This window comes from Osmerus eperlanus, chromosome 10 (assembly GCF_963692335.1).
Source record: "Osmerus eperlanus chromosome 10, fOsmEpe2.1, whole genome shotgun sequence".
Classification (NCBI taxonomy): domain Eukaryota; kingdom Metazoa; phylum Chordata; class Actinopteri; order Osmeriformes; family Osmeridae; genus Osmerus; species Osmerus eperlanus.
This window is the reverse complement of record NC_085027.1, coordinates 14,540,556-14,684,087: the sequence shown is the minus strand read 5'-3', so window position 1 is coordinate 14,684,087 and position 143,532 is coordinate 14,540,556. Positions and strand designations below refer to the sequence as shown.

Genomic DNA, 143,532 nt, shown 5'->3' with positions numbered 1-143,532 from the left:
TGACTCCTTCTCGCTGACTTCAAGTCTAAGAAATGCTTGTCTGACGTGATGGAAATGACCAGCGGCCTGGAGAAAAGGCGGTCCTGTTCCTGGCCGCTCTGCTGAGACTCCCCACGCCGCGCTTGAAGCCGGGCCAGTGTTATTGCAGCCCTAATGCGGCTACCTCATTTGGAGCGGATCAGGAGTAATTATGGTGGGGGAAAGTGGCTGCCGACCGCGGGGGTCAGGACACTTGTAACATGTGAAAAGAGCAATTATTCCAGGAGACAAAACCCTCCCTTATCCGGGCCTGTGCCAGGGTCAATGCTAGGGACGAAGTGGCTCCGTTTCGCCGGGCCTTATTAGCCGCAGCAAGCTGCAAAGTTTGTGAGAGTGCATCTCGTTAATGAACAGTCCCGTCCTTGTTGTCAGCACACTAGCCCCTGCCTTGTCTCCTTCTCTCCTCTCTCTGCTCTCTCTCTCTCTTCCTCTCTTTCTTTGCTTACTCTTACTCCTTTGTCTCTCTTTTATTTCTCTGGCTTACTTTCTCTCTCTCTGCCTCTCTCGCCCTCTTCTCGTCTCGCTCTCGCTCTCCCGCTCTCTCTCTTCTTTCTCTCTCTCTCTCTCTCTCTGGCACTTTTCCTCCACTTTCCATGGGTGCTAATTATGTCATAATGCTAGCATACAGGCCCAGCAAGCACTTCTCTCACAGACCTCTGCGTTCATACACATCCTTCTGGAAAGGTGTCTGACTGCACCGCGCCGCACAGAGAGAGAGAAGCGATCACACCCAGAACCACATAACCACCACTACCACGGCTAATATAAACTAATGATCATAGACTGGGACTGGGAGCCACTGCTGTGTGATGAGTGTGTGTGTGTGTGTGTCTGAGTGTGTGTGTGTGTGTGGTGCGTTTGCTCTCTCAATGCATCGCTCCAACTGCGGGGGGAAATATGATTCACACTCAGTGAATCACGGCTGTCTTGACGACACTTATCATTCTGAATACAGTCATTTGTCGGCTTTCAGCTGGCATATTCCATCTGATATTATTACCAGATGTCTTGTGTTTTGTCTTGGCGATAAAGGAGAATCTGTGTCTACAGGCTCAATTACAGTAATGATGTGAGCTGATTGAAGGGGTCTGATTCATGCAGACAAAGGCAGGACATCTGCCTGGGATCTGTATTAACCCCACTAAGGGAGGATCCTCGACCAGGGATTCGTTCTATATGGGATTACCATGGCCACCGCGTTTACACAGGGGGCCGGACACACAAACATGGGTTCACAGCTCCCAGAAAGGGAGTATTTACCGAAAGTTCCCAAACACAAAACGACCTCCGATGCAGATGCTAATATGGCTAAAGCCATCTAAATAAAGTCATGTGAAGGTTGCTTTTGTCCCCCAGATATCTTACTTAGCATCCAAAGTGATGTAAGATATTTTAACGCTCATCAAATACTGCAGTTTTAGACCTGAAATTCTGTACAAGAGACCAGGATTCATGCAGACAGAGTGGATCCACTGGAGGTGGCTGCATCAGGTTGTGGTCTACAGGGATCAGTCCATAGGAACAGACTGATGAGTCTGACGTCTGTGAGTGTTGAACGAGAGGATAATGATACATGGTCATTGTTTCAGTCGACTGCAGTTATTTGTAATGTAGCATGTAATTTTTTTCCCAGCGTCCTGCTCAGCATCTGTCATGGCAGTGCTTACCACTCTCTTATTTACTGCAGTGGAGGGTAATAATTATGCAGGCCCCAGAGACGAGGCTAACTCACTCAGCCCTGCCTCCCCCCCTCCCCCATTCCCACAGCCTGCCTCCCCTGCCTAACTATCTCCTCCCTCCTCCCCCCACCTTTCTGGGATCCCTTATTTACCCAAATCTCCTCACTCTCTCTCTCCTCCCTTGACCCCGTCTCCCCCCCCCCCGAGGGCCGGCGGAGAGAAGGAGGAGGGAAGGAAGAGCCTCTTCCTTCCCTCCTCCTTCTCTCCGCCGGCCCTCAGCCCAGGCAGCTGAGCGATGCTCATCAAGCCTCTCTCCCCCTCGGACTCCCGGGGAGCCTGCGTCACATCAAGGTGTCAATCCACCTAATTGATCAAACGTGTTTAATTTCATAGAGTGACCCCCCGCCAGTAACAGCGCCGGCAGGCGCTGTTACTGTATACTGTACGCAGCACATTCCCGTCACGCCGACGCCTCATTTGAGAGATTAGCGTGCGCCAACACGTAGGGTACGAAGAGAGAGAAGGGGGATCGGAGGGGCGCGTCATCCCCTCTTTCTCGACGTTGCTCCTTGTCTAATCTGAGGAAATGGAGGCCTCGCCGTGCAGATGGGATAATTGTATTTCAAGGTTTTCAAACGTTTCCTCGAGTGCCACAAACGGCTTATTTTCACTTTAGAACCTTAAACACATCAAAAGGGTTTGCAGATTGATTTGAGGTTTAGATAGCTGTAAAAACTGAACTTGAAATGGGCTTACATAGAAATTGGATGGTATCTCTGTAATGGGAAAGTACATGGTCTGACAGTTTCCATGGAGAGAAAAAAAAGAACGTAACTGTACATATTCTTAAGAGATAAGGTCTTTATAGAAAGAGATATGGTCTTTAAAAAGTAGAAGGAAGAGAGAGATAGAGAGAGAGAGAGAGAGAGAGAGAGAGAGAGAGATGACAGGCCCTTACACCCGGTATTAATGGCAAATTCAATTTCTTCTCATGGAGGATGTTTGGCAAGGCAAGTGGCCGCATCTCGTTGGAGTATGAATCATCGTGTGGCAAAGTATTCTTTTTGTGACACTGAATGACACAGGAAGGTCAGCAGCACTTGTATCTGTTAAATGGATTGGATTAAGTGGAGGCTTCCTTTTGATAATGTCACTGCTCTGGGGGTTTGCATGGTACAACAACCGGAGACAATGTAGTCCTCTGGTAAGAAAACAAAATCCAAAACATAAAATAAATGGCTTAGGGACAATATGGCAATCAACATGCCATTTATTTCAGATTCCCATTTCTTCACTGACCTTATTTGATGTTTGGGTTTCAGGACATCAAGCCTGTGGTTGTTCATTAAGATGGATCTGAGACAGAAAGATCCTGCCAGCTGTACACCAGGTACTTGATAGACGTTTGGCTATGTGTATGTTCAGCCAGCTCTCCACAACCCAGAGAGGACATACTGTATGCAGACATGGCAGTTCCACAGAGGAGAGGAGGAGTCTCCTATCTAGGCTAGGGAGTGGAGCGTCGTCAACTTGAAGGTGAACGCGTCCTAACACTCTGAGAAAGTCAAAGGAGACTCAGACAGCAGATGAGCTGGCTCCGTCATGCAGGAGTTAAGCTCCCTCTCTTTGGCAAACTTGATTTAAAACACTCGCGTTATGTTCACGGCATGGGTGGGTGCTGTGTGGTGGGCGGTGGTCTAAACCAATTATTAGTGGTTCTCAGGAGGTGGGGGAGAACGACCTTTGTGTATAATTAGTTCTCTTATTTAAAGCAAAGATTTTGAGTAGAATAACTAATTAGCTGTCATAAAAAGCAAATTAAAGATTTTTGTGTGATCCCTCAGGGAATTTTTAGGAACCCGATTTACTTGCTTTGCGCATGCTCGGGCGCAGACACACACACGCATGCACACACACACCTACCCCCCCCCCCCTCCCACACACACACACACACACACAGACACGAACAGGCGCTCTCTCTCCTCATTAAGACTGTTTTTAGTTCTGTGGAAGGCTGACAGGCGAGCACTGTTGGCACACCTGCAGAGAGCTCCTCTAACAAGCCATGAGATGCAGGTAAAGAAGAGCGCCCTCAGCTAGTGTGGCTTCAATTTGAGGCTTTTTAGCTTCATTTACACTGAACATTGGTATTTATAGCAGGTTTTGTGATCCTAATGCGCCAGCTTCAAGGGGCCTGCTTTAGGGAGGGAGGAGGAGAGGGGGCAGGAGGGGAGACAGAACACTAATTGATGGCTCCCATCACCAGCGCTGGACCAATTAGCCTTCCCTTTACACTTCTGATAAAGAAATAGGGATGGCTGAGCACCACCAGAGCTCTTGCTCACGCACAAACCAAAGTCATAAATTTGACTAACAAGCTCACTCGTTCCTTCTCCTCTGCTTTAAAATGGGACATGCTAATTATATTACATCCACGGTATTATTGATGTGTGGATGGTCAGACATCTACGAACAAATCTGGATTCAATAAGGTCTCTTTGTGGGTGTGTGTGTTTGTGTGTGTGTGTGCGCGCGCGTGACAGGCAAAGAAAGAAAAGGAGACAGGAAAATGTGCTTTGATATTCGAAAGAACAAAGTGCTTTGTGAGAAAGTGCTATGAGTTTTTTTTTTTCTTTTTTTTTTTGGGGGGGGGGGTGAAAGAGAAAAAGACATGCTTGGAGGAGAAAAAGAGAATTGTAGGGTGAGGCACTACCTTGCTACCAGCAGAGGGTCTGTTTATCATGGGTAAAACCACAGCCGTTACAACCGCGCGACCCTGCCCAGCTGCACACAGACATCAGAACGTACTCAGTGGAAACTACAGTGGCCATTATCAGATACAGTGCATTAAAAGGTTCCATCGTGCCATTTCATTCCTCTGTCAGCCAATCAAATCAATAGACATTAGAAAAATCATGTCCCGACGACATGAGAAGATCAGAGTTAGATGAAAGCTCATTTTAGGAACAGAAACGTTATAATGATACGAGACAGTGAATAAGAACAGCTATGAGGTCCTATTAGTCTGGAACACATGTCCTTAAACGGTACACTGTAGCGGTTTTATGAACGTACTCGCAAAACGCACTGTCCAAACTCCCTCCCGGTGAAGCAGCCTGCGTCCGGTTTGTGTTCTGAAAGCAGAGTGGCGAACGACGTCCGCCATGTGTTCTATTAGCCGGATCAATAGCCCAGTGTGGGAGAGAGTGTCTTAAGAGCTGTTGTCCTGTGCTTTCAGCTGTGGCAGACCTGTTAGTGCTGCAGAGGGGAGCTGCCTCACCCGGCCTCCCTGTACCAGCCATGGCCTGAGGGGGGCTTTTAGTCCAAACACAAATGTCAACCGCACATAGACTATTAGTGTTTAGTGCAGTTATTAAATGGACTTTATTTGTCCTTTAGGAGGCTAAAAGGCGCACTTAAAGGGGACCTGCGTGACAGTGGGGCAATTTGCGGGTTTGGTTACTCAGGCTCGCTCGTTGCAGACACATGAGTACAGATAAGTGTAAAAGGAGGAAGGCTATAATGCGGCGGGCGTAGGGCGTGTGTGTTTGTGTGCGTGTGTGTGGACGAGGAAGAGAGAAGGTGTGTTAACGTGTTAGAGACGGGAGAGAGAGAGAGTTTGAGGGAAAGAGAGAGGGGAGAGAGAGAGAGGGAGAGAGTTTGAGGGAGAGAGGGAAAGAGAGAGAGGGATGGAGAGAGGGGAATGGAGAGAGGGAAAGAGAGAGAGGGATGGAGAGAGAAAGAGAGGGAGGGAGGGAGGGAGGGAGGGAGGGAGGGAGGGAGGGAGGGAGGGAGGGAGGGAGGGAGGGAGGGAGGGAGGGAGGGAGGGAGAGAAAGTGTACGCTGAGAGGCACTTAGGCCATAACATATCTCACTGGGGTCTGGTAGCAGAGTTCTTGTGGTCAGAGGCTTTTAAAAAGGTTCATGTTAATCTATACCAAACAAAGCCCATGAGAAGCTTTTACAGCTGTGGACAGTTGAGTGAAATGAGCTTTGATGAAATGCTAGGTGACTAACATAGTCTACAACAGGCCATAAATACCTCGGTAAGCAAAATTAAGCCTGTCTGCATTTTGAATCACGCCCAAACACACACACGCTGCCTAACACACACGCGCGCACACACGGATCCATACGCTCTCGTCCATGCGTCTCGCATAGCATCGCACGTTTTGTGTACCATGTAATATAACATGTGTTCGTACAGGCGCGGTGTGCGAGGTGAGTCTAGTCCAATGTGACCTGTGTGCCTATCTGCACGGAAGAGTGTTCCCAGTAATGCATAAGAAGCAGGGCTCCGGAGCTTTCCGAGCCCTTGCACGGCTCTGACGCCTCCAGGAGAGCAGGCTCCTTATCAAAAAGCCAACATGAAAAGTCACTCGTGTTCCTGGGCAGTAAATCACGTTGGGCTGTTTGTCTCCTTATCACTACAGGTGTGCCCATGCTCTCCGTCCAGCCCAAAGGGAAACAGAAGGGGTGTGCCGGCTGCAATCGCAAGATTAAAGACCGCTACCTGCTCAAGGCCCTGGACAAATACTGGCACGAGGACTGTCTCAAATGTGCCTGCTGCGACTGTCGCCTGGGAGAGGTGGGCTCCACCTTGTACACGAAAGCCAACCTCATCCTCTGTCGCAGGGACTACCTGAGGTAAGACACACACACACACACACACACACACACACACACACACACACACACACACACACACACACACACACACTGAACTGACAGGCTATGAAAAATGCTGCTGCTAGACTATTGACCAGAACAAGAAAGTTTGATCACATAACATCTACTCTTGTCTCTCTACACTGGCTCCCTATCCAAGCCAGAGCTGACTTCAAAGTTCTACTACTAACCTACAAATCTCTGCATGGATTGGCACCACTGTACCTCTCCGGTCTCCTTGCACCCTATTGCCCCGCAAGGACACTTAGATCTCAAGATGCCGGCTATCTAGTGGTTCCCAAAATTAAGAAAAAAACAGCTGGAGGTAGGGCGTTCTCATATAGAGCGCCTCTTCTCTGGAATAAACTACCCGTCTCAATTAGGGAGTCTGATACTGTTTCGACGTTTAAAATTAGGTTAAAAACTTTATTGTTTAGTCAATTCTACGACTGTTAAAGGTAAGTATGTTACTAGTTGGAGGCAACGGGGGACGGGTTGTTTCCATCCTTATTCTTTAAGTATAACTTATTTTAGAGTTCTCTTCCCCTGGAACATATTTCATGTTCCAAATGAGGGGGGCTGTCGCTGTCTTGGTGTGTGGGGTTGCATTAAATTCCCCTTTTTTGCTCTGTTAAATTGCTGCACCAGTCCACACTTGACCGGTGGGGATCTCATTCTATTATGACTGTAACTGTTAGCTGCTCCTGGCATTCTCTAATCCCTGCTCTCCTCTCTCTGTCCCCCCCCACACACATCCCTTGTGGTGTGGGGGGTTTGAGTTGTCAGCACCTGCCTGGTCGTCGGTCAGCCAACGCTGGACCTGGTCGCGAGTCTCCCGGTCCTGTCCTACATCTATAAAGTTGAATAATGGATTTTGGTGTTTTAAAAACCCATCGACACTGTATGACTATGTTTAGCCTGTGTTCTGCTCCTCTCTCTCACCAACCGTCTCTGGAGGAGGGGATCCCTCTCTAAATTGCTCCTCCCAAGGTTTCTTCCATTTTTTTTTCTCCTGTTGAGAGTTTTTTGGGAGTTTTTCCTTGTCTTCCTTGAGGGTTTAGGTTGGTTGAGGGGCAGTTCTATGGGCATATGTGAAGCCCTCTGTGACATGCTTGCGTGTAAAAAGGGCTATACAAATAAATTTGATTTGATTTGATGAAACCCAGGGCTGTGTAGCAGTACCAAGATCCCTCTATCACACCACCAGTGCCACCAGTATGAACGTTTGGCGTTCCATTTCCCCCCTCCATCCCTCCCACACACACTTGCGGTTTCGAATGCTCTATCTTGGGGGCTTTTAGGAGACATTTTCTCCCAGGCAGTTTTTGTGGATCAAGTTCCTGTTTGCTCCTCATTACAGGGTATTGATGGCGATGAGATGCATGTCAATTAAGCCTGAATCCCATTGTCTTCACGTGCTTGACTCTCCACGGGCTGTGATCCTGAGCCTCAGAGAGGCAGACAACAGAAAGTTTGTCATTCAGTCTGATGTTGGTTTTCGCTCCTCTACTTCTCCTCGTTCTCATGATCATGGCTGTCACCCCTGGCAGTGCATGCTGGGTGTCAGTAACCATAGCGCTGGAGGGATGGAAACATGGAAGACTGTGTGGAGTCAACCCCAGTGTCTGTGGCTCTGCTCCCCCCCCCCCCCCCCCCCGCACACACACACACACTACCTCCCCTGCCATCTGCTTGCTAAATTAAACATGATAATTTCCTGGGTGTTAAGTCACATTCCCTGGGGCTTCCCCAATGAGATCCCGCCATTTATCCCAGAGAAAGTCCCCCAGGGGCCAGCTTAGAGGCAATGCTGCCCCTGCCTCTCTCCTCCCTCCTCCACCTCTCCATCCCTCTTCTTCTCTCTCCTCCGCAACCCCGCCACCACCCCCCAAATCCCTTCCTTTCCTTCGCTTCCTGTCGTCACCCTCTCCCCACATCATTCCCATACTTCTCCCCCCTTCTTGCCTATCTCCCCACTCTCGCCCATACCTTATCCCCCTACCTCATTCCTCCCCCCCCCCTGAACACCCTCCTTCATTCTCTCCTCCCCTGGCCTCTCCCTGCCAGCAGGCAGCGGCCCACCAGAGAGGGGCTTAGGGGCTGGGGTGTTGAGAGGAGCCATTACCATCCATCAGCTCCCAGCCAGAGTTAATGCTGTTAAGATGCAGTGAGAGAGCTTCTCTAAGACCCACCGCTGCTGCCCCCGGAAGGGGCAGATGGTGCAGATGAGGTCATAATAAACTGACCGAATGACGAGATAAAGGCCCAATTCTGAGGGCCAGAATGGGCTTCTGACATGGTAAAATATGAACACCTGAAAGAGGCACTTCTCGCCTGATGGATCTCTTTCCCATTAGGAAGGCGACGGTCTCACCACAAGTTGATGATTGCGATATGTTCCTATGGTGTCGGCTGTAAGGGGCTCGCTGGGCTGACAGCTATGATGAGAGCCCGCTCCAAGCAGGGTAAGGGAGGAGAGACAGAGAGAGGGAAGAGGGTGAGGACGAGGGGTTAGAGAGAGAGAGATGAGAGAGTGGAAAAGTAGGGGATGAGTTCAGACGAGAATGAGAAAGGGGCGACCGTCAAGTGAAATGAAAGAGAGAAGAGAGAGAAAGAGGAGGGAAAGAGAGAAATGGAGGGAGAGGGAGAGGGAGAGAGAGAGAGGGAGAGGGAGAGATGGCCCATCTGTGTTCCTGCCCCAGCTCTGGAGCTCTAATGAAATCCTGCCCACTCATCTGCACTTCACTCTGAGACAAATGCATGCCACTTAATGGCTGGAGATGCTTGAGATGAATTCTATTACGGATCAAATTAAAAACTTTCCCCTCATGCTGTGAGCAGAGTCCCTGGGTTTCCAAAGTAGGTGACGCACCTTCTGCCACGCCTCCTCCCCCGGCCCCCCCTCAGTGCCCCCCCCCCCCCCCCTCAGTGGCCCCCAGCCCCCCTGCCATGTCAGCCAAGATGAACACTGCTCCTCACCTGCAGTGATGTAGTCGAATCCCAGCTCCGAATTAGCCTCCTGCACAGAGCTGCAGTTCATTAAAGACAGGCGGGCGGATTAAACACACTTCCTTCATTTCCCTGGGTTTGGAGCCCTGCCACGCGCACATTCATTATGATAGGAGCCCCGTCTGTGTTCGTCCTTCGGGAGCCCCGGCTACGCTTTTTCAGCCCCCCGCACCCCCTCCCCCCCTTCACAGCACCCTGAGCTCCTTCTGCTCCCCGTCCGCTCACCTCCTCCCCTCCTGTGACCCCCCCCCCCCTAGAAGTTTGTGGATCCACTTGACATTCAGTTCCCTCCGCTGGAGACGGCTCGGCCTGCTTTTTATTAGCAGTTTTACCACACTCCTCCATTATCAAGGAGAACAATGGATTAATTAGCCGTTTCATTTTAGTCTGGGGCCGGGGATCCGCTGACCTCGCCAAAGAAGGTTGACAAGCCAGTCATGCTTCCCAAGGCCTGGTCCCAGAGCCTGAAATCGCTTCATCTTCTAACTGTTGAATAGATTAGGGGGAGGGGGGCATATCAGTCATCTACTTATCAAAGTAAAGTGCTTTTAATTGAAATCTGAAAGGAAACACTGCCAGCTAATAGACATTGTGACTTTTCCAGAAGTGTAATTGTTCGGAAATGGGAGTAATACCAGACACTCAAAATGCTGTTTGGGGGTAATTACGTTTTTTCGATCTTGGTCCCTTCTACTAAGATGAAACTGCTGTAATGTAAAACAGCTTTTGTTTTTCTCTGTTCCCAGCTGTCCAACTCTCTGGCAGCATTTTAAAATCTATAAAGGAAGCGTTATACCTTGAAAAGCACTGCTGAGCAAGGTCAGAGTCTGCCGTGAATACATTACCTCAGCAGCTCTGCCCTCTGTGAAAAACATACATGGAGAGTTAAAACTCGCAAAGTTTGAGAGCAGCTTGGAGACATGAAGAGAACCCAAGACCAATCAGAAGGAAGCTGAAGAGACAGGCAGGCAGATGATGTAGGTGTTAGCCGGGTTTGAAGTCAGCGCAGATGTACGTTCAAACAGCTAAAGGCACACCTGTCTCTGAAGATCCACACTAATCACACAATAACAGAAGGAGCAGCACCAGCAATAAAAGGCACTTCGAATTTGTTTCCAAACAGCCCACATTACTTGGAAAAGATTTGGAAGAATTTGATGTTTGGTACGTTTCTTGTTTGAGCTATACCTGTTAATCCTAGCGCTCTCTACAGCTTTGCATTGTTAAAGATGAATACAAATACCCTACTTCAGCAAACAATTGCTAGAGTAAAATGTGTTGCAAGTTTAGCTTTCAAACAAGCAAAATCCAATACATACCAAACATCATAGCCCATTTCCATTCCCAACCATAGGAATGTCTTGTATTGGAGATCATGTGACAGGTCACATGACAGCAGGTTGACAGAGGGGAAGGCCATGAAACCTGACAGTCCTTCAACACTCCCACTGGAAAGTCAGCCACTAAATGGCCTTGCCTTGGTAATGGCTGCTTTTGCTTTATCTTACATTATACAGCTTGGAAATCCATGCCATTGTGTCTCACAGTTTGTGGGTGACCTTCCAAATGAGTATTTGTAACCCTGTAATCCACTTAAATTAACCACCGAAGCCTCTATTTTAAGTTGAACCCTTTCTGTGCCTCAAACCCTGCCACAAAACTGATGACTGCTTAACAAAGCATGATTGTCTGGAGTGTCTGGTGAGGAGTACTGAGGTATGCCCTCACATTTTCATACTTGATTTGGAGAGAAATAGTGGGGGGAAAATGGTTTGCGTGTTGAAAACATTCTTTTTTTTCTCTTTCTCTCTTCTGAGGATATTGATTTATTTAATCCAAATGACCAGGGAAATTGAACTGCACGAGTCACTGCACCTTCACAATTTCAGGCATGTGTCATTACAACATGTGGGAAGTCAGCAGAAAAGAGTCTAATATTTGTAATCAGAAAAGTGTAAGGATTTCTGAATGACCAACATCTCTGACATTGAGATGATGACAAATCAACGCTTGACGTCACAGGCTCAAATCTACAGGCAGAAATGGATGGAGGGCATAGATGATGGCCATACTCACTCCTGCAATATGCCACCACTGCTGGACATACAGTGCTGAAAGCTGGGAGGCCCACGTTGCTGTGAGAGAGAAACATGGCCTCCAAGATGACTCTCCAGTACCCTCACACCTCTCTCCTGAGACCTGCAACACCTTGCATGAAGCTGGATACTGCCCTGCCAGGATCACATAGGCATGGCAAATATCACACACAAACACATACACCACTCACACACGCACACAAATGTACAGTCGACAACCACATTCACAGAAATACACACTTACAGTGCTTGTCCACTGGAGCGACGCGATGCGAGCAACGCGATGTTTTCCATTCGTTTTCTATGGAGCCAGGCGAATCGCTTGCGTGGTGCATTGTGGGTAGCGACGCGACGCGACAGAGTTGAGATTTTCTCAACTTTATGCAAATGAGGAGCGATTTTCGCTAGCGATGGCCAATCGGAGTGTTTTCTTGTTTCTCGTAACGCAGCAACCATGGTAAACATTTCTAGCTTTCTAGGTTTCAAGGTGGAGGAGAAACTAATCGTTTGTGTGGCTGCTTACCCAGTCCTGTACGATACATAGCTGTATTTGTACAGAGATAAAAAAACGATGCATGGTGCAAGGTTGCCAAAGTTGTTGGTGCTTGTACTTTCTAATTCAGTCTAGTGACATTACGTAACTTCGTTCTGTAGTAACTAGCTAGCTAGCTAGCCCGGCTGGAACTCACTATCCTATCGACAGATTAGCAGAGACTGAGGAATATAGTATAGTTTTTTACACATGTCAACGTGTATGTCTATTAAGCAGTTTTGTATTTTGTATACAAGTTGTATTTTGATCGATGTTGCAACTACGTATCCCCAAGTCTGCACACTTGGCCATGAGAACTACAACAGTGATTTTAGAGAACTACATTCTACATTCATCTGTTTGAAACGCCCTTGAGCGTGGTGAACTGTGGGAAGGCGAGCGATGGCAAGCGATTCGCGTCGCTGCAGTGGACACGCACTGTTATTCTCTCTCTCTCTCTCTCTCTCTCTCTCTCTCTCTCTCTCTCTCTCTCTCTCTCTCTCTCTCTCTCTCTCTCTCTCTCTCTCTCTCTCTCTCTCTCTCTCTCTCTCTCTCAGTTCAGTTCAGTTCAAAGGGCTTTATTGGCATGAAAACAACAATTGTTCATATTGCCAAAGCAACGGTAGAATTACAGAAATATTAATCAATGTAAATCATGGCCTTATATATACTTATATTTCACACACTCACATACAGAGACACACACGGCAGTTTAACATATACAGTGTATCTACACCACACAGGTGTACAACTTGTATCCATGTTATTATTATTCAAGTTGGTATATTATTAATGTTGCCAAATAATCGGTATAAATAAATAAATAAGTAAATAGATACACACACACATATGTATATATACATATATATATGTATACGCATACACACATGTATACACACCCACACGTATATATACACACGCATATACCCATACATATACATACATACGCACATACAGGTTATATAATGATAATAATAATAGTAAAAATCTAATACTAAATTTGAAATTCTGAAAAATTACAGTAAAATTTAAACAAAATATTAAAACAAAAATTAAAACATGTTATGTTTGCCATATTATAAATTGTCCTCATTGTGGCTTTCTCTAAGGCCATGACAGGCTGATACATACTTTGCTGCTAAAATACAGCAGTTAGGTTTTTCTCCCAATAAATAAACCAGTCTCTCTCTATTTGTTACATTTTCAAATTCCTTGTATATGCTGGTAATTTTGGGGAAGTATTTGGTTCGAATGTCTGTATAGTCTGTCTCCCTGTGAGCAGACAGAGCACAGCCTCTCTTCTCTGGGCAGCCATGTCTGCCTGTGACGGCCTGTCTCTATGGCCAGGCTGTGCTCACTGAGTCTGTATTTAGTTAATGTCTTCCTTATTTTTGGTTCAGACACAGTGATCAGGTATTCTGCCATTGTGTACTGTCTTTTTAGATTCAAATAGCATTCTAATTTATTTTGCTTTAGTGTAACTTCTTTCCAATAAACAATGTACTTTTCTTTTTGCTGTTTTGCTATTTGTTTTGGATTAATAAGGTGGCTGCTGTCTTGAGTCTCTCTCTCTCTCTCTCTCTCTCTCTCTCTCTCTCTCTCCTCTCTCTCTCTCTCTCTCTCTCTCTCTCTCTCTCTCTCACTCACTCACTCACTCACTCACTCACTCACTCACTCACTCACTCACTCACTCACTCACTCACACACACACACACACACACACACACACAGCAGAATAAATTGAGACTGCAAAGTTTCTCTGAAGCCATTAAGTGATGAGGCCAAGAGGGTTTAGATGAACATGCCGCTTTGTCTCATGGAGATTATTTTGGAAGTTTGGGATGAGAGAAGATTAAAATAGACTCAACTGAGCACTCAGGACTGCTGGTCAAAAGTTAGGCTGTACATTCTTCCCAGCTTCACAACACCCTCTTCAGAAGGCCTCTCTGAAAATGGTAACTGGCCTGTGTGTTACCCACACATACAATGCAGTAGGTAGTCTCTACATTTTTTTTGAAATAGGCCTACAATTTACTGGAACACCTATCCCCTCTAATAATGCCTCTGTTCAACACAACAATGCATCTAAAAGTATACAGCCATTCCCCTATCCCATCTCCCTGCCTCTCTCTCCCTGCCACTCTCTCCCAGCCTCTCTCCCTGCCTCTCTCTCCCAGCCTCTCTCTCCCTGCCTCTCTCTCTTTGCCTCTCTCTCTCTCTTTGCCTTTCTCTTTCTCTCCTTCTGTAATGCACCACTCTTCTGGGCCTGTGCTCTAATTAGAAGCAGGGTATGCTGGATAGATGTTTTCTGTGACAAGAGGAGAGCAACCGAGAGAGACTAATGTGAACAAGGGGATACCAACTTTGTGACTTTTTTTCTGTGTCTGAGCCTCCACAACTTTGGGAAAGTGTTTAACTTACTGTCAGAGTGGAGATCTGCCGTCTGTCGCCTTATCCCCTCTCGCAAAGCTGTGGAACTGGCCCCTCTCCCCATGCAGAATGTATAAGTCTATCTGTGTGTCTGAATCTCCAAATTAAACATTGGGGCAGGCAGTTGGAAAATGAAAATGTAAATCTGACCCGGGGCAAACGGCTGAGTTGCCTTTGCTTTGAGAAGAATCAGAGATCTACAGTCCACCAGAGTGGCCCTTGCTCTGTTTGTGACCTTGATGGTTTAGCTCCATTGTAATAAGCTTAAACAAACGCCAGTGAAATTTGAGTTGTGTGTCTGTTCCCCGCCCTGCCGAACATCTACCTACCTCTTCAAGGTTATGTTTCCCTGCCTCACTTGTCATCCTCTCTGGCGCGCTCTCGATGAGAGAGAGAGAGATAGAGAGAGATAGAGAGAGATAGAGAGAGAGAGAGAGAGAGAGAGAGAGAGAGAGAGAGAGAGAGAGAGAGAGAGAGAGAGAGAGAGAGAGAGAGAGAGAGAGAGAGAGAGAGAGAGAGAGAGAGAGAGAGAGAGAGAGAGAGAGAGAGAGAGAGAGAGAGAGAGAGAGAGAGAGAGAGAGAGAGAGAGAGAGAGAGAGAGAGAGAGAGAGAGAGAGAGAGAGAGAGAGAGAGAGAGAGAGAGAGAGAGAGAGAGAGAGAGAGAGAGAGAGAGAGAGAGAGAGAGAGAGAGAGAGAGAGAGAGAGAGATGAGAGAGAGAGAGAGAGAGAGAGGAGAGAGAGAGAGAGAGAGAGAGAGAGAGAGAGCCTGTGTATTCTTGCAACGGGAATCTTTTGAACTTTTGACTACATTATAGAATTTAGCCTCTTGTGTAAAATCCAGCTGGCTTTGGTTGGAGCAAGTCTCATTAGGTACTTGGGTTTAAAAAGAAGAAAACTTTCAACAGTTCAATTGGTTGCCTCAGCCCTGTTTTCATTGCTTTCGCAACCGTGCTGGAAGAAACTCTTTGAAGAAGGGGATTAGAACCATGTGATCATTTTAATTAGATCATTAGCCAAGAATTAACATCTAGGTTTGTAACCCTCATTAACAAAAATACCAAGTGTGTGCCAAGATAGGTTTGTGTATTACATTCAATGTATTCAGATTTGGCCCTGTTTTTCAGATTCTCTCTGCAATTCTTTCTGTCTTGACTTTTTGTTAGCTGTGCTGTTGCATTGATACTGCAGAAGGTGGGTTAATGTCTGCCTGTATTCTCTCTCTGTTCCAGGCTCTTCGGTACTACAGGGAACTGCGCTGCCTGCAGTAAACTGATCCCAGCCTTTGAAATGGTGATGAGAGCCAGAGATAATGTTTACCATTTGGACTGTTTTGCCTGTCAGCTTTGTAACCAGAGGTAAGGAAAGAGAGATCACAACTGTGCTGTAAGATTGCCTTTTTCAAATCCGTTACGTTCTTCTGAGATGGCCATTAGCTCAAGCAGTAGCTGCCCAACAATCTGGCTCTCGACGCAGCAGATCAGCAGGAGTTCAGTCTCAGAGACTTGAGTCGGTGCAAATCCTGATTTGGTCTGCCTTCCCATTCCGTAAAGCACTGCAACGCTCTGCATTGCATTAGCAATTCTCCGTTAATTATTCTGTATTGTGACCCAGCCAGTAGTTTGTCCTTGTTTGTGTTTGTGACTAGAACAGGGATTATAAGATTGAGGGGAAAAAATGAGCTCATGCATTGAAGTGATCGAGCGGCCAGGCCAGCACCAAGCCTGATCACATCCACCAGGTTATGGACTGGAGAAGGGCACAGCAAGAACAGGCCCCACTACAGGCACTAGAAGGACAGTGTTTCAGAGTGGTGGAGTAGAATATCAGGGATCTATACTCTATACACGACAAGTCACTAGACTTGAGCTTCACACTGGAGTAGACTTGACCCTCCGCCACTTTAGGACTCTTTGATGGTCACTGTGTTTTACAACATAAACAATATGCCAAAGAGTACACCTATCTGTCTTCACGCTTGAAATCGATAGTATTGCAGACGTCCAGATAGAACGACTTGTGAATTTGAGATATTTCACCGTTTCACCATATCCATGGACTACGGCACCTCTTCATATCGTTTCACCACAACAGAACAGCGTATCCCTGAATCGTTACCAAAGTAGGCTCCTTCCTAGAAAGCTCTCCTTGTTTTCCCCTCACGAAATATACCGGAACATTCTTGAAAACATTCCATCAGCGTTCAGACAACCCCTCTCCCCGCTGTAGCGGACAGAGGTGTTATGACCCTCTTGCGTGTGTACAACACAAGCCCATTAACTCTCCGCAGGGAGGGGTCAGTAACCATGGTGAGCACCTGCCGTATGGGAATGCTGGCAGGCGCCTCTCTGCTCTGAGGTGGCAGACGCAGGGCCAGGTTTGACTGGCACGGAGACGGTGCGCTCGTGCCCTCTCTCTGCCAGCCTGCCACACTGGCCTAGCCTAGCTTGGTGGAGGCAGCCGTCAGTGCCATCAGGCCGGCTCTTATCTTCACCCGCATGCAGCCTGCAGGGCGCTAGTTCATCTGTGTTACACACAAGCACTGCCATGTAAAAGCACATCGCTGGGCCTGCCTGGTACGTGTTTGTGTGTGAGCTTGTTTTTTTTTCTTTCTTCCTTCAATTTGACTCTGAGTTTAGAGGGAAAACATTCTGGAGCGTTGGCACCAGACGGGCGCATGGAAAGCTCGCCCTGTGGCAGGGTTTCCTTGGAAACCGGTGTGACGATGCCTTTTTTTGCCAGGCCTGGGAGGGCCGGCTGTGTGTTCACTAGGGGGGCCGGCTGTGTGTTCACTGGGAGGGCCGGCTGTGTGTTCGTCGGGAGCCAGTCTTCTTGTCCACACGCTTTGAAATGATAGGGCTTTTATTGGCTTTTATGGGAAGCCACACCTTTATGGTGACCATCAGAAGGGGCTCTGAAACCCAATACAAGGAACAATGGCATTTGCGCCGGGCAAGAACGTCAGAGCCAGACGTGTGCGATCAAAGGCAGGCAGTGCAGCAACGCCAAGCGGCTTTACTGGCTGATCTCAATCGCCACGTTCTCTCTCCATGAGCAATTTCGCCATTATCAGCCAGTCAACACAAATAACTCTGTCATGTTGTCAGCTGTAATCCCCTTTGTCTGTTTATTAATGGCTGTGCCTGTTGTGTGTGTGTGTGTGTGCGTTTGTTCCCTGGCAGGTTTTGCGTGGGGGACAAGTTTTTCCTAAAGAACAACATGATTCTGTGTCAGATGGACTATGAGGAGGGCCAGCTGAACGGGAGCTTTGAGACGCAGGTTCAATAGCTGGGCTCTGGTGGCAGCAAGCCTCAGCCCTGCACTTACACACGCGATGGATGTTCGGCTGCACTTGGATAGAGAGGAGCGTCTGTCTGCTTGCCTGCAATACTTTTTAAAAACCCCCTTTATCAGTCCCTAAGGACTCTATTGTAAATGTACTACTTTTTGCCCCCCCACCCCCACCCCAACACTGAGCAGTTACAAGTTTTGATGTACAGTTGTGCCTGCTTAGCTGAGCACTGTATTGCTTGTATGTTTTTGTGATGTTTGTTTTGGGTTTGTTTTTAATTTCTTTTCCCCTTTCGGGAATGGTTCCTTGGAGGGTCTGTACAGTCTGTTTTCTCTGTATATATAAACTGGAACATTTATTTTATGAAATGTAATGCAATTTTATTACTAGTGTGAATTAAAGATTCCTAAATGTTCATAGTGAGTTTTTTGTTTGTTCTTAAACCAAAACCAAAGTTGTTTGAGAAGGCTGGCCCATGTGTTGATATGTAATTATCATCTCCCCAAACCGCAACGCTGTAAAAAAAAGAAGCCTTGCAAGAAAAAAAAAGATTTGAAGTTTTTTTTAAACATGATAGAACAAAGCAAGTTGTATTACATTTTGCAGAGTTCTGATGGAATTAGAAAATGCTGTTTAAAATGAACTAAAATAAGATTTTATTTGGAATAAAATGACTTCTCCAGACGGTGTTGTTGTCCTGAGCGTGCAGGTGTCATGAAAGGAGCAGACTGTGACGAGACTCTCTCACACTCTTGATCTCTCTCTTCCTCTCTCTATCTCCTTCACTGTCTCTCTCTATCTCTCTATCTCCTTCACTGTCTCTATCTATATCTCTATCTCCTTCACTGTCTCTATCTCTCTCTTCCTCTCTCTATCTTCTTTACTGTCTCTCTCGCTTTGATTCATCCCTCACTAATTAACATCTGATTATGAGTGTGAATTGGCTTGGAAATGAAATGCACCAGCAAACAACAAATTAGATGGATGACAAATGCTCATTGGGTTTGTGTTAAATAAGACTAGTCACTGAGTTGAACTGATTTACTCTAGGCTGATACTTTATTCAGAAAGATTCTAATGTCTCCACTGGCCACATGAGACTGCATACCACTCTGTAGGATCACCTAATTATATTGTACATGATGTGAGATTTCCTAAACCATAACATTTATTGGAAGACTTGGAAGTTTATACTTGTCTTCATTTATGTAGAAATAAAAGATATGTATGAGATGATTACATAAATAATGTATAAACTAAATAGTGACACTGATAACTTTGAGAAATGATTAAGAGTAAAGGAAAACCTTGAGCATATGGGATTTGAAAGAGGTTTTGAAAATATTCAATTGATCTGAAATGCTTTTATGTACAAAGAATGCAATTAAGGGATTGCTACTTAGGTGACACAGTCCTTTGTCAGACTACTTTTGATTCTCATCTGTTGGTGGTTATTCTAGTTTCTATGGGCTTTTAGCCACAGGAGACCTGCTTTGCAGAGTTTCTGCCATTTAAAGCAATTAGCTCCATTCATCGTGAACAACATTTGTGAGGAAACCAGTTGGGGTCTTTGAGCATATTGAAATTTAATTTAAGCATGTCTAACACTTTAGGTAACAAAAGGAAATATAAAATGAACTCCTCGTCTAAGTTTTGCTAAACGGTTTCTTTCATGTTACAAACCTCAAAACTTTTACAACTATGTTTTTCCAGAGTTGAAAAGACACCAAGTAATTAAAGAGAACAAACATCAATGTCTTCCAGAATGGTTCACCATAAAGTCTTCCTCTAAAAACTCCCCAAATAAAAGTTCATATCATGCCTTCCGTAAGATCTTGCTAAAACGCGATGGTGTTTTAAAAAACAGATAAGATGAATTCCCTTCAAGTGTTACAATCCCTGGCTCTGTCTGTCACTTTCTTTGGATGACTTGAACATAATGACATCACATGTTTGGGTAATGTTGCCAGAAGGAAACTCTGGTTCTCTCCGCAGTGGGACCACTCCATGAGTCTGGAACATGTTAAATAGCCAGCCTCTCCTGCCCATAACACCACAGAGCCGTAGACCTCCCTCAGCAAGAATACACCCACACTGTTTACCTCAAACCTGTTCTCCAAATATAAACACAATCAGGGGTTGCAGGTCTCCTTACCACATCAACAAACTGGAGATCAACATAGTCAGAGAGCTACGACTTGTGCACGGTACCCAAATGGGCCAATCAGCATAACCATAATAAAGGGTGTAAGGTTTTTAATGGTGGTCATTATCATAGTGGAGGTTTTTACAGGTGCACGCACACAGAGCACTTGTGTTGGGGTGTACAGCAGGCTGGCTGCAGCCAGTGTGTGAATGGGACTGTCTGTCAAGGTTATGGGAAAGGCATGGAACAATTGCCAAATCATCATAAAGTTTTAATGTTTCTCCACCTGCATGGCTGTGGCATTTACAGCTGCACGTGGAGAACACATGTATACTGACCTTTTCCATTTCATACAGGACTCACACAACTTCCATTCAAAACACCCTGTCTTCAATTTCCTCTTTGGTTGCATGGGTGTACCTTAGGATTCTGGGAAAAGAGTGACATTCTCTAGACACCATATTCCAGCCGGAAGCAGACCAGCGACATAATTTGCTCGCAAATAAATCAAGTGTGCAATGTGCATTAATTAGAAATTCATTAAAAATTCAGACTCACCGGCAGGTGTGCAAATAAAGGATTAGCAAGACATCAATTACACCACATAAGAGTACCTTTTAATTGCAGCTCCTGGATTGATTTACAGAAGGAGACAATCAGGCTCTGTGCAAGACGGCTGATTGCTCATTTTCTGGAAAAAATAATGAGGAAAAGACCTCAGCAGGCAACACTGTGTCCCCCATCTGCAGTCTCTACCACACACACACACACACACACACGCACACAGGTACACACACACGCACACACGTACACACACACACGCACACAGGCAGACACACACACGCACACAGGTACACACACACGTACACACACACGCACACAGGTACACACGCGCATACAGGTCTGAATTCCAGTGTGCCTGTGTTGGTGGAGAACTTAAGCACCAAATGTTAAGCTGCCATGACTCACGTTTGTGAATTCTCCCTGCTGCACAATGTTCATGATTACTGCATTATGGCATCTGCTTAATTAGCTGCGCTTGTGTCATGTGCTGCACACAAGGGGGTGTTGGAGCAACGCCCTTCTCTCCTTCTCACTCAGCACCTGCCTTTTTCTCAGCACTTTTACTGACAACCTACTTTACTCATTATTATCACACAGATACATTCACACATAAAAACTGTTAAAGGCAATTAAACCACAACCGTTTTTAAACATTTTATAGCAATGCAAGTTCAATTCATGAAGAGCATCATTTACAGTAATGCCAGCACAGTTTCAGTGGTCACTGGAAGAAGCCTGATTAAAGAACAGTGCATCAAAGTGACAGGGGTTTGGACCATTGGACATCATAGAACATTGTCACCTACGTCTGTAATACAAGTGTCAATGGCCTGTAGCAAGGCCGTAGCCTTGGAGTCAACATTGGGAGGGACAAATTAAATTTTTTATGATAATTTCGGACAGCGTGGGTGGTTGCCTGTCATAGCGTAGCACATTTATATTTGTATTTATATTTTTATATCAATATATTGGGGGGAACATTTTGACCAAATTTGAATATGGGGGTGGGGGGGTGTGTCCCCCAATATATATTATGATTACGGCCTTGGCCTGTAGAATATCCATGATTACACCAGGGCTGGTAATCTTTTTCACAGACCTCTGCACTCTCTCACCAAACGCCTGGCAGATCAGGTTGACACCAAGTTGCCTCTGGTAAAGCTTCACCAGTCCAGAGATGGGGGATCTGATTACAGAGGTCTCTAACCCAGACAAGGAACTGACACAAGAACTTGTAACACAGGAGCGTGCTAGGCCAGGCAGGTCACTTGTCTCGCTATGTTAACGCGTTAGAGAAGGAATGTACAGTAACGAGTATTCTGTACAAACGGACAACTGAGATAATGCACTCAAAAGGTCTGTTGGATCATTGCAAGGATACCTTCTGTTTACAGCAAACAAAATGTATGTCGACACACACTTTATAAGTAATTTAAGATCTGAAAGTGTGTCAGAACCCCAGTGTTAGAAAGCAGCAGCATGTATTTTAATGAAAGATTGATTTAAACACAGTATTACTAACAGTAGGTACTCTAGTAGTTTACTGTCTGTGCCAGTACGCATGGCCAACATTTTGCATGCTCTACCTACAAACACCCAGGGCCAAGAAATGCATATAAAACTGAAATGAATGGCTACAGATGCATAAACTTGCCCTGAAAGAGGTTTTCTTATTCTGTGATCTCATTCTTAAATGAAACCAATTTGCCTAGAAATTGGTTCTAAGGTCCTACATGCAGAGCTCTGTACATCAGCTTTGACACACACACACACACACACACACACACACGCACACCCACACACACATGTATACACATATACACATAAACACACATATCCACATGTGTACACACAAACACACGCATACACTTCCACAGTCGCTCTCCCTCCGCCCCTTCACTTGCTGCAAATCATGTTTGACTTTGAAGTGCTAATTTTGGAAGTTTAGCCAATTTTTATTTGCCGCTTTGAAATGTATCCCCTAAGCTGCTGCACCAGCAATGAAACATCCAGACCTTTACAATGAGGGATAAGTGACCAAAATGAGAAGCGCCTGGTTTTCTCCTCTACATTATATAACTGTGAATAATCCGCACATTGCATTTCTCCTATGGCATTACTGACTCAATTTATTTTCAAAAACGAAATACAGACTCTCTCGTTTTACTCATATGTTACTTTCCACAGCCCACTGCAGCATGTTTCTAAAGCTGATAAAGAAAAAAAAAACTCCAATATTTTTCCTGAGCACAAATTATGATTAAAAAATCCTTCAATCAAACATACAGAGTTCACAATTTATTTTATTTATAATGGGGAAATAAGTCTCTGAATAGACCATATTTGTGAAATTAGTATTTTGTCTTCTGGCGAATAAGCTTAAAAGATTAATAAAACACATCAGGAATTGGTCCAGGCCCTTGGGGGGAACCTTTGTACTGAGGGTCCAGGGGACAGGTGAGTGTTAATCATGGACGGACTCTAGGGTGCCTATGTGTTCCAATCAAGGATATCAGTGCTATTGTAGTTGGGAAAATGTCATTACAGTAATCAGGATTGAGGTGCAGGCCTTCGTTGTATGGAAAACAGATCTAAACAATGAAACATAGACCTGGGTAATGAAGGAGCCTCCGATTGCTCTTCACTAGTGATGTACAGATGACCTCAATCACGATCCCTTTTTTTCTCCATCTCAGCAGAAGGCGGGTAATTATCTAGTCAAATAAGTTGATCAGATTGGAACCTCACAAACAGTCCCAGCTAATAACATGGCAGGAAAGAGCTGGAGGGAGAAAAGATTTGGAATGTGCACCCCACTCCACCCCTACTTCCCTCTCCCCCTCCCCTCCGCTCCACAGCCCCTTTCTGCTTTGCCACAGCCCTGGACTTGGCAATAAATTGCTTCGGTAATCAGCTTTTTGAAAAGCTTATTTACTGCTTGTTCTCTGTTTATTGTGGTTCTCCGAATGAAATATAAAATTGGATTTCATTAGATGTGCAATTTTCTCTTCTCGTAAAGAAAGGAAGAGAGAATGGATCCAGTCTGAGTGTGTATTATTGTTGACTGAGTCTCTGTGTTTGGGTGCTGACCCTCTCCTTGTGCCCCTAACAGAGAGGACCTCCAGAGTGAGATGAGCCTGTGCAGAGAGGGACAGTCGACAACACAGACCTGAGAGTGTTGCAGCCGGGTGTAGCCTGTCGGTGAAAGATTGCTTAGACAGTGTGGGGAGGTGTGAGTGTGTCATTCTGGGCTCGCTCCCTAGGTGTGAATAAGTGTGCATAGAGTAATTGCACAATGATTGACTGAGTGCAGTGTCGATGCAACATCCTTTAACCACAGCTGTACTTAACTAAATGCGCAAATGATGTCAGTGTTTTATTTGAGGCACATCGAACATAAATACAGAGTTGCAAACCTTTAGGGGCACCACTGAGAAGAATGAGAACTTCTGTTCTTGCCATGACATGTCTGGTCGCTTCATATGGTTGCATAGCAGCGCAGGTTTCAGGGTTGTGAGAAGGATAAGGGAAGACCCAAACGGCCACCTTTCTTTCACATGAATGACAACAATGCCGTCAAACAAGCAAAATTGTTACGAGAGTGAAACCACTCCTCAGTACAGAACCCTTGTCAACATTCAACACCCCCAGATGGATCTCACTGCATTTCATTCCATTAAGGATCATTGCAGAATTGCAATAATAAAATGATTTGAGAAGAATGGAGTTGTGATAATGCCAAACATTTTAGAACAGCACCATCTGCAGGTTCGAGGATGTCAAAGGGGGCTTCAGAGGGGAACGACAAGGAGCAACACAGATACACACAGCTGTGGACCACACAAACACACTCTATTAAACTCAACTAAGCCAATAACCTCATATATTCACATGCAATAAATAACATGACACAGAAAACTTTTCCTCCAGCTAAAGAAGTGACAGCCTGAAGTGTTTGTGTGTTTGTGTCCACAGTTAGGGTGCCCGTGGAGGGGCCAGATCTGAGGACCCAGGGCCCCACACAGCTGCACAGTTTAACAACATACGCCCAGGCCCAGGCCCCTGGCCCACATCTAGACCTCTCTTCTTTATAATCCTTTAAACATGCTTCATGCAGCTTTCCTGGAAATTTAATTATGTTTACTAGGTGACAAGGCTTTCCAAACTTGGGCGACTGCACATGTTACGGAGGAAAGGCCAAGGCTGAATCCTGCTTTCCGGAGGCTGATGAACATGTTGTAATAGTCTGCTCTCCACAACTCTAAACTCAGAGCCACAGCCTTCAGCAGTCTCCGCAGGAGGAAGCTGAAAGAGAAGAAGACAATGGTGCATTCAGGGCCGTGTGGGGTATGAGAAAGATTCATAGGTCAAGCCTGCTGTTTATTTGCAGACCCAGCGGTGGTGAGTACACAATGTGAAGCATAGTAGACCAACATGGCTAACAGGTGTGATAGCTACATGCTGGAAAGTTCCTAGAGCCCTAACCCACCACGAGAATGTTAGTTTTATTTTTAACAACCTGAGAACAAAACCTTTATACTCGATGGCATGGAACATTGCTTAACAACAATACTTGCCGTAGTTTAAGATTGAGCATTTGAGAAAAACAGGTAAATCCAGGTAATTCAGGTAAGCTTCAGTGATTCTTTTTGAAAACAGTTGACTCAGTCATAGTTTTCATTTTGTACTGCTTCTTTCCTCTCAAAATAGTTGTGTGCCTTAAAAGCCTCACCCAGACTCCAAACGCCATATTATTTTGACAGCTTGCATTGATGTCTTTGCTGTCAGTGAGACCGAAAAGCTAATTATAAAGTAATTTTGCTTTGAAGCAGATCTGCCTTTCATTTCTATAAAGACATGCACACAATATGCATATCTCAACGTTTCTGTACCCCCAGGTATAAAACTGAGGGCCTAAAAAATTATTTGAACACACACGCTCCAGGTGCAGCATCAGATAATCACATTGTTGAAACAGTGCAAAGTCAGGAGTGAGGAAGTGAGGCACAACAGGAACAACAGCGAGAGCAGAACACCGACACTTCACAGTTCAAAGTTGATGTCAAAGTGTGTCCAACTGTTCTCGGAGGGCTAAACTTATTCATATTCAAACATTGTTCTGTCGCCAGGCAGCTACAATGAAATCCAAATGAGATCTCCGTAGCACTGACATACTTTTTGCTAGCAGGTACAGGATGCCTCATATATGATTAATTAATTGCGGCAGGCTGCCATCTGTGTTTTAACTGATTAAATAGCTCACAAAGTGGGATGCACCTTTTGATGTGAACCTTTGGGGAACAGGCAGTCTTTGTATTTCTACCTTGATTAAGCACAATACTCAGGCGCTTCCCCCAGCCCTCTGTTTCAAAGTCTCTTTAATTTGGAAGGAAAGGACACAAAGGCATTTGGGGTGCTTTATAATCCTGCCCATCTCATCTCAAACAGTCTGGGGGCTCTTTCTCTATTGCTCTTGCTCTCTCCTCGTTCTCTATTGTTCTCTTTTTCTCTTTTTCTCTCTCTCTCTCTCTCTCTCTCTCTCTCTCTCTCTCTCTCTCTCTCTCTCTCTCTCTCTCTCTCTCTCTCTCTCTCTCTCTCTATCTCTCTCTCTCTCTCTCTCTCTCTCTCTCTCTCTCTCTCTCTCTCTCTCTCTCTCTGTCTGTCTGTCTTTCTTACTCACACTATCTCTCATTCTCTTTTCTTTTTTCATAAAGTGAATGTTTCGCACAGGGCCAAGCGCAGTGAGCAAGCGTCGAGACTTCAGATAAAAATTGATTCCAGTAAATTCTCACCTGAGATCTATCACGGCGAAAGGCTTTAAAAGGTCACACATGTAATAAGTTCCTATGGTCTCAGTCACTCCAATAATAGGCCTTTAGTCCGCCATGGAAGCCTGATATATAGAAATAATTGAGTAATCTGTGGACCATTCAGTTCAATAGTGGGAGTGGGTGAGTTTGCCAGGCCTGGGTACTGAACGGCTTTACTGTCGAGTCTTCCTGCCAAGAGGGAAACACTTTGTCCCCTAGAGCCATGCTCCTCCAACTCCACTCTGCCACTGTAGATCACTGACATTTAAAGTTCCCTTCCCAGGTCTAAATTGCCCTGCATGGTGTCAGCATTACAGCAGAGGATGAAGAAATATGAAAGTTCTTGCATAAGAACCTAATCTAGTCGATGCAATGTTGTACACACATAGTATACTGTACATTTGGATTTTACAGCATTAATAAAAGAAGTCACAGCATTTTACATTTACATTACATTACATTTATTCATTTAGCAGACGCTTTTATCCAAAGCGACTTCCAAGAGAGAGCTTTACAAAGTGCATAGGTCACTGATCATAACAACAAGATAGCCACAAAACATTGCGAGTAGCCAAAACATGAAGCACACATTGTGAACAACCAAAGTAAGTGCCAAAGGGAAGAACCATAAGAGCATAACACATATTTGTGTTTTGTTAGAGATGCTAAAGATGAATGGACAGATGAACCAATAGTTTTCTCTGCAAGTTGTCTCTGGGTGAGCATGTGGCATGAGACATCAGCACATGCCTTTAATACACGTCATTCATACTAAGTAATGGAACATAGAATAGATGCATAGAATCTGCAACAACATGTACTTAGTAATGACAAAGTAGGCATTAATTGTTTAGTAACTCAACGTAAGTAAAGGCAGCTATCCCCCCTATGTGAGGAAAATAAATAATTGAACAGTAAAGTATATTCTTGTCTCATGGGTTACATTTGCAATCTGACATTTATAAGATATTTTCATAATGTAATCCAATATTCAAGGCAGTACGCTAAGGCCTCCAGTATGAATGAATCACATAAGTCAACGCTTCATCTCTCGTCTATTTCTACAGATTACAGTCCTGAGATGGCAAACTGGCTGCAGTTTTTACTGGCCTCAGTCTGACAGAATTATAGAATTTAATATAGTGTGTGGAAAACACGGAAAATGTATAATTTATGTTTGATGCATGCCACAGAAGTGGCATGCATCTCCCTTTCCCTCTCCCTCTCCGTCTCCCTCTCTCTCTCCCTCTCTGTCTCTATCACTGTCTCTATGTCTCTATCACTGTCTCTATGTCTCTGTGTCTGTCTCTATGTCTCTGTCTCTCTGTCTCTCTCTCAGTTCTGCTGCTATTATTAACATTTTCAGTCATGCCAAAAACTCTGTGGCCCTCTGATTTGGGGAACTAAAGGGACTAGCCATGTGCTTTTGCCAAGGCAATCCAAATGCTAATCAGTCAAACGAGCTGTAGCATTCAAGCCCATTGTTGCTATGACAAACCCAGCAAATGGAAGTATGTACCTCACCATCACATTCAGTGGCAATGATTGCTATGACATACAGTAGCAGCAGTTAGTCAATCAAAGTTATTCTTATAATCAATGTATAAAAGGTAAGAATGTGACAAAAGAATCTTGACTGACATTAGTGGGACAGATAATAATTCCCCACCAACGGACAGCACCAGCGACATCATGCATTTGATAATAATCCTGAAAGATGGACCGGCGTCATGCTTTTCTGTTAGCATGGCCAGCATTCCACTAGATCATGACACACCAGGCCTCACCACCATTTTGTTTTCAGCCAAATCTTCAGCCACCACCCCATCAAAGAGTCCCTCTCCACACACCGAACATGCTCGACTCAGAAATATGACTGAGACTCGAACAGATGGCCTAAAAAGTACAACATGGTAATTCAATCTGGATAATGGATCAAACCACAAACTGCTCCATCCTCACTTCGCTGCCTTAGAAACTCTCAACTGAATTGCCATTTCGACTTTGATGCTCAACCCCTCCATCATAGTGTGTTTCTATGTTCCCCATGCATATTATAAGATGTTTAAAAGGAAAACAGTGTATATTTACGAGACAGGCCTCACAACGGGCACAGAGAGGCGCTATTTGGACCCAGACAAAAGAGGAAATGTATCGTAATTGATTGTTACCAAAGATTACCCTCCTTAAGAAGCATCTACCGATTTCAGAAATGTATTTGACGCCTAAAAGCGCTGTGCCATATAAAGAGAGCCCCTCGGTATTGCACATTTGCGCTGACATGCTGCTCACAAAACAATTACCACACTTAGTTGCTTTGTCTCACAACCTGACTATACGATCTTCTGCTTTGGTTCTGTCTTTATACGTGTGAGCACAACTCACTTGCCAGCCATGCGAGTCCTGTGGCAATTATGGCTGAATCTATTGACGCATCCTTCAAGGGATCTCATGTCAACACCAGACGCTGTGCACGTTCCCTAAAGATATACGACAAACTGTCACGAAAAAGACCAGCTTGCTACATGGAAATGAAGCAATTAAAATAATACATGCATTATGTTTCCATTGAAAAGTGGCATCTGTTTGTGCAGGAACAGGTTTGACGGTCTTTCATTTCAAAGCACAAGCCCACAAACGATCGAGGAGGAAATTGTGTTTAAATTAATCAATCTTGATGAGCTATATTGAAAAATAAGCAGTGGAGGAACAATTGAGATAACTCTATTACTATAATAACAGCTGCAGTTGTGTGTGGTCACTGGAGGCAGCCAAACAAGCCATGTTTTAAGGGGAGCTGATGAGGTTGAGAGCTGAGCAAAGTCTCATAATGACAGAAGGGCCAGGATTAGATTAGATTTGATCCTGTCTGTGTATGTTTATGAAACGATATCCTGTTACTGAGGAACCATTCTCTCATGAGGTTTCCTTAATTGTCCACGGAATCTGAATATAGATTTAAAAAACAAAGAGACCCTTCCATTCAACATGGAGCCTACTACAGTACGGACTAAAATAGCTGATTTGATGGGAATGGCATCTGTGTCGATTTAAAGATAGGCAGTGTGTCTGAATGGGGCGAGACCTAGAATCTTGAAAATCCCCAACGAGCAGAAAATTGGTTTCTGTATAGCTGCAATATAGCAGAGACATTGCTATTCAGCCTTTGGAGGAAATATATTAACCTGGTGAGCCACGTGCCGAAACTTTCCAACCTTTTTGTTGACAGGTTTTATGGTCCTAATGCACTATGTGATGTATAGCATAATAACCTAGACTATGACTGTAGGGCCTTGCTCTTAATATTGGCTGGCTGGTGTATCAGGCAAAATTATTGTAATGAGCCAAAAATTTCCATACAACAGCAAAATGAGTTCATTACTCTAAGTTATATTGGTGAAGTAACCAAAAGAAATTGATGCTTTTATTTGGCTGGAATTGGATTTCAGACATAAATAGAATTAAGTAAACTTGCAGATAGCAAAATGTAATAATAATTACATTCCAGTTATCGAAAAGGTTATCGCCGTGCCCCCCACCGCTCCTTAATCACTGTTTTCAAACGGAGGTGCACTTTCAGCTCAGGGATAATTCCAATTTCCTGGCCTAAACAAGCTGATTGAAATTCCTCAGCATGTCCAAATTGACAGTTAGCCATTACCCTGTCATAAAACACCAGAGGAATGCTATCACTGCTTCTAACAACGTTGCCATTTGGCTTTAAGGGGCACTGTGGATCTAGTCTTACCCACTTCTGATTCAAAGGCTAAGCATGAACAGCACAGTAGTCTCACTTGCAGCCACTGCTCTCACACACCCTACAGGAGAAGATTGATCCCTTGGGTTATGTCCATGTGAAGGAAACGTGTCTTAAACCTGTGTTTTTCAATGTGCTGAAGGTTTCTGAATGTGTTGTGTGCTACAGGTGTTCTGTGTTATATGTGTGTTGTGTATGTATCGTATTGCATACATGTTGAGGCATAACCTTGTCAGCTTTGTCTCCGAGGGTCCAGTAGATGAAACAATGTGCTTCCAAATATCGAGCAGCATGAAATGAGATGAGAAGTAACAAGGTCAATCCTCCGCCACAGTTAAGATGTGCCTGTGAGCATTCACACCCTCACACCTCGCTGTCCAACGACCACAGTGTGGATCATCCACTTCATCAACAGAACAGGCAAAGTACAGGCTGCTCATGTTACTTTAGAGACGGGATTACAAAGAAACAAGTCGTATCCAATCAGAACCCTATAGTGAACTCATGGCCCAATTGCATGTTTGGCTATTCAAATGACCTGAGATGAGCAACCAGCAGCAGGGTTTTTAGAGCTGTGTGTTCTACCGCTTTGTGCTTTGGTCATGACAGAACTGCAGGTGAACTACACCTCTCTGTGTGGTTCCACAGACCCAGTTGAAGACATTCCCTTCATGAGGATGTGTATTCATTCTAACCATGGTATCATTGGTCCTTAGTCTGTTCAAGGTTACCCCAACATCCCCATGTCTCTCCCAGGCACGCAGAACCATTCAGCTGTCCACTGAGGATAGAGCTTCAGTATATCCCCCTCATCAGCTGATTATGCTATCTATCAACAGCAGCTGTCACTGGCCATTTAAACCTTTGTCAGCTCCAAGTGATTCAGCCGGCTGTAACCTCGTTGATTGCTGTTTTGTAATCCAACACCTTAACATCACTCTCCCACTGTATGTTTCTAGAACAGGAATACACACATCGTAGGCCCCTTTAAAGGGAAATACCAGGGGGTTCAGGTTGTGTTGATGAAGGTGTGAGGGGGACAAACACATTGCACTCAGTGAAAAAGCCGCGTTTTTGTTTTTGTTGTTGTTTACTGAAAATTAAAGGAATGGGAAAAAACACATGCCAAATGATTTTTCCTGTTGCCAAGGCACGCACAGGATGCTGGCAGCTACAAAGATTCAATTATACAAAGTGCAGAAAATAATTAGAAAAAAATAATAGCACTTGAAAAAATTGCCCCTCCAGAAATTGCGTAGAACAATAAATCTGTTAATTAGCTCATTAATATTCAATTGGGGTCAGTGGACTTAATGGAACCTTTTTCATGGGCCAAGGAAATGTTTAACACTCCGTTTTCCTCTGCCTGTTCTTATTATCAACTATTCACAGGCGAGCCTTATCAGCCCTCCAGATGGTGAGGAACAATGCAGCGCCATTATCGTCGTACAGCAGCATGTGTGCCTTGTAACCGGTGTGTGCCTGGGACAGTGAAGTATAGATACGGGGGCATTTAGTGTAATTGATATGTGGTATATATTGTATTGTTTAGGCCTGTTTGTTTGCTCTGCCGGTATTCAAGGCAAGAGGAGAGGCGAAGATTGATTTTCAGCCCAGCCGTGGACGCTCTCACCACGGGTTGCAGATAACTCGTCAAGGCAAGGGTTCGGACCTGTAAAAACGTATCAAGGCTAAACTCTCAGGCACAACCGGAGGACAGAGGGTTTCATCTGTGGAAACACAGCCTGTTGTCTGTCGGCCCATAGCTCTTGCTCTGAGACAGATGTTTTATTCAACAAGTGAAAGTGGAGATGTCCGAGAACAACCCTTTCCAGCACCTCCCAGTGTTTGTTCTGCTGCCATTTGTGCCATAAAGAAAATACATTCATCTGGCTTTCAAATGGAGATTATCCCAACAACATTGTTTTGAAATGAAGTTACAATTCATGTTTTCAAACAAAGCAATTAAAAACTTGCCACATCAAAGTCAATAACAGGCCTTCACTGCCAATCAGATTTGAATCAATAGTTTGAATCTAAAATGCCTGTTTTGCTCAGATCTGTCTACAAGTCGTGCATCACAAATAATCACCAAATAGTCTACAAATATGGGCACCAGTTTCAGAACGTTCTATAAATCCTCTGAAATAGTATTACAGCTACAGGGTATGCTATTCCCTTAAAGTCCGCACAGTTATTGTATAGCTGTGTATGTGTGCTAATTAGCCACACGATAAGAACATGAGAGCCGTCTCTCCAGCGCTTCCTGCAGTGACGCCCTGTGCATGCCATCACCGTTTCTCACAGACGTGTTTCTTTCCTGATACTCTGTGCTTACTGAGGTAAGAGAGAGACTCACTGTGCCTGAGAAACTCATCACCGGGAGCCTGTTGTCACCTTCTTAAAACAGGCCTCAATCACGACATCTTCAGTCACGTCACCAAAAACTGGAGGCGGGAAACCGATCTTTGATTAAGCTGCTCTGGGTGTCACAGTGGCTCTGTGAACTTGCAGAGACCCTGGCTTTGCTCTCTCACTTATTAAGCTCCTCAAAGATTCAGATGACTTGAAGCCATCTTCACTGGCATATGCCATCAGCTGCTCATCAGAGAGCAGATTGAGACCCGATCACTCATGCATACCCAATTGGCCAGGAAGTGGTTGGGTCAAAATACTATAGTAAAGCCAAGTATAATTAATGCAGGCATGTTCTGAGGATTAAAAGCCAGGTTGTCACTATGGGGACATGTTAAAACAGATACTACAGTGTTCAGAGGCTTGGCCTTGTCAGACATCTTGGGAGCCTCAGGAATCGACTGTGGAGGGTTCTACATCGCTATGGTTTCCTGTGGAGCTGGAGCAAAGAATACAATCAGCTAAACAATCTTTATTTACTGACAATCAAAAGGAAATGCATTTTGTCGCTTTTTTATCGATGTTTTTCACAACGCTGTGGATTAACATGGTTTGATTCAAAAGATGAACCATGACATAATCATTTTCCATTAGCTTACTCCTTCTCCTGTATCCATCATTACATCTACAATAGTTAAATGTCAACCTTTTGAAAGTCAGCCTTTCCAATCCCATGCAGGGGCTTGCCTCTTAGGAAATAAAACGAAACATAAAAGCACAAAGAGTTTGTTTCTCTCTCTGCTTGAAGTAAAGACTTTATGGATTTTTGCTGTGATAAAAGCTGCCACATTTGTTCTTAACATGTCAGTTTATTGACACCATTCTGTGTGCACTGGGAGATTATTTAAAATCGCATTATCTTTTTAGTCAGTTGTAAAAATTCTATTTTCCTTTGGTTCATCAGAACAGAAAGCATGTGGTGTTCGGGTTAGAGGATTGAAAGGAGATTTGCATTAGGCATTGTGCCCAGCAAACTTAGTCCAAAAAAAAGATTTTATACAAAATAAATACACCTGGAGGAATCAATATTGGCACGGGATATTACCAATGATAGTGTCTCTCAACAAATAAACAGTGGAATGAAAAGCCTTTGCTTTTCAGCTGAGGAAAGCTGGAACCTATTCATGCACAATGTTCATGTTGAATTTGCTGAATGTGCTATAGATCTCGACAAGCAGAGGTTATACCAGATCATGTGCTTAAAGGTTGCAGCTTGAGAACCCAGGTGCCATGGATAATACCCGCTCAGATATCTATAGGAGCCTTTTCTATCTCTTACCTTTTCTCTCTGTCTGGCTTAACTTCACCTCTGTCTGACAGCCGGGCGGCCGTCCGATCGATCCCACCTCCCTCCAGCCCCCGACCCCCATCCTAGGCCCAGGCATGAGAGCAGACACTAAACCTGTGGGCAGAGGGAAAGAGGACCCCCCTCCTGCTGAGTGCAATTGGGATTTGAGAAAGTTAAACACTTCTCAAGCACAAAATTCCAGCCTGGGCAGCAGAGAGGGGATTCTCTCCCCAAGCAGGGCCCCCACACTCGCTTGATCAGGAGGTCAGCGACATCCTCTCTGTGCTCCTCCTCGCCACCCTTCCCTCTCCTTGCTGTGGAGGGACTCGGCTCTCTCATTTACCTCAAAAGCTGCTGTCGACACTTTTTTTCCTGCGGCTGCCCTTGACTCAGACCCGCATCCCGAGAATGGCGGGTTGGGGTGGAGAAGGACGAGAGTGCACAATTTGAAGAAGGGATATTGTGGATAAGGTGTTGCAGAGAGTCTGAGACGTAAAGCGGTGGTGTGTGAGTCTGCGTATGTGTGTGTGTGTGTGTGTGGAAGGGACCCTACCCTGCCTAGTACTACTTGAGATGACCTCAGTGAACACAATGGGGAGACGAAAACAAACTGTTGATCCCAATTACCTTGAAACGTTCACATGACCGATCAGAGGTTTCAGTCATGAGAGCCTCAGATTCCTCTCCGGATATTAAAAATTGGGCAGAAATGGAGCGCAGAGCTAAAAGCCTGGCTTTGAAAAGCATAAATGGACCTCAGTGAAATGAATCGATACACATATTGAATATAGAGGTTAGAGCCCTCACTTTGCTAAAGGTCACCAGGAGCGCGAGTGTGAAAGAGAGGAAAGTCCTTTATTCATACGATGACATGAAAAGCCATCGCACCCCAGCCAAGCTTCAAAGGAGAAGGAGTTGGGGGCGGGGGGGGGGGGGGGGGGAGGGGGGCACAGCGACAGACCTGAATAAAACTGTCACCCTCTGATGAGTGCCACAATATGGATGCTCTCCGGTCGGAACTTCTTGCACTGCTGCTCGCACACTATTTGGACGTTTCCTGTTTCCGTCCGGCTTAATGTCATCTTCAGAACTAAACCCTCCCGACGCGATTAGACCTCAAATCCAAACCTGCCAAGTCAATGTGGAGAACTTTTCAGCCCCTTCAAAACACATACGGAGCCTCACTCGTCGTCCCGGTGTCACGTGCGGCCCCGTGGCTGCTTCCATCACACCTTGTCTTCTGAGGGACGCTGGAGGAACAAAGCAGGAGCCACGGTGTAAACCTCTTTAGTCATCACATCTACATACAGTACCTTGCATGTTGGTTGCCACAACCTCCTTGAGTGGATAGGATGTGCGTCACGTGTGTGTGTGTGTGTGTGTTTCCATTGTGTGCATATCAGGAGTGCAGGAGAGCACCAAACGTGGTCTGTCCTCACCAAGGCAATGTAGCAGACTCTCTCACTCACAACACTGCCCACAGTCTCCTGAAGAGGAAGGTCCGAGAGGTCACCTTCGATCGCAACCTAGCTGGCAGCGAGAGGAGGCCAGGCTAACATTGCTGATATCCGCTAACAGATGACAAGTGGAGAGCCGGGCACTACTGCACGTCCGTCAAGCTTCCACTGCGGAGGTTTGACTGGGTGGTTTATTGAGCCATCCTGAGGGGTAGAGATGTCAGTCCCCTCTACCCCGCATCGGCTTTTTATCTCGTCAGACCTGCGCGTCTCATTAGACTAACCCTGCAGGGCGGAGGGGTGGAAGGCTGCATCGCAACAACAAAAAGAGACGTGTTTACAAGTCGAAGACAAGCACATTACATTCAAACAATGCAGCACTGGCTCCAATCCGTTGCTACCTCACTTTGTCCCCCCCCCCCCCCCCCCCTCCACCAAGCCCCCACCCGCTTTCAACACCCCACCCCCTACAGGGTTGGAAGACCTGCCTTCATGTTCAAAGATTATCAGTTAATCCAAAATGTGCAGGAGCATGAGACAACGGGAAGAGGACCAATACAGGAGGAGGAGGTGGCGAGGGAGGGATGCCCAGCTTTTTTTATTTGTTTGTTGGCTTACATATTAATCCATTGGAACACAGGACGTTTCCCCTCTTTTTCTGGGCATGTGTAAATGTTTTAGAGCCATTAAATAGGAGATGAAATTTTCAATGGATAGCATGCAAGAGTATTAATTGTAAAGGCCATTATTTGGTGTCCATGCGACTGAATCAGCTTAGCCACTCCATCCCCCCATTTGCATACAAAATGCTTTATTTTGGCAATCAATGAAAGTGCTCCACTGTATGTGTGGCTTATCACATGCTTGCAGGAAATGGATTCCTTAGCCATCTCGTTAAATTCTGTTGATGCAGAACAATTTGAAACATGGCACAGGCTGCAATGACATTTAAAGATGCCTCGGCTTAATTATATTTTGCAAACATTTGGGCTGTTTGTCCTCGGGGATGAAGTGCCTCCACTACAAAGTTAACTTGTTAATAATTCAAAAAGAATCTCTCTTCTTTTGCAGAGCACTAACATTATCTCCTATTAGGCCTGGTTAAGGGCATTCAAGGTGCCTGGCATACACAGGGGAGGAAGGTTTGAGGGGATGTGCAGCGTACCTAAAATGGAGCACTCCTGTGAAGCGCTAACGCGGTGAACTGTCTCCTAATGTCGGTTGTAAAATGCTTGCCACGCAGACACTACAAACCTTGTAAACTTTTGAACCTGACGGTCAGAAGGACACTCAGGAAAACTTCAGACTGCTTCCAAATGGGATGCTGGACTCTTTCAGCCATCAAATTGTCTTCTAAAAGCAAGATACAATAAATATCTCAATTTATCACAGCAAAATAGGGTCTTGATTCTCTTTCCTTTTCCAATACATTATTCTATTTATATTCATATAACAGTGTATCTGGTGAAGAATAATAAACCTCAGAGTGTTAGAGCACACAAGCACAACATGAATTTGGACACTCTTTGTCTATGTAATGTCTTCATTACCAATGTAACAGATGAGATTGTAGGCAACTGGCATATTGTTCAACATGAAACACATACTATCGAATATATATTTTAGATTGACGTTGGGTAATGAATGTATACATAGCTGAGCTGTAAGAGTTCTCACAAGGTCAAGGGATGCTACTGCTATATATTGCTTACACACACATCCAGGCCTGTGTGCCAAAGATAGAAAACAATTGCACAACAGCAAATGTGGACATGCCTTGATGCTGGTAGTTCAGGTTGTGTGTGGTGTGTGTGTGTGAGTGTGTGTGTGAGTGCCTGCTGGTGTGTCCACGTGCGCGTGTGTGTGTGTGGGGGCACATACAGTCTCCTCTCAACAGCTCAAATAAACCTACAATTTCACCGTGCACCTCACACAGCGCCGAGACACCTTAAATAAAATCATCTCCCCCCTGTTGCTGCAGATCAAAGCAGTATCAGGTGAACTTCAGCCCAGGCCCCTCTGGAGGAGAGGGCTACTGCCTCGCTCCTCAGCGCTCTCGATGGGGATGACACTGGCTCAGCTCTTGGCTGAGTAACTCTATATGTCAAACAAAGCAAATCAATTGTTCATTCACGGTGTGAAAAAACAATCAGCCAAGGCTTACCTTTAAAATGATAGGTCAAGCAGCTGTAATTAACTCTCTGTGAAACAAACGGTTTGAAGCAGGCTCGTTTGAACGCAACGGGATCTCATTCATGAGAATGCAGGAAAACAAGCACTTGGTGGAGCGATGTTTTGATATTGTTCGCTTCGGACAGACAGGTAACACAACAGCGCTGTCCATGCATGGCCACACGACTATTATAAGAAGTTCACGATGCACAGTAGCACAGTCGGCATCAACAGTCTCCAGATTGTTGATAGACCCCAATCGACTATGAATTCAATATACATTCTTGTAGAAAGCAATAATGCATGGGTCACTCGCATTATTTTGACAGTATGACTCCTGTACATGCTGTTTCCGTGAGGATAATCAGAGAGGTGGGAAGAAATGTAAATTTGCTACCAGTGGATTACTCTCTGAGGCTAGTGGCTACTGTTGTTCTTCTGATGCTAATAAATAAAGGTGTGGAGTCTAGCAGACGAGCAGTAAAGCCAGTCAAGGGCTGGCCCGTGCTGCATAACATGCTTCCACTGGATTAATCCAGCTCATTCACTCCTCACCGTCTTTGTTCTATGAATATAAAGGCCTGGGATTTGTAACACTATGTCCTTCATGACACTCAAAGCCAGGTTCATCTCCATCAATATCAAATAAGAAATTAAACCTTCTCGATATATAGGGGTGCATTGATTTAATATTTCGCCACCACTGGAAAAAAAAAAAGAAGCCCTTGCTCCCACACTCGACTTGCAATTTGGAAATAAATTGACTGATTTAGACAGAGGCAGAGAAAGTGGATGGGAAAAAACTTGATGTAAACCTGGTGTGCTACCGCTGAGTAAGGTGACATTGCACAACAAATCACTTGCATGAATATAGAGAAAGAAAACCATTTCTATTTCTGAAAGCAATTTGGCTTGGTGAAGGTGCTTTGATTGCCATGTATGTGAATCTATTCCTCACTAGACACAGAGGAGCATGAACATTTCATAAGAGTCAATGTTATATATTGCTGTTAGCATAGCAATAAGACTTCCCAGGCTTTCATTCAAAGAATAACCAAAATACATTTTCCAAGAACACACAGCAGGGATATCAAGGTAGCCCATGTCCTGTTCAGCACACTGCCGGGAGAGAGCCGACATTGCCTGACTTTTGCTGCAGTGAGTCCATTGTATTTTAATTGAGCCTAATGAAGAATAATTAAGTAATTAAAGGCTTGATAAGACAGAAGTGCAGTAAACAGACAGAGGCAGAGGGGCTTGCATTACCAGTCCGCCACGGCACTGCAGTGTGAACTGGACACACTTTCTCACATACCTCCTTCATGGCATCACTCAAACCAAACCAGGCAAATCCCCAAAGGCACCGTCCAAACTGTGCCCACACACTTTCATTCCTTTAGACAGCTTTTCCATGTGTCCATGAGCATGAATGTGGTCAAATTCAAAATGTAATACTTCCCAGTTGGATTTGGGGAATAGCGGTGTGCTGTGATATTTTCACCACTCTGACATTAGCAGGTTTTCGTTTTTGAGTAATTGCACTGCATGATGTGTACTTAGGGGTTTCCATGAGAACGATGAAAGTCTTATTTTAACAACACTGCAATTATGGGGGATATGGAAATACATTTTCAGCCAATTCACAGTTGAGTTGACTAGAATAATAGGAAATAAAATGGAATGGGGGAGAGTGACAGTCGAATAATAATCTTTTCTTTAAGTTTCAACTAGTTCAGGGTAAACATTTCGATATCTTTGATCTCTAATACCCACAGACAATAGTCGAAACATCTATGCAGTAGCGTATGCACACCACTTTGAACCACTGGTGACAAAAAAACTAAAATATCTGTTTAGTTCAGAATCTGTACAGCAGTCATAATCTCTGTCAAAATCATATGCCTGTTGGCACAGATAATTTATAATCCAGCCATCTAAAAAAGGTAAACAAATACAGCATTTTGTTTCACCAGATTAAAAGCTTACAGATGTTGCAAGGCCAATATTGCACAATAGTGCCACCTATCACAATGTGTCACATCTACAACAACAGTGCAGACTAGATTGTACATCACCAGTGCTTTACTATCTTGTCATGCTGAGACGTGAGTTTAGCTGATGACAATGTGCATTTAGATGTAACTGTTTTTGTGTGTAATTAACATATTTGTGTGTACTAAATATTAAGATCAGATTGATTTAGTGATGCAAAATGGCAATACATTGGATTCAATACTCCTATGTAGTAAACAGATATCTTTCTCAACAAATCTCAACACATCTGGATACAGCGGAAAACATTTCAAAGAATATATGAATGTTATTATCATTTCATTGAAACAAAAGACCCTAACAACTAAGATCTACTTGAAGATTGAGGGGAACCTTTAATCTATAGTAATAGGGGTCAGGTGGCTGAGCGGTTAGGGAATAGGGCTAGTAATCTGAAGGTTGCCAGTTCGATTCCCGGCCGTGCCAAATGATGTTGTGTCCTTGAGCAAGGCACTTCACCCTACTTGCCTCGGGGGGAATGTCCCTGTACTTACTGTAAGTCGCTTTGGATAAGAGCTTCTGCTAAATGACTAAATGTAAATATAATAGATATAGAGCATACATGTAGTAGGCCTACTGATTAACTCAATGGTAAATAGTGTGATTTTCCATTGGCAGCCCTATATGACAGGGTCTTTTCTGTGTTGATGCTTTTTATAGCAAACATAGCCTTCACTGCAAAGTCAGGATGAACATTTTCTTACAAAATCCAAAAAGCAAGATGGTGGAATCTGACTAACTCCACAGCACTGACTATTAAAAATCTTACTGGGTATTTGGTGACATCTATTGGAGAATTTGTTCAACAACATTATGTCCAATATGCCAATGAGGTAAAAATATGGTCAGAAAACCACAAAACACAGAAATCTTATATTCGAGACGCACCATGAAGAAATTAGGTTAAAAATCAATTCGATTAGGGTTAGGGTCATTCCTAGGGTCATGCATTATTTGTTGCAATAAATAAAACTAATATTTGGAAGCTATGGATATTTTTACTGGACCCATAGTGACATCTGCTGGACATGTGCAGACCCTCAGCAGCGACTCACCGCCTCACTTTCGTTGAACCGTTACAGTGAGAATGTGATGGAGAGGATACTGTGGTTTCCGACCTGTATACCAGTGTTGCAGTTTCTCTTTTAGATCAAATTAACGTTGTCATTGACAGAATGTTGGTTACAACTTTTCAGAAGGTTACTCTATTTTCTTGCTCCGTGCTATGTCTTTCGCTTTTCCTGCCCAAAATGCTTTTGCCCAGAGGGAAGAAAGATGTAGGGCAGGCCGACGGTAAGGCGGATTATCATTCCTGTTATTGAGGGTTGTGCATTTGCCAGTCATAGGATAATTCTGTTTCTGTTCATTCGTGTCAGCTAGTTTAAAGCGCTGACTTTTGAAAGCAGTGGTATGTGAACCGTGGCCAAATAAAGTAAACACCGATTTCTCAAAAATACATGTATGACATTTTACTGTAAAAAAACGGGTTATAATTATTATTATTTTTGTTAATACGCACGATAAAATCAGCCATTTTTCACAAAGGCGCTCTCAAGATAAATCGCGCATTTAATCCCCTGCCATGTTATGTCACATCTGTCCTAATGTACCACCAGTTTTATCTCCTCCACATTGAACAAAAGTTGTTCTCATTAGTCAAGGATAACTTGTTTTACTCCTGTTCAAGTTTAATTTCCATCTAGCGACATTTTGCATACAGAACACTATTTGTTTAATCTTTCCATCTGGTCTAATAGATAGTAAAATGCAAGACTGGTCATCATCAACAACACTATTAAGATGTAGGGGTGTAAAGTGTATAAATGTGTCTAGTGCGTGTGTGTGTGTGTGTGTGTGTGTGTGTGTGTGTGTGTGTGTGTGTGTGTGTGTGTGTGTGTGTGTGTGTAAGTAAGTAACCCTTCAATCTCCTTCAGTCAGACCAGGTTACTACCCCCCTATGATGCATCGTCTTCCTGTGCCAGAGGACCAGGGGTTGTGGGAGGAGGGCTCTGTGCCCCCCCTGACTCAAAGCCTTGATATCATGGCCAAAGTAAAAAGCATGAGTGGAGCCAGCAGGCCCAGCCTCCTGGGGCAGGTCATACCCATCTATGGATTTGGAATTCTCCTTTACATCCTCTTTATTTTCTACAAGGTGAGCTGAACCTAATAAACCATACTTACTGTAGCAGGATAGCTCCACCCTGGTGAGCTGAACTTGGAGTCAGGTGGCTGACCGGTTAGGGAATCGGGGTAGTAATTCGAAGGTTGCTGATTCGATTCCCGGCCGTGTCAAATTACGTTGTGTCATTGGGCAAGGCACTTCACCCTACTTGCCTTGGGGGAATGTCCCTGTACTTACTGTAAGTCGCTCTGGATAAGAGCGTCTGCTAAATGACTAAATGTAAATGTAACTTACACACAAATGATCCACGGTAGCATCACCAACCCAACCTCCACTGCCACAGGGGTATTTTTTTGTATCCACAGATGACATCTAAAGGAAAACCACCTACCAAGTCCGACGGCCACTTTCCTCCAACACCAAATCAAAGAAATCCGATATGTACGTCGATTTACCCGTCACCATATCAGAATCCCCTTCATCCTCAATCCATGTAAACATCACACGCTCAGAATGAAATAACACAACAATCTTAAGGAAACAATGCAGTGATTCCATTCCCCGGTGTGTTGAATGGAGGTCTAATGGGATTGAACAGGCTAGAGACCTCAAGGGGGCTGGTAACAGTATTACAACTCCACCAAGCAGCAGTGTAACTAACCTGGCTTCACCTCCAGCTGACTACGAGCTGGCCAGGCTTCAGCAGAGGCTGCAGGAGACGGAGCAGCTGATGGAGATGATCGTCTCTGGAACGAGCCGGGCGCCCGACAGGTAGGCTTCTCCCAGGCACTCTGCACGGCTCAGGTCATCAGCCCAGGGCCGGAGAAACGACACACGGAGGAAAGCTGGTACAAATCGGTGGGCTGTTTCTGATAAACGCCTCCTCCGAATTCGTTTGCTGGAGTTTCTCTGCGTTTCAGAGGTAGTTTCATTGTGTCTGACAAATGTGACAGCCAACTGAAATGCAGGTTGACTTCTTCTTTTTTGCCGCAGCTTGAATATAACTCAGAAATCATTTATTAGTTCTAAACAGTTCTCATCTGGTTTACGTAGAGGGATTCGTCCGACTGACTTCATTTTCCTACACTGCCCTCTAGTGTCAAGAGGGGTAAATGCAGGAGTAAGAGCCGGCGCCTGAGCAAGAGTAAAGGTGGTTCCCGGCAGCAGCGGCAGCGTGAGAAGGAGGAGGAGGAGGAGGAGGACAGGCTGCGGCTGCAGCTGAAGGACATCAGCCGGGTGATGGAGGAAGGTCGGACGGAGGCCGCCTCCCCAGAGATCGAGGCCGAGGAGGTGACCTACACAGAGGACTGGGATGGTAACGACAGCAAGACCTTCACATGCGCTCACTGTCGCCATGCAATACACACCCAGTACTGCACCCACGTATCCATGCTATCTGATAAGCTGATGCGTGCACACGGTGCAGAGACAGATAGCTAAGTGTGGACGTCTGCTCCCTGAGGCATATCATGTGGTTTATAACAGTGCTTTCTTCGTGTGTGTCGGTGCCTGTCCACCCAGGCTACCCCGAGGAGACCTACCCCCAGTACGAGGAGCCCTGTGGCAGGCGCAGGTACGACACCGTCAGCCTTGTGGTTGAGGAGCCGGGCTGCTGGCGGCCCACCCCCGAAGCCCTGGCTGAGAGGATGGAGGTGGAGGAGGAGGAGGTCGAGGTGGACACCAGGCTGCCAGTCCTGCTGGAGGAAGAAGAGGAAGAGGAGGAGCAGGGAGAGAGGGAGGGTCTCCCTCCTGCCTTGGGCGGCGAGGGAGGAAGGGGGCAGCGGCTGGAAGTGGCTGTTGGGAGGGAGCTCTGGCCATCTCCTAAAGCGAAAAAACAAATCAGCTTTAATGAGCACAAAGATGTTTTCCAGTATCCTAAAGAGCGCTTTTATGAGGGTCAGGAGGAGGAGGAAGATGATGAAGAGGAGGAGGAAGACGAGGAGGAGGTCGACGTATTGGAGGATGTGGAAGTAGGGGAGGAGGGGGAGGAGGAAGAGGAGGAGGAGGAAGAAGAGGAGGAGGAGGAGGAGGAAGAAGAGCAGGAGGATGAAGAGAGGGAGGAGGAGGAGGACCCTTTGATTGAAGCCGAGAGTCTCCTATTAGATTATGACGTCTGTCGCAACCCCGAGGCGGAGGCAGAGGAGGAGGTGGATGAGGAAGAGTGCCTGCTCCTGTCCCTTCCTCCCCCACCTCGAGGAGGGAGTCCCACCCCTTCAGTCCTGATGAGGGACCTGGCCACCAGTGGGGTGAGGATGAGGAACCGGAGAGAGACATAGATAACAGCACAATGTTCCTAACCAGTTTGGACCTAAAATGACCTTTCATATTGAATGTATGTACTACCTCTACTTTCCTGGTCGATCTCAAGATCAAAACTCTACCTCTGATGTTTGTACATGTGCATTTTGTGGATATTCCTTTTTAAATTATATAATCTGTTATGGAAATAACTTCATACAAGTACATAGAGGAATTTGCTGACTCAACAGTTTTATTTGTGTTTTTGTCATACTGTACTGTAGAGAACTGTGTATAAACAAACACAATTAAATTGACCAATGTACACATTATACATTACAGTGAAACGGCACTAGAACACATTTAATAATATGACTTTTTGCACCCGGACACAAAGAAACTTGTATGAAAAGCTCAGTCTTTTTTTTCCTGCAAAGATCACAGAAGTTTGCTTGGTATTCAGTATAGTTAGATCACAATAAGGTACAAGAACAGCACATTGGATTAAAGTAGACAGTGTTTTTAAAACTCGCAGTAACAACAGGAGGCATCGGAGATTGTTCTTTGCTATTTTCCTTCATGTGACAAAATTGGACATTTAGTAATAATAAAATAGAAAATAGATTTGTATTTCAATAAAGGATTTTGTCCCTCCAGACGTGAGAAGACATATATCAATTTTTTTAAGAGTAAAAATATGATCAACCAAAAGAATCCGTCATTCGCTGTTTTCCAGAGGAAGAGGACATGACAGGGTGGGATGGTATGACCCCCGAGAGGATGGAGGGATGGGGTTGGAGTTGGAATGTTAGAATGTTAGTGGCTGCCGCTGCAAATGGTTACTTGCTGTTGTGCACTTTCAAGAAGCCTTTACTGAGGAGAAGAAGCTCTTTTTGAAGTTGGAGGATACTACATTACCATGGGCATGCCTCAGGTCTAAAACAAAAGGGGCTGATAACAACACAAGGTACTTAAAGCAGAGATGAAATATTTATAGATAAAGCATTATACTGGATTTAATCTCCAAAGGCACAATTACAATATGTACAGCTAATTCACATCCACCATACATGTCAGTTAAAGTGCTCCTTCCTGAACATTCTCTGACTGAATATAGTCCTATCCTGTACACAATAGCATCCTGCCTCGCAGTTGAATTATTTATCTTGTTAATGTGGACTGATATTCCCTTCTATCAAGTAGGGAAATGCTGTGTGCTTCTGGCTATCAGATAGACATAGATGAAAATGATAATGCATAAAACTGTATAAATATATAAATAACAATATAAATAAAAGAATGTTAATATTTGAAGGGGACATTACATGGAATTTATGTGATCCTATGTGTAAATAATGGGATGTTAAAATTGATGCATCTATCGTATTAAATGATATCATAATTCATCTAACAGCAGAAGTTAATTATGTGATAAATATAGCTCCTCCTTTAACCCCAGCTGGGAATGAGAAGCCTTCTCATTATATGAGAGGAAAATTAGGAGGTTAGTCACTTCAACACAATCATCACACAGTATGGGTCACATTCAACCCATTCAAACAGAATTTGAGGCTGGACAATTGTTAGTGTTATTATGCAATTATATGCAATTCATGTAAAGTCATTAATCAACTGATTTAAGAACTGTTAGAATTATAAAACGTCGACATTAGCGGTGTTCGTAGATCAGTAAGAAACATTAAGGACTTCAAACACGACAGTGGATTAGTCTTTGTGCTTGTTTTCTCCTCTGACTAAGATTCTACCTTTGTCCGAAACAGACCTCAGAAGAGTCCTGGGGAGCATTTGAAGACTGACAAACACACGCACGCACACACATATGCACGCATGCCTGCATACCAACACACACATGGATTGTGCCTCCACACTGTTCTAAGATCCGCCGTAGTTCTGGGTTTTTCACTGTTGGGGGCTTCAGTCAGGCTCCATGGATAGTGTCAGCCCTTCAGGGGATGGCCAGGTCAGTGGAGACCCGAACACCTTCACTTTTGGGGGCAGGGTCATAGGGGCGAGGCCAGGTAGCTTCCCAGAAGGGGCAGCAGATTTGGGGGGGGGGAGCTGGAACGATCGCTACTCACATGCCAGCTTGCTGTCAAAGCTGGAGAGAGCGATGGCAAAGGCTTGCAGGGCACACATAGGGTAGTTATAGTCCATGGTGAACACGTCCTCTGCCACACGGCCAAACTGCATCACGATGTAGTCCGCTACGGGGAGAGGAACCGGGAGAACACAGATCAAACACAGTCCCTCTGATATCGAGCTACATTCAAACAGTGAACAAGGCATTCGAAAGCTGTTGTGTACAGTGTATCAGTAGTACAACTCTACTGTGAGTGGATGTGACAGTGAGCAAGCCAAGCATGCGGCCTGACAGAGGCTGGGAAGCTCACGGTCGTTGTCATGGATGATCTGGAAATTCTTGACGGAGGCCTGGGTGACCCTGCCGTGGAAGTTGAGCACGTAGGACTGCGTGTCATCGTTCCACACAGGGGTCTTGTTGTGCAGCTCGATCACACTCTCGGTGCTCTTGTTCTGCCACCGCGCCAGCAATGACTCGTGGTCCTGGGGCAGGGGGGGAGGCAGACCAGAGAGGTTTCAGCATGGGCAGTCGATTAGTCAGTTAGTCAGTCAAATAGTCGGTAGTGTTTTTTGACTCGCTGACTTACTCACTCCTGATTCACTCCCTCCTGCCCTCCTGCCCTCTCTCCTTCCTTCATTCACTCACTCACTCACTCCCTCATTCCCTCACTCACTCACTCACTCTCTCACTCTCTCACTCTCTCACTCACTCACTCACTCACTCCTCCATTCCTCCCTGTATTGACGAGAGCCACTCACATTGCGTGGGCGAATAGACACTCTCTCATGGTCCATGTTCATCCCAGGTATGATGACGCTCATCTTCCGAGGTCCTTTAAACCCTAACACATTGGTCTCCTAAAGAGGGAGCACACAGACAACGTTGTTTTACAGCTCTCCAGTAAGCCTCACCAATCATACAGTGTGTCCGTAAACTAAAACCAATGTCTTTCCTGGGTTTACAATTTGATGAAGTAGCCCTACACAGGGCCATTTTCAGCTTTGAGCAATAGGTGTCGCCATGCCCCTTCAGTGGGCTATGTGACGGACAGTAACCACTATTCCACACCTTCCTTGTGACACATCCCCCAATCTATACCTACTACATGGCTTGGTACCAACGGTTTCTCTCTTGAGGACTCACATAGCATATTGCTGCCAGCTCCTGACGCAGGTTTTCAGCCTCCAGACTAGAAGGGGTCTTGGCTGGGTTCAGCCCACTGTCATACACGGTGAACTTGGTGCCCATGAGGTTAGACCTGAAGAGGGAAAACAATGAGGGGCTTAGAGGAGTGTGTCTGTATGTGCATGCATATGCGTGTGTTTGTGTGTGTTTCAGGAGCTTGCTCTGTAATAAAGAGGTTAAGAGCAATTTGGAGCTAATGAAGGCAGTGGTTTGTCCCTTTAACCCTAATCAGCTAGCTACTGGACCTCATACTCCAATCAAAGTCAATGGCAGGGAAAATGGCTCTGCTAATCACAGAGAAATAAACAGAAATGAAATCACTTGTCTCTCGGCCTTCAACAATCACTGTTTGATTACTGATCGTGAACTTAACAATAACTGTCATCATTTAGTCAGCATCTCACCAGTCATTTCACAATACAGGTAATCACAAAAAACCTGGTACAATGCAAGGCTAATTCTTATAATCCACAGTATTCACCTAATGGTAAATTGTGCAATATGAATGCAAGGTTTATTGTTTAAGGTTTTGTGACTTTACAGAAGTGTAATACACTTGACAAGCATGTTGCAAAATGTAAGCTTTTTATTTTTATTGTTTTTATTAATCCAAACGAAACATATTAGTGATTTGTTGGTTACAATTATATAAATGTGCTACTGTATGTATGTTATGGCTTATCTGTCTGTAAAAGAAAGCTTTGATGCTGGGATCAGATCTAGATTTTTTGACAATAATCAACATAACCAAGAGGTGGACCGTGGCCAGATTCAGATGAGAGGCTTGCTATCCACCCTCTGTTAATCAGGCCACAGTTAGCTACTGACAATTGACCGTGAAGGTCAAAGAAAAGGTTGCAATCTCATCTTCACAACCTCTCCACAACTTCCATCAGAGGCAGGTGAAAGGTCTCTGCCTGTCTCGATCTAGCTCTTCATCCTTCAAGTGTGGTTATGATGACGGAAGCCAGAGGAGATCTCCGTATCGACCGAGAGAGTAGGGAGAGGACATTAATGAAGACTGTGGCCGGCCATGTTTGACGAGACTCCCTTGGGGGCTCTCTGGTGCCACGGTGCCCTGATAGGATCTCAAAGGGCGGCTGATGTCACTGCCTGCTCCTCTTAGCCTGCAGTCACCACTAAAACCCCTCACACAAACACGAGTAGACACAGAAACAGCCAACACACACAACTGGACACACACATGCACGCATGGCACAATCTGCCAAACGATATTGACAGCGCACTTAGTGCAGACCGCACTGCAGTTTCCGCTCCCAGACCAGGCGCAGACCACACCCACCCAGACTGACAGAGCTGTGTTCCGCAGGGTCTGTCCTCTGCTCCAACTTTAATCACACCTAGCGGCCATCACCCAGTGCAGCTTCCCCCTCCGAACAATGAAAACAGATGAGCCCTCAAACGGAAGTAATGAATCCAATTACTTTCCTTTTCTGCAGCAGACCTGACAGGTGTGGGGCTGCATAGCCCACCATTCATTAGAGATGTTCACATAGCTAATTCATTCTCCTCTCATCTCACACGAGGCTAATGTTGTCTTGCATACCTCAAGTCAAAGGAAAGTACAGAAGAATGTTTACGGGCCATTTTAATTCATGCCTTTTTTATCTACCTTGAAGCATACATTGTGAAAAGCAAATAAGTTCCCATTGGCACTTATTTGCTTTTCACAATGTATGCATCATGTTTTGGCTACCCACAATGTTTTTGGGGCTATCTCGTGGTTTATGATCATTGACCTATGCACTTTTGTAAAGCTCTCTCTTTTCTCGCTTTGGATAAAAGCGTCTGCTAAATGAATAAATGTAAATGTAATGTAATATACCTACCCTTTTGTACCTTCTCTAAACCCGTGAAAGCAATAAATATATATATTGGAAAGGATTTTCAATAATTACTGGCTTTATATTTTGAAAACAGCAGACAGCAGGTTGGCTAGATGGCAACAGGTTATCTGGAGGCATTGTACTGATGAAAGCGAGATGCCCTCACCTTAGCTTCCCAATGAAGCTCTCCCCTCCTCGTGACAGGTCCGTGGGATCGATGGAGATGAGGTAATTAGATGTTTTACTCTTCTTTCTCTTCCTCCCAGCTAACAGGAACACCTAAGGTGGATCAAGCCCCAATCCAATTAGGGCAACACCAACCCCTCCAAAAAACATCAACATCCGCTCTGACTGGAGGGCCTCATTTAGATGCGCACATACTTAGAACACGCGCACTGAAACATCGTCGGCAACGAAAGCAGGGTACTGTTTACAATCAAAGGGATCGAATGAAGTGCAGTTTAACGCGGAACCTTATGATAACGGTACAACCGTAAAACCGTGATGCAAACAGTGCCCACGTGTCTGTGTGGTCCACAGTGGTGTGCTGCAGCGCTCCTCACCTTCTTGCCGTCCTCCCTCTCCAGGTGGAGGTAGTAGGTGGGGTACATGCCTCTGTCCATGCCCTTCTTGTCCCTGGTGATCCGGCACTTCACCGTGGCCCCCTGGGGGGCGGGGCGCAGGGTGAACTCCTCCAGGTCGTCCACGTCGATGGCGGGCTCGCTAATGGGGGGCGTGGACGCAGAGGCGGCGTCCTGGGGGAATGAACACGGGCAGCCCAATCAGACGAGGTGAGGATGGCTGGCGACTAAGCCATCACATCCGCACTTACAGGACAGGGAAGGGGAACGCTGGGATAGGTTAAGGAGGATCAGGGTATCCAGAGGGACTGGAGTCGTGTCGGTTAATTGTGCCGTCTGGGTCACAAATCAAGTGGTGACGCCAGCTGGCTCTCCCTAAAAGGGGGTTACGGGTCCACATGGAATGACTGGTCAGACGTCATGGTAACGAGTGAAATGCCAGCTGACGTCACTGAGATCCCTTCGTTACTGTACCGTGGGCTGCCAGGGCATCGTACCACCACCCAGGCACCAGTCACCTTCCTTTTGTGTCTCCACAACCCTGCCTCCCTCTCCCTCCCTCCCTCCCTCTCCCTCCCTGCCTCCCTTCTCTGAGTCACTGTCCTTAGGAGATAATGGCTCTGCCACCTGAAAGCAAAGAAATAATGGCCTGTGCTAAAATCATCTCTCCTTCAGACCAATAACAACCAGTGGTTATGTTGGAAGTGAAGAGTCTTGCAGGGGGTGATAGAACAGACGGCATGTCTGAAAACCCAGAGACCTCAGCCCTGCAGGGATGCCATCGCTCTCTCCGTCATTCAGGCTACGTCTGGGGGATAGTTTCACATGAAGCAGAGCAAAGGGAGGGCTACATTTGCATCATGGAAATCCAAGCCAACAGTTGTTTTTAATAGCATTGAAAGAAGTCAGCAAAGAGCACAATGAAGTCCAATTAGGTTGGAACATTTGATATGCAGGGAACATACCACCCGGTGTGATCTGTTTCCTCTTTTTATTAGACCAGATTGGCCATCAGTGTTCTAGACAGCTAACTTTAATTACAAGTTGCAAAAACCGAGAACAAACATCAATTTCACACAAATCACCCATGTCCTAGTCTTTCCTCTCTCTGTGAATTATCCTGACAAATGAACAGATAAACAGATCGAAGTCAAACTCGTGTCCAATCCTCAGATGGATTAAGCCGAGGAACCGAGCATGCACAAGGGGCATTAGTGCTGTGTCACCGCCGGCCTTTAGGGGAGGGATCAACAGAGGGGTCAGAGCTGCTCAGGTTTACCTTGCAGGACTTCTTGCTCGTGGCAGACCCGGGCCTTGTGTTGCTGTTGAGCTGGGAGGAACTGGAGCTGACTTCATCCTCATCATCCTCCTCTTCATCAAAGTTCATACTGCTAGAAATGCCTTCAGAAGCAGGGGCAGAGAGAGAGTTATTATCGTGTTAGTTTCTGCCCCAAGGATAGTGATAAGAACACTTTATACTAAATAATCCCACTGTTCGAAAACCACGAGCGCAAACACACACAAGTCAATACCTAGTTATGGCAGTGCCGTTGTTGCCCAAAATATTTGCTATCCATATAATCAATATCTCCTACATTTTAAATTATCTACTGTTTAGCTTACCAGGAATTACATTTCAGTACTATAGAAATAGAGAGAGAGAGCTGCATAGAGATAGAGATAGATACAGAGTGATCCAGAGAAAGACTGAATGTAGGAACTGTCACACCCATCAACATGATAGAGACTGTCAGTGAAATTTTTTTGTGAGTTAGGTGGCTGATGTTATTAATAAGGTGTTAATAATCTTCATTACAAAGCTTTCTTGAATACTCAATTCTGGTCAATCATGGCACTCTCCAACATGTTATTTCTGAACAGCAGATTGCTGCGATGAATGACAGACCGTTGCTATGGATGCAGATCTAAATCTAAAGGATTTTTTAAATATTGCATTTTTAATGCAAATAATTTTCAATATTAAAGCAGTATTTTGTGTCAAATGATTTATTTCAGCAGTAAATAGCCATGTAAGAAGCTGAATAATGTTCAGTGAGCCGGTCAATTACTGCAAAATAAACCCCTCCAGGCTGATTCAAGACCTGCAACACCGCATTCTGACAGGTAGAGGTGCAGGGACACTTAGAAGTACGGGTACAGGTCCTGGTCCTGGTACCTTTCTTGAGCATGGTGACCCTGAGATCCTGCTTGCCATGTGAAGGAGCACTGCCCACAGAGTCCCCCTCACTGGCCTCTTCTGTGGCCAGGTGGCCCACGGTCAGGATCTGGATTTGACCCTCCTCCTGGAAGGAAGCTGGACCGTCGAGCCCTGCTGGAGCACAACAGCCCCCTCGGCCTGTCAGACCACCACGCTAGTCCACTTCTACCTAGCACACTACAACCTAGTACACTGTTACGTAGGACACCTATCTACAGTAGTACACTACAGCCTAGTATCCTTCTTCCTAGTGTTAGGCCCTGTAGCATGCAGTACTAATTAACAACTAAATGGGAATTGTGAAGACACAGACTTGCATGCAGGACAGCCATACAATCAAAAGCATTCACAAGTATTAAAGTATTAAATGGAACAATGCTTGCATGCAAGGAACCATGGCATGGACAACAAAGGTTGTGAAAATATCTCAAAATTAGATGAAGTAGAATGTCTGTGAAATAAATTTGATATAAAAGGTTGTACATCAGTTGTAAATCAATGTAGATCGCAGAGTGCCATCTGCCTCCTGATTAGATGTTACGGCGTATCACTCGGCCACTGCACTTACATGTAGCATTTTTTTTTCGACGCTATTAGCAAGCTATCCTCTGGTCCTTTGTCATTCAATTAGGCTGTACAGCAGGCCAAAACACCAAGTCCCATCTGTCCTGCCAGTTACTGGCCCAGCCCCATGTCATTAGCCCAAGATTACTGACCTCCTCTAGAGGACAGGCCAGGTGATCACAGCTACTCAGAATCTGGCATGTTGTTTCCTCTTTTTTACTGAAAGGTCAGTATTGTGTACGTTCAAGGAGAACGCGTTATTGCTTCTGAATTCATGAGTTGCTCACTCATAGTAATTTCCATCGACAGGCTGTGACTGCACACCAATTACAGGTGAAAATTGGAGAGAGGTTGTGGCTTTCAGAAGACCGGCGTTAGCAATGCTGGTTTCAGACAGTTGTTGCTCTGTGTGTGTGGGTGCGTGTATGTGTGGGTGGTGTGGGTTTGTGTGTGTGTTTGGTGTGTGTGTGTGTGACAGGGTGAGTTATCATTCCAAAAGAGCACAGGCCATGTCAGTGCTGAAGGCCAGGACTCTGACCTGATTAATCACCAGCCCTGAGTGAATCCTATTAGCTGTCGCAGAGAAAAACAAAGACATTGAACAGACCTGCTGGCATCAGACCTAACCAACAAAATAAACACCTGGGTTCCGTTATGACAAAATGAAGTCAGATAGGTAGCATAAAAGATTCCTTCATGCTGATCAATCTGTGGATGAACAAGTGAATTAAATATCCGTGTAAATGCTTCAACAAATGGATGTTCGGTTATGTATTAAAGATGCTTTCAATCTGTTATATAAGTTACCTACAAGACTTTTAATGTACAATTTTGTTATAAGGAAAATAAGGATGCTTCTAAAAAAGGGAAAGAGAGTGGAATGCAAAGTTTCACTTTAACTTCTATTCACGCTAGTCTTTTATGAAGGCCAAGGAGGCATTTTAATAGCCAACCAGTCACTGATGTGTTTACTTGGCAAGCTAACAGAACCCAGTCCTCTCACATCATTACAGACACTGTGGCTGTGATGGGCTTAGCGCCCTGAGTGGAGGCTTAGCCACTCTGAAAGGGCAGCCTCATTAGCCTCGGCGTGCCTCTCTCCACTAGAGGCACGCCACAGAAATATGTGCTGACCCTCGTCCTGGGTGAGGCGGAAGAAGTTTGATTGACAATGGAAATGAGAAACAAGGAGAAGGGAACAATAAACACTACCTACCTTGACAAGAAAAGGACATTTTCGCACATCACAATTTTATGCTCCCCAAAAAAGACTAACAATGATAAACACCGGTGATAAAAATAATGTGAAACGAATAGACAAAATCATAGTTTTCCAGTCAAACACTATTGATATTCCTTCATTTGTCAGTTTGACAGACATCAAGGTGGTACAGGCAGGAGGTGTTGGTGAATGACAAGACCAGAGTCTGGGGCCATGCAACATACTTTTCTCTGCACTGCCAAACAAAGATTCAAGCGCATTTTCTCACAAGAGATGTGTGGTCTCATTGTACTGTGGATTTCTCTCTGATCCTCTCAATTTTAGCCTTCAAACAGCAAAAGCGGGTGGATGCATGCTGTGAACTAGGTACGAGAAAGCTGGCTCTTCTAACAATGTTTGTCTGTCTGTCCGTCCGTCCGTCCGTCTGTCTAACGGTCTGTCTGTCTATCAGGTCAGCAGGCTGTCTGTCAGGCTGCCAGTCATCCGGGCTGACCTTTGTGCCTTCCCTTCCTCTCCTTCTTGGCGCTGCATGTCTGCGGCGTGGAGCAGGCCGATGCCTTGGCCTTTTTGGCCGAGCGGGGAGGCTGGGTCTCCAGCACAGCCTTGCCCTCCTCCTGCTCCGCTTCTTGTACTACGCAGTGGCCAGCAGCACAGCCAGGGTTAGCAGGGCAGAAGGGATTAGAGAGAGAGAGAGAGAGAGAGAGAGAGAGAGAGAGAGAGAGAGAGAGAGAGAGAGAGAGAGAGAGAGAGAGAGAGAGAGAGAGAGAGAGAGAGAGAGAGAGAGAGAGAGAGAGAGAGAGAGAGAGAGAGAGAGAAAATGACATATATTAAGCCAGAGGAAAAATAAGACAAGGTTAAAGAGAAAGAGGGACAAGGAAATGCAAGTTAACCAAGAAAGCAGACCTGGATCAATGACATACATACAACAAGCAAATGAAAGTTTGGGGAATTAATTGTAGTAATTATTAAAGAAGTCATTGATGTGGGTTGTGCTACTCATCACGGTTGAGGGGTTATTGATGCCGGCCTGCTAAAGAAGAAGGTCAGTTTACAGGAGCAGCAAAGGTTTAGTGGTATTTCTCACCACAAAGGAAATGACCATGATGACTCTCCCCATTTTAGTGTATCAGAAGTGTCCATGATGTTCAATGTGTTTGTGATCAGTCTGGGAATTCTATTGCTTTTCACTCATTCCCAGCAACAAATGAATCAAGGCTAATTGGCACAGTAATTAAATAATATAACTAGGAGGGAGTCAGGTGGCTGAGCGGTGAGGGAATCGGGCTAGTAATCTGAAGGTTGCCAGTTCGATTCCCGGTCATGCCAACTGACATTGTGTCCTTGGCACTTGCAAGGCACTTCACCCTACTTGCCTCGGGGGAATGTCCCTGTACTTACTGTAAGTCGCTCTGGATAAGAGCGTCTGCTAAATGACTAAATGTAAATGTAAACTAACTACGCTAAGTTTGGTATGATGATAAAGTGACTAATGCATCTTATGAGGAGTACTCCTTATCTTAGGGGTACAGTTACAGTAATGTGGGCCTTGCCAGCATCTGCCTAAGCATTTAACATCACTGTGAGTACCCGTTCCACAGGCAGTTATTCATACTGTGCTAGCTTCAACTAGCTTGAAGTTCATATTAAAGAAAATGCTGTTGGTTACGGTGTGGAAGATGTTGCTATTAGATTCAAACCTTAGTGGGCTCTAAAGATGATGTCACATCATCAGACCATCCATAAGAGCGAAAACTCTGAGGTGGACCAAACAATCCCAGCAGAGGATATACTGTAGAGGGTTTACTAAAGAAATAGTCCTGTTGAACTTCCATTATAGATGCACAATGAAACATGGTTACGAAATGTACCCACATTTTGGGGTCAGGTCACCAATCAATGTCACATTGACCTGCGCACCTAGCCGGATACAAATGTTCAAGAAGAAAGAATACAAGTTCCTGCCCGGATTTAGATCAAATGAATGCGTGTTTACAAAAGAACACTAATGTACATAGGGGAGACAGAGCACTCAGGCCTTGAATGTCGAATAAGATCTTAAAATAGAGACACGAAAATGAGAGCAATCAAGGGACCTGCGGCAGTAATCTAAAAGCCCTGAAGAAGAGGAAGAGGAAGCAAGAGAGAGAGAGAGAGAGAAAGCGAGAGGAAGGGGCCGGAGGGGGGGTGGTGCATATTCTTTCAAGGTGAAATGCGTTTGTCACTGCTGCCCGAAGTCCTTCTCTGTTGCCAAGCAGAATGTTGTCGTGTTTTTTTTTTCTCCAATCCCACTGTCCGTTTGGACGTGTGCTACGTTACAGAACAGCCTCAAAGGCAGCATCTGTTTGACATCTCTAAAAGGGAGGCTGACACTGCAGAGGGGGGCCGCGCGCGGAGAAGTTCCGGGTCACACATCGACGGCGTGTGTGTGTGCGCGCGTGTGTGTGTGTGTGTACTCTGTGTTTAGCAGACACAGCTTGAGAGAAGATCTCTCTCGTAAACACTAAACACATTCATTAGACTCGACGGAGGGTGAGGGAATCTGAAAAAGCCCTCCTCTGCAGTCAGGCAGAGTGCGAGGGGGGAGCGAGGGAGGGTTCTCCTATCCACGCTCCGCTCTCCTGATTGCCATCACTACTGTATGATGATCTCCCTCAATTTTAAACTGAGTGTATTTGATTACACATCCTGGCCTGGACAAAAAAACTGGTCTCTGCATGTGGTGTCCACAGAGCGAAAGCAACATCAGGATGAACCAGGCCAGGGCAGCATGCATGGCCTGCAGCCCAGACTCTGCCTCTCAGAGCTGGGGATTAGACAGCAGCTGATGGCCCTCTGTGGAGATAAGCAGCCCAATCACTGGCAGCCTGCCTGCTCCTGATCGAGGCATCCCTGCACAGTTGAGTTTTCTGTACTACACAGTTGACAGTTTGTTTCAGACCAAGTCTAAATGATACAGTATAGCCTTGTTTGAAGGAAGCAAATGTCAACGGTTACAAATGTTACTTCACATCGAGATACTGTATTTCAACTCGCATCTCTTCAACTATGTCATGTAGTTTTCTTTTTTACATCGCATGAAGCAAAGTATCTCTTCTGCCCAAGAGCAAAGACTCGGCAGGCCAGCTCGATTAAACAGTGAGCTCTCCATGGGACTTTCACTCAAATGTTCACACCCTCTTATATCCATTTCCAATCAGCAACCTTTCACCCCCAGTCTGTTTGAGCTGCCTGGATCAATAGCAATGTGTCCAAACTGGCAGGACGTGGAGAAGCACTTGCCTGTCTGGCTGTCTGGCTGTCTGGCTGTCTGGCTGTCTGTCTGTCTGGCTAGCTCCCTGCCCTTGAAAAAGGGGCCTAAACAATTAGTACTGGGCATCCCATTTGTCTGGTGTTGCTTGGAGAGAGATGATAGGGCCAGGTCCAGATGGCAGGTCCAGGTGACAGAGCAGGTCTGGGTGTGGTTGTGGTGCTGGTGGTCATACCGTGGTAGATTGTGCTGCTATTGCTGCTCAGGTAGGACTCCACCAGCGGTGCCTGCTCCTCGCTCTGCTTGGTCCTGCGGGCCCGGGAGCGCCCGTCCACATTGGACTGAACCATCAGCGGCTCCTGTCTCTTCTTCTTCTGTTTCTGTTCCAGCAGGGCTCTCTGTGACACACACACACACACAGACAAACACACAGAGATTCTTAAATTACACTGTCATGAATAAATCACACGTGCACAAACACAATATAATAAAACATTCACAATACCCCTGCACACACACACAACCACCCACACACCTACAGACACCCCCCCACACACACACACATTCTTAAATTACACTGTCATGAATAAATCACACGTGCACAAATACAGTATAATAAAACATTCACAATACCCCTGCACACACACACACACCCATTCACACACCCAGTGACAACCACACACACACATAAACCTACACCCACATACACTCACAAACAAACACACACACATGCACACACACACACATTCTGAAAAGCACCATACTGCCTTCCATCCCATTACCACAGCACACGACGAGGCAGTGTCCTTGATGGTGGTGTGGTCATGAAACACATGGCAGGTTGGCAGGTGCACGTGTGCACCTGCCATCCAGCTCACCAGAGAGCTCAGGCTGCAGCAGAAATCACACACCTGCTTACCTATGGCTGAAGAGATACTATAAATAAAAACCCATTAAGGGCTCAAGCTTAAGAAATAATCCAGAGTTTGACCCCTGCCTGCGTGCAGATGCAGTTGCCTAGGTTATTGAGTGCGAGGGATTCGTTGACCGCTTGACAGCACAGACAACAAGCCAAGTCGTTTTCAAAAACAGTCGTCTTCACTTTCTGCTGCATTCGTTGTGCTACTTGAACATATTTTTCTCCAACAGACACCGCAGCCCGATCTGTGTCCCAGATTCATTATCCCAGTTCACCCTAAATAATGACTTTACTTTTCCCTTGTGATATGACATGAATGTGCAGTAATATGAGTTTTGAGGCTTTGGCAAGTTTGTAAGTGTCTGTTAATTCAGGGTCTCCTGAGACAGCAGGGCTGCTGGTGATCAGGAAGGTTCGATTAAAACCCTTTCTGATTCGGATTCGGATTCAGCAGCAGGCAGCTGAGCTGGCCTGCTTCCAGAGCCCGCAGTAACACAGCCTCCGCCCCCAAATCCTCCACAGTCCCAGAAATACACAGCGTGCATTCAGCATGTAGCATTAGTGTTTCAGATCTCCCTGTCTCTGCCTCTGTCTCTGCCTCTGCCTTTGCATCTGCTTTTGCTTTTGCTTCTCCTCTCTTCGCTCCTCTTCTCTCTTCTCTTCTCTCCTCTCTTCGCTCCTCTTCTCTCCTCTCCTCTCTTCTCATCTCTCTCCTCCCATCTCCATCCATCTCCTCTCCCTCTTTATCTCCCTTACCTCTCCTCGCTTCTCCCAATTCAACTTCTTCTACATGCCCCACCCTTCCCACTGGCAAGATCACCGTGAAGCAGGCCTCAGCTCCCACTCTGTAACTGGGCACCATGAGAACCAGAGCCTGTATTCACGATGTGTCTCAGAGTAACTACAGCTAAGTCATTGTCATCTCAAACACCAAAAGAGATCCTAGATCCGACTTCATCCTCCTCCTAGACAACTCCTCCTACCAGGGCAGTCCCAGAACCATCCGGACCAGCCGTCACCAGTGGTTATGTAAGCATTGCGAACTGAGGGAAATCCCAGAGTCTGAGCTCATCAAATATTGAGGGAATCCCTGATGGTGCAGAAAGCTGCTCTGGCTACTCTGCTGAGACACTTTTGGCTGAGGCCAAACGTGGAGGAATCGCCGTACATGAGCAGAGAGTCAGAGGATAGACCACAGAGGAGAGGAGAGGAGAGGAGAGGAGAGAAGAGGAGAGGACAGGAAAGAAGAGGACAGGAAAGGTCGAGAGATGGAGAGAGAGACAGACCTAACACTATAATTAGAGCACAGTGCAATGGCTGCGGAGGAATGCTGCCATGACATCCCGCTCTCATTCCCTCAACCAGGGAGAGAGAACATCCTGGGAGATGCCCTCTCTCCCAGTGGGTCATGTATGGGCTCTGCAGGACACCTTGGACCAAGTTCATCAAACAATGAACCCAGGTGATGCATCTCGAGACTGGAACGAGCAGAGCTCCGAGCCCTGTTGCTTGGGTGACTGTCTTGCTAATGCAGTATGAATGTAGAAGAGCACTTTGATGTTCAAAGAATGGCTGGTTCAGCAGAGACCACTGAGTGAAGAACTGAACTGTGGATCTTCCTGCTGGAGCGCCTTACTTCTTTTACTCTGTTCATTCATAAGATATGAGACTGTTCTGCGTTTGTCTGGGTCTGTACTTTGAGATGTTTTTACCTCAAAAATAAACCCATATATCCGATAACAACTGATCTTGTTTTATATCTTCTTGCCTTTGTTCGGTCCTTCCGTCATTCGATCCTTCCTTCATTTCTTCCTACCTTCTTTCTCTCCCTTCCTTTTTCCATCCTTTTCCTCTCTCTCTCCCTCTTCTCCACACACATTTGTTCCAGACGTCTGAGGGCAACTTGTCAAAAGACTGACGAGAAACCAAAGTCGTGTGTGTCCCTTCGGCAGTTGAGGGCCCAAGCATTGACAAATCACCCGCACCCTCTACAGAGCACAGGGTTAATGGGGTATCCAAGTATCCACCTGTATCCAAGCTCAGTTTCATCTAAAATGCTTCAGTCAGGCCCATTGTTTACGTAAAACCATCTTACGGCATCACCGCAGCAACAGCCGCAAACACAGCAACACTCTAGTCGCTGAGATGTATTACTGTAAAGTGAACTGTGGGAAATACATTAGAGTAGCTATCGCTAGAACAAGAAAGGGGTTTGATGTTGTTTATGTCCATGCTGAACACCCCATCATTACGCTTGGCCTACTCCTGAAATCCATAGAGATTGGCCTCATATCAACGTTTGCTACATAATCCCCAGCCATTTTCTTCTGTATTTTAGGAAATGTAACAAGAGGTCTGATGAAACCAATGACGGCACCATGATCTATTTTCACGCTTCTCATTGGATCGTCAGAGACGATGCAGGGAAAGTAATTGAAGTCGAGATGAAACCATTGAGATTATTTTCATGTCACGCTGCTTAATCTTGAGAAGGAATATTGCTAAGCATCTGTATCACACAGACAGGAACAGAGTCATCAACCAACCGATTAGCATAAAACACCTCTAATTGGTTGCAAATACTTAAGACTGCCGAATCCCTGAAAGACGATTAAACTGATGTGAACTAAATATCTGGTCCAGTAAGCTGTGAAATATTTACTATGGTGAAGACATTCTCTTTGTCTGTCTCTATATCTTTATCCCCTCTCTCTGTCTCTCTCTCTCTCTCCAAATAATTATATCTCTGTCTCAATCTCTCTGTCTTCCTTATCTCTGTTTTCCAGCCGGCTGCCTCTCCTCTGGTTGTCCTGTTTTAGCCCACATAGTGTCCCCTCCAGGGCCTACCTGTCTGTCCAGCTTCTGCTGGCGAAGGTTACTGCCTTCATCATCCAAGGTGCTGCAGAGAAGGAGGGGGGGGAGGAGAGAAAGAGAAAGAGGATGTTAAAAACATTGGCAAAGTCATATTTATTTACTGTAGAATTGTATGAATGCAAGGTGGGTGAGGTGGAATTCCGATAGACAGTAAAGCTTCCCAGCTTTATTGAGGGAAAACAAGGTATAGCCCCTTGGGGTCTCCTGACCGCAAGGCTTAGGCTGAGGTTTACTGAGAATGACTCAGAACAACAAGACCAACACACTTTACAGTAAAAGCCAACCAAGCCTTCCCTGCAGTATGAACGTGACGCGAATTGTCAAGAGTCAAATAACAAAGAGCACTATAGCTGGACGTGATCAGGAGCCCGAGGACGGACGTGCTGCTACACACGAGTCGCAAAGAAGAAGACGACAAGGCTCGTGAATGTCGGAATAGGGTACAACCAGAACCTTCAGGTTTCCACCCCCTCGCCCCCACTGCCCCTAATCAGCCATCACACACTCTCTGATTGCCCCCTCAGTGTGTGCCCTCAACCAGAACAAGACTCAAATGCTTCCTCATTACTAAAAGGCAATGAGAGGCTTCCTCCGCGAGGTGTGGAGGGCGATGAGGTAAAGGCAGAGGGGGACAGGAGGTTGGGCTGGAGTGCAGCAGGGAGGAGAGGGGCTGGTGGGTTGCGCCGGCTCAACTTGTCTGCGTGAGTGCCTGCGTGCGTGAGTGTGCGTGCGTGTGGATGAGATGGGGATCGTTGGCTGAGAGCGGGCGCTGTGTGTGTGCGTGGCTGGAGGGCCATGTGACAGAGTTATATCATATCCTTTCCTCCACACCCAGATCGCTAATCCTTCTGAAACCTCAAAAAGGGGGGAGGGGGGGGGAGGGGGGGGGTCAGACACTGGCAGTATTGAGCGCAACTTCAGCATCCTCTGTCAATTATTGAACAGTATTTGACACACACATACACACAAACACACAAACAGACACAGAACCTTTGTCGGAGTCGGAAATAAAGAGGCAGTAATCGGCATGTTCTGTGAAGATGGAAGGCTATTTTAACATCGGCGTGTGATGTAATCAGAGAGAAATGTTCCTTGATTCAGGTGAAAGGAAGGCTCCTGGCAGACGTCACAGAACACCGGTTCTCAAGCGAGATGTGACGTCTATGCTTTCTACAAACAGCAAGATATTGGATTTGACGTAATATCGGATAAGCCGTGCACACTGTACAGAGGGGACTCAACAGGGGCATACAAAACACTTGCTGCTGAAGAGGTACGTGACAGGGTACCTGCGCTGCCTACACATCACTGTCAGTGACAACACTTGAGTTTGGGGGCGGTGATGGGTGAAGGTGGCAGACAGGAGGGAGAGGGGTCGAACACTCTTTTGGGTAAGCCAGCGAAGCACATCAATGAATTCTCTACCAGTAATGAGGTAGTTGACCCTCATTATTACAGCTCTTTTATGCCATTATCTGCTTGTCGGATGCTATCTACACTTGTGATTTCTGATGGCAGAACAGGAGTGTTTTGTGTGTGTGTGAGTGCCTGTGTGTACATGTCTATGAGTGCTCTGTATTTGTGGGTTCACACTTTTTTGATTTGGTGTGCGTGGGTCTCAAAACAGTACATGCCCACTTCCTGTTTGGATCATTATAAATGTTCAGTCCCTGGTGTGAGTCAGCCAGGTAGCCGTGAGCAGAGCGTCATGTTCAGTGTCACCCTAGTGAGAGAGCCCCCCCCCCCGCCCCCCCTTCTCTCAGTGGCACAGTGGCTGAGTACTGTGTTTACCAGGCTGTGACCCCCCGTGGGGAGGAGAGCCTGTGTTACACTACACTGCTGGGCCTGCAGATTAATGACAAGAGCCACATGTCCCAGCTGTGTCTCCAGTGTGCAGCCCCACATGGGGACCCATCCATATTTCATGGCGGCCTTCCATTAATTGCAGTGCCGGCTGATGGTAAGGAGAAGCCATCCGTGACGGGCCCTTCGGAGGAGACGTGAGGAGCACCTGCCACTGGCCAAACCCCTTCCCCACCTCCCCCTGTTTCCTAACCCCTCCTGGGGGAAGAGGCAATGAACAGAGGTGCTTGAGCATGTCTCTGTGTTGTTGTTAAGGTCTACTGTCCCAGAGGGCACTCACATCATCTAATTATTATATCACTAATAATGCTAACGGCACACAACCAGCATCAAATCTATTAACCCTTCCAGTACCCTTTCCTAATATAGATGTATCAGGCATCTCAGTCACTGCTCTAGGGAGCAGAGCTTCTTTCAGGAACAACCTTACATAGATCTAAGAATCAGCACTGCAGGTCTATTTTGATTATTCCATGATGGCAAGCCAGCTCTCCTGACGCAATCTTTCAATGAGATCCATGGCAAGCCAGCTCTGTAACTTATAGCAACCAGGAGCCAATGAGAGCAAAGGATGCCTTGCAACCATGGCAATGGGGCTTGGGTTGGAGGTAGTCGCTTTAGCAATTGTGTGGCTGTTAAGTGGTAACAGGAAGACGAGCAGGCGGGAAGACAGGCAAGCAGGCAGGAAGACAGGCAAACAGGCAGGAAGACAGACAAACAGGCAGGAAAACGAGCAGACGGGAAGACAGGCAAACAGGCAGGAAGACAGGCAAACAAGCAGGAAGACAGACAAACAGGCAGGCAGACAGGCAAACAGGCAGGAAGACAGGCAAACAGGCAGGAAGACGAGCAGGCGGGAAGACAGACAAACAGGCAGGAAGACAGGCAAACAAGCAGGAAGACAGACAAACAGGCAGGCAGACAGGCAAACAGGCAGGAAGACAGGCAAACAGGCAGGAAGACGAGCAGGCGGGAAGACAGACAAACAGGCAGGAAGACAGGCAAACAGGCAACAGGCAAGCAGGCAGGAAGACAGGCAAACAGGCATGCAGACAGGCAAACAGGCAGGAAGACAGGCAAACAGGCAGACAGGCAAACAGGCAGGAAGACGAGCAAGCGGGAAGATAGGCAAGCAGGCAGGAAGACAGACAAACAGGCAGGAAGACAGGCAAACAGGCAGACAGGCAAACAGGCAGGAAGACAGACAAGCAGGCGGGAAGACAGACAAACAGGCAGGAAGACAGGCAAACAGGCAGACAGGCAAGCAGGAAGACAGACAAACAGGCAGGAAGACAGGCAAACAGGCAGGAAGACAGACAAGCAGGCAGGAAGACAGGCAAACAGGCAGGAAGACAGACAAGCAGGCGGGAAGACAGGCAAGCAGGCGGGAAGACAGGCAAACAGGCAGGAAGACAGGCAAGCAGGCGGGAAGACAGGCAAACAGGCAGGAAGACAGACAAGCAGGCGGGAAGACAGGCAAGCAGGCGGGAAGACAGGGAAACAGGCAGGAAGACAGGCAAGCAGGCAGGAAGACAGACAAGCAGGCGGGAAGACAGGCAAGCAGGCGGGAAGACAGGCAAACAGGCAGGAAGACAGGCAAACAGGCAGACAGGCAAACAGGCAGGAAGACAGACAAGCAGGCAGGAAGACAGGCAAACAGGCAGGAAGACAGACAAGCAGGCGGGAAGAAAGGCAAGCAGGCAGGAAGACAGGCAAGCAGGCAGGAAGACGAGCAGATGGGAAGACAGGCAAACAGGCAGGAAAACAGGCAAACAGGCAGGAAGACAGGCAAGCAGGCAGGAAGACAGGCAAACAGGCAGACAGGCAAGGAGGCAGGAAGACAGGCAAGCAGGCATGCATGCTTGAGGACAGACAGGCAGGTCAGCAGACAGGTAAGCAAGCACCCAGATAGACGATAGGCAGACAGACAGGCAGACAGGCAGGCAGGCGCAGACCACGCAGGCAGGCAAACGTCTTTTTTCAAGACAGAAAGAAGAAAAAGCTGATAAACACTAACATCGGAGCAAAACAGTACAACTGAAGAGAATGAGCTCCAGACACTGAGAGTCAGGGGAGGTAGAGGGGTCATCTACCTCCTGAGAGGGTTGTTAAGGAAATATACTAATTTGGAGACATGGAAATATCTTTTCAAAGATTCTGATCAGGCAGATTCAAATTCATTCAATTCAGATTATTATAAAATGCTTCAAAAATGTAATGTTAGTACAAGCTACACATCCACCACATCAAGATGAATCTGTTACTTTTAGCGTAGTAGTGAACTAAATTAAACATTGATATTTAAACTTACTTACATGTACCTGAAACAAATATTTTTAATTTAAAAGTTTTAATTAAGTTGCATAATGACGAGAAATTTACAATTTTATGGACTGTAGCAGAAAAACAGAATATATCCATGCAACAAACACACCGAGGAGGCTAGCTGAAGGTGATTTGGACTTTGATAAGAGCATTACTCCAGAAATGTTCTACTAGAGCACAGTATACACACATGTGGCAATGTTACTCCCACCGGGCAAGAAACCAATGCGATCAACTCCAACCCTGCCATCACAGTAACTGGCTCTGTCAAAACTGTATCGAACCGTTTACACGCTCATGCACAAACACACACACACGCACACACTATCACAGACAAGTCCTCCCCGCAGGACGTAGAGCGGCACATGGAGAGCCTGGTACCTGTAAGGGATCCAGTCGGAGGAGAGTTTGGAGCTCATGTCTGTCAGTCACTCTGCGGGCCAACGCTGCCGTCTGGGGGGCTGGGCTGAGGGGGGCTTGGGGGGGGGGGCCTGCGACAGCAACAGAGGCACCAACACAGGCAGCCGCGGGGTCTGGCGACAACGATCACAGCGACGCAGACCGCACAGCCGGCTCATTCTCTGAACACTGCCCCCTCTCTCTCTCTCTCTCTCTCTCTCTCTCTCTCTCTCTCTCTCTCTCTCTCTCTCTCTCTCAGCCTCTCCCTGTCCTCTCGCTCTGCTTCACCCTGTGCCTCTGTGTCGTCGCTCCGCAGTTACGTCCTCTGGAGCCCGGCTCTGGGGCTGGAGATGACTCCCAATCCAGGAAGGACAGACGGGCGGGCGTGCTGCTCTGTCATCCACCCCGAGCACGGAGGAAAACCTTGTCTCTCGATCTCCTCCCCCTAGTGTACACGCGTGCTATCGATCTGCACCTCTCTGTCTCTGTCTCTCTCTCACATACCCTGCTCTGCTCGCGCTCTAGCGCTCTCTACCACTCTATTGCTCCTGATCTCTCGTTTTTGTTGGAACGTTCTCTTCCCGCTCCTCTCTCTCTCTCTCTTCCCGCCTCTCTCTCTCTTCCCGCTCTCTCTCTCTCTCTCGCTCTCACTCTCTCTCTCTCGTTATCTCTCTGGCTGCATCAGTAGAGCAGCACACCGACTTGAGGAGGAGGAAGCAGGTAACATTGGATCCCTTTGTCTAGGTCCTTTGATGTTTGAGCTGTGCCTCCCTTCCAGTGTTCGTTCTCCCCGTCGCTCACCCCGCTCTCTCTCTGTCTCGCGCTCTCTCTCTCTCTTTCTCGCGCTCTCTCGTTCTCTCTCGCTCTCTCTCCCTTCCTCTCTCTACCGTGAGCACACACACATTCCTCACTGCTGGAGGCACATAAAGCACGGAAACAGGCGTGTTTTATGGGGCTTGATATATTTATTCTACCCGAGTAAAGAGCGTTAGCATATGACTGAGAAGACCTGTGCTAAGAGTCTCCGTTCAAAATACAAGCATAGATAGCCAGACAAAGATATTCACACACACACACACACATTTGTTCATCTCAACCCCCTACTGTACATCCCTTTTAACACCTTGAAATAAACACATCCCTTTCTTTGTACTCAGAGGCTTAAAAAAATCATTCACTAGGAAAATAAATCCATTCAGTTTATTGGAAGGTTTTATGCTATTTCATTTCAATGTACGATCAATGTCCTGTAAATGTCAACAAGCTTGCGTGAACAGAACCCTGATCTAATACAATATAGAATATTTTCATCAATATGGCTGTGCATGTAAGGGTAGATGAAAACTGCATCTAATCAACTGTCTTTTCCCCACAACAGCCTGAGGCACTTTGTATTTTTCACTGTATTTCATCATGTGTGTGAGAATGTATGTTTGTGTAAATGTGTGTGCGAGTGTGTGTCTGTGCACCAGTCTGTGCCCTCATCTCTCTCAGTGTCACAGTCAGTCATTGTGATTTAGTGCTAGCTCAGTGAACCAGGCCGTCTTGATATTCTACAGAGCTGCCAGACCCTTCTCTGAACCACAACACAAATATACAGTACACACACATATACAGTACACACACATGCATATACATAGGGACAGAATGTAACTCTGTGGTTTAGAGCTCAGTTTGTCTCCTATTTAGGCATACATTCATGTACAGAATAAGTGAAGGTCAGATCTGTAATGGGTTCAGATACACAGCCACATCGACATGCAATACACTCGCATCGAGATTACATTCGATTCACTAAATGAGCGACATTAATGACTTTGATACAGAGGTTTCAACGTGTCTGAGTGGTAAACACTGGCAATTTGGGGGGGCACTTTGACATCTTCTCTCAATTATGTATGGTGTGTTTTGCAGTCAGGACTCACTGAACCACCACTGCAGGCTGGTTGTTTAGGCTCCACTGCCGTGGCATGAGGCACCAACAAACTCCAGCGCTAGCAACACACAGACATCTACAGCACTATGGATATGGAGGGGGGGGGGGGGGGTGAGGGAATGGGGAAGCTGGTGACACTTTCAAGAGCAGGACACTGCCTTCAACTTCATCAGCATCATTGTCATGGCCACAAGCTATGTACTGTGTACTACAGACTGGGAGGTGTCTACCTGTGTTTTAGTAGGTGTAGATATAGGTTATACCAGAACCTGTCTATTACTGAGTGTAGATATAGCTTATATCAGTACCTGTGTATTAGTGAGTTTAGATAGTAGATATAGGTTGTACCAGTACCTGTGTATTCGTGAGTTTAGATGTTGGTTATATCAGTTGTGTGTATCATTGAGTGTAGATATCGTTTTGACCTTTACCTGTGTGCTAGGGAGCGTAGATGTAAGTTACATCAGTTGTGTGTGCTGTGTTATATCTGAGGGGCAGACATGATGAGTGTCTCTCCTGAGAGCCAGGTGTTAGCACAGCGGTAAATATTTTATGGTGGAGGGATTCTTTTAATCTGGGGGCTACGGGCATGAGGGAGCCGGCAGGGTGCCCTTCTTCATCATCATCCTCACGCTCTCTCCTCTCACTCCATCCACTGTCACGTGACCAGAAAGGAAATGGAATCAGCAGCGGGAAATGGCAAACAGCACAGGGCGGAACACAAATTCAAGAGTACTGGAATGGATTCCATTAAAGAGCTTAACGTTTGACGTAAACAGGACGGCCCTGTGTCCGCGGCCTGTCTCGGGGCTGGCATTGAAGGTGATTGGAGGATGGCATTGGGATAATGGGGAGGCTGGGGACCTGTGGGGGCAGGGGGGGGGGGATTGGAGGGGGGGGGGGTGCTATCCTCAGACAGACAGGCTGCTACAGACATGAGCACAGGAGGAGAACAACGTAAATAATGGAATAGTTCAATCTGGCACTCACCAGGACAAGCCATGCCAACTAAATGAATGACTTTCACCCCCTCGTTACGGGACTGTGTGTGTGCTTTTTTTGTGCCACAGTGTGTGTGTGTGTGTGTGTTTTTTTTGTTTGGTAATGCACATGGATGGGTATGTGTCTGTGTTCGGGGTCTGTGTGTTCGGCGTGTGTGTTCAGTGTGTGTGTGCATGTGTGTTTGTGTGTGTGTGCAGGTGTAGGTGAATGGTTATGTGTGGGTGTTGATTAATCAGATATACTATTACTTTGAACCCCATCTCATTATGGTAATAAAAAACACACTCCCCCCATCTTTTGAAAGTAGCATGCTACAATCCTCTAGCCTTCAGCTCATTTACTGAATAAAGAATACCTCATTCAAGTAAATCATACTCGATAGCTGCATTTATACAAAGCACGTGACGGCGGCCAACCACCTGCAGTAGAACTGCTGTTTTTGGTCTTCATCTAGGCAGTTTGCAGATGGTTTATGATCAGAAGACCGAAGCTGAAGAGAGCTGGAGGAGAACAGTGCCGCGTCCGGATCCTTCACAACCCTGAAGACAAGACCTCTTCAAACCCCACTGATTACATTACGTATTCCAACAGGAGCTGCCTAAAAGCACCTGCGTACAAGCACCTGTTTACAAAAAAACGATCCCATGGATTAGGTCTCCATTGGCTACAAATTGATTTTACAGTGTGTCTGTCTTGGCGTGCTTCAACACAGTCTTTTAATGAGCTCAAGAACAAACGTCCCGAGACCATTTTCACCCGTGTGGTCCATTTAAATGGATCCACTGATGTAAATATTGATTGGAACTATACACACCAACTTTCAACTGCGTATAGGGAGTCAGGTGGCTGAGTGGTGAGGGAATCGGGCTAGTAATCCAAAGGTTGCCAGTTCGATTCCCGGTCATGCCAACTGACGTTGTGTCCTTGGGCAAGGCCCTTCACCCTACTTGCCTCGGGGGGAATGTCCCTGTACTTACTGTAAGTCGCTCTGGATAAGAGTGTCTGCTAAATGACTAAAAAAAATATATAGCTATAGATTGTGTTTGGCATTCAGTCACTGGAGTTCCAGTTTTGTAAATCAGTTTGGGCACTGTCTAAATACAGTATTGCAAACTGTTCTTATTTACTTCTACAGCTGTGATCTGGGACTGATTACACACAACTGGAGCAGAGAAAGATGAAAGCTGCTTGTGGCACTTTCATTACGGGAAGAAATGGTAAATTAATTGCATATGCTAATATAAGTGGAAACCATCAAACCATCTGGCAGAGATTTGGTGATGGCAGGGTCCCAAAAAACAGTTTCCGAGGGTGTCTTGGAGGGATTCAATACAAACAGAGGCATCCTTATTTCAAGCTGAGAAGTAAATCTCTCAGCTTTAGAGACTTTGTGGGTCTGTTTGTCTGTATCTATGTGTGTCTGTCTGTGCCCCTCTGTGTGTCTGTGTGTCTCTGTTTGCTTCTATGTGTTTCTTTGTCCGTATCTGTGTGCATCTGTGTGTGTGTGCTGTGTGTGTGTGTGTGTGTGTGTGTGTGTGTGTGTGTGTGTGTGTGTGTGTGTGTCTGGGTGTGTTTGCACAGACGTGTGTGCATGTCTGAGGTGAAGTGAATGGAGGTGCTGGCTGTTGCCCAGTATTGATTGGCTGTGACGTGCTCAGTGTTCTCAGTGGTAAACAGCAGTGGTCTGGCTGAGGGTGACATTCAAGGCTCATTCGCAGACCGCTTCTTCTGCGGAAGGCAAGTCCAGAGACCACAGACTCTGCAAATATCACACACTCTGCAAAGACTATAACTTGAAAGAAAACTCATCCTGATTTCCTCAGCCTGGCAGAAACCCTGCATTTTTTGTATCCTAGTTTGTGGCAGAAAGACGCACACAGACACACACAAGCCTTCGGTTGTCTACAAATCTTGAATGTGCCCAATAACAGTGCACCTTCAATAGAGATGTCTGCGTATCTAGGCTTGCCCAGCTGTTAAAGCCCAGGTGATCAGGGTTAATCACAGAACATCTGGCAGAAAGACTAAGGTCGCCTCAAGACCATCACACCCAGTATCACCTCATCACACCAGTATCACCTCATCACACCCAGTATCACCTCACCACACCCAGTATCACCTCATCACACCCAGTATCACCTCATCACACCCAGTATCACCTCATCACACCCAGTATCACCACACCCAGTATCACCTCACCACACCCAGTATCACCTCATCACACCCAGTATCACCTCATCACACCCAGTATCACCTCACCACACCCAGTATCACCTCATCACACCCAGTATCACCTCATCACACCCAGTATCACCTCATCACACCCAGTATCACCTCACCACACCCAGTATCACCTCATCACACCCAGTATCACCTCATCACACCCAGTATCACCTTGTAGCACAGTCCACAGACAAAGCACGGTACCATCACACCTTCTCCTACCCCCGACAAGGAAAGGGTCTTCCCCTTTGTCCTTCTCCCAGAGGAGAAGCTTCAAAGCTTCTGACCCAGCATGGGGTCAGATACAGAGGCCACACGGCCCACAGTATCAGACAAAGGATTTACAAGGAAGAACTTTCTTATGTGGATTTACAAACATATTCTCAAGGACTACATGGCTCATGGACACTATTTCAATGACAGTAGTTGATGTGTTATAATGTGTGTTTTTCCCATTTACTTAGAACGTTGTTTAAGTGAGGTTTGATTATAACTTCCCTTCAAGTATAGTTAAGTCAGCCAATCTTGATATCAAAATGATTGTACCATACTAACAAAACCATTTACGAATGTTGTATTGTTATATTCTGAAGTTTGAGCATTCCATGGACAGTTGAAATAACGGAACTCAAAAGGTACAACTACTTCACACCTAGGCAGATCTCAGGACGACGCCCAGGAGGGGGGAAACTGACCAATGAAAGAGGTCACCTTCACGGGGACCCCCCCATTTCCTTTGGAGTATAAAACCCCCAAACGTATAATCACCCCCGCTTGTTCGTAGGATTAAACTGAAGTGCTCGCGACATTTCTAAACTATTCCTCTCAACCTGCAAATTCACTGAGCGCCCGGAACTTTGGCCAAAGATTCCGTTGTTCTATTTTCGTTGGACGATAACGAAACCATTGACTCTACCCTTCTTCAAACCGACAAAAGTAACTACGATTTGCAATATTTCTTACCTGTGACATATTGGCATGTTGTGATTGAATTGTTGATGTTGATTGTATTTTACAAATGAGTTAGCTTAACCCTTGCTAGGTCAGTTGCCCTTGCTCGTCCATTGTTACCACAAAGGCCTACCTGTCCCTCTCTACCCCTCTCTCACTCTCTCTCCCTCCCCCCTTTACACGCGCTCTATACAGCCATTGTGTTGCTCGCCCTCATTTGCATCCAGCCACTGTACTACTCTGACTAACCCATAACTTATCTGGTATTTGTTCATTATAATTACATTCTCCTAAATAAATCATTGTGTATAATATTCGCGTATCACTCACGTTATCTGATCTGCTCTACTTTCATAGAATTCACGACTTAAGATTAGACTGATTATTACGAAGGCTATTATTTAAATATTATTCAATAAGGTTTCCTCTATCCCTTTAACAATAAGAGGTGGTGCCCCCCCCAAGAACTACATACTTTATTATAAATTAAGTATTGCTAATCTTAAACGAGCAAACCCCGCTACAACCTCATCACACCCAGTATCACCTCACCACACCCAGTATCACCTCACCACACCCAGGAGCAACATGTGAATAGGAAAACATCTGTCACCAGGATATGCAACAGGGAGACCACTGTCCCTGAGCAACAGTGTGACCCCCGCTGTTCCTGTTTCTTCCTCCCGCCACCACTGCACCCTTTCTACACTCACGGTCGTCTGGGCTGGGATCCTACAGGCAGGATGGGAAGTCCGTATCACGGGGGCTTGTTGGGTTACGTAACATGGTGGGCTGTGGAAGACATCGATGTATGTCTCCACTCAAACAGTGAAGTTCAGGTACTGGGTTTATTGTATTAGACAACCAGCTGACTGGAAGGAGAGTGAACAAACATCTCGACAAGAATAATGAGCAGATTCAACCCAGTGGTCCTAGTAAAGTCTCTCTAAAGCATGAAGGTCAGAGGACAGAACTGATAGTGAGTACGGTAAATCAAATATAACAGACAACCAACATAATCAGGCAGACGTGATGATAGACACTGCGGTTAAAGTATTACTGTAAACGACGGCTTGCCATATCAGGCCTCCTGGATATTCTGGAACTCTATGGTTAGGTCTCCTTGTTCCCTTGACCCCTGCATCAGTCTCCAACGGGCCCACAGGAAGCTTTTCAGTATACATGATTGAAGACTTAACTACTGGTAACAACTGGCCTATAAATGATTAGTAAAATGTTTAGGTGACAGTAGAAAAAAACATATGGGAATAAATCATAAGATGACGCTATGACAAAGGCAATAACGGATCTACTGTTTGTGATAAACATAAGCAGAGGAAATCCTTGATTTCTCCCACAGCGACCACCATATCAACACAGCTAATCCATCAAAGGAACGAGGCCAAGCTAGCAGCCTGGATCAAGCAGATCTTCCTTTCTCTTATCATTACAGTAAACACAAGTGACTTCTCTCTTTCCTCTCCCCCCGTTCAATTCCTCCCCCGTGAGCAGCCTGAGTCACACAGATGTCTTTTTTCTACCACACAGATCAATACAATGCAAAGGCTAATGTCATAATCACTAGCTTTCTCTCTATATATACAGGACCGTAGTGAAACAAAGACAGAGTTCAGGAGAAAAACACAGAAAATAGATCGCCACAGAACTCTCTCATCATCCTGGATATTCATAACCCTCTCCCTCCCTCCCTCCCTCCCTCCCTCCCTCTCTCCATTCACCTTGTACATCTCACTCGATATAAGCACGCTAGCTAGCACATCAGGTGAGGGCTGCGGCCAAGTGAGTGTTCCAGAACAAGGCCATCCCTGAAGGTCATGAAGATGCCCTGTAATGCATCTGTCTGTCTGCTCATGTGTGGTACTAGCTTGACTCCATTCCATCTGGACCTCTGCCAAGGTCCTCCTCAGGTAAGTCGGAGAAAGTGTGTGTGTGTGTCGAGGTGTTGGGCATGCCTCACTCTGCTCCCCATCACCTCAGCAGAGCAGGGCAGGACAGACTGGAGGACAGGGATTGTCTAGCTGTGGGGTCGGCTGGCATTTTGGGGCAGAAGCCCAAATGTGGAACACACAATGACACGTCTCCATTTCCGGGCACAGCTAGTGCTGCCTTCTGTGACTCTATTGTTTGGTTTGGAGAAGGCAATACACGGTTCGTGGTGGAAATCATTTGCACTTTGAGCCCAACAGAGTTGCACTGATTGTAGCTCTGTGCAGCCCTCAGTGTAGGTAAGTGTTCATGTGATAAAACGTTCTCTACCAAACACAGGCTGTGGAGTCATGTGGTGATAGCCTATACATATATTTTTTTTGTATTGCACTGTACAATGCATACATTATCTGATGTACTTTGCTCCATAATGCATGTGAAATGTGCCTTTAGAGTAAGTAATCAGCTGCCTGCTGTCTCCTTTCACTCTCACTGATACTGTAAATGGTTGTGAAGAATAATCCTCCGCAAAACGTTTGTGTGGTGTGTGTGTGTGTGTGTGTGTGTGTGTTTGTGTGTATGTGGGTGTGTATGTGGGTGTGTATGTGGGTGTGTAGGCATGTGAGTGTTCAGCCAGTCACTGTAGGAGAGTGTCGGGGCAGGAAGGGGAAGTAGCAAGGATGGATGGCTGGGAGAGATTACAGGAACAGGTTGGATGGCAGGGAGCGATTACAGTAGCAGGTTGGATGGCAGGGAGACATTACAGGAACAGGTTGGATGGCAGGGAGAGATTACAGGAACAGTTTGGATGGCAGGGAGACATTACAGGAACAGGTTGGATGGCAGGGAGAGATTACAGGAACAGTTTGGATGGCAGGGAGACGTTACAGGAACAGGTTGGATGGCAGGGAAAGATTACAGTAGCAGGATGGATGGCTGGGTGAGATTACAGTAGCAGATGGTAGAAATTGAGCCAGACTGAGGGAATGTCTAACAGGACGTTTACTAGAGTTATGAGTACCTTTCAGGAGCTGGGTACACACCCACACTGCACGCACACATACACACACCACACACATACACACACCATGCATACACACCACACACATACACCCCCCCCCACACACACACACAGTCACCACTCCCCCTCCTCTATGTCAACATACAAACTGAACCTCATCTCTCCGAGCCAAACTGAGGGCATGCATAAAACATGATTTGGATTAGGAAATGTCAGATGGAGGAAGAAGTGTTCCCATGTCCCAGCGAGGCCCACCAATGGACTCCCTCTCCACACTGACGACACTGCAGCCGCACAAACAACACATCCGCAAGTATCCAAACACAGAAAAACAATACGCCCACGGAAACATTTTACGACCCGTCCAAGCGGGCCGTGTTCAGCCACGATTGCTTTGAGGAGTCCTACTTTACATGGCCTACTTGCAGACTTTTACGTTCGACGGGGAAATTGCTGCACAGACTAGCATGGCCAGGGTGAGGCAGAGGATGTGGATGTCTGCCTGGGCAGCCTAGGCCCACAACTGGTCTTCTATCATTAGATTCAAGGTGCGTATCTCATTAGAATGGATCCTAAGTCACACCTCGCAGCCCCTCAGACGGAGGGGGTGCTGTGCCATCCTGTCCCCCGGTCTCCCGGGATATCTTTAGAGGGCGTGACGTCCACATCTCAAACCTGCCCAGCTGAGCGCTGACGCCACTGAAACACCTCCACAGCGTTAGAGCCCATACACTGTGAGCACCCACTTCCCTCACATATTGGTTCTCTCTCTAGGACAGCGCTTGTGAATCTAGGATCTATAATATCATCTCATTGTCATCCATAGGAGCTACGGTCATCTTGGACAACCATAATGGACACATCCGGGGATGGGGGATAGGGAATAGATATGAGCTCATTGGTTAGAGCATTTGATTACAGATCAGAGGTTGCAGGATCAAATGCCCCTCTGTAAGTGGCTTTGGATGAAAGCATCTACTGAATTAATACATTGTTGTTACAATTATTATTACATCAGCATGTTGGATCACGTCAATGTCAACATCCTCTTGTTCGAGATCAGCATGAAGGAATCGCACGATCCACCAGCTCAACCTGTTTAAATATGGGGTGTGATGTCTCCAGTATGCAGACAGGAGACATGCTAATCCTGCAGTGTGGTTGGCTCACAGCACACAGCATGCTTTCCTGTGGCCAGGAGTTGATTACTCCTCTCGGTGTGCTTGCTGTTTCCATGGCAGCAATTAAGCTTGCGTGGTTGTGATGGCACAACGAAATATTCATCTATCTTCTAAGGGCCTCTTTAAATATTCTCAAGATATGACGTGATGTTTACAATTGCTGGAGAACAGCGAGCGAACTGGATACAATGGCAGCCAAATATCTAAAATAGAGTGAAAGGATGGTGCTTTACCAATGTACATCTTTAAATTAACATATTGTGTCCTTTTTGTCCTTCCTTTTGTAAGCAGCCTTCCTGTCACACAGCGTCTGAAAACCTGCAGTGTATGTTGTATTGTCAGTCTCCATTACATTGCCTATAGCACCATCTTGTGGCTAACTGTTACATTTGAATACATTTCATGTGAAAATTACACATTGCACAGATTTAATCAAATAGATTAAATAGCATTCCCCCTGAATGTTTGCAAATGGCTGGCTTGACAGATTGATAATATGCAATGCTTGCATGTGTTGTGTGTGTGCGTGTGTGTGTGTGTGTGTGTGTGTGTGTGTGTGTGTGTGTGTGTGTGTGTGCGTGTGTGTGTGTGTGTGTGTGTGTGTGTGTGGGTGTGGGTGTAAATAGGATGATGTCTTCTCTCAACGTCAGTCTACACCTCCTGACAAAGTCATCTCACTGGGTTGCTCTTGTTACCATGGCAACCACAGACAAATTATCACCCGCCAATAGCAGAAAATTCACACATCACCTCAATATAGCATGCACGTGCATACGCACACACACACACACACATACATCTCATATCCTGTAGCAGCCAAATCAAGTAATGACCGAGGTGTGGAAAGGGTGTATACATATTGCTAATGGTAGGTTATTCTGAACCATGGGCTATAATACTGTATGTTCTTCATCACTATGTTGCTGGTAACTGATGACGCATGTAATGGTAATATTACAGTAATAACTAAACCACATTGACCAACCCAAACCCAGAACCTAGATCTATAAAGGTGGATCACGACCTTCCTTCACATCTTTGATTCATGCATCAATGCCAAATAAGATTGCTATCCACTAATCTGCAGGCCATCTTCCATCACACACACTCATACACACACACACACACACACTCATACACACACACCCACACACACACACACACATCCGCATAAAGACAAACACCCACAGCAGCAGCTGTTTTCTTTTGACCACAAGAGGGACACAGACATCAGGAAAACACACCAGAATGAACGAGGCGCCATAAGAGGGCGCTGCTGTACAGGACACACCAGGGTCCTGTGCCAGATCCACACATGAGCACTGAAATATGGAGCATCAAATATCCTGGGGATTGACACCATACGTGTACACGACCATTTAGACTCGACTGATTTGAGACAAGGTAACGAGTTTCCAGATATAAGTTACAGACTAGTAACTAGTCTGAGAAAATGTATTTCTGGATGATATCATACGAACAACTGTGCAGTGTATGCGAATGTGGCTGTCACTGAATAATGTCATTGCCCTATCATGACAAACCTACAGAACAGACTCTGTGTTTAAGCTTTCACATGTATATTTTCGTGTGTTGTGGTTGGACAGATATGCAGCCTATCACACAGTTGCCCCATCCTCCTCCCAGACCTCCGTCTTGCGATGAGCAGTATCCAGCGACACTTAGCACGCAGCGTGTCCACTCACAGATCCACTCCTCAGGAAGAACAAGGAGGGAACGGAAGATCACACCCACACACACTCTCATTCTCACATGTGTTCATACCCCACCACCACACGCACGCACACACACAAGCATTGCTGCTCTTTCTCCACATCCCCCATTATCTTCACCTGTTCCACCATGATTGTTCACCATGGCAACAATCGCCATGGGCACCGCACACAGACTCGCACACTCCCATGCACGTATTGGATGGGGGGAGATCAGGGACCCTATGTGGTAAACACAGAAAAATTGGTTGTCCAGAGAAAGAGAGATAAATGACGACAATGAACAATAGGAGAGGGGCAGGCGCAGGGGTGAGGGGGGACGGGGAACAGAGGAGGAACACCGACTCAGCCTTCTACCACAGGTGTCTTCTAGTTTCTAAATCAAGTCAAATCAAATGAAAGTTGATTTATTAGTGTAAATACATTAGTGTCTATTAGATGAATATTTTGCGGCTCCTTCAACAGTGCTTACTCGACAGTACTTACAGAAAATGTGTTTCTACTGCCCCTTATATCCTCCTTTTGAAGGCCTTGCATGCGTGTGTCTGTGTCAATGTGTGTCTGTGTGAGTGAGTGAGTGTGTGTATGTGTGGCTGTGTGTGTGTGTGTGTGTGGGGGGGAGGGGGTGAATGTGTGGCTGTGGATGTGCATGGGTGTGTGTACACGTGTGTGTGGATGTGTTTGTGTGTGTGGATGTGTGTGTGTGGATGTGTGTGTGTGTGTGGATGTGTGGATGTGTGTGTGTGTGTGGATGTGTGTGTGTGTGTGTGGATGTGTGTGTGTGTGTGTGCAGGTCAGACACACCTGGAGTATACAGTACACGGTGATGGCAGCGTTCTCTAAATCTCCGGTCCAAACCCATCTGATGTGCTCCATTTCCAGCGCTGCTCCTGGTCACAGAAAACCTGCCAGCAGATGGCTGCTTGGTGATGCTTCAACAACACCAGGTCTGCATCCAGACAACAGGGGGGCGAAAGACGCGTCAAGCGAACAAATTGACCTTTGAAACACAAACCCCCCCCTCTTTAATTAGAGAGCACCTTCATGGACTGGGAGGAAATGGGGGGGAGGCCTTAGCTGACACTTTGCTTGTCAGTGTGTGGAGCATGAGTAGAGGCTTTAGTCTCTTTATATTCTACTTCCTTATAGAAAGCCTGTGTTCTGTATTCTCTCTCTTTATCTCTCCTCACTCTCTCCTTCTCACTTTCTCCCTCTCACCTTCTCTCTCTCTCTCTCTCTCTCTCTCTCTCTCTCTCTCTCTCTCTCTCTCTCTCTCTCTACCTCTCTCCCTCTCTCTGTATCTCTCTCTCTATCTCTTTCCCTCTCTCTCTCTCTCTTTCTTTCTCGTCTCTCCTCTCTCCCTCTCTAGGTTTGTTCCAATCTCTTAGCCATCTTCAACTGAGTGGTTTATCCTTCTCTAATGTGTTCCTCCTCCTGCCCCCTCATCTGTGAGCGTGTCTCTGCTGGGTGAAATCAGCCGCTGCTTCCCAGATGAGGTGTATCATCATGTGGGAGAAAGATGAGCGTGCGTCCCCCCCGGGCCCGGAGGACCGAACGCAGACAACCAACACAACCTGGAGGTTCACACATCCTACTCACACATACACGTGTTTAGGCATGCACACACACACACACACTCTCATGAGCGTACGCACACACACATGCACACGCATCCCGTACACACACACGCACATACACACACACACACACACTTTACAAGCACACACACTCCATGAAGAACAAAATAGTTAAATGTCAGAGGAGTGGAAGGAAGGATGAGGCTACTGGGAAATCTGTTTCCTGTGCAGTAATGACTGTCTATTGGACTGGCTGTTTGGAGGAAGTAGAAACCTCACTGGTGCAGAATAGACAGAAGAAGGCAGGGAACCAGTAGGAGAACACACACCACTGTACATCAGGTGTCGTTATGCGACATCTTGTTAGCATGCAGTCAGATATCACATCTCCACAGTAACCTCTCTCGCGTCCCTGTGGAGGCGGGACAACCATTGGTCAATCAACAGAGACAGCTGCAACGCTAAATCTCTCCTTCCAATATGACTTCAGTTCATGTAGCTGTCCACCCAATTCTGACAGGCAGACAGACAGACAGGCAGACAGACAGACAGACAGGCAGACAGGCAGGCAGGCAGGGAGGAGTGCTGCCACAGCGGTCTCTCCAGTGATGGGATCAATGCAGCAGTTTAGATGTGCTTGAATTATAGATTCACATAAGCAGCTGCGGGCCAAAGCCTCATTTAGAAAATGAACAGAAAATGCGTGTTCACGACAATGGACACAAAAACACAACAATTCGAACAAACATTGTAAATAACTACACATGCATCATATATTGAGATACTTTGAACTTTTTTACGTAATACTATTGCCCAACAGCAAGTCACAAAAAAAGGCCGAATGGCTTCAAGAAAAAGTCTGGAATACGGCCAACATTGGCGTAGCCGAGGGGCACAGCTGGGTTGGTCTCTGCCCCCACACCTCCCCTCCTCCAGAGCACCTGCTGCGGCCCACAGAACTCATCCGGCGTGTGACGCTAACCTGCTCTGGCACGGCAGACAACCTGCAGCACCACAGCCTGCACTGTTTCACCAGAGGAAGGCGAGGCAGCTCCTTCCTCAGCCTCCCTTGCCTCCGCATCCTCACTGATTCAGCTCCGAGCCCACTCCACAACTGTTAGAATGAGGGGCCCTGTCTTCAAAAAACATTTCCATGGCATGCCTGCGCGCTGATTGCAATCTGCGTTCTCATTGAGTGATTCATGGCTGGGAACCAACATGTGCTGTCAGCTCCCACACTGTGTGTGTGTCACAGCAAGACTTTCATTCAAATGCAACGATCACCCACGTGTATGTTGTGTTGATTTCTGCAATACTGTACGGTATCTTAGCAACATTTTATGTACTGTTCTGTCCAGGGACAAAAGCTCGTTTTCAAACGTTGTCTTGCAAGTGTTTGAGGCCTTAGCAGTTTGCAATTTACTATGCAAGTCCATTCATCCTTGAGGTGCTTTGCAACAGGGGTGCTGTTCACCTTGAGGGATCTGCTGAGGCCAGCAACGATAGCAGTGGGAGTGCTAAGCAGCACTTGGAATATGTTGCTACATATGTTCATGTTGTCCTTACTTTCCATCAGAAACGTGTCACTGAATGATTCATTGCATCCTTGAAAAATGGTTCCCTCCATTTGTTCACAACAGTAGAGAGAGTGGAGGCGAGTACTGTTACTGAAGAGCAAAATCAATATAATGTGAAACCATGTGTAGCATCCTACCATGACAAACTACTCAGTAGTGGCTAGGCCAATCATACAAAACTGATCTTTTCATTGATCTGTGTTACAAACCTAACCCAAACAGGTTACAACCTACTGTCCTCAAGTCCAAGCATTATCTGGGAGCTGACCTGTACTCTGTATCTCTCTTCATGTATATCTCTTTATATCTCTTTATCTCTTTCTCTTTCATTCTCTGTCTCTCTCTACCCGCATTACGGAGAGCCAGTAAGGACATCCTCTGTATTTTCCTCTTTCCGTAAATCATGAGGGACCAGTAGCTTCACCCTGGATCAGTTGCCTGGAGCTGATTGCATCCCATCCCATTCAGGCTGACCTTGCAGCCTGGCCGAGCCTCTTTTTAATGCAACATTGGCATTCGACCGCGCACTCCCATTCACAGACGGAGTGTGGTAATAGGAAGAGCACACAACTCAGTGTCGATCAGTCGTCACTCAGGTCCTTCACATCAGAGAGTAACATGTTTCAAAGGGTGCCGAGCAAAAGGAGATTATCACAGCAATACCAGGCATAAGGACCGTAGACAGGTTGAACGCTCCCTCTCTCTCTCTCTCTCTCTCTCTCTCTCTCTCTCTCTCTCTCTCTCTCTCTCTCTCTCTCTCTCTTCCTCTCCCTTTGACTTTCTCATTATCTTGCTCTCTCTTGTTTTTCTCTCTCTCTCTGTCTCTCTCTGTCTCGTTCTTTTTGTAATGTGTGTGGTTGCCACGGACAGCTTGCTTGGGGAACTGGCAAAGAAAAGAGTCAAGAGTGAGAAGGATGAACTTCTCTCATCATGTATGTTTAAGCTGCACTCCTCCGTGTCCCGCACAGTAATCATCTGCATCAGCATTCACACCTTCACTGTGCAACTCAGTCACGTTCCGAGAATACTGAGCAGAACTGCTGGGGAAAAAATGACACTTTCAGCACTGTGATTCAAACGCAAAACGAATAAGAACTTGTTTCCACGTGCCTTCGCTTACAGTAAAACCAAACCTTTCCTGTTCCTACAGTTGAGACACTGTGCCAACCTGCAATCGTGAAAAGATTCCATTATTTATCCCCTTCATTTTCTTCCTGGCCCAGAACGTCTGTTAGACAGCTACATGCTCTCCGGTGCCCGAACAAAGAACAGATAATCAGACTTCCTCTTTATTTTGGCCAGCCCTTGTATTCTGTGGAGCCTATTGAAGTCTATACCTTAGGTGAAAAAGTGGTCAAAACAAACTGTAATAGCTCTGGCTGCTGCAACACACAAGGTTATCAGGGGCGGTATCCCCTGGTTGTCTTACTGCAATGATGCAGCCAACTACCACACAGTTAGACCCATGTTCACCTTGCATGTATTATTTTTGTTTTCTCCAAACACTGTATGCCCTTTGAATACAGGGAAACTGGCACAAACGATGGAGAATGAATCGAAGCTCTCCTATTTATTGTATTCACTTCAAAGACATGATGGTATTCATTCAGTGAAGGCAACAGCCACCCATTAGAATCAAGGTCTCTGACTGTCCAGTAAATGGCATAAATGTATTCAAACACTGTTGCCTAGCTGTTTCGTTGGTCTCTCACAAAGAAGCACTGCGACAGACAATGATTGATAAATACTTTTCTATTGTTAGAAAACGAGAAAAATGAAATTGACACGTACTGTAAAATGTCTTCCCAATCTTGAAATCACTTGAAACACCATTAGTATTACGCAAATGCCAAAGCACCAAAGCAAACCAGGGGTGGGTGTCTGGAACACAGTGCTGAAGATTCTCAGATAGAAGGAAGGGTAAAAAGACAGCTATTCACAGCTAAACTTGAATGTCACCTCAATTTCTCACACGACAGAGGTCAGAGTGTGTTACTCATGTTTTCTGTTGAATGTGACTGTTGCTAACTGAGACATGGAAACCTTGTAAGGGAAAACAACTGAAGATGAACAACAAAACAATGTACTTGCACAATAATGCAGTGAGGTTGAAGGTGAGAAAATAACTACCAGCCACCAACATTACGTAAAATACATTTTTCAGACTGGAACATCCTGAACATCACACCTGAGTCTTCAACTGCGTCATGGAAACAACAGAACAACCAAGCACTCTCCGTTGTAACCTGAGGGGTGTAACGATTGAACAAATTCACACTGTACCAGCAGAAGAACACACAAGCACACACACACACAGATACACACAGAGTACACACTGACATACTACATCAGCACCACCATAGGTGGGCAACCCCCAAGGATGTGACATTTTCACCTGGAGACTGAGTGAACAACCTCCGAGTACATCCCCATCAACATCTTCCTGGTGAGAGGACAGGAGCTGGAATCCCCATGGGCCTCTCATTCTCACCCTCCTACCTGCATTCTAGTCTGCTTCCGTTCAGTTACCACCTCCAAATTTCAGGTTTCACAAATCGAAAGCATTCAGACCATGATTTTCACTTGCAAAAATAGGGATCGGAGGTGATGCATGCAGTGTCTGATGTGGTATTGGTTCTAGATGAGTGCGCCTACTGGTATTTACATATAATAATTTTCAACACTGATGCTGCAGCGCATCACCACATGTACAGAACGTAAGACAGACACACACACACACTCACATCTAGAGAAGCATGGAGCCTGATACTGTATGTGTGTACCATCCCCTTAGTCCTTCGACACCACTGAACATCTACTGAAGAAGCTTCCCAGGACCCCAAGAGAACCTGGCAATGTCTGGTCTTAGCAGCTAGCATCCAAACACTCCCGCAGTCACTCCCGACTCACTGTCAAACGCATCCGAAAAGCATATACGTTTGGAAATCAATCTGATTGGGAACATTCATCATGACAGTTGCCAAACTGACCGTCAAAGTTTTTTTTTTTTTCGACAGCACTGTTGAGTCATTGTCTCATTCAGACTTGAACTGAGGACTGTGCTCAAACCCTAACTCCCAACAGCTGTCTCAGTGAGACATTCTGATAATAGTAAAAGTGTAAATCAAATTCAGATGCAGCCTGAACTGGAACAGCTAATTTAGTCCCAGGAGTGTATTCCTTGAACATCTTCTCCATTTGGAGCTTCTTACTAATTAGCGATTTCAGTTTTTCAGACATACAGTGGCCTGAATATGCAGTGAGATCCCCATAGTGTAAACTTCAGGCCCAGTGCACAGTCCCTGTCTGATTGCAGGCTGTGATTAGTAAAGTGCACCACCACATCTCCGGGCTGGTCTCAGGGCAGACGGCTCCTCCACACTCGGTACTTCAGCAGAAACATCTCCCACAGTGCATTGCCTGAGACAAACAACAACAATGACGTCCCTGGGAGTCCTGGTCTCCCTTCACCACAGCTTCATCAGATGGGATCCAATCAAGCAGAAAATACAGGCTTTAATTATAAACAATTTCGACCGCATGATTTGTGCTGTGCTCTACTGTGTTTGGGTCAGAGAGTTGAATGGGTTTACTATTGAGTCAGAGTTACAGTAGTGATCAGAAGCTGAGCCAGCCCATTCCCCAGAGACTCCAGGATCCATATGAAGGGTTAAATGCTGTTGATGAATGGTGCTGCTGACACCACCATCATTACTGCCACAGCCGTACAAAGCCCTGCAGGGGTTTAGATATGTGGATAGATAGAGGGACGGCCATATGGATGTCCAGACGGACAGACAGACAGACAGACAGACAGCAGATAGACAGACAGATAGATAGAGAGATAGACCGATAGACAGATAGACAGATAGACAGATAGATAGAAAGTTAGATAGAAAGATAGATAGATAGATAGATAGATAGATATAGATAGATAGATAGATAGATAGATAGATAGATATAGATAGATAGATATAGATAGATAGATAGAGACAGAGGTGCTTGAGTTAAAGAGGGCAGAGTAGGAGGAGCTCTTGTGGAGGAGGGAGGAAGGGGTGCTGCTTTAAAGATAAGGACTTGTCTTCCCGCCAGGGCTTCCGATACAGCACTGAAGAGCATTGTGACAGGCCCTGGACACAAGCTTCTCTCTAACTGATGTTTTCATGACTGTGGCAGTGAAATTCTGTTGTCCTCAGGTCCCACAATGGGAATTGTTGGCGAGAGGTATTGATTGCGCAGAAAGAAATCAGGTAACGCACACACACACACAAACACACATACTGTAAACCTACTGTACATGCACTCGCAGGAAAACACATCATGTCCGGCTCACTGTGATGAGATGTTATTCGGGGAAATGAGCCTCATGCATACTGCATTATGGGTCCAATCCCTCTCAGCCCAAGGATGTGATAATTCTATGCAGTCTTTGAAAGAGAACTGGGATAAAAGTGTCTGCTATATGAATCCATGTAAATGGAGACCTGGAGTTCCATCACAAGGGACTACTGTTCTCTTAATCAAAAATCCACAAAGATTGAAGACATGAGGGGGGGGGGGCTAATTTCATGGTGTGGTCATTTCCATCTTCTTCTCCATGCTTCATAATAATTCATTAGTCGTTGAGCTACATAGAAAAACATGTAATACATGTCATATTACTAACCATTGTTATTGTCTGCCACCCCCCTTTTCTAACACTGATGCAGGTGAGTGAGGAGTGTGCATCATACGTGACAAATCCAGTCTCCCCAGGAGACTAGAGGGAGATAGTTAGTGCACAGTACACACAGATCTCTGACAAGAAACTGTCCTGGGGCTTGTACTCTCTCCTGCTCCATCCTGACTGACAGTCATCACACAGACAACACAGTATTTAGGTCTAAAACCTTACTCGGGCTTTACTAGTCCAACGCAACGCAGACCATTGTCCTGCATTGACGTTGTCATGTTTATATAACTATTACAGTACATAAAGTCAGTAGGTAGTGTGATTGAAATAATTTTGCTAAATAATCAGTATTCCTCAGAAATCATATATGACATGTAATTACAAGAGGAAGCACAACAGTTTACAACCGAATTGGCCATAGGCAAAGTTGTTTCAGACCTGCGAGATTTACATTTTACATTTAGTAGATGCTCTTATCCAGAGCGACTTACAGTAAGTACAGGGACATTCCCCCCAAGGCAAGTAGGGTGAAGTGCCTTGCTCAAGGACACAACGTCTTTGGCACAGCCGAGAATCGAACTGGCAACCTTATGATTACTGGCCCGATTCCCTCACCGCTCAGCCACCTGACTCCAGAAATCTCTTGACATTTACAGGTAATTTTCATTCACTCGCACATCTTTAATAATGATGAAGATGCATCATCTGGGAGAGAGTGAGCATCTCTTTACAGTGTTTCCTCTGAGCATTTAGACTCCCCAACCCTGGTTTGATGGTTGTGTTCACTGTGGTCAAGGGGGGATGTGTGTTTGTGTGTGTGTGTGTGTGTGTGTGTGTGTGTATGTGTGTGTGTGTGTGTACATTCCAGTCCCAAAGACAGACAGACAGACAGAAAGGCAGGCAGGCAGGCAGGGAGAAAAGGAGGCAGGGAGAAAAGGAGGCAGGGAGGCAGATCAATGAATGCCTACAAAAACAGCCTCTCTGTGGACATACAGTATCTGGTCACAGGCCTCTGGATTCCATGTGTAATGAACCAGAGTGCTGCTCAAGGAGGAGATTCAAGCTTTTTGAAACAGGATTGAGTCTCTCTAGGAGGGAGGCACGCTAGCTGGAGCCGTGCATGTACAACACACAGTATGTTCTTATTTTAATTCACCCTTAAAATCCCACAGGGGCAAAACTTTTCATGTGTCATTGTGTCAGTGTGATATGTATGGATCTTCAGATATGTGCTTCCCAGTGGATATCTGTTTCTGTGTTTGGGACTTCGTGACAAGAGTGCGTGCAGCTGAACACGTACAGCACAGTGCATATGAAAGGCCAGTGCATGATACTGCTGGTGCACATATGACCGGGCACATCACACAGTTAGAGAATAAAATACCAGCACATACATGTTACTCTTCTTAGCTCTCTCTCTCTCTTTCTTTCTCTTCTCCACTCTCTTCTCTCTCCCCATATTGTTTAATAGGACTGAGAGAAAATGTATGAAGCAAAAGGAGACCTGAGGCTTTTAACTGCCATCTCTTGGGATGCCAAAGCACAGTTACAGAATACTAATCGCTTCACACAGACCCAAGACCATGCATGCTGCCTGTGAGCCTCATACTGTACACAAAATTAACTGCAGGTGGGAGATGGATGTGTACAAAATGACTGGGAAGCTCATTTTACAGTGAAGCCACAAGTTGTAGAACACATTTTGTATTTGATTTGAGATGACCCAACATCATTGAAGTGCATGAGGCACACAGCTAAGGTGAGTACAGGAAATCAAAAAACCTAGTCATAACAGTTAACAGTTTCTGTGTCAGTCTCAATAGATTGAGGTTGCAAAGGCCTACAGTTTATCACATTCCAATCCATTGTTTTATCAAAAAAATTATGTTTTGCAAGTTAATTGCATAAAATCATTCTCGAAAATGCACTTCAGTGTAGTATGCATTAGCAAGAGTGAAAGACGAAATGTGTTCATCTTACATTTTTGAAGTCTAAGCAAGATGGGACTTTAAGTAGGTCACATCGGAATATAGTCACAATGAATTCAACCCATTAATCAAAAGCAGTGATACAAATGCACTAAATGCATCTATATGCATTACAGTCTTGTCGGGTCAATATCAAAAGCACCTGTCGACTTTGTATTATGCGGTTGTCAATCACTAGCCTACAGTATAACTTGTAAATCATAGCAATGGAACCAAGAGACCCAAATGACACGAAAATGAAGACCATTTTCGCACCAACTGTGCGGGCAAATGATATTGGCTTACATTACGTATAAAGCTTGCGCGACAGCTCACCTGTCATAACTCCATCGGCTGTAAGACATGCTCCTGTTGCCGCCGACTCCATCCATGATTCTGAAACACTGCTACTAATAAGGTTTTAATGAGACGGCAGCAAACAAAGGCTCCGCTGATGTGTAGACCGTACGAGTCCTCGATATGATTCTTCTAAATCAAGAGTAGCCCACACTATCCCTAACCGACTACTACCCTCACCCCTTTAAGCGAGAGTAAAGATGTGATGCACATATATTTCAGGGATACACACTGTATGGGCTATACCATTTACAATGAAAGGGACCGATGCGCTCAAGCTACATGAGACAAAAGTCATTCTACACACCTACACAGAACTAAGTTGTGCTTTTATTCCGTTTATCATACTATTGTAATAATTCACATAAGTAGACTATGGTTTCACCCTTTTAGTTTAGTAAGCGTTGGTAAGAATGGTTGATGCATACCTAATAACATCGATTATGTGTTGACTTTTATCAGTATGTACCATAAACTAAATAACTCTTCTTTCTATATCAGTGCTGATCACTACACATTTTCTAGATGAGTCATCAGTCAGTTATTCTACACATTTTAAATGGAGGACAGCAATTTGCAACCAAGACTCTTATTTTACCATCACCACAGAGAAGACAATCTTAAACAGTAGGCTATAATACAAATGATTAAACAATCTGCACAATAAAATGGCATGTTTTTGTATAAGCACACTCTCTATTACTCTAAGGATGTTCCAGTGGTTCCAGAACAAAAAATGGTAGACTGTGTATTGGAATTTATATTATTGTTTAGTAAAACACTTTGCTCACACCCTTAACAACCACACAGAGTATTGAATTGATTCAAAAACGTCTTGTGAACAGTTGACCTGTAGCAACAAAAGCCTTTGTATCTATCTATAATGCTTCTTTGATAAAATAAACCCTCATTGGAAGTTTCCACTCAAGGGATACTCAAGTCAAACTGACGACACAATCGAATTCACTGACTTCAAACTGGACATGATACTGTTGTCTATGTGTTCCTTTTATGACCAAACCCAGATGTTCAGATTCTACAATTAAATACCTTTCTAAGGGCCTGGCAGGACCACTCAGGGGAGTGAATATATAAGATACAAAGTCCATCCACACTGAGAAAGGTCTGGCAGTGACAAGAATGAGGTGACCACATAGAACGGTCTCAGGGGCCAGATATCCTAAGCAGCTGGTTTGGACGCTTGCCTTCCGGAGTGAGACTTGGTGCCAAATTCAAGGCCAGATCGTTCACTGAGACACTGAGGGGGGGGGGGGGGGGGAGATCTGGGATTCACTGAGGAAAGGAAGTCAATATGAGCGGGTTGCCCGCCCCCCCCCTCCCCCCCCTCACCCCCGTGTCAATGGAGAGAGGTTTAGCTGTTTGAGAGGGCGTCAGCAGACCTTGTTGGTCTGAAAAGGGCTCCTTCAGGGCCGTGGGCGGGGCCCATCCCTGCCTGGCTCAATGGACAAAGAAGCTGACTCCCTGACAACTGAGCTGAGGAGCCGAGAGAGACCGCAGGGGCTCGGCGGTGGAGAGCACCCAACTGACTGTACGGAAGGCGGCGGGCAGCTCCTAAAAGGTTCCATTTTAGAGGATGTTTGAAATGGCACAGCACTAGTCGACATATTCAAATCCAAATCTCGGTTTCCCTTCAGAGGGAGTCTGGGAGGAGGATGACCACAGATGAAGGGCAGGAGGCAATGTGTGTCCTTTGGTGAAACAGAGCTCTCTGAAGCAGGGAACTACCTCATTCAAATTCTGATTGGATAGATTCAAGAATAGAATCAATTGCACATTCAAAGTTCTACATTCAAATATTACTTGAATAGGAAATAAATAGAAACAAAATGGTGGCGAAGAGAAACAGAGGGATGCTGACAGCTATCCAGGCAGAGAGAAACTCTAGAAAGTGCTTTTAAAATGACCAAACACAGCATATGTCGCAATGGCATATCTTAACTCTTAATTATGCCAATTTGGAAAGCATTTCTTGCAGCAGTTGCCGCCACAGCGACAGCATGCATTGTGTTCATCCCATCAGATCATCTAATTTTTTTCTAATCATCTGAGGTAAAAATACAAATGTTAGTTGAGAACAGGAATATCTTCATCTCCTATTATTACTTTTCCTTCCTCTTCACAGCAGCTTAATGACTTTAGGTGACATTCTTATATACTGTGTTGTGTAGACGGTAGAATGCTGTCTCTCCTCATTCAATTAAATGTGAAAGGGTGCAAGAAGAGAGAGAGGAGAGTGGAATGGAGGAGGAGGGAGAGTGCGAAAGGAGATGAGCGAGAGAGGCCGACATGTTGGCTGAGGAACGAATGCGTCTCATCCTCGATGACACATCCAACACGACAACAAAGAACGATGACCAAGCTTGAAACCACATTCTTGATCATGAAGAGATGTTTGATAGACAAACAATATAAATGTTATAATTCAGTATTACTGCTTTTGGAAGATTTTTATCAAGCACTCTCCTGATCCCTTTATGACTCCTCCTGGTTTTTCAGATCCAATGTTGCACGTCAATGACATGCTGGGGGGGGGGGGGCTGGGGGGGCAGAGTTGTCAGCCAACCAGATGGAGAGGGACCTGGATGGTGGTGGGGTAGAGACGTGGACTATAGAGGGGGATTTTAACACCTGTACGCCGGGTGCAATTTTGGTGTCCATGGAAAGCCACTCTGGATCAAAGGATGTCTCTGTGTGTAGGGGGGTGAGAACAGTCGTCACTGAGGCACAATGGATAAGGAACACTGCGTTTCTCCTTTTTCTCTCCTCGCTCACCTTTCCCTCTCATCTCCGCTACTTCCTCTACTTCCTCTACCTCTGCTCCAAAACCAAGGTTTTGGAGCAGAGGTCCACAGCTAAATGAGAAACCCATATCTCCATATTCTTTCATGAATCATTGATTCAAGATTTGAAAGGGGCGACAGAATGGGTGTCCCGCGGCCAACTGTCTCTACGGCTTCCATACTGGCACGGTTCTGTTTTCGACCAGCCCAGAGCACCAAATGAGAACTAATGAGATGCATTTTTGTGATGGCCTCTGAGTGACGCTCTGGAGTCAGTACAAATCAAAACCATGTTCATGCTGGTGGGCAGATTCAAACTCCCTGGAGGGTCTAAAGCTGTCTGGTGGCTCTGATTCATGTCAATAGTGTATGCAGTTACTGTACCAATAATGAGTTAATACCATATCAAATGCACACTATTATTCCACTGTGTATGTGCGGCTGAGTCAACTAGTGATATTTTCCCTGTGTGGAAACAATATTACTTTTCAAGTGCAGATACAACCCATAGCAGTGAGGATGGTCCATTTTATGGACATAATGCGTTCATCAAATAAATCAACCTGCTCCTACCCACTCCTGCAAAAACGCAGACTACGATGACTCGGTTTCAAGGTCTTACAAAACGGGGAGGAGGGGATGTAAAAAATGATCTTCAAGTGTTCTTCTCGAACCAAATCTCCCATTTGTCGAGTATGGATTCACGAGGCTCTTTCTAGGGTGCTATGGCAACATGGCCCCATCTAGCAATTTCTTCCAGTGCTGTGTTCTGGGGCAAGCCAATCAGATCAGACGGACTGTAGTCCGGACTGACCCCAGATCTCTGTGCTGATGATGAACAGAATAACCTGGCCAACGGAAGCAGCACTTGAGTAGGTCTACCTGTGATTGGGACCGAACGAGTCAAATCCTATTGTGCTGTAGCTATTCTTCAGATAGCTAGTGTAGGGGGTTTGATAACACTACATTCAGCAGTGAGAGCTGCTGGTGTTGTCATGCAAGGATGCAGTCTTTAGGATGACAGTAGGATTGTGGGTATAGAACAATTAGACATGGTTTTCTCCAGTTCCTCTCTAACAGCCTTGTAGCTCCTTCAAAGGAGCTTTGAATCCAAATCTAATCAAATTCACCTCGATACAGTGCTTGAAAAGAAAAAAAAGAAAAAAAATCTTTATCGTATTTGACTGAAAAACTGATTTTATTTTAGCACCAGGAGCTCTACAAGGAGCATGGGCTAATCAAGTGAAAATAAAAACATAGTTTGATTTGAGAGAGAAAAAAAAAGGTCTGAAAGAACAGATGTTTTCCTTTTGAACGTGATCAGTGATCAGCCACTTCTGTGACCATGCCATTGGCAACTAAAGGAGACCGATAGTGAAGACTGGGATAGGTAGTGGAGGACTGAATCATCAAATGTACAACTGGCCATCCTTGGACCAGCAAATGAGAAGTTATTTCATCAACAGCTTTATATAAACAAATGTTGCAAAAGTTCGCCTTATATTATTCTAAAAACAAACTAAGAAAATTAAATATTCCTCTTAAAATGTACACAAATCTATGCAATGAAAGCATATTTGATAACAGACATAGAACAATACTTGTCAGCTAGTTTGATAAGAAAATAAGGTATAAAAGTATAGTAAAAACATTGAATCAAGTTCATTAAAGAGTCATTTCCATCCTTTTTATGTTAATTACATAATGATGCAATACTATAATATTTCCTTTGTATCCCAACTAGAATCCACATGTTGACAGAAGAAAAACTAAACTAAATGTTGATGCGTTTCTAGGGTGACGTTAACTTGGAAGGGTGAAAGGTTGAGCTGGCGTCTCCTCATACACAGATGACTTGACTCATTTCCTGTCTCTTTGTCATGAAGACAAAGACAGAACATCAGGAGATGCCAAGAACCAAGACCATCTTTAATAGAATAACTTCCTGTCATGGGCTCATATGCATATAATTGGAATGATGAAACAAAGATGAATTTGTCGGATAGCTCAGAAAGACATTTCTGAAACATGTTTGGTGTATCATCCTCGTTTTCAGTGATAGTATTACTGTATTACTGAAAATTATCCAACCTTCAGTATGATCTCTTTGTCAAAAGTTTAAAGTTATTTATTCGATCAAGAAAACCTGATTTTGATCATCAAAAACATATCAGAGAAGCAAACGTTTGAATTTTTTTTGCACCATAAATAAAACAATAAGTGTTTGAAATTTTTATAGAGTTTGAAGCCTATTATAAGTCCACAAACCTTACAGTATTTGGCCACATAGATTACAGCAGCATCCAAACAGCAAATATGGATCAACTGCATTCCATGTATATACTGTATATATATAATCTGTACATACGTGTACACATTTATGTTCATATACTGTATGTCAAACCAAACTCACCAACCTCACTCACTGTACTGTGGCGATTTAATAAGTCATTAAAAATGCACTTTCAAAATCACAACAAATTTCACATATGTACAGTAGCGGATTAGCACATGGAAGTAAAAACAGATATGGCACGACATACAAAATGCTTCCTCACTTCGTCTCTCCCTCTCTAGTCTGATGGACACTGGAACCTAAAATAAATCTTTCCCCAACATTCTGGATATCATAGATTTCTCATTCAATCTCGGCAAAAGTACAAATGTCACTACAAGGCAAGAGAAGTCCTTCATAATACAAAAAAATGAACTCGTTAAGCTGATTTAAAAGGCAATGTTTAGTGTTGGGACTTTCTCTGTGTGAAATTGATTATTGATGAAGGTAGAGTGGTGTTTGTTAAGATTTGGCTTTGTCAGTATCTTCTAGATATGAAGTCCTGGGGGGCAGCACTTCCTGGTAGCCATGTCAGGAGGGGCTGAACTCATGCACGTGGAGAAGGCAGCGTTTAGTCATCCTTACAGGATGTGATGTCAGGCATGGGGGTGGGACAATTAACAGTAGCTGGGTGAGTGACAGTGATAAGGCCCACTCAGACGATCACACAGTGGCAGCCACTCTTGTCCTTCTCTTTCCTTGTGGGTTCCGGCGACGGTGGGCATTCCTGCTCTTGAAATTTCCTGTAAGGAGGAACACACATAATCAGTCATGAGAAAAGGTTTTTCTTCCATCCTCTCTTTTTATGACAATGAAGAATATGTCTTACAGAAAACATATTTATCATCTTAGTATGAAAGCTCTGTACTTTATTGGGACTGGTGACAGACAGGAGTCAAGTGTACATTATTGTACAGTGGCAGGACTTTGCTGCCCCCTACAGACGTTAGATGGTAGTGGCCAGTGAGCGTCGACATACCTGATAACCCTAACCAGCTCATGGAAGGCCTGGTCTACATTCATACGGATCTTGGCTGAGGCTTCCATGTACGTCACCTTCAACTGCCTGGCCAGCTGCTGACCCTCCTCCTGGGTCACCTGGCAGAGACAGGGGGGCAGACACCGGGAGACGGAGACAGTGGGACAGGAAGACAGGGAGAGACAAGGATAGGTAGACAAGGAGACAGGAACAGGAAGACAGAGAGACAGACAGGGACAGGGGGTAGGGAGATAGGGAAAGCGACAGTGAGACAGGGACAGGGAGGTAGACAGACAGGTCGACAGGAACATGGAGACAGAGATGGGGCAGATGGACAAAGGTAAAAAGACATGTCAAAACACCAAAACTGGAAAAGTGTAACACTGGTGGCATCTGCTGGTCAGATGGAGCATTGCATGTTTGGTGGTTTCTCGATGAAAGAACAGAACATCTCCCAAAGATTTGGTAGTTGGTTTTGGGAGCTGTTGGTAAACTGTTGAGTTTGGTCTAAAGCATTGAAATACTCATCTCAATTAAGTTCTAAAAATGTATTCACTATAATGTCTAACACGTGTGATAATAATCGCCTCTTGTTTTGCCCTTGGGTATTAATAAACACCATCCCCACATCATCATTAAACACATTAAGCCTGAAAATAGCTTGTGGGAATAACACTACTTACACTACAATTGATGGAAGCCTAAGATGGAAAACTACAAGAACTACTAATCATTTAAGCAGAAAGTCAATTGTATGAATTATATTGAGCAACAGTAAAAACGAATAGAGGTCCTGCGAAATTAAATCAATAAATGCATTTACAAGACAATTTGCATTTAATCAATGCATTTACTGTACAGATAAAAATATGTCAGAATGCCAGTGCAGTGTGTCGCTCATCCCACAGATGGCAATCTAGAGTCATGGAAGGATAAAGCTGCAAATCAACAAAGGCCAGAGTGAATGAATCCACCTTCCTTTTCACACTCTCTCCTCTTCCTTTACTCCCCGTGTGAGACCATGTTTTTTGTTTTTATTAGTATATCCCTCTTCTCTTCTATCCTAACTAAAGCAAAAGCAGTTCTACCACCACTTTTTGGGTCTTCCAAGCTGTTTACTTGAATATACAAACTAACACATACACACAAGGACTCAAACACACACACACACGTGTGTTTGTGCAATGAAGAGGTGTTCTCACCTGCCGCTGCAGTTCTAAGTCTGCTTTGTTGCCCACGAGGATCATGGGAAACTCATCGCGGTCTTTAACTCGGAGGATTTGTCTTTGGAATTTGTAGATTTCTTCAAAGCTGAGAAACAAACACAGACCAGGCATTATTAAAGAGAGAGATGGAGAGAGATGGAGAGAGAGAGATAGAAAGCTAATGGCTTCATGGACTTCACCATCCTTCTCCCTCAGACCTCCCAGGAATGCAGCATATCCACATGAATGAACCCCCCACCCCGCCCCCCCCCCCCTCCTACACGCCCCCCCCCCCTCCCCCCGTAGATGGGGTCACTCTCCCTGTGGATCTTACATGAGGATGATGGGGGGGGGGGGGGGGGGGGGCTGAACTGGGGGGAGAAGCGATGGAGAAGTCTGTCAACTCCTGCGGTGGGGGCTAAGTGGTCTCGGGAGGCTGTGATGAGCGTTACACAGCACAGATAAACTTGTGACAACATTCAGCTCAGGGAAGCCTTTCTAGAAGTGGTCGGGGTCTGACCCTTTCCTTTTAGCATGGTCCAGCTCCCCATTTACTTGAAAGGGGCTCACTTACATAGAAATTCCAACCTAACTGTTTGAACAAAACAGAATATATATATATAAATGTCACCCGGCCCAGAGAGAGGGAAGCTGAGAACAACTCCAAACCCAGGAGGGCAGAAAGGCCGGACCAAGCCCAGCAGAAAGCTTAGTGAGCACATAGTAAATCTGGAGGGACTTGACTAATGTAAACTCAGGAAGGAAAAGCTGTTTACAGCATAAACACAGGGAGAGGGGAGGGGGGCCAGGGGGGGGGGGGCAGGGGGGGGAGGGGGGCCAGGGGGGGGGGGGGGGGCAGGGTGCCAGGGGGGGAGGGGGGCCAGTGGGGGGGAAGGCTGCGACACAACCTTCTGGCTAGGCAGGGACGGGCAGGGGTATTGGAGTAGGGGTGGCAGGGGGGTGGGGAGGGGAGGGGGGGGGGGGCTGACTAACTAGCTACCACCACAGCTGTAGGGAGCAGTGCAGAGGGCAGCTCTACATTCTAAGCAGGCAGGCAGAGGCGGGGCTGGCTTCTAAACAAACAGCAGAATCATCCGAACGAGGACGGTTTCAGAGCGAGAGAGAGGAAGAAGAGAACAAAAGAGAATGAGAAAGCGCGTGCGGGAGACAGGAAGTCAGAAAGGGAACAAAAGACGAGACTGAGTGGGATGTGTGTTTTCATTTTATGAAAGTGAACAAGGGAGTGATAGAGAGACTACGCAAAAGGGCAGAGACAATCAGAGAAAAATCGAAACGCAGACTGAATATTAAGTATATCGAGAGATGAGTGTGTGTGTGAGAGAGAAAGAGAGAGAGAGACAGAATGCAGAAGAGAACGGTTTGGCAGGTGAGGTGAGGGCTGTCACTCACCTTCCTCTGTCAGTGACGGAGAACACCAGCAGGAAGCCCTCCCCTGTCCTCATGTATTGTTCTCTCATGGCTCCAAACTCTTCCTGTCCGGCCGTGTCCAGAACTATCAACACACACACACACACACACACACACACACACACACTGTTAGACACTCAAATAGACCAAGAGAACAGAAACACAACACTTTGAGGCCAAGCCTAGCTATATTGATAAAAGGTGCATAATACAGTGAGCGTGTCAGTACACTAAAGAGGGTATAGCTCTATTATCCTATTGAGCACAGGTGTTTAGTGTGGTGCATCAGGTGAATTAACTGGCAGTTCATCACTTCCCTGTCAGAAGCTAGAACAGATTCTAGACTGACATCTCCAGTGTCATAGTTGGGAACCTCATATCTGAGTCAATGAAATCCGTCACGAAAAAGGAATCCTTGTTGAAGGCTGGATTGCGCGGCTTTGATGTTTGGTCTTGCTTGTTGAACTGGATGCACTTACTGTCAAGCCTGGCCGCCCTCTCGTCAATCACACACTGCTTCGTATACGAGTCCTCAATCGTGGGGTCATAGTCTGTCACAAAGTACGACTGCAGAGAGGGAAATGGAGAAGGGGAGGGGGGGGAGAGATGGGGAGGAGACAGCAAGGGAGACGAGAGTGAATATGACTGGAGATTTGAAAACATGATTCAGGAGGAGACAGATGTGACAGAGAGCTAAACACGCCTTGGCATGGAATCAGGAAGTCAACACTACGCTCTGTCTCTTTCTCCCTCCGTCCCCTCTCCCTCCCTCGGTGTCTCTCTCTCCATCTGGGTCTGTCTCTCACCCTCCTCACTCTCGCGTTTCTCTCTCTCTCACTCGCCCCTTTCTCTCAGCTGTGTCGTTAAGTAACAGAGAGCTCAAAGAGTGTCTGTGTGACCTTGACTGCTATCGTGCAGGAGATACACAAAAAAAGTGTCAGTTTGTTTCAAGACAAAGGGTAAATACTGTGTCATGTGACCCTCCAGCTCACAGTCAGGGTGTCAGAATCAGACACATGGGCCACCTCTCGTGTTTTTGACAGAACATCAAATCCAGCTTTTGTGTTCCGGACCATTTGATTTCCTCGAAAAACACATTGACGAACACAAACTACTTCCAAAGCTTGCTGATGATACGTTAAACACTACCACTGTGCTTTGCTGTGTGATGGTCTTCCAGCACCCTAACTATGGGGGTGGAGCTAGCAAGTGGGCATGTTGGGGGAGCTCTATGGGGGGTTGGGGGAGCTCTATGGGGGGGTTGGGGGAGCTCTATGGGGGGGTTGGGGGAGCTCTATGGGGGGGTTGGGGGAGCTCTATGGGGGGTTGCATTTTTCACATTTTTCCCCTGTTTAGTGGGCCTCTCTCTTCTTCTGGGAGGCTGGTTAAGTGATGACAGCAGACAACTATGTACACAGCATGTTCTCCATGGTGAACCCATCCACCATGCACTGGCTGCCCCTGAGCTAAAGGAACTGACCCCACAAACAGGTAGAAACACTCAAGACCTTGACATGACCTTGGTATGACCTTTAATGACCTGAGTACCCAGGGTGTTGAGTCAAATTCATTGCATACTGCGTTCATTTAGCAGACATGTTTAGCCCCCCCCAAAATCTCCTTTTCCAGATCCAGAAGAATCATTTCCTTGAGGTACATTAAACTATGCCTTGTTGGTGTACAGACTTGAGCAGCTGACTGCCTGATTGAGTATGAATATGCAGTGTCAGCAAAGACAGAAGATAAACGTGAACTTTGTGAATCTATTTTCTCCCTTCTGCGTCTCCTCCTCCCTCTACCCACTCCTCCCTCTACCCACTCCCACTGCCCAGGATTATGTTGGTGTTTTCTCTCTCTCTCTCTCTCTCTCTCTCTCTCTCTCTCTCTCTCTCTCTCTCTCTCTCTCTCTCTCTCTCTCTCTCTCTCTCTCTCTCTCTCTCTCTCTCTCTCTCTCTCTCTCTCTCTCTCTCTCTCTCTCTCTCTCTCTCTCTCTCTCTCTAGCACCTACTCTTCTTTCCTACAGGATCTCTCCCACTCTTGAATAGACCTTGCATATCTTTTCGATCTCTCCGCCTCCTATGCACACAGCACCTCTCCACTGAGGAGAGGTGCTGTGCTTGTGTCTCTTGCCGTTCTGTATGCGGCTCATGCTGGCCTGTGTCACGTCCACTCACAACTGTTCAATAATGCATTAGCAGCACTGCCTATGGATGATGTTCCACTGCACTGCACTGACTGCCATGTGGCTGGAGAGAGAGAGAGAGAAAGAGAGAGAACGGAGAAGGAGAGGAAGTGAGGAGAGAAAGAATGAAAACAGAGTCTATACATGCAGAAAGACTAACAGCATCTCTCTCACCCTCCCTTGCTAGATAACCGTCCTCCAGCCCCACACTCTCCTACTCTCCATGGTCTCTCCACTAAGCCAGCCCGGCGTAACTTAACTCTGCCAGAGTCAGTAGAGCCTGGCTGGCCCCCTCAGACCTCTGGTTCCCATGAGGCATGAGCCACCAGCTGCAGTCGGCCCCAGCCTCATCTCCAGGCCCCAGCCCCAGCCTCATCTCCAGGCCCCAGCCCCAGCCTCATGTCCAGGCCCCAGCCTCATCTCCAGGCCCCAGCCTCATCTCCAGGCCCCAGCCTCATCTCCAGGCCCCAGCCTTGTCTCCAGGCCCCAGCCTCGTCTACAGGCCCCAGCCTCATCTCCAGGCCCCAGCCTCGTCTCCAGGCCCCAGCCTCATCTCCAGGCCCCAGCCTCATCTCCAGGCCTCAGCCCCAGCCTCATCTCCAGGCCCCAGCCTCATCTCCAGGCCCCAGCCTCGTCTCCAGGCCCCAGCCTCATCTCCAGGCCCCAGCCTCATCTCCAGGCCCCAGCCTCATCTCCAGGCCCCAGCCTCGTCTCCAGGCCCCAGTCTCGTCTCCAGGCCCCAGCCTCGTTTCCAGGCCCCATCCCCAGCCTCGTCTCCAGGCCCCAGCCTCAAGCTCAACCCCTGGGTACGTCATCATCACTCCCATGAGTCAGACCACATCTACAGGAATATGGTGAACACCATGGCCAGGAATACTTGTGATAGATGATCATATGGCTCATTATACATTAGTGTCGTCATCAATCAACAGGATTCCCAACAGGGCCAAGTGAGAGGTGCCTGGATATGGAGCCAACAAAATGACAGTCTTTCAGTATGGAAGATTACAGAAGGGTAGAGAAACAGGTAGACATCAAGAGGGGAACTGGAGATGATGACAGGTTCCACTATTCAACTCTTGTTTCCATGACAATACTGGACAGGTATTGCAGGGCAGAGCGGACATCTGAAACTGTCCAGAGTGTTCAGAGACTCAGTCTACTGTGTGTGACACAAACACGCACGCGGAAAGACACACACACTCACCTATCCATCCATCAACCCCCCACCGTGGTCTGTTTGAGTGAGCAGTTCACTGACCTTTCATCTCATCATCACAGGCGCCAGCAGGAAATAGAAACATTATACGTGTGTGGGTGTGTGATGTGTGTGAGACAGAGATAGAGAATGTGTGATCAGGTTAATGAAAGCAGCACAAGCATGACTGATGTCTAGTGGAGAAGTCAAGTACTATACAGTAGAGGCGAGGATGAGAGGGAGGGGAAAGTAGAGTCCAGTAGAGTAGACGATATGTGAGTAGAATACTGCAGAGTAAAGTAGAAGATAAGAGAGTACAGTAGACTAGAACAGAGGGTAAGAGAGTAGAGTACTGTCTAGTACAGTAGAGTAGAGGATACAAGAGTAGAATACAGTACCGTACATTAGTTGAGTGAATTACAGTAGAGTAATGGATTAGAGAGTACAGTACAGTGGAGTACATTAGAGTAGAGTACAGCAGAGTAAAGTAGGGTAGATATTAGTACAGTGGAGTACAGCAGAGTAGATAATAGTACAGTAGAGCACAGCAGAGTAGAGCACAGCAGAGTATAGTAGATAACAGTACAGTAGATTACAGTATAGTGACGTACAGTAGAGTACAGTAAAATACCGTACAGTATAGTAGAGAATAGTACAGTAAAGTACTGTACAGTACAGTATAGTAGAGTTGTTCCTCCAGCAGGCTGCCCCACCCAGCCCTCTCGGTCCAGCAGGAAGGAAACTCCACCCCCACAGCAGGGCAGTGTGCCCGGCACAGCCCTCTGAGTGGGGTGATGTCACTTCATCCACACCTCCCATCCACCCACTGAAGACCACTGACACTCATTTCCAGTGTAGCGTTCCAGCAACACACCCCACCCACTCACATTCTGCACATTCACACCAGGAAAACATTAGGGGCCTGTTCGCCGTGAAGAAAGGGCTAGTGGATGACTCTCAGCTGCAGCTTCAGAGTGTGTGTGTGTGTGTGTGTGTGTGTGTGTGTGTGTGTGTGTGTGTGTGTGTGTGCACGTGCCTGTATGTTTGTCATGGAGTAATATTGTACCGAGGAGTTGTCTCTCAGGATTACAGCTGCTACGACAGAGCAGAGTCTGAGAAACAATGAAACAAATCCAGTATTGCAACAGACTGGCAGGCTGCATGGCTGGCTGTATGGCTGTATGGATGGATGACTAGTTGGCTGGCTGGATGTATGGTCAGCTGCCTGGCTGGCTGTATGGCTGGCTATATCATGGCAGGCAGGCAGGCTGGCTGGATGTATGGCTGGCTATATCATGGCTGGCAGGCAGGCTGGCTGGATATATGGCTTGCAGGCTTGTCTCCACCAACTGGAAAACAAGGATACGTGTAGGCGTGCAATAAACGCCATGCTCACACTGTGCACCCACTTCCTCACCACGCAAACAGCTCTAGCGGCGCTAAATATAGAAGCTGTCTATCTCAGACAGACATCCCAATCCTTTGGGTTGCAGTAGTCTGCTGCTGTTACCGGCTGATGCACAATCACACACAGAGAAGTTTGTTTTCAGATTCAGCACTGTGGATGAAACTCTGGGATTTCTTAGAAAGAAAATACCCAAGGCAATTCATGAATACAAACATACATATTTGAGGAAACTGTTCTGCCTGCCTACTGGATTAGAATAGCTGTGAACACAGTTGGCTGACGCAAGTAGACATCATTCCTCTTTGGAGTTAATTGCCACGCGTGCGTGCCCCTCATGCCCTCAGAGTGTTCACAGTCCTTGACTTGGAAATGAGGAGCTGGAGTTTTCCTAATGAGAGGATGTAAAGTCAAAGCTAGTTACAAAGAATGGTATCTCCAAAGAAATTCTGCAAACTGCTGCACTTTATATCATCCCCCTGTCCCGTGCGCTACTGCCCTCTTACCCAAGTTTGAACGATTCAAGACCCGGCCACTGGTTCTGCTGACACGGCGAGTCCAAGCTTGCCCGGGAGGAGAGGTGGAGGGGCGGGGGCGGGGCAGAGCGTAGCGGTTGGTGGGGGGCGGTGTCTCTTGGATGACAGGCGCATGGTGCCATTTGTCAACAGGGCTTATGGGAAGCCAGTTCAGAGTGCAGCCATTTCAATTAAGCGCAGGCTAAGAAGCTAGCCAAGTATCGGCCTGCTAGCCGGGCAGAGAGAGAGAGAGAGCTAGTTATAGTTTGGATGTCCCTTCACCTCTTCTTTCTCATATTGTCAACCACAGCACAACGTCTGTTTCCTGGATACCATTGTATATTTGCAGATACAGCCCATTGACGACATGACCCATACGACTACGATGTCTCTCTCTCTCTCTCTGAACTTCATCTTCTCATCTGCACCGTTTCACTGCAGAGTTCAGGCGTGCCAGGCGAGCTCCGGGCTGAACCCGGGAGCGCGCGGTCCACTGGCGGGGTGCTAAGCCCTCTCTGATGCTTCTAAAAGCATTGATGTGAGGCTGTTCCACAGCCTTTCTGGAATGTGCTTCATGGCTGTTGGCTAGGACAGCTTAGCAGTGGCAGGGAGCTGGAAACACCTTTTTTTCAAGAGGGTAGAAGAGGGCCCTCTCTCATGCTAGGCCGTGACTAGATCATCGAGATCAACAGTCCTCTTCACTGTATTTAGCATGCTTATCTTCACAAGGCCAGGTCTATTGATAAGAATGTGTTCTGAGCACTTGGTGTTCTTTTTCCAGAGTTGTAGTCCATCAGAGTTCACCTCAGTTCCCAGGCTTGTCTCATTCATACTGATAGGCCTCTGAACTATGCTCCACAGCTGTCTTTGCTAGAGGGAGTAGACAAACACCTGTAAACAGAGAGCCTGAATGGAGCCATGTGTGGACTTCCTGTTAACCACCTCCCCTCCAGGGCTAACCTCTGGTGACCCTGTGAGATCGGTCGGGCCGCGAGCAGCCGTCAGTAATCAGCGGTCAACAGCCACCATTAGGGGTCAACGTGAAGCAGATGGATGTTTAGGGGAGCTCTGCGTCCGATTGGAGCCTGCCGAACAGCCACATCCCCCCTCTCCCACCCCTCCCTCCCTCCCTCCCTCGGTTACGTCCCCCCTCTATCCCTTCCCCTCCCTCCCTATATCCTATCCCTCCCACCATGTCTGACTCCATCTCTCTAGAGACAGGAGTTCCAGCCAAGTGCAGCCTTACAATTTGTGTTTCGTGTGTGAGTAAGAGAAAGAGAGCGAGGGCGACAGCGAGAGGAAGAAAGGGAAAGGGAGAGAGGAAGAGAGCGAGGGCGAGAGCGAGAGGAAGAAAGGGAAAGGGAGAGAGAAAGAGAGCGAGAGGAGGAAAGGGAAAGACAGAGCGACAGAATACGAGAGTGAAAGGCCTCTTCCTGGGGAAACACCCACTTTTCCCATTAGCTCATGCACACCAGAAAGGTCAATTATTCAATAAGTAATACAGGGGGAGAAAGCATGACACAAGGCCGCCCCCTTAGAAGGGCACGAGGGATGGTTCTCCTCAAACTCGGACAGGCCTTTAGCACACTCCCATGTTTCTTTTCAAAACAGCAGGACTTGTGCAGCCATTGGAAGTTCAACATTTGCTCCACTTCCACCTCCCTGAGCCATCTCACCACATTCAAATATGTACTTGTTATCTCATACAATGTTACACATGTACTACTACTAACTTCATACAACGTCATATGCACATACGACGTTACATATGTACTAGTAACTTCATACAGTCCCCAAATAACAGAAAAAGTGGAGGAAATTAACCTACAGGGATTCTACAGCCCTTTACCTTCCTAAATCCCAGATCAATAACCTGATCCCTGAATCCGTTGTTGCCAAAGTTGCTGCCTTGCTCTCCCAGAGCCCAACAAGACAGCAGCCGTGCTGTCTCCCAGGCCGACTGGCTATCCTCATAGCGCTGGAACCATCCAGGGCCACAACCACAGCACCATGCATCACCTGCCTGGGGGATGCATCTGGCGTTCAGCTGGCCTGGTCACCACCCAGGTTCAATACAGTCACCAGCGGGGAAGACCTTTCTGTCCCCTGGCCCCCCCGGAGGCGTTCTGGAGCAGTTCTGGTGGACGGTGCATAGTTCCTGTCGAGTCTAAAGCAGGTGGAGTAGCTTTCATGAACACCTCCCCGTCAACCAGACTTTCACTGTGTACTAGTGTTAGCCCCCCTGCACTCAATGCCCCCCTCCCCCCCCCCCTCTCTGCCTCCCCTGCCTCCATTTTCTCTAACCCTTTACCTCACCTCCCCTGCCCCATTCACCCCCTGGCCTCAGTGGCATTATGACTTCAATCAGCCAGCTAAATATCACCGTGCTGGACTTTGGGTGCGTTTGAACCCACTCAAAGGGTCTGCCATCAAAGAGGTCGCCATTAAAAGGCCCCTCTCCCCAAGTCAGCCGGCCAGCAGAGCTCAAAGCGACACAATACATCCAACAGCCTCTGTTCATCATGACTGCCAGTGTCCACAGCACAACCTGTTTCTCTGTGCCTCTGTTTCCCACCTTAACCATGAGTTTGGGGGTAACGGGAAGGCAGTTTACGATCCATTTGATGCCCAGGGTTTGGACACGGTGCTGTTCACAGACACAGCGCTTTGTGAACAGGACTGGGGGGCTGCCGCTGTCCAATCTTGTGACATCGGCATCAGACCCACAACAGCCCGCGCCGCCGCCCAACCACCCCCCGTCCCCGTCCCCCAGCCCATCACAGTAAGCTTGCTCTTGCTCTAAGCCCCACCATTGTGGTGTTGTTGATGCAGGCTTCTCATGGCCCTTCCGAGGTTTTGCTGTGAGGGGCAGGAACTAAAGAGTTATTATGATAAAAGTCCCGTCGGACACAGTTAAGCCCTTACCAACCCAGCCCACCCCCCTCCCTCCAGTCACACACACACACACATCACACCACCGCTGTGTTCTGCTCCACTGACTCTCCGTCAATGGTGGCTTTTGTGAATGCGGCCGAAGTTAGGCACTCATGTGACACCAGATCTGAGCCGCAATCGTTCAGGAAATAAGGCAACATGTCCTCAACCAGACAAGTAAAACAAGAGAGTGTGAATGCATAACACTGACTGTTAATACCCTTATCTGGTGCCCTCCTGGTCGCCTCACCAGCGGATGTTCCCAAGTTCTGGACAGAATATCTACGAACTTGTGAGAAATCCCACAATGTTCTCGGAGAAGATCCAGATTAAAACCACATCCTCCTAAGTAAGGATGGCAGTCATGTTAGCTGTGTTGACACTTACATGTAGGCCATAACTCCCCCAATTCCTTCCACCCCTGCCACCTATTTTCAGTGGTAGACTGGTAGGACACAATAGATTCAATTTGCATGATTTATATTTGACTGCACTCCACCTAACGTACTCCTCTTCCTGTTTGAATCTAGAGCAGTGCCAGTGCTACCCAGTGGATTTGCATTAGCAGGGGGCTGCTCCAAGCTGCATGCTAGCTGTGTGCTGGGTTATGTGGCATGTCTTGGCAGGGTGTCAGAAACGCAACAGAAACATTACCGTTTAAGGCCAGCACACACACACACACACACACACACGCACACACTCCACATATACTCATACTCCATACACACACCAAGTACACACATACCCCCCCCCCCCACACACACACACACACACAAACACAGACAGCGGAAATGTATTACCTTAGCAGGAGGCTCCTCATAAATAAGAGCTAATGTCCGCTGCTCTCTGGCGCACGGGGCAACTTTCCCGCCTTCCTGGGCACTGTTCCACCTGTCATGCCACTCCCCCCCACCACCACCACCAGTCCATGCAAGCCCCCCTGGCCGGCATTAGGATAAATATAGGTGATACATTTCACTTCCACAATCCATTCACATTGATGAAACATGAAGTGGGTGTGAGCAAAGCTAAATCAAACAAAGACTCGGCTCTCTCGGATCCCATGTCCACAAACTTCACAAAGCCATTAGCATGACTGACGGACGGGCTTGTTGGTGTGACGGGCCCTCAGCTCTCTGGCTAGTCTGACCCAGGGGATGTTCAAGAGGAGTGTTTGGGTTAGACATACCAAACATTTATGAAACCCACTTGTGAGGCAGCTGATGGCCCGCTGTGCTATCACTTGTGCCAGTTGAACTGTGTCTCTCATCTGTGTTTGTTGAGACCAACTGATAGGCTGAGTGTATACAGACACACAGAGACCCTGGTCCCTCAGATCACCATAACACCCAGTCACAGCAGCTGTTGGCCTCTCTGCTCCTTCTCCCAGCCCCCTGGAGGACTGACCCCAGACCAGCAAGCCCTATCCCTGCTCCAGCCTCCATCATTACCACATACAACAACAGACTCTGGACCAGCTGTTTGCGGCGGACACACAGCGCCGGGCAACAGAGAGGGAGCAGGTCTGTCATCCGTGCTTCCCCTCCCGTCACCTGTCAGCGGAGCTGCTCCGTGCCTCGGCACACCTGTTAGGAGCCAGGTGTCCGCCTGGAACACACTAGGCCCAGCCCAGCTGCCTGGAACACACTAGGCCCAGCCCAGCTGTCTGGAACACACTAGGCCCAGCCCAGCTGTCTGGAACACACTAGGCCCAGCCCAGCTGTCTGGAACACACTAGGCCCAGCCCAGCTGTCTGGCCAGAGTCTGCTGGCAAGTGCCAAACAGACAGAGCCAGGGTTTGCCATCGAGAACCAGCCCCCTCCAAGCACCCCCCACCGCTTCCTAGCTCTAGTCAAATCCACTGGTGACCTGAAACAAGGACTAGGCCGTAAAGTCCCACTCTTTTTATAATGCCTTTTAGCGTGAGTGGGTAATTAAAAACCGGGATTTATCATGGCGTACAGGAAATGCATGTTGACACAGTGAATTTATACTGTAGCACATAAACTGCGGTGGGCTGGACAGTGAATACACAAGCGCCACATCAGGAGGTTTTCCCACAGCAATGTTGTTGTTGTATGATGCTTAGATGTGAGGTAGGACACTGTGGCAGATCATTCAGCAGCAGGGATGAATGGAGCAGGATTAGCAAAAGCAATGCTCCAGGCTCCCAAAAGTACCCACAGATCTCTGTCAGTCAGCCAGTGAGTCTGGCTTTTAGGACCAAATACAGTGCTCCGAAAGCAAAATCTCATGGAGGCGTTTGCGAGTACATCCAATTCTGTTTTATTTTGAGACAGTGTCCCTAAAGGAACAACCGTCATTCACCGCTTGAAGACCGGTTCTGTGAGCTCTGGCTGGGTCTACCGGTGTGATCGACAGTGACATTGTTACGTCGAGTGCAGCCGTGAGCTTGTGGAGAAAAGGAAAGCAAAAACAAACCCAGAGGGAAAATATAGGCTGTGGGGCCTGTCCAGTCAGTAACTGACACTGCTGTGTTTGTTGTTGCAGGCAGCCTACAGTTAACTGCACCTCAGCGCAGCACAGTATCACAGTCTTCCTTCAGTCTTCCCTCCTCCCTCTGTCCTCTCTCTCTCTCTGTGTCCGTTCGGAAGAGCTAAGGAGGAGCGAGGCGGACAGGCAGACAGAACCAGAGGAAGACACACCTCTAGTGACCACAGCAAAAAGTGTGTCAGAAAATGCCTCAGGGAGTCTTTTGTGATGTCATCTGATTAGCAACACAGCCTCCTTCATGGCTCCCACCCTCCCAGCTGGGAGATCAGAGGGAAGGGGAGAGGAGATTTGGGAGGGGTGAGGCGGACCCAGGCGCTCACGCCGTCCTGCACCTGAGGGTGAGTTGTCACGGTGACCAAACGCTGGCGAAGCAAAACGCACAGCCTCAACAAACCCCAAAACATGCCGTTGGAAATGATGAAGTAAGCCATTTAGCTGTTCCGCAGTTCTACAGAACGACCTCACCCTCACCCCCTTCCCCTCCACACCCCTATCCCCCTACCTACCCACCCAACCCCTTTTCCTCATCCGACGTCAAGTGGTTCCATTATCCGAAAGACGGAGCGCAATCCATCGCTGTTATGGATACGGCCGCATCGATCCGAACTGTGCGATGACGCGGCCGCGGCGGGCCGGCCCTGCGGTGTCACTCCAGACGAAGCCACGCGGGGGGGGGCAGGTCACCGAGGCCATCCACGCACGTCAGGGTCTGCGGGGGCCCCGCTTGCGTTCTGACAACCCCCCCCCCCTCGCCAGGGTACGTGACGACGGAGGAGAGGAGAGGCCAGGGGGGCAAACTGGGAAGCAGACACCGTGTCTCGGAGCAGGGAGATGGGAGGCATATGTTCCCTCTGTGCAGACCATTAACTGTGACACAGCCTCGGGCAGGCAGCCTCGCTCGAATCTGTTCCTATTCATGCTCGGAAGTGATTACGTGAACAGAAACACGCGCACGTTGGATCGTCTCCCATGCAATGCAGACGCAGTCGCACCAAATTTGTGGAGCCGTGTCGTGAATGTTGAGGGGGTGAAGGAGTGGAAATAGAAACGGAGAACGTTTGAGCACCGAAACACACTTAGGTGGAAGAAAAACCTTGTCGGGTTGAGATATATCTCACCTCGTTGAGGTTTTTTGGGACTAACTGTCAATCCAAGTTGTTTTTAAAGGTGCGTGTGTGCAACCGAGAGATGAAGCTGTGTGTCTTCCTGTGGTTAACACATGCAGTAAACAGGATAAGCTCAAGTGTAGCCCCTTAAAAGCCACATGAGTAAATACAAAGACAGAAAACAAGAGAAAATAAGAAAGAGAGAGAGAGAGGGGGGGGGGGTGGACTACCACACAACATACAAACACACTGGCAAAAAGCTATTTTTGAGTAAGTACTGTAACCGAAACTATCAACAGCATAGTAAAACTCTAAATGTGTTGGCTTTGACTGGTCAGTCCCCTGCCCCTGCCTGTCAGTCTATGACTATACATGGGGATGGGGGGTCAGGGTTTGATACTGATAACATGAAACATCTCTTGCCCTCAGCCGGTCGGGTCACAGAGTTCAGTCCCAGGAAGCCAGTGTGCGAGCCCGGTCTATCTCTGGAGCTTACACTCACAACACGGAGGGTGAAACCATTCCCACCCCCACCCTCCTCTGGGACATTCCTTTGGTCTGCCCCATGGCACTGTGCCAGATTCTAGACTGTTACCAGGACAACAGGGAAGTGGTTCTTCATAAACTTTGAAATTGAGCCCAGTTTGTCTCCGTTGTCATCGCGGATACACAGTAGGATGACTCCTGGCAGGGGGATCTCTGGAGCCCTCCCCAATTCACCTGGTTGTGTATCAAGCATCTATGTCACGGCCACAGCCGTGCCCCCCCCCGGTTTCAGTTTTTTGCCCTGCCCTAGTGTTTCCCTGTCATTGTCTTCATCTGTTCTCGTTAGCGTTATTGTGTCCACCTGTGTGTCGTTTGGTTCTGTGTATTTAGGTTTCTGTTTTGTGTCCAGTCTTTGTCTTGTCCTTACCATACCTGTCCGTGTGAGTACCCTATCTGTTCCCAGTTTTGAGAATAAAACCCTTGTTTCTGCCATGCCTGCCGACTCCCCTGCGTTTGGGTCCAACCCCACCTCACGCCGTGACAGAAGGACAAGACCACAAATGGACCCAGCAGAGAGTTCCCTGAACCCTTTCCTAGGGACCCGACTTGCCTTTGGTGGACCCCGAAGCCTGCAGCGGAGGGCCCACCCAAGTCTGGGTTCCTACCCCGGCTCCAGCCCCAGCCTGAACCCCGACTCCAGCCTCGGTCCTGCCCTGGGCCCCTGCCTCGATCCTGCCCTGTGCCCCTGCCTCGTCCTGAGGTTGTGCCGCCCTGCGCCCGGACGAACAAGGTTGTGCCGCCCAGCACCCAGACCAACGATGCTGTTCCTGCCGGGGAGTCTTGGCCGCTTGCCGCCGGTACCCAGCCCCGTTCCTGCCCTGTACTCCAGCCTCGGTCCTGCCCTGGGCCCCTGCCTCGATCCTGCCTTGTGCCCCTGCCTCATTCTGAGGTTGTGCCGCCCTGCGCCCGGACGAACAAGGTTGCGCCGCCCAGCACCCAGACCACCGAGGCTGTGCCTCGTTCCTGCCCTGTGCCCCAGCCTCGTTCCTGCCCTGTGCCCCAGCCTCGTTCCTGCCCTGTGCCCCAGCCTCGGTCCTGCCCTGTGCCCCGGCCACCGCCTCCTCCGCCCGAGGACTTCTGGCCGCAGCCTGCCGCCGTGCCCGCGCTCCCAGGCGCCCCCTCGTCCGCGCTCCCAGGCGCCCCCTCGTCCGCGCCCCCTCGTCCGCGCTCCCAGGCGCCTCCTGTCCCCTGTGCCCGTCCCCTGTGCCTGTCCTGCCCCCGGGTGGTTCCCTGGACCTCCTCCGGGACACAGGCCTTCTGCCCTGCCTCCGGGTCGACCCCCGGACCTGCCCCGACCCTCTGCCCAGCCTCCAGGCCGGCCCCCGGACCTGCGCCGGCCCTCTGCCCTGCCTCCGGGTCGGCCCTCTGCCCTGCCTCCGGGTCGACCCCCGGACCTGCCCCGGCCCTCTGGCCGACCTCCGGACCTGCTCCGGCCTTGTGGGACGTCCCTTGAAAGGGGGGTACTGTCACGGCCACAGCCGTGCCCCCCCGGTTTCAGTTTTTTGCCCTGCCCTAGTGTTTCCCTGTCATTGTCTTCATCTGTTCTCGTTAGCGTTATTGTGTCCACCTGTGTGTCGTTTTGGTTCTGTGTATTTAGGTTTCTGTTTTGTGTCCAGTCTTTGTCTTGTCCTTACCATACCTGTCCGTGTGAGTACCCTATCTGTTCCCAGTTTTGAGAATAAAACCCTTGTTTCTGCCATGCCTGCCGACTCCCCTGCGTTTGGGTCCAACCCCACCTCACGTCGTGACACTCTACTCTATATGTGTTTACTCTAAACTTGACTCAGTACAGAAACCTGACTATCTCTGTCTGTTGGCACATCAACACTGAACCTGATTTCAGCTCTAACGTCCTAATTGGTCAGCGGGTTGAGTCGCCAACCGCCAATCCTCCAGTGGAAATTTTGCTCCAGTCTTTATTCCTGATTTATCCTTCTGTTCTGATCAAATGCTCTGTATGGTTAATGTCCACTTCCAGGATGGTATGACATCATTTTAACCACAAAATACTTATGTAATTGAAGCTGTACTCACAATTCATTTGCGCAGATGAAAAACATAGGCCTATTTTATTTGTTCATTAAAAAAAGTCATGAAATGCTGTTCAAATGACAAAATCCAATAAAACAGAACGTTTTATGATGCTAGGCAGCAGAGACCAGCCGTCTAAAAGCACGGGAGTTGACTTGCTGTTTTAGTGGCTCATAGAGGAGACTTTCCCGCTCTCGGTTCACTTCCCAGGAACGCTCTGTCAGAGAGCCAGCTCTGTGAGAAACCAACAGGTGACCATCCTGCAGGGCTAAACCAACAACCGTCCCTCAGCACCCGCCTTGGCTGCCACTCCAAACACACACACACACTTACGTGGACAAATACACACACGCATGCCCACACACACTCTACCCAAACAGCCTAGTAACGTTAATCCCTGTTTATCTATAAACCATGTAAAGCAAGGCTGAATGTCATTTGTTTTCGGTGCTCAGTTTGAAGGCATGAGGTAATCCATTTCCACGAAGGAAATGGAAAGCTAAAATGCAACTGTTTTGCTTCACGTATCATTGGTATGGTATGTGACGTATTACTGGGTATGGGTGAAGCATTCTATGTCCAAAAATAGGTTTCAAGTGTGCTGCATTGAATACTGCCTGGTCTTCAAGCACCTTGTGCTGTGTGTGGAAATGTTACCTGCACACACACACACCATCAATACTGCACAAACTTCTCTCAGTCAGCCAGCTGTGTGTTTTTCGGGGAAAATGTGCATGCCAAAACCCCCATCGCATTTCTTTCCCTCTCTAAAGCACACACACACACACACACACACACACACACACACACACACACACACACACACACACACACACACCACCGTCATTACAGCACCTTGCTTCCACATACCATGCAAGGCCAGGCCTCCATCTTAATCTCTATTTATTCAATTACTGCTCGGGACAACATTCCTGCTCGATGACCTCATACCTCAGTAATGGGAACCAAGCCACAGATAGAGGGGAGGCGAGGGGAAGGGGGGAGGTAGAGATCAAGTGCTCCTTATGCGTAAGAGATCCTGTAATGGTGTGTAGATAATGTGCCAGGCCTCCATTAGTCTGGATGCTGTTCGCTGTTCAGACAGGAGGGAGGCCACAGCAGCAGCTAGCAGAGGCCCAGCGATAAGAGCAAATACTAGCAGGAGGGTGAGAAGGGGTAACACTGCTGGCCAATCTGCTGAAGGAGGCCATACCATCCCACTCCCCCCCCCCCCCTCCAGCATACCTGAGCTGCTTCTGGTAACCTCCGTGGCCCTGACATGAGACCTACCCTCGTAGCTCCTCCGTCCCCGTCCCAGAGTCGCGCGTGACTCATGTTTTCCGTCCTACGTCTCGGTGACGTCACGCTCCGCCACACTGGCTCCTGTCAGATGACTCACTGTTATGTCACCGACGCCCCGGCTCTGCTGAGCGACCGAGCCCCAACAGCTCCCAGCGGTGACCTGTCGTTCTGCTATTGTCACGGTGACCTCATTCCTCTTCCCGGGAGCACGCCTTCGAGTGACCGGAGGATCTGACACGGACTGTTCCGGAGCAGAGCTGAAGAAAGGCTTTCCTCTCCACACTCACGATGGCCGAATCTGCCTTGTTCTGAGGACATAGGCTTTACATTCCGCAGCATGTTCAACACATCTCTGTTCAACGTTTTCTTTTTCCCACAATGACGTAAGTCCTTGCTTTTGCCAACGACTTCACCTTATTTGATCCAGTCACGTTCACACACCCCATGCCCCCCACCCCCACCTCTCCTAGGGATTGTGTTTTCCCATCCAGCTCTAGGAGCTCCTCAGAGAATGAACAGGAGTGGATAGACTTCCTTTTCCAAAGGCCTAGATTCCGGATGTCCCATCATTAACCCGACATGACTCAGGCTGCACTCCCACCCTCCACTCCACCACCCTCCCTCAGAGCTGGATGGGAAAGCCTTGACTCAACAGCCAGCTGTGAGGTTTTTCCCCTGGCAAGGGAAACTAATAGAAAGCTCTGGAATAGGACGGCTGTGGATCATGTTTCGCGCTCACACTCCATAAAACTACAGCTCGTCTCTTAAGATCACATTACCCCACAGACTAGTGGGCTGAAAGCGTGAAAGTGGTTTGCAAAACACGAACTCAGTTAAAGATGGCCGATAAAAGATTTTTTTGCAATATATCTTACTATTGTCCTTTTTCTCTTTCTTCATCTAAATCGCATTACACAGATTCATACGCAACAGTTCAATTGTTATTTTATTCCATCGTAATAAGTCAACTATTTCAGTCGTCAAATAATTCACTGAGTCATTTCAGCTGCAAAACACGTGTTTACATGTGAGACCCACGAAAGCTTGCAATCCCCCCGTCGGAAAATATCATACAAGGTCTCTGCAATGGCAATACTTATTTTGGTATGACTACTGCACTTCAGAAGACCTGCTCAGAGCAACAAGTAACTCATAATAATGATTTAGGCTATAAAGCTCACACAGTTATTTAGCCAGCTGCAGACTAACACAACTAAGTTCTCCTGGGTATGACAGGGGCACTCTTCCCACCCAGGTCCAGATTTCAACTAGGTCCAGTTTACTGACTGCTTGGGTGGCACTGGACCTATTAGAGACCCCTTTCTCTGTTGCGAGACTGTAGCGCCTGCTCTATCGTAAAGGTAACTTTCCAAGCAAGTTTGCAGATCTGGACCATAATTTCCTAAGGAGTCTGGGAACATATGGACAAGCATATTTTCAATAGGTAGACTGCAAACACTTAGAATGCACTGTATCCCTTTTCTCGAATGAAAACCGTCAAAAGTGGGTCTGCACACTGACTGTGATCTGCGTGAAACAACAAAGGGCTCCAAGACGGCTCTGTTGCCATGACAAAGCAATCATCCAGAAAAGAACAGTATGAGTGGCAATCACTCAGCTGCAAACTGATGCCCTGGCCAAAACGCTTCCCTTGTTCACAAACAACATCCATCATCTTTTCAAAACTCTACTTCTGTGACTTCATGCCTGACTTCAATAAAACAACAGCCGCCGTGTCCCATAGTTATTATCGACATGCCCCTGTTGGAAACTAGGAAATAACGCAATATAATCATGTTATCGTGATCATGGTAATACTGTCGAATTCTACAGCAGCCCAGTCCCCAGTTAGGACAGTAGCAATATCATAATAAAACATGTTTCATGTGTAAAATGAGGCCTGGCCATGGTCTACAGTCTCTTGACAACTGCCAGGGATTTGGAACAACAGTAATTGAAGGGTTTCATTGTACCATGTGAATACAGAATGCCTGAATCCAGTGGGCAGTAATCTGATCCCTCTAGCCATGGTATAGATTTAATTAGCTTTTTGAACCTTTATTAGTTCTTCACAGTCACAACAGCCCCTCCTCACCCCTTCAGCACGTGCTGCCCCACTATGGGCTGTCACTTTGGATATGCAGCTGCCAGCCATGCATCTCCTGGAAGAGAAAGCTCACGCAGATTCCTACAGAAACGCAGAGGACCTCTGCTGTGTTATAATATAAAAGGGGTCTTCCATTTCCAGTCATTTCCCATGTATGTATGTGTGTGTGTGTGTGTGTGTGTGTGTGTGTGTGTGTGTGTGTGCGTGCGTGTGTGTGTGTGTGTTGGAATGCCATTGACAAGGCTGTAAAAGACAACTGTGGAAGGGTAAACCTTTGGCTTGATGAGCAACTGTTAAAAAGCAGCAGCTGTCTTTTTCTTGCAACTGTTTCTTCTACACCCGGGATTGATATTTATTAATTCTGTACATGTTAGACACACACATCAATATTCAGTTAAAAGAAAACTGTATGTAAAGAGCTGCCTTCTTGTGATGAAATGTAACATTTACACGAAAGGACTTACTGTAACAGGGAATTGACGTGACAGTTTATTTTCAGAGAATGATGTTAAAGCACAGCAAGGCCCTCAAGTTCTGCTATTGTTTAAAGCAAGAGTGGAGTCGCGCTGGGTGGCCAATCCAATGGTGGCCAGTGATTTGTGTCTATGCTACAATTTCTGTCATGAAGCTTCGTGTGACGTATTTTGATCGTTCAACACAAAAAAACAGTTTCACACAAAAATACATGTTTTGCTTGGTAGGAAATAGGTCAACGTTTACCTATCTCTTACCTACGTATGTCTTTTACAAACGCTCGTAAACATATCAAAGTCTCAGAACAGAGCACAAATAGGCCTAATTATGTTAAGTGTATGAATTCATAATCCAGCTCTTGCAAATAAGACCATATGCAATGCAATCATATGCTGTCATTGACTTAACAGTGGTCTTTTCAAGTTAAAAACTGTAAATCTGTGTGCATCTCAGAATTCGCATTTCTTCACATGCAATATTCGTTCACTGTGAGACAGCACTGAATACGTACACTACGCTATTTGTATGTAGCTGCCAATATGCAGATGGTGTTTAGAAACCTCCTTCAAAGACTCCATAAATTCCGTAGTTTAAAAAAAAAGGAATAAGAAGCAGGCCTATTCTGCGAACAGGCTGTATTGCGAGAAGAAAATCAGCCCCGCATCCGCTGTAGGGTCCACATTCTCATCAGCTTCCCCTCCCGAATTTCCACATATTCAGAGCAAAGTGTGTGTAGAAAAGATGACAAATATTAGTCTACTGACCTGGATAAATTGGATAGTTAAGGCTGACTTTCCAACACCGCCACCTCCAACCACAACCAGCCGATACTTCTCCTGCACCGAGCCGTCCTTCCACCCTGCCATCGAGGACACACTTACGCACTCGCCGCTGCCTGAACACCAGTGAGCAGACACCCACTTTTCAATGAAAGGCCTGCAGTTGAAAGAATGGAGCGCAGAAAACGCGAGCTAAAAGAATAGACAAAATATAAACTTGGCTTTTATCCGTTCAAAGACCGGGAAAGCGGAATTTGCTAACTGCTCACTGCGCTGTACGGACGCTTCTCCATACGCCCCGCAACAGTGTTTCAGCCACTGGGTTGTAGATGTGAAACAGATAGGAGTAATGAGTGAGTTCAATACAAATGTCTGTCGCTAGGGGCACTTTCTAGACTGTTGCCTAATTTAAAAGCTACTAGGGATCTCACTTCAACCAGGCTGAACTGAACCTAGATTTCCCGAGACTATTATTTAATACACGTTAATATACGGCGAATAATGATATATGGGTTATAGCCTACTTACCTAAGTATGCACGCTGTCATTATAGGCTAACCTGTCAGTAGCATAGGCCTATTTATTTAGTTTTCTTGTCGTGAAAGCTTCATAAAGATAACATTTTAGTGTTTATATTTTTTTTATGGATTGTGTCAAGGCTACACATTATTATTTGATATAGTAATGTGTTATTGAAATTCAGCCAGATCCAACAGCTATTCACACATCATGTGGGTGAAGGTGCTGGATGGGAGGTGTTGGGCTCTGTTGTCACAGCTGTGGAGACGACTGACCTTACAGCCACCTTTTGCCATTATTAAGACATCCAGAGTGAGAGATTTCACACAACTGTGCCTTAGCTGTGGATGAATGAGTCTGTTACTAAGCTACTCAGTCTTATCCCAGATGTGGGTGTTCATTCACACTTCATACAAGAATGATGTTGCACTCACTTTCAAGTCATTCACAATCATCCTCAAACTTGTCTTCCCTCAAATATTCTAGTTCTGTGGTCCTGGGCTGTTGCAGTTCCCACATGTTGATTTGATGACAGTTGACTTGATTTATCATCAACCTCTTCCCCCTTCTGGGTCTATATAGATGATTGTTATTTTTTCAGTCCTGAGTGGACAAATTCCAATAGACTCCCCCTCTGCAACCCATTGCCAGAGGCATTCAAGGAATTTCAATTAGTCGCTGAAAACCCAGTCCACTCAGCTATGAGACCTGAACACAAACAGCAAGGAAACTGTCCCTCCGCCAAGGTGAAGGAGTGACTGAAATGTGTCAAAGGTCAACTGTGGGCCATGAGCCCCAGACATCTGTACCTACTACTGCTCTAACAATGATAGCTAATCAGGGGGTTAAGAAAAAGCAGGTGGTTTTTGCAGCCAAAGGAGAAATTGCCTCAAATTATCGACAAATGTGCTCTTTGTTGATCATGCTAATGCAGTGGAGAAGAGGAAGCTGAGAAGAGGTGACTCAGATATGTGTTGATAACGTGCCAAGCCTTGCACCATCCACAGCAGGGCACTACTGAAAGGGAGAGGACAAAGAATGTGTGATTCATTCTGGGGTTTGTTTTTAGCACTCCAAACACTTCATAATCAGCCTGGGATTGTTATTCAAACTCTCCCTGCAATCACTGTTCATTTCATGGTTATATCATTGTGTGGTTGTTCCAACTGACTATTTAGCGCAAAAGTGTGCACCCCTCGGAGAAGGGATGGGAGGTGATTTAGATTCAAAATCTTTCCACAAAACGAAAATGGAAAGTAATTTCCGTTCCACTGAGAGGAATTCAGAGTGTTTTTTTTCCCTCATAGGTGACTTTTTATGACACTGAATAGCACAAGTCAGTCTGAGCACAGCAAACTTGAGCAGCAAGTCTTAAAGAGAAACGATTTTAATTCCTACATCCTTTGAAACATACTTGGCAAAGATCAATTGCAATTTACATTGATTGTAATCACTGCACGTTTGTTCAATTGGAGCTTTAGGACTTGGAACCCATTCAAAAATCATAAATTTTAGCTTGCATTTATAAACCTCCTTGCAATTTCCAGAGACAATGGATATTTCTCACAATGCTCTGCTTTTTCTACAGAGAAGTGAAAGTAATCTTATGAACCCAGAAGAACAAAGACTCTGTATGAACATGTCCGTTAACATACATGGTTTATTGAAAACTATAGATAGGCCAATGACATCACTTGCAATGACGATTAGGAGGAGCCTGTTTTCTAACAGAGGTGAAAAACATTCTTTCATACACAAATTAAACAGTATCGACGCAACTGGCCAGAAAGCGCTTTGTATACTGTGATCAGGGGAGGCAGACACAAGCAATAAAACAGAATTGGAGAGGGAAGCAATAAAAGACTTTCTTTGCAGGGTCGTCTTGCCAGGGTAGGGAGAGGTTACAGCGCGACCGTTGTTTTGAAGTAGCTTTACACTGCAGACTTCTTCTGGGAAAGGTTGATTTTGTCACCCAGACTCAAAGCCATGCCCTTTTGAGAAAAGAGAGGTTGATCATTAATGCATGGCACACTATCGGAAATGTACTTCTTGGAAACACAGACTTCACTTCGTCCTGGCACCCGGACCGCCATAGAACCATCCCGACCATCCAACACACTTCAAGAGATCTCCCCGTCCCCAGCGGTGGAGCACACAAGCGCTGGTTCTAGGGTTGCGGTGGGCCAGGGGAGAGATGGGGGGGACGGACGACCCACCTGGCTCTTGGCCCGGATGCGGATGTGGCCGTTGACCGGCGCGTCGGGGCCCAGGTGGATGGGCTTCTCTATGCTCACGTTGGCCAGGGCGTCCTCCCCGAAGATGGAGCGGGCGTACAGGTTGGCCGCCATGAAGCCGCAGAAGCCGGAGAGTGCCTGGCGAGGGAGACAGAGAGACGGGAGGGTTTGAGGAGCACCTCGCTTTCAGCAGCTATCTGACTGGCTGGAGGGAGCCATGTGATGAGCTGGCTGAAGATAGGGCCGTTACAAAGGACGTTTCATCGTCATCATAATTGCCTGAATCTGAAAGGAAGAGTACAAAGACTTCTTTTTTTTCTGTCTCACGTGCGGTACATTGTTCTGTTCAGAGTGATTCATTCAACCGGAGGACTCTGAAAACGGATTTTAGCAAGTCCAATCCTAATACTAGGAAAAAGACGTCGGCAGCAGAAAAGTTTGAATCCAAGTTTCCGTGGACAGTCCTTCTTTCTACAGACTGAGCCTCCTGTCGCTCCAGTTACCTTCTCAGGAGTCAGGCACTTCATGTTGGTGGAGCCGAGGATGTGGTGGAGATAATCGTTCAGATCGGTGATGTTGGTGTTCACCGTCACCTTCGAAAAACACAGGAGGTTCCTCTCAGTACAGACACACAGAAACACAACGGAAGGTTTGCAGGTCCCTCCGAAAACTAGGACGTGTGGATCGATGAAGTCCGGGGCAGGGTTCATCCCAGAGTCCACTAGCCTACCTTGTTCTCCCACTCAAACTCGGCCCACATCTGTCGAAACTCTGCGTCTGTGCAAGAGGCAGGCTGGATGTAGTCCATGATGTCAATGTGGATGTCGCTGAGGACCACGCAGTTCCTGTCGCTCGCTGCCCCCGAAACGTCATACACTAAACACACACACACACACAGTCAGTACCTTTCACAGGGTAAATGGAGAAAAGCATGTGACCCCCAGCGAGTCTCCTTCAGGAGCTCGGCGGTCCTCTCACCGATGTTGCCAAATATGATCCCGTTCTCCGTGGACGCCACTTTCACGTTGGCTTTGATGTTGGCAAAGTCGTGAGGCGCCAGGGTGAGAGGGGACGGCTTCTCCACCAGCTTCAGGTCGCCTGTGGGATTGGAACGTTCCGGTTAGTTCCACAGATGAATGCTGCCACACACACACACACACACACACACACAAGCCGAATGAAGCTGAGGCCGACAGCAGTTGTGAAACCCCAGTTCACCAGGAAGCCACTCACCCAGTGTGGCCAGCTCCAGGGTACAGTTCTGGAGGGTGTCGCTGGTCTGGTTGACCACTAAGACGTCCAGCACGATGTCGTACTGGTTGACGTGAACGTAGGCCTCTGCATACACTGGGTCTGAGAATCCTGTCAGCTGAGTCACCTACGAAGAGAAATGACAAAACAAACGGCCTCAGCAGTCACTTCCAATAAATCCGTCATCATTGTGGCCTTGGAATAAGATCATCCAACACAGAAATCTCTGTTCACCCGTTTGGCAGTTGCTCTAAGCTACACTGCCATCTGCTGGTGGTTTCAGGTATAACATGGGACTTAAAAGCGTGCGTCCTGAGAAGAGCAGAGGGCAGCTACCTTGTTGAGTTTGGAGGCCAGGGGGTCGGCTGCCTCTTTCCTCTGGGTGTTGCCCATGGCAGCCAGCAGGCTGAGCTGGAACTGGTCCTCCTTGGAGGTGGTCTCGTTCTTGGCCGTCAGCTGCATGAAAGAAATGGGGTCGTCCGCCTGCACCGTCACATTCCTCTTCTCAGACTCTTTCTGTTGGGCCGAAGCGGGAACACACACACACACACACGACACGGTCAACACACAGACGGGAACCAGCCGGTCGATTATCCAGGCCCAGCGACAGACGGATGTGGCCGAGCCGAAGGCCGTCGGTTAGACATTCTCGGTGCAGCTTCCCCACAGCGTAGGCCAACAAGGAAGTTGCTACAGTATTGACCAATAGATGAGCTCGACCCCAACCCCCCCCCGACCCCCGTCACCTTCTGGGACAGCTTCTCCTCCTCCATCCGGACGGCCAGCATGTGGGACAGCGACTTGCGGCACTCCTTGTTGAAGATGTCGTTCATGAGGGGCGAGCACTCGGACAGCACCTTGAGGCACAGCGAGATGCGGTCCACGTCGTCGTCCGTGATGGGCTTCTTGGGCAGAGACGACTTGCCCAGGTGGAGCACCGTGGCCATGATGAGCATGGCCTCGGCCACAAACGACTGCGGGGAAGGAGGGGCGGGTGAGGGAGGGGAAGGGAGGGGAAGCAGACTTCTTAACACCCTTCATAACCTCGGCTCTGGTCGAGTTTCACCGCTAAAATTCAGTTGCCGCCTAGTGAGCCACCCGGAGTCCGTGCGGCCGTTGGATAGGAGGGGCTTACGTTCTGTCTCTTCTTGTCTGGGACGATGCCCACGTAGCGCAGAGCCAGCTTGGTGAGGGTGGTGGCCAGGGAGGCTGCCACGTAGAAGTCCCCTTCCATCAGGAAGCCCCTGAGAGGAGGTCTGCACACACACACACACAGGCTTCAGTCACACACTCCTGGTCTCGAAGGCTACTGGTACACGGTGGAGGATGACTCCACATCTGGATGAGGATGACCGCTCAGATGGGAGGGTCCCTGTACCTGTCCTCCTCCTTCTTGGACGGTCTGGACGAGCTGAGGGCGCTCTGGGTCACGTACGTCCCCATCTCCGTCACCAGCTTCTGGGCCGGCGCCGCGCTCTGCTCCTCCTCCGGCTTCGAATCGCCCGACTCCTTCTTGATCTCGTTCTCCACGATGGGGATCTGGACGCACAGGGGGGGACAGTCATACGACTCGCAACGTCATACGAGGGGGGGGGGGGGGGGGGGATGGATGGGAGGGGTGGACATGGAGAACCTGGGCGGCTGCAGACGTACCTCCCCCAACGACCGGCGCACTTCCGTCATCACGTTCTGTATGTCGTCCTTGGTGCTGCAGTACTCTCCCAGAATCCACAGCGCTCCTCTGTAGATCCTGTCCCAGAACGACACATTCCACCGTCACATCTCATCTTTACACAAATGGATCTGGGATGGGGGGGTTGCGCCTGTTGAACCCCCCCCGCCGGCTCTGGATGCTTACTTGACGGTGCGGATGGCGTGGAAGACTTCCAGCATCTTCTCTATGATCAGAGGCCTGAGGCTCTCGAACCTCTGGATGGCCTCGCGCACAAACTCCAGCACGTCGGCCGCAGCCGCCTCGTTCGTGTCACTCAGGAACTCCATCAGCTGTTTGGAGCACACACACACACCATTAAAGCACACACACACGCACGGTGTGAGGTTTAGGAGCGCGGCAGGACGGCGGGTCTCACCACGGGGATGACGTTGGCGGCCATGTCGGGGAAGCGCACGCTGCAGGAGTGCAGGGTGCGCACCAGGAGCTGACGGTACTTATCCGTGTCCTCGTGCTCCGTCACGTTGTTGGTCTTGATCACCTCCTTCTTCAGCACGATGACCAGCTGGAGCACACAGACACACGCGTCACGACTCCAGAACTACGAGAGGACAGGTTCACTTGGAATCTCCTGGTGAGGAGCTTAGTGGGAGGACTGGACACACACCTCCTCGACGTTGCGGGATGAGACCAGGTCCAGGGCCAGCTGCAGGGTCTTCTTCCTGACCTCCAGGTCTGGGGTGCTCAGGACACGCAGGATGTCCATCACCAGGTCCTGGAGGGGGGGGGGGGTCAGAGCCAGCAGGCAAGTACCCAGGTTAGGAACACTGAAACAGGACGTCCTTTCGACAGGCGAACCCCCCCCCCCCCCCCCCGCCGCCCCCCCTTCCCCACCGCCCCCCCTTCCCCACCGCCCCCCCTTCCCCGCCGCCCCCCCCTTCCCCGTCCCGTACCTGGAGCACGCGCTCGTGGGTGGGGTGCTCCTTCAGCTCAATCAGGCGGTCCAGGACGATCAGCTTGACGTTGTTGTCACTCTCCTTGATGATCAGGTCGATGTAGCACTGGGCAGCAGCCTAGGGGGGCAGACACCAGACAGGCTGGGGTCACTATGGGACACGGGGGCTCTGTTCTCAAACGCACAGGCCTACGCCGAATGCAAACTGAACGTGCACTATGGAAGTTAATCTAAGTTACAGTACTGCTGACGGGTTTAAAATGGACGAAAATGACAAATCTCAGCATTTGGTCATTACTTATACATATCGACTTTAACTGAACGTAGGGGATGGGCCCATCTACCAGTCCTGTAGATCTCACTCTGGCCTGCATTACCTTGACGGCCGTAGGGGCGCTGGAGAGCGTGACGAGGGTGCCTGCGGCTTCGTACTTGACGGCTGGGCTGGAGGACTGCAGCAGGTTGTAGATGCAGCGGATGAAGCGAGCACGCTCGGAGGGGTTGGCATGGCACACCTGGGGACACATGGAGACTCACAGCTTGGTTTGGGTGCAGTAAGCTCTCTGTCACACTGCTGGGGGAAAAGGGCTAGACGAATACAGCTCCATCTGCTAAAACGCACAGTCAGCAGTTGGAGACTTTATGATGTAACGATCCGTCTGTGGATGTGCGCTTTTTCGTTTTCTCTCAGTGTGACTTACCTTGTAGATCAGCTCCACAATGACCAACTGGAGAATGTCTCCAAACGTATGTACTTGATCGATGCAGGTGCTGAGGTAGTCCAGAGCGCGGTCCTGCATATTCAGAAGACGGGACGGTCAGGTGGGCCAGAACAGACATGCTCGGTGGACACTGCAGCAGTCTCGACACAATGCCTGGGCTAGGCTGAGGAAGGCCACTCACCTGGTCTGCGTGAATGAGCATCATGAAAGCGTTTCTCTTGCAGCTAGCGTCCTTCTCGTTGACTAGGAAATCGTGGATCAACTCGGGGGCATCCGGGATGAGATTCTCAAAGTTCCTAAGGGAGACAGAATGTTCCGGGTGAAATTTGTTCTGTTAAAACAAAGTAGCCTCAGAGACACAGGGCAAAGCGTATGCCTCTCTGAAGGCTAATAGCACTAATTAACATTGACACACTAACCAACTTTGCAGATATTCCTCTTACCAAATCATAATGTAGCTAGGTGAGATAGGCAACATTCTTCTCATACAATAAGTAACTTGTTAGATGTCAACAGGTGGTTCAATATCAGCAGTGTCATATTAACTCATGTCGGACGGGAGCCTTTGAGGGTGCAAAACACACAAACATATTCAGCCAATCAAACCTGTAGATGGTGTAGATGGCCAGGACAGCGTTGCGGCGGACGTAGCTATGGCGATGCTCCAGGCAGGCCCGGATGGCAGGCATGAGGGGCTCCAGCAACTCAGACTCCTTCAGCTTGCACAGGAAGCGCAGGGTGGACCCACGGATGAACTCGTTGGGGTGTTGGAGGTCCTGAAAGACAAAGGTTTCACTTTTAAAAGAGAACATCAAAAATGCAGCTTTCGGAAGCCATGTACTGTAATGTAACACCATTATTATTTATGCCTTAATTAACTATGATACAAAACAGATCTAGGTCAAATACCGATATAAGGTACATCTGGTGAATAAGGCAGTGTTTTCCCTACCATTATATTAGGAGTGCTCCCGACCCCTAATGTAAACCTAGGGGAAACACTAAGGCCAACTACAAGAAGACTTTCATCCCTAATGCATTAGATGTTTGAAATACGATAAATGTAATTTAATAGGTTTACTACTTTTTTGTCCTTTTACTTATATTATTCACCTCTGTTTGTTTTGTATTGTCTGTTTAAGCCTCTGTCTTAAACAATGCTGTACCCCTATAGGGGATGAACAATAACCTTTTTATTTTATTTTATTGAATTAATGGCTTCTTCCTACCTTCCTGTAGGCATCACAGACCAGGATCATCTCCTGCAGCAGCTTGCCATCTGGAGTCGTCTTGGGGACGATCTCCCAGAAGACCAGAAGCAGCTTCTTGATGGTGTGGTCTTGAAGTGGAAGTACGAAGCGGATGATGGTCATCAACAGGCCGGGCAGTTTCTCTCCATTCAGGATCATTATGATCACCTTCTTCAGGGCCTCTGTCTTCGCCTTGATCTCACCCTTTTCTACAGATGAACACATTTACGGTCACATCAATATTCAGAGCGTATCTTCTGAAGTCTGTTCCTTTTACAAACCTGTTCTATAAACACATTCAATAAAGACATTCCTGTATGAATTATATCAAGAGAATGGAGCCTGGTAAAGCCAAATTACAATGATGGTAGTTGGGGTCTTTGCTTAAGCAACGAGTTTGAATAATTAAAAGAAAGAAATACAATACAATAAATAAATAAACGTAGTGCAGTTACCTAGATCTGCTTTCAAACTGACTTCTGAGGGAGGTTCAGAGTCATTTGGAACATTGATCAAGGTATAACAAACGTTCTCAGCAGCTGTCATTGTGCCGGTAGGATTGTCTCTCTCCTTGTAGAACCCCAGTTATAGACAGTGCAGATGATTCCTGTAAGTACATCAAAAATGGGTAAGAAATAATATCCACAAACCACAATCATAACTAGAAATACGAACGACTTCATCTGAACGCACAGCTAATTGTAACAAGCAGGCTTATCTCATTCTAATCAACTTGTTTTGCAGCGACTGTGTTAGTGATATCCACGTAGACAAGCCTGACTCAAACGCACTACTAGCTAGCTAGGCTAGCACAGTTAGCTAATATGTTATTTGACCTCAGTAATAATTCAGATCCATAGCATAAGAAAATGACAATGCAATATCAGTCTTCGTTATTTGCCCAGTTTTGTGAAAGTGAATTCGAATAACTCCATGACCTGTCATCCATTATATCAAGTCAACACGCTACAGTAGCTTGCTAACTTGCAATAGTGAAAATGGTGGATGGATAGCTAGCTTAAAGGTTTTTTTCCCCGTAGTCTTGATGGATAACAATCACTCTTGCACAACTGTTAAACATGATATACAACATTACCGTAGCACACTTCTATGATCTTAGTAAATAGACTTCAATATCCCGTCTCGGCGTGGCACATTTGTGGATGAATTGCTCGGGAGATGATCCTTCTTCTGGAGCTGCCCGTTCTCCACTTCCCTGTGACGTGGAAGCTTACTTTCAGAGCCACATCACAACTACAGCAAGCGCACAGGGTCAATACTTGCCAAAGCGAATAACACAGATGGAACATAATGCCAGCCAGCCGCTTACAGTCATTCACTGTGGGTAGATGTTTTGGCAAACAATCACATACAAGGCATATCGACTTTTCAGTGTAATAAAATCAGTAGCCACTACTGATTTTCTCTGCATCTCTCAAATAGTGTTAAGTTTACTTACAATCATTTATTACTTAATTATTTTCATTTCAATGCATGAACCAGTCCAACACATAAATATATCTGGTGCATGGATCTGGCATTCAGACTGCATCCTGATGTGGGTGATTACAGTCATAGGATATCATTATAGTCAATACTAAATTATTTTTAAGGAAACAGTACAAGAAGTCAGAAAAAGGTTTGTATCTTTAATGACAAAACCCCAAAGCATTATCCATCTAAAAAAAAATCATAAACAATTAGCATCATGTTGTTAACATAACAAGTGACTGTGAGTGGGCCAACAGTGCAATAACATCAGGACAGAATGCAGAACCATAATCTGCAGTCATAAGCGCTCTGTTGTTTCAACGGGAGCGGTTCATGTTCACAGTTCCATGGGCTCATCCGGCTTCTCTGCAGCAGGCTCCTCCTCGGGCTGTGCCACCTGAGGAACATGAACAGGCATATTAGGCATCCACAAGTAAGGATACTGAAGAGACCTGAAGCTGAACTCTAGAGTATATAGAAAAGAGTTCATGTGTTAGGGGAAAAACATGTGTGAATGAATGTTGTTACCCTTCTCTGTGGCCTCTCCTCAAGTCCTTCCAAGAATCGGGCCACAGCATCATCATCATAAATGGTAAACTCCATGTCCTTGCCAACAATCCCAACAGAGACATTCTGAAAGAATAGATATTTGATTTATACATCCCTCATTCTTATACTGAAAAGAGAAGTCAGGCTTTATTAATCTCTTGTTTTAACTAAAAAAAAATTTATACAGACCACGATGGAAATAATCACATGCAGCGCTTCATCAATGGAGTCTGTTTGACTTGCATGAACAGAGGAAACCGTAGGAATGAGTTTTTTGGCGTCAGGGTAAGTCGTGCATTTTTACCTTAGTGGTGAGATCTTGCTCTGCAGGCAGAGTTTCTCTCAGACCACGAAGTCCATGTTGGACCAGATCATTTAGTTCACCTTCAAAGAAAGAACGAAAATAAGCATTTAAACACAACTTAACAACCTATAACCATGTTAGGAAAGTCAGGAGTCTGCTCAAAGGAAAGAATAATGCTCACAGTCCAGGAACGCGTCCATGTTTCTTTCCAGGTAGGTACGTGCTGACTGGGAACGGGCCCCAATGGACATCGCCTTGCAGTCAAAGTAGTTGGCAGAAGGACAGGTCTGGAAAATGTGTGGCCCCATATCCTAAAACAGAGCCAGAAAAAGTGTCTAATTCCATTTCTTACGCTCTTGTTATTTATACGTATACACCAAACAAATTAAAACACTGATCTTACGTCATATCCAGCAACGAGGAGTCCCACGCCATAAGGTCTTCTTCCATACCTCTGGGTTGGGATCTGGGTTTCTGAGAACAGGTCAAGGTAGATCTCTCTATCCTGCAGCAAGCCGGACATTTCAAAACTAGCTGCCAGACTGATCATTCACGTTTCAGACACAAATGTATTGAATGATGATGTTTGACCAAAACAAAATGTCAATCTTGGAAACAAGGATACTACTTCCAATGAGAGACACCAACCGAGACGCGGGGAGCGGACGGTCAAACACAAACCTGGAGTCCAAGCACTCCTGACGCATGAAGTTGCTGCATGTCCAGGATGGAATAACAAGGCATTCACTTATGTCAGACCTCAGTTAACAGTAATAGGTATGTAGTCATGGCAATCAACAGCAGAAGTTGCCCTCACCACAGAAGTCTTGCATCGGCAGTCAGGCCAGCAATGGAGATGCCTACATGACTATCAACATGCAGAATTTTCTTCTGATGAGCAGCCAGCTCTGACTGAGCTCTCTGTGTAAAACAGGTCGTGACAAAATAGAATTATTAACAGACGCTTTAAAGGGTCTTGGTAGCTACAGTAAGACCCTTAAGTTACATTTACATTTAGTCATTAAGCAGACGCTCTTATCCAGAGCGACTTACAGTAAGTACAGGGACATTCCCCCGAGGCAAGTAGGGTGAAGTGCCTTGCCCAAGGACACAACGTCAGTTGGCATGACCGGGAATCGAACTGGCAACCTTCGGATTACTAGCCCGATTCCCTCACCGCTCAGCCACCTGACTCCTGAAGTTAGTTTATGTTTAGCAGGTACCATATGCATATCTATGTTCACACCTATGAGCCAGACCATTATGACCTCACAGCAAATAACGATCCATCTCCAAACAAGGGCACACGGTCAAGTGTGGCACAAGTCAAGGAACATGTTTATGATGGTTACGGGAGGAATGTGTCAACCCAGTGCATCACATCCTGCTGCGTATGGGGCTGCCTAGCCGCACACCAGTCAGAGTACCCATGGTGACATCTGTCTAGTGTCTACCCACAAAAACACCTACGATGGACAAGGGAGCATCAGAACTGGACCTGGGAGCAGTGGAAGAAAGTGTCCTGGTCTGTTAAGTCCTGTTCTCTTTTCCATCACGTGGATGACCATGTACATGTCCATCGTTTACGTGATGGCACCAGGTCCAATCGTCTGCAGGTCAGCACTGTTTTGGCAGCATGCGGAGGGCCACAGCATTTTAGGCAGGTGGTCATAATGTTCAGGCTCATCAGTGTGTTTGCATGTACTTGTAAACTGTAAAATAATGTGATCGATTGGGTTGGTTCTTGCCAACAAAGCTACCTTCAGAGCCACCAGGACAGCATGCGTGCGAGACTTCAACCCCACAGTGGCGGATCCTTGTTTCACTGCTTCCATAGCATACTCAATCTGGTGGATGCGCCCCTAAAGAAAATCAAGTTGAAAATCTTAATCGAGACAAGATCTGAATCACTCACAGTTGACTTTAATTGTGGCACTTGAAATGCTTCAACATCATTGTTGATGCGATGCTAAGTAAGTAGACGCTGTTATGTATTACCTGGGGGCTCCAAACTGTGACATCGTTGTCATATTGATTGCGGAACTACAAGAGTCAGAACATAGTCATAGAACATTTAGTAGCAAACTAGGCATCCCATCAGCTAGCTTGATAAGCAAATATATCACAAATATCACTAAATGCATGCAGCTAGCTACCGTATGTAATCTGAATTATATACAGTTACACAATTGTGAATAAATAATGCCATTGTTAAAGCATTGCGTTAGTTAGCCTTTCCAGTTTCTGTTTGAAAACAGGAGGCTATATAGATATCTAGCCTAGTTAGCTTGCTTGTGCTAAAAAGCTTACTCATATTAGTTGGTTAGTAGGACACTAAGTTAATTCTAAGTTAGCTTGAGCCATGGTGACTTAAATTCTTGCCAAGTCATGTATCACATAGTTTAAAATGGTGCTATATGGGTGTATATTTGATTGTTGAAAATATTTGTCTAAAGTGGAATTTCATTCTTACCATGATTGAGCTCTCACAGCATCAGCCGCCCGGATGTAGCTACCTAGCATGCCCGGGATAGATAGCTAGCTAACAGATACGTCACATCCTTTATTTCCTCTCCCCTGCTAGTGCTACAGATCTTTTTATTTATTTTTTCACTGATGTTTCTGACAATTTGTATGATGGGTAAATAGTACCATACCTTAAATGTAAACCTAACTGTAAATTTTGCCTCTGATTTACGTTTACTATTGTCATTTTTTTCTATTCCCCCATTGGTGTTTGTTCTCCAATGTAGTTAATTTTTCTATTGAATGAATGTGCTAATAAAAAGGAGATTAAAAAAAGAAGAAAAAAAGTCAGTGCTACAGATCATGTCTGTGTGTCTCCTTCACTAACGTGTGAGAGACAGGCGTTTAGAGCGATCACCTGGGTGTATATTCAACATATCTACACCATGGCAAAATATACGTAATGTAGCTAGGTAAGTGCACAAGTGCGTGCACACCTAGGGAACGTCTTCGCATGGGGAAAGTTATGAAACATGTTTTGCACTGCTGTCTCGGGGGAGCTTTAGAGTGCATTAGCGTTATGCAATATCATTTTACAAACTCGATGAAAAATTGTTGGAGTTTGATAGTAGGCCTACCTAATTACTCTCCTTAGACCAGCTGTCTCCTTGTAAGACACTGATGTTAGGCCTATATACATATAGCTATAACTATAGTTATTTAAAATGTTTTTCAACCTTGATCGTTTATTGTGTTGACTTTTCTGTTTTTGTCTGAGTGTCTAGACCATCACTCTGTAATAAAGTTGAATTAAATTGGATATCAACCAGAGGGCAGTAGACACTCCTGCCGACAGTTGGCAGTTTATAAGTCTGCAGGCATAAGACCACATAAACATGGTTTAATAGGAAAAAAAGGTTAAACTTTTAGATTGTTTTTGACATCAATATGGCAGGAGGCCTGTGATGTGTGTGACCATTGCGTATGTAATTGTATGTGGACAGTTGTTGAATGACTTGACAAGAGTTCCACACCACAGTGCATTCAGTTTCAGTAGCTTTTACATGTTTAATAACATACCTATACGTCGTACACTCGCCAGAAGTAACCTGTTATAACACTGGGACATGTTTTTATTATATTATATGGTCCGGTTTGTTTTCTTTTTAGGTTTGAAATACACACGACCCGCTTTGTTTGCAGTGTTAGTGTTAATGCAGAGCGCGTGTAGGCTCTAGTTTTTGTAGCAGATTGTCACTTCTACTCTAGGCGGCGACACAGAGTCCCCTTTCTCTAAAAACAACAACATTTCACCCTGTCTTTCTTCTAGTCAAAATGCTTGGGCACGTTTGAGTGACCATGGAGTACATTTGCCCATATTTAGTTGAACGTTGAGACGGCGACAATAGTGGAATAAGGACACTTTTGGGGGAATCGAGGAGCTACAGTTAAAGACATGGCTCTACGCGAAGAAGGAGAGGTTTTGCACAATAAAATCAGGCACCACGATGGGGTTGGGAATGCAAACAGCACAGATAGCTTCAGGAACGGCTATGTGAAGAGCTGCGTCACCCCTTTAAAACAAGACCACCAAAGGGGATTTTTATTCAACGTCTGTAGGTTTTGCAATGAAGACATTCTGAATTCCAAATTGTTTCGAATTTCTGCCCTTTATTTGGGCGCATTTGCAATTTTGGCAACCTCGTTGCTTATTTCCAGGAGCTTGCAAAGTGACTTCAGCCTTTGGTATTTGCGGACTTTTCTGTCTGGTTTTACTCAGTGTATCAGCCCACTCTTTAGCATAGGCTGTGCATTTTTCTTTTTAACATTCTATTTAAGGAGGAAAAAGAAAGAAAGTAATACATGTTGGCTCGTGTCACTGCCAGCATCATGTTACCTAGGGGACTTTTTGGTTTTGCGGTTTTTGCAGTGGGGAGAAGACCAGCACCAGATACAAATGGTGGGCAGATTGTTATTTGTGCTGGGTTGTGTGGGTCTTCTAACACTGATACCCACTTTAAAACTCAAACACAGTGTTCTTATACTGGTTTTTGCCAGTGTTGTGTGGTTGGTGTCATTCACCAGCCTGAGCTGTTTGACTCCCCTGTTACGACCCTTCTTTGCATGCTTTGCTGGGGTCTCCGGCTCGCTTTTGGCGCTCTGTTTTGATCATTATTACCCATCGAAGGACGCACCGAATAGGATCCACAGTTCCGAGGAGAAAGTCCCAGTGATCAGACCCAGGAGACGGTCCAGTTGCGTTTCTTTGGGGGAAACGTCGACAAGTTATTATGGCAGTTGTAAAATGCCTCGCAGACCTTCATTACCGTGCATATCCAGAGAACAGGTAGGTCCTGGCACAACTGTTTATTATTGCCGACGTCAGTTTCCAAAGTAGGCTATTTCTTACTCTGCGAACACACGTGCTCCAACGAACATATTCAACCTTAAGCTCAAAGGGAGAAAAAATACACTATATTTCATACTTCAAGCCACATGCCACTCAAACCCCAACAGCTGTAGCTGAATTATGTGCCGTTGTCAACTGGAATAAACTCTTGAAATGTAAATATTCTAGGACGGAATGGCAGATTGTAGACAAAACAACCAGGCTACCAAGTTACAAAAACAATGTTCTGTATTATGGTCTTCCTATATTAGTTTAATGAGGTATATGTACTGCAACCCAGCAGGCCTGTTTCTAGGGGCCTAATTAGGCCTGGGTCATTTGACGATGCAGGCATGTTGCCTTGTTTTAATAATGCCGATCAAAATACCATGTAGTTATCCTGCACGGCAACAATGTATATTCATTTGTGTTTGAACAGGGGCGAAAACGTCTGCATAACTGCTTCTGTTTACCTCAACGTTACTTTTTCCTATAGCTTTTTTGTAGGGCAATGCAATTTAAAGTTTGCCCAATAACACATTTTATAAAAGCTAATTCGTGTTCTAAGACACTAAAATGTTAGGCTGCAACAAATGAAAGGACGGATGGAAATGTGTAATTATAAAAACAGCATCATTAGTCTGGATGTGTAGGCCTACATTTTCTAAATATATTTTAGTATGAGTTATATATTTTCATAATATATAGAAAATAAGAGGGCTAAAATATTTGTACATTTTCCCAAAATAGGCTACATTGTAAAATGTGAGTATTCTATTTTTCTATGACTCCCCTGACCTTACACAGTAGGTTAAGGGTATGTTAGAAATACACTCAGTTTTTCTGCCAGTAAAAATTGCTTATTAAATTATGAGTAACATAATAAAGACAATAGTCTAACTATGAGGACGTGACTTTTACACAGGTAGGTTTAAAAACCATTTAAATTTGGCTTCAAGTCTATTTTAAGATGATTATTTTAGAATTCAAAAAGTTCAGTATGGTGGCATAAAGGGTTTTACTATATTTGGTATTAATTATTTTGTTGTCCTGAATTCTACCTGATGTTGTTCCAGCCTGGTCCACCGACAAGGGGGGATAGTTAGGACCAGGTATTGATCAGTGAAAGAAGATGTCACTGTCGGTTGTAGATACTGTAAATAGAAGATGGATAGTTCAACGTTGTTGACTTAGAATCACCCAAAACTGTGTCACTGGCTTGCCCAGGTGAAGGACCATGTTTGAACATTTCAGTCAAGGACTTAACTTGTGATGGTTAGCACGAATGATTTGATGTCCACAGTCCAGTCTTTTCAGCTGTAAATGTTCTAGCTTACAACTAGACTTGACTTATAACTTGAGAAGACGACATGACCCACACCTGTTATACCCAACATGCAGGACCACTCATGTTATTATTGCACAAACAGAATGCAGTTTCTAGTTTAAGACTAATGTAGTCTAGGCCTTCTACATGGCATATCAATTTCTCATCTTAATATCTGGAATTCAATAATATTTTATTTGCAAGTATAAGCTATGTAGCAGAACATCAACAGGACCATCTGATGTGTGGGCACTTTCGTCAACAGAGGCCAGAAGAGCACCATTGAGGCATGTAGTCATAGAAGCTTAATTACCACTTCCATACATTTATCTTAATATCACTCACTATGCCATTCTGGTTGTTTTATATCAATCTTTTAAGTCAGTTACATTATTCTATATATGTATTGTTTTATAATTTATTTATGTATCAATATACATATAATATTACATATTTAGACATTTTATTGGCAAATTGAAATGAACAATAATTGAAAGGAACTAATCTGGTGGAATAAATCCAAATTATTATGATTGAATATTGGGAATATTTGTTGGGCCCGGATGAATTCTAACATGTGGCCTCATGGCCTTTTTATGTGATCAGCAGCACAGCTAGCAACCCCCCCATAACCAAGCCTCTGAGTCGTAGATTTCCCAGCTCCAACCAGCCTTGTGTTGTCGTCAGCATCATCATCACCCTGGCTACTACGGCTTTTCAACCAGGAATGGTGGATGTAGCTAAGGGTAGAAGGCTGCGTGCCTCGGATGGTCACATTGTCTGGACGTAGAAAGACACAGTAACATGGGAGCCTGCTGGCTTTAGCAGTGGAGGAAGTCCTGTCTGTATCCAGCTTAGGCTCCGTCTGCAGTGATTTAAAAGAAGACAGCATATTCAAATAGTAATTTTTAATATGAAAGCCAAAATAATAATTACGTTCACCTCACTGCATAGAACCATGATTAGGTAATTTATCAGCAAAGGAAGAAGACTACAATTAATTTCTACTATGTTGTTTCTGGTGTACTAATTTTTCAGTTTTTAATACACATGATTAAAGCTACTATAGTGCACGTGAAAACGGGACAAAGAATACCTCATGAGTCTACTATGTTATAAAGTATAATCAGTTTTCATGTTTAGCCTTTTAACGTGTTTTTTTCATGCAGTGATAAAGGGCATGTTGAACATAGAATGGCTTGGGATCACAAATTAGCATGTGACGGCCAGAAAAAAATAGACTTTTGAAAGAAAGTCACTCAAGGTTGGACCATGACGTCAAGATGTTCTCCCCTGTGTCTTCACGTCTCACAACATTTACACAACACAGCCATTATGACTCTCCTCTTTGAGGGAAACTGATTTTAGTAATCAATCTCTGTATTTTTCCCCCTCCCTGTGCAAGACTATCTGCAAGTTGTGGCTTTATCGGTTCATCTTAAGCACATGAGGAAGTTTGTCTGTGGGTTTGGTATTGTGTGGCCGGGGGGAGGAGGGTGGGGGCAGACACTGAAGGTCTGCTATCACAGGTGTTTGGAATTTTAGCTCATGACTGCTTTTGCTCCCAAAGATGAACACTATAACAATGTAGGCTCCAACTGCGCTCTCCTAATTCTACCCACCTCTGACTGGCACCCTTATTATGGAAAAAGCAACACTTTTGTGCTCTGACGTACACAATGCAAGACATGGCTCTTATTTAGCTGGTGGTATTCATGTCGGTTTGTAATGAATGGATCACTTTCAACAGTAATAATTCAGATGTATTTACCTTAGTGTTCCAGTGATTTGAAGATCACGTGAGAATGTTAAAGTAAACTAGAAAAGCATGCATTAAGAGGTTTTTGAAGTTCTTTTTAAGAAATAGAATGGGTTATTAAATAGATTATTTATTCTTTGTTCCGTCGTGTTCCGTAGGCCTATCTAACTGATTACAGAGTGCTGAGTAGGTAATAACATCGCTGTCACTAGTTAACAGCAACATCCCTGCTAGTTTGTAATTACAGACTGACTGACTTCTTTCCTCAAGGGTCAACGGAACATTTTAATTTACTGGTAAACTGTCCACCAAGTTAGCAAAACAATAGGCGGCTTCGCAGTGTCCTTTCTTTGCTGATGTAGGTCTAAACTGTAGTTTTGAGGTATGGCGACAAGCTGTGTGTGAGTGAACACATCTGTTTGTCATTGGTAAGATCTGTAAATGTGTCAGACAGACAGTGAGGGAATGCCCTACATGGATGCTTCTGCCATTTTGGAACTCTCACTGTATACATAATGTATTAACAAAGCGATGGCGAGACGTCTGATTCATAATTAATGGTGCAGGATGAGAGGGATTCGTGTTTTTGGTTCATTTGACTGTCAACAGGCTATACAATCCTATCCTCCTGAGAAGGGTTTCACAAAGAAATGATTACAGCAGCAATTAAAGGTTGAGTTGAGATTTTGAAGGACAGACATTGTTTCCTTTTTTGGAAAAAAACTTTCCACAGTTATCCTTATTGTAATTATCTCTATTGATATGAACTGTGTTTTATTCATGACATATTATCTATTCATAAGACTCATTTCTCAAATACCTTAAAATATTATTGCCAATTGCCAGTTTGTTCTTGTTAAAATATTTTCTATAAATTGGTGTGTAGTCCACAATAAAACACAATGAGCAACTTAGTCTCAAAATACCTCCTACCTCCCAGTTCAACTGTAACTCTACTGTGCACCCATCTTTCTGCCTTTGCATGTGAGGAAACTATCCCCAAGTTTCTCTTTCACTGTATTTTCCAACCTCTTAATAGGATGCATTAAGCGACCATAGAGTTACTGCATGCTTTTTCGATATGAGTTCACCAAATATCTCTGGTGACGAAAAATAAAACCATGATGTTACTCTCTGTGTCATTAAAGAACCATAAATACTCAACTTATATGGACAGAACTGTAATTACCATGTCAACATTACACCACCATTTTCCACATCTATCTTTACCAGCCCAACTCCCATTGACCAGGTCTTCCACTCATTCCACATCCAGATGTAGAAACCTCTGTTTTAGCACATCCAATAAGCAGTTGTGTGAGGATAGCATGACACAATAAGTACGAGTGTTGTATGATGTCCCAAATGCACGGCCATACAGCATTGTGTAGCCTGTATCCTCAGTTGGGCCTTCTTGGTGCGGAGTGCAGGGTGGAGTACCCCTGGTTAGCCCAGGGTAAAACCCACTCGACGGACCCCTTTTTGTGTAGAGTTAGTGATCCCGGGGGGGTGCAGGCAGGCAGGGGTGAATAATGCTCTTAACTAACTCCTATACACACGAGGACAGGGCAGCAGGCAGCGGAGAGAGAGAAAGAGGGGGGGGGAGGCAGAGAGGGAGGGGAAGAGGGGGGGGGAGGGAGGCAGAGAGGGAGGGAAAGGGGGGGGGGAGGCAGAGAAGGAGGGGAAGAGGGGGGGGGGAGGGAGGCAGAGAGGGAGGGGAAGAGGGGGGGGGGAGGGAGGCAGAGAGGGAGGGAAAGGGGGGGGGGAGGCAGAGAAGGAGGGGAAGAGGGGGGGGAGGGAGGCAGAGAGGGAGGGGAAGAGGGGGGGGGAGGGAGGCAGAGAGGGAGGGAAAGAGGGGGGGGGGAGGCAGAGAAGGAGGGGAAGAGGGGGGGGGAGGGAGGCAGAGAGGGAGGGGAAGAGTAGGGCGGCGGAAAAGCAGACAGCCTCAGCTGTCACGTTCTCTTGCTGTAAAGCCATGTGGAATGATATAACATTGACGTCACTACCCGGTGACGTACCACAGTGTGACTGCATAGCAAAAAAATAGAGAGAAAAAAGGCAAGTTTTGCTAATCGCCCGGTAGAAGTCGGTGACTGCCTTCAGCTCTGATGAGACAAACAGAGGCGATCAGAATGTTCCCCAGAGAAAACTGCAATTAAAGACACCGCTAAACATTTTCTGTAGGACTGACTGAATTGCTAAAAGACAAATATTATTTATGTATTTGTTGGAGCACTGTGTCTTAACAAATGAGTGTTTAAATTCAACACATTTGATCGACTACGTTAATGGATCATTTAATTATCATCTTTAGCTGATGGTGCGAGACTGTGACTGCTGGTGTAATGGTGTGTGTTAAAGAGATTGCTTGTATGCTTTGGCCACGTGTTTTTTTCTTCTTTTCCAGAGGATCCTTTGCTCAGTATTGGTAGAATTTATTCATTTCATTTATTCATGATTCATTGTTTTTCTGACCCCATGTGAATATACAGCGAGGCATATAGAATGATAATATTTTCAATGGTTGTTTTGCCAGTATATAATTGTTGCTCGGCTAGTTTGTTTCAGGGTAATCCTACTGAGGCAGGCGCTCATGTGTTCAGCCTCAGTAGGCTCTAAGGGCTTCACAGAACCCGCTTTAGACACACAGGTAAGGGAAATAACAAATCCAGATTTGGAACAGTACTCTATGTTTCTGTCTCCAGTCTACAGGCCATATTTCTCACAATGTTTAATTATCTTCTTAATGTCACTGTTAAACTAGAACACATTTACTACACCAAATTACCTAACTTAAAGATTGAATTATTGTTCTAATTGAATTTATTTGAGTCACTTCATATAACTTTCTCTTTATTTTATATAAAGGAAACTTTTTGGGAATCTTTGAGTCACTCCCCCTGTCTTGAGCCAGTTAACGCATGAGCAATAATCAAATTAGACTTTAAATTAGGACCACGGCAGCACCCAGGCCCTCTCATGTCTCACACACTGAGGCTACAGAAGCCTATAGCCAGACTGGACACTGTCAGCCAACACACCTCCTGATACTGACACGATATCAGACACACTTAAAGTGGTAACTAATTCAAAGGATTAGGTGTGTTAGTTTCCTAAAGAGATTTCAGCATCTGACTGTATTTTTTGCAGTAATGCATTCAATAATTGTATGAACATGTACTGTCTACCACACCTACACTTTTAACAACCTTTAACAACAGCAGATTGTGGAAATGGGATTGCACAACTTTTTGGGGGGATTGTGGCCTTTATAATTTGAGTGATCATTTGTTTGTTATTACATATTACATTGTTACGTACATTATATTATTAAGTTTACATTGATGGAAAAAATAAGCTTTGATGATTTAGTTTCTGTCTTTTCATAGCTTTTCTTGTATTGATTGTGCGACACAAGAAACACAGGCTCCATAATTGTTTTTGTATTTTCATGTTGTCCGTGCTCCCTGTGATAGCACTATTCCTGTGTTGTAGATCATCTGTCGTCCCAGTTTCCTGTAATATGTCTAAGCTACCTTCAGCTGAGTGTTGATTTACAAATGCCCAGTTCTCAATTGATCCGAGTCATTAGGAATTGTTTTGTTCTAAATTAGGTCTACTTATTGTCAATAGAAAGGCTAAAATGTATCAGTTTTTTTGGTATCAATTACCATAAAATACTTAGTCTACTTACACATAGCGGAACTCACCCATTTGAAGTACTTAAAACAACACAAGGGATATTAACAAAATTCGGAACTGAGGTTATGCCGTTGTTAATTCATTGGCAGCGGTAAGACTTGTTGAATGACGGGGTTAATGCGAACGAGTGAACTAGCGCGGTGCTCTGTGTGTTTGGCCGACTGCAGAGCGAAACAGGATGCAGCGACTGCATTGTCAGCCTACTGGTGTGTGCAAACAGATGAGGAAATGCAGGAGCGGGTACTCCAAAACCCAGGTTACCCTGGAAACGGTTTACGTCATGATCACCAGCAATTAGCTTGCAGCTCTTTAGTTTTCATGATAGGTCTGCCAGGGCCTTGCCGAGTTGCTGCTACTAACACGGGTAAAGAACAATAATAAAAAATAAAATAAACTGTAAACACAGTTCACAGATTTCTGTGTTTTGCACTTGAACATATTATGTGGAGAAAGTTTTTGGGCAAACACTCTTTTCTTCTAGTCAGAAAAAGTGAAATTGAGATGAGTTTGGTTGTGCCCCCCCATATGCTGCTTTGTCCGTCTTGGTGTGGGGTTGTATTCTTATCTGAGCCCATCTATCTTGCTGTGTGCTTGTGTGAGTGAAACAAAGTTTCTGGTGCGTGACGAGTGGTCGTTAGCACCATATTTGAGCTGATAAGAATTTTTCTTGGACGAGCTAAAGACTCTCTCCTTTCTACTAATAACGCATAAACACACACACTCGCACACACACACACAAACACACACACACACAAACTAGGCTGTATCAACCACCCAATCAGCACTCATTGGTTTCAAGAGGAGCTGGGATTTTCTGCATGGCTCATATCGGACACTTGATTGCACCATAAGGTTCCCAACAGTTCAAACATTTCAGGTAGCCTAGTAGCTTTTAAGTCCAGAAGGAGGTTGTTGAACCTTGCCTGTGTGTCCAGTGTTTGTTCAGCCCAGTGACTGGGTAAGACTGGAGGGAGGCAGGGCAGGGTATGGAGGAGGGGTGGGAGGGGGGGGGGGGTGACTGCCTAGGTGAGATCAGACTGCTGCTCTGACGTAGGCTGGCGTTGGTGGTCGAGATTTGAGTACTAGGATGGTGGTTATCCCTGGAAAGAAGAGAGAGAGGAGACCGCTGTTTTGATTCATATCAGGTTCTTTAATAAATAGTGGCATAATGGGGTAGCATTTATGGCTATTCTCTTTATAATTTGGTTAAGAATAGTTATGAAAGAGTATGTTTTATAGTATTGACTAATACTGTGTGGCAAATAATGGACATTCATATGGATAGGCATTGTAAATTAAAACTGTAAAATTCACATTTCCTCTGCCAAAACACAGAGATAGAATCCCAATTGGTTAGAAATATTTGGATTGTTTGCTGGTTTAACTGAAAATCTGTTACATACATCTCACTAAAATACTAAACAGAAATGTAAGTGTGTAAGTGTTCGTAGTCCTGATGAAACTTTTGTTGCTTAAATTCTACCCTTGCTGCTTGCTCTCTTTCTTGCTGCCCCCCCCCTCCCCTATTGAAAACAGCGTCAGCACTGCCGCTTTTACACCAAAAGGTTGTTGCTAGGTGACGGTTGACGTCAGTGGCAGCTACAGAGGAAGGCTTGTGTGTTTGCGGCTGAGGGCAGACCCCACTGAAAGGGCAAAACTATGAAGCCATATTAGTCATTTCAATGAAATCCCAAACATCAGTTAATGAGGGTAGCCTTTTTTCAATAACTCTCAGAATTGTAGACAAAAATACTTAGTAGAAGTGACACACATTTGTAGAAACTATCTGCCTTTCCAACCCCCACCCTCTTTTCTTCTTGGTCTTTTTACTCCTTTGCTCTCCTTTTCACTCACTTTGTTGCTCTTCTTCCTTTTTCTTTCGTTCTCTTTGTCTCTTACTTTCTCCCCCTCTCCCCATCTCTTTTTCCCTCTCTCTTTCGCACACACACACACTCACACACACTCACACACACTCACAAAGAGGCTCAAATGCTATAGCAGCCCCCCCCACCACCATTTTACAGAGCCAATGACGTAAGTGAGATTTTGTGGTGAGGAGGAAAAAATCAATCACTGGTGTCTAAGGAAGGTCTGAGAGCTCCAATGAGGTATCTCCCTCATGGTATCTCGCTGTCTGACCAAGGTGGCTCTGGAGCCTGCTTGCCATTGTTTAGTGTAATCAATTCCCGGGAACCCATATCTCTCTCTCTCACACGCGCTCTCTCTCTCTTGCTTAACTGGGCCAAATAATATGACCTGTCGCTGTTAAGTTCAGCGTAGTGTAGGATATTATTCTATCGTTTTGGTGAATTGACAAAGGTGGTGGAAGGAGTTGACAGAAATATTTTCCGTTATGGCCTAAGTTCAGGTTTTAAGTGTCCATATTCCACTGACATAACATGCCTAAAAATCTCCCTTAAAATTGTTCTATTAGACAGGTTTTTCATTCCGGTTGCGAATACTTCAGTACTGTCTCTCTTTGTCTCTATTTGGGGGAAGAAAAAACTAAAGTTGGGAAGCAGCAGTGAGGAAGGTTTAGCAGCCGCTGAGGAGGACTGTTAACTCCAGCGGCCTCAGGTAGCTGTCCTCCGTCCTGGGATGCCTCAGCCTCTAAATCAGCCTGCCTGTCAGAGTCTGTCCCTCTCACAAGAACACAGCCCAGGCTGAGAGGGGCCTGCCCCGCTTCAAAGTATGTCAACGCTCAAGAGATAAAGAGACCAAAAGGAAGAAATAAAAAAAGAACAGATGAAGATGTCAGTAACTGAAAAGCCACAACTGTGGCTTTGTGTGTGTGTTTGTGTGTGTGTGTGTGTGCGTGTGGACCTCTGCCTAGCCAAGACTGGATAAGTGCGTAGAGCTGTACATGTCTGCCATGTCAGTTATGAATGACGTGTGCTGGTGTTATGAGATAAGCTAGTGACGGGGGAGTGGGGAGGGGGAGGAGAGCGGCGGACTATCGCTTTGACGCAGCCTCCTCTGATACCGGAGGGAGAGGGGGAGCGAGGGAGAGGGGGAGCGAGGGGGAAGAGAATCCAGAGAGGCAGGGATGGACATCAGCATGTAGGCTACTTATAGAGGTGGCCATGAGGCCCACAATCAGTGGCAGTAATGTCACCGTCCTCCACCTCTTGAGCGCCCAGCGAGATCAGGCCTGGCGCGGTCAGATGAATCATTTGGTTGATTTTTTGTGATCCTGGAACTTTTTCACAAACATATCAAGTCACATAATAGGGCCGCTTGTGTCGGATAGTTTTGCCTTCGCAAAGCTAAAACCCCACCTGGTGTCTCTCTGGGCCATGTGGCCATCCACTGTGTGTGTGTGTGTGCGCAGTGCGTGGCGCTTTTGTTTGGTGTGGATGAAGGGTATTTAGTGTGCCAGTGTGAGTCTTCTCTCGTGTCGCTGCAGAGCAGGGATGGATGGCATGCTGCTGTGTGTCTGTAAGGCCTGCTGTTTCTGTGTTGCCCCTCTGTCAGGAAAGATGCACCATCTACCCAGCCTTCCTCTGATAGCTACACCCCCCACCCCCAGAGGCCCCCATATGCCCCGGCCCTGGCGCCAATACATAGGTGGGGAGCTGTAGCCTGGGCATGGCCCAATGGCAACTCAGGCTGACTGGGCTGGGGGTGGGGGGGTTGTAAGAGGGGCATGTTGGATTCCACCCAAGACAAATGCTAAAAGTGGTTTAGTTATGCCGCCCTTACCAATATGCCGCTTCTGACGTACGCTAAGTCTTTATCAGTCATCTGAGCTCAACTTCAGAAGCACTTGCTAGCACTTGTTTTGAGGGGGGGAGGGGAGGGGGGGGCAACACCCTCGCTCAGACGGAGAGATGAGTAGCAGAGCTGGACACGGGGTCTCTCTTTGGGAGCACATATGGCGCAGATGGACGCCACATGTGTCCTTTCACTCCGCAGCGAGGGAAGACAAAGAGGGGGATTCTGCTATCTCTCCACAGCTGATGTGAAAACCAGCGATAAAGACACCCTCCACCGCATCAGTTCATCTGCTGTTTCTCGTTCTGTCAGAATGACACACTTCTCTTGTACTGGGGTGATGGCTTTTCCCTCCAATTAGATACTAATCTATCAAGACGATCTGCAATGCCAGGAATTGTGCAACGAGAATGTGGCGGCAGAGAGATGCTGACCTATTGCCGTCTTTCCCAGGTTGTGTGTGCGTCAGTGAGTGTGCGTGCGTGCGTGCGTGTGCTCCTGTTGCCGTGCAGTGTAGGCCTAAACCAGTTCTGCGGTATGAGTTGGTGTGAGTGAGACTGACTCACATGACAGCCGGTGTTCTAGTCAGCGATGTGCTGATGTGTAGCACGGTGTGCGTGTCTAAGGTAGGCCGAGGCAGGGCTGACCCTGTTCGGAGCCGCCTGTGCACATACCTGCGTACAGATCTCCTTACCTTGCCTGGAGCTCGCTGTTCCCTCTCAGCACAGCCTGTCGAATGATCTTGCGGATGTACGTCATCATTAGTAATGGAATTGCCGTTTGACTTGACAGTCCTGAAATTTGACTTGGGTGGTATCTTCACCTGAGGTAATTCGCCTCAGGTGAAGATTGATTTCAACTCTCCTATGGCAATGTTTAGGTCGACAAATGTTAACAAGTGTGTGTGTGTGTACGTGTCTGTAAGCTATACAGTTTGTTTTAGGATGTTCAAGGTCCACTCCATATTGACCGTCACAAATTGTAGATGTCAAACGATTGCACACACCCCCCTCCCCTCCCCTCACACAACTCCCAAACATAGATTGTTGCGTGTTATTTGTGTCCTTTTGTTTGCCTGTTGCAAAGATATGTTCGGGGCGATAGCATGGCTTATTGTACTGTGACGAAACAGACCCCATTAAAGTTGAAATGACTATGCCCTATCCGGTTTGACATTCAGCTTTTTAAATAGACCAAGAGCTATGCAATTGGAACATCCTGTGATGAAGGACACACATATTTTGAAGTGTTGCTCCTCGGGACTACAGGTCCAGTCCTATACCATGCCACTTGTTAACTGATGTGTTTGTGCCTGCTGGTATTCCCCCTGGAGAGGGAGGGAAGTGTGTCGACCTGTGGTGCTTCGAGACCGCTTCAGAGCGTGAGATTGTGGTGTCTCAGGACAGGAAATGACGTCGCTACACATTATTTTTTAGGAGCAACTCGATTTAAGCAGCCGTGATTCTACCAGTTCCCAGACTTGTGTGGTTTAGATGTGCATATAACTGGAGAGAGGCCCTGCTTAATTTAGCCAGTGATGCTGGTCACGGGAACAGAAAGTACAAGGTGGTAAAAAGTATAAACCAAACCAGTTCCTCAACAGACATCATATACAGTGAAGAAAATCCCCCCCCCCTCTCCGTTGTCTGTGTGTCCGTGTCTGAGTGTTCCAGCGACAGGTTCTCTGTGTTCTCCCCTGGCAAAGCGGGCTGGCAACACCGCAGACAGACAGGGACACTTTCCCCTTCATTATGCTCGCGCTAAACACTCGGGAATTAGCGCCGAAGCCCTCTCACACAATAACAATCACAGCTCTCTCCTTCGACTCCAACCGGGGATTCTGTTGTTGCTGCTGCATCGTAATGAAGCGCTAGAACTCCAGACTCAACCACACTGCTGCTCGCTCGTTTAAAACCCCGACGATGATGTCACAGGTGAGGCCCTGCTGGGACTGGTCCCCAGGCCCTGGGGCCGGCTCCTGGGGACAGGACGGTCTGATGAGGCCTGCATGGAAGCTGTCACGAAGTGCTCACACAGCGACACGGAGGCATCGTCAGCTGACGTTTCACTCACTGACTTACTGATTCCACTGCAGACAGACATCCCTCAGGTGAGGAGATGCAGTCTGGCTGCTG

The 143,532-nt window shown here is 46.3% G+C and overlaps 7 protein-coding genes across 11 annotated transcripts in view; 3 read left to right on the top strand and 4 right to left on the bottom strand.

Moving 5' to 3' along the window:
* The window catches only part of lmo1 (LIM domain only 1), a 27,080-nt gene extending 8,807 nt beyond the window's left edge, over positions 1-18,273 (top strand). Inside the window, exons 2-4 of the mRNA XM_062471662.1 lie at positions 6,152-6,365; positions 15,683-15,808; positions 17,633-18,273. Of these exons, the coding sequence (XP_062327646.1) occupies positions 6,152-6,365; positions 15,683-15,808; positions 17,633-17,738 (446 nt within the window). The 3' untranslated portion in view covers positions 17,739-18,273. The remainder of the gene's footprint in view (positions 1-6,151; positions 6,366-15,682; positions 15,809-17,632) is intronic.
* A 22,196-nt stretch (positions 18,274-40,469) lies between these two features.
* Positions 40,470-44,419, top strand: ric3a (RIC3 acetylcholine receptor chaperone a). The gene is made up of 7 exons (XM_062471946.1): positions 40,470-40,696; positions 41,338-41,555; positions 41,891-41,966; positions 42,203-42,296; positions 42,611-42,840; positions 43,047-43,471; positions 43,592-44,419. Exons 1-7 carry the CDS (start codon positions 40,579-40,581, stop codon positions 43,799-43,801), a joined length of 1,371 nt encoding a protein of 456 aa, XP_062327930.1. The 5' UTR covers positions 40,470-40,578; the 3' UTR covers positions 43,802-44,419.
* On the bottom strand, positions 44,002-87,445 carry tub (TUB bipartite transcription factor). Of its 4 annotated transcripts, none has more exons than XM_062471942.1 (12): positions 87,232-87,445; positions 60,495-60,546; positions 56,964-57,126; positions 53,975-54,112; positions 51,654-51,809; positions 50,757-50,878; positions 49,460-49,651; positions 49,063-49,175; positions 47,008-47,122; positions 46,623-46,721; positions 46,175-46,346; positions 44,002-45,988 (listed from the first exon to the last, which is right to left on the bottom strand). In XM_062471942.1, exons 1-12 carry the CDS (start codon positions 87,285-87,287, stop codon positions 45,855-45,857), a joined length of 1,512 nt encoding a protein of 503 aa, XP_062327926.1. In that variant the 5' UTR covers positions 87,288-87,445; the 3' UTR covers positions 44,002-45,854. The 4 variants fall into 4 exon arrangements, with proteins under 4 accessions (XP_062327926.1, XP_062327927.1, XP_062327928.1 ...); XM_062471943.1 differs by having other exon boundaries at positions 51,654-51,806; XM_062471944.1 differs by lacking the exon at positions 87,232-87,445 and adding an exon at positions 65,091-65,600.
* Positions 87,446-91,960: 4,515 nt separating this feature from the next.
* rras2 (RAS related 2) lies at positions 91,961-115,438 on the bottom strand. The gene is made up of 6 exons (XM_062471295.1): positions 115,079-115,438; positions 96,480-96,567; positions 95,983-96,085; positions 94,570-94,678; positions 93,368-93,486; positions 91,961-93,131 (listed from the first exon to the last, which is right to left on the bottom strand). The coding sequence occupies exons 1-6, from the start codon at positions 115,178-115,180 to the stop codon at positions 93,044-93,046; spliced, it is 609 nt and encodes a 202-aa protein (XP_062327279.1). The 5' UTR covers positions 115,181-115,438; the 3' UTR covers positions 91,961-93,043.
* Positions 115,439-117,254: 1,816 nt separating this feature from the next.
* copb1 (COPI coat complex subunit beta 1) lies at positions 117,255-124,949 on the bottom strand. 2 transcript variants are annotated; one of them, XM_062472153.1, is made up of 22 exons: positions 124,793-124,949; positions 124,152-124,303; positions 123,676-123,905; positions 123,053-123,222; positions 122,628-122,742; positions 122,426-122,518; positions 122,102-122,239; positions 121,723-121,842; positions 121,437-121,544; positions 121,188-121,334; positions 120,956-121,101; positions 120,751-120,847; positions 120,476-120,636; positions 120,233-120,353; positions 119,844-120,071; positions 119,434-119,613; positions 119,080-119,224; positions 118,825-118,944; positions 118,577-118,722; positions 118,350-118,439; positions 117,829-117,984; positions 117,255-117,603 (listed from the first exon to the last, which is right to left on the bottom strand). In XM_062472153.1, the coding sequence occupies exons 2-22, from the start codon at positions 124,240-124,242 to the stop codon at positions 117,544-117,546; spliced, it is 2,862 nt and encodes a 953-aa protein (XP_062328137.1). In that variant the 5' UTR covers positions 124,243-124,303; positions 124,793-124,949; the 3' UTR covers positions 117,255-117,543. The 2 variants fall into 2 exon arrangements, with proteins under 2 accessions (XP_062328137.1, XP_062328138.1); XM_062472154.1 differs by having other exon boundaries at positions 120,956-121,061; positions 121,217-121,334.
* Positions 124,950-125,325: 376 nt separating this feature from the next.
* Positions 125,326-128,606, bottom strand: LOC134027843 (proteasome subunit alpha type-1-like). The gene is made up of 10 exons (XM_062471048.1): positions 128,514-128,606; positions 128,039-128,083; positions 127,801-127,902; positions 126,858-126,961; positions 126,666-126,754; positions 126,444-126,514; positions 126,222-126,351; positions 126,041-126,120; positions 125,716-125,820; positions 125,326-125,584 (listed from the first exon to the last, which is right to left on the bottom strand). The coding sequence occupies exons 1-10, from the start codon at positions 128,514-128,516 to the stop codon at positions 125,525-125,527; spliced, it is 789 nt and encodes a 262-aa protein (XP_062327032.1). The 5' UTR covers positions 128,517-128,606; the 3' UTR covers positions 125,326-125,524.
* Positions 128,607-129,807: 1,201 nt separating this feature from the next.
* The window catches only part of pde3b (phosphodiesterase 3B), a 37,392-nt gene continuing 23,667 nt past the window's right edge, over positions 129,808-143,532 (top strand). The window contains exon 1 of the mRNA XM_062472152.1: positions 129,808-130,853. Coding sequence (XP_062328136.1) covers positions 129,963-130,853 — 891 coding nt within the window. The 5' untranslated portion in view covers positions 129,808-129,962. The remainder of the gene's footprint in view (positions 130,854-143,532) is intronic.

Excerpts from the sequence above, each read along its gene's own strand:
- ric3a (XM_062471946.1), top strand. The coding sequence starts at position 40,579 with ATGTTGGTTACAACTTTTCAGAAGGTTACTCTATTTTCTTGCTCCGTG. Across the intron at positions 42,297-42,610 it reads ACGAGCCGGGCGCCCGACAG|ACTGCCCTCTAGTGTCAAGA; the intron begins GTAGGCTTCTCC and ends TCATTTTCCTAC. Across the intron at positions 42,841-43,046 it reads CTACACAGAGGACTGGGATG|GCTACCCCGAGGAGACCTAC; the intron begins GTAACGACAGCA and ends CTGTCCACCCAG.
- tub (XM_062471942.1), bottom strand. The coding sequence starts at position 87,287 with ATGGATGGAGTCGGCGGCAACAGGAGCATGTCTTACAGCCGATGGAGT. Across the intron at positions 47,123-49,062 it reads AGCTTCATTGGGAAGCTAAG|GTCTAACCTCATGGGCACCA; the intron begins GTGAGGGCATCT and ends TTCCCTCTTCAG. Across the intron at positions 46,722-47,007 it reads AGCTGGCAGCAATATGCTAT|GAGACCAATGTGTTAGGGTT; the intron begins GTGAGTCCTCAA and ends CTCCCTCTTTAG.
- rras2 (XM_062471295.1), bottom strand. The coding sequence starts at position 115,180 with ATGGCAGGGTGGAAGGACGGCTCGGTGCAGGAGAAGTATCGGCTGGTT. Across the intron at positions 96,568-115,078 it reads TAACTATCCAATTTATCCAG|TCGTACTTTGTGACAGACTA; the intron begins GTCAGTAGACTA and ends CCCTCTCTGCAG. Across the intron at positions 96,086-96,479 it reads GAGGGCGGCCAGGCTTGACA|TTCTGGACACGGCCGGACAG; the intron begins GTAAGTGCATCC and ends GTGTGTTGATAG.
- copb1 (XM_062472153.1), bottom strand. The coding sequence starts at position 124,242 with ATGACAGCTGCTGAGAACGTTTGTTATACCTTGATCAATGTTCCAAAT. Across the intron at positions 121,545-121,722 it reads CCCACGAGCGCGTGCTCCAG|GACCTGGTGATGGACATCCT; the intron begins GTACGGGACGGG and ends CCCCCCCTCCAG. Across the intron at positions 119,225-119,433 it reads TGGCCTCCAAACTCAACAAG|GTGACTCAGCTGACAGGATT; the intron begins GTAGCTGCCCTC and ends TTCTCTTCGTAG.
- LOC134027843 (XM_062471048.1), bottom strand. Across the intron at positions 126,515-126,665 it reads GGTGTCTCTCATTGGAAGTA|AAACCCAGATCCCAACCCAG; the intron begins GTATCCTTGTTT and ends ACCTGTTCTCAG. Across the intron at positions 125,821-126,040 it reads AGCAAGATCTCACCACTAAG|AATGTCTCTGTTGGGATTGT; the intron begins GTAAAAATGCAC and ends CTATTCTTTCAG.